The 144,179-nt window shown below is 34.1% G+C and overlaps 5 protein-coding genes and 4 non-coding genes across 11 annotated transcripts; 4 read left to right on the top strand and 5 right to left on the bottom strand.

Moving 5' to 3' along the window:
- Nucleotides 1-37,573: 37,573 nt before the first annotated feature.
- Nucleotides 37,574-57,170, bottom strand: LOC127791918 (uncharacterized). 2 transcript variants are annotated; one of them, XM_052322098.1, is made up of 10 exons: nucleotides 56,718-57,170; nucleotides 56,498-56,613; nucleotides 50,735-50,876; nucleotides 50,352-50,648; nucleotides 50,123-50,270; nucleotides 46,033-47,007; nucleotides 45,680-45,918; nucleotides 45,529-45,602; nucleotides 41,718-41,829; nucleotides 37,574-37,963 (listed from the first exon to the last, which is right to left on the bottom strand). In XM_052322098.1, the coding sequence occupies exons 2-10, from the start codon at nucleotides 56,551-56,553 to the stop codon at nucleotides 37,916-37,918; spliced, it is 2,091 nt and encodes a 696-aa protein (XP_052178058.1). In that variant the 5' UTR covers nucleotides 56,554-56,613; nucleotides 56,718-57,170; the 3' UTR covers nucleotides 37,574-37,915. The 2 variants fall into 2 exon arrangements, with proteins under 2 accessions (XP_052178058.1, XP_052178059.1); XM_052322099.1 differs by lacking the exons at nucleotides 56,498-56,613; nucleotides 56,718-57,170 and adding an exon at nucleotides 56,252-56,373.
- Nucleotides 57,171-67,771: 10,601 nt separating this feature from the next.
- LOC127792699 (AUGMIN subunit 2) lies at nucleotides 67,772-73,501 on the bottom strand. The gene is made up of 6 exons (XM_052323324.1): nucleotides 73,268-73,501; nucleotides 72,339-72,461; nucleotides 71,537-71,641; nucleotides 70,514-70,582; nucleotides 68,826-68,939; nucleotides 67,772-68,408 (listed from the first exon to the last, which is right to left on the bottom strand). The coding sequence occupies exons 1-6, from the start codon at nucleotides 73,388-73,390 to the stop codon at nucleotides 68,040-68,042; spliced, it is 903 nt and encodes a 300-aa protein (XP_052179284.1). The 5' UTR covers nucleotides 73,391-73,501; the 3' UTR covers nucleotides 67,772-68,039.
- A 3,627-nt stretch (nucleotides 73,502-77,128) lies between these two features.
- Nucleotides 77,129-77,195, top strand: LOC127792743 (small nucleolar RNA U49). Its single transcript, XR_008021211.1, has one exon. It is a non-coding gene; the product is annotated as a small nucleolar RNA U49 (small nucleolar RNA).
- A 201-nt stretch (nucleotides 77,196-77,396) lies between these two features.
- Nucleotides 77,397-77,552, top strand: LOC127792742 (small nucleolar RNA snoR2/U65). Its single transcript, XR_008021210.1, has one exon. It is a non-coding gene; the product is annotated as a small nucleolar RNA snoR2/U65 (small nucleolar RNA).
- Nucleotides 77,553-77,638: 86 nt separating this feature from the next.
- LOC127792737 (small nucleolar RNA snoR77Y) lies at nucleotides 77,639-77,726 on the top strand. Its single transcript, XR_008021205.1, has one exon. It is a non-coding gene; the product is annotated as a small nucleolar RNA snoR77Y (small nucleolar RNA).
- Nucleotides 77,727-78,459: 733 nt separating this feature from the next.
- On the bottom strand, nucleotides 78,460-85,961 carry LOC127792484 (nucleobase-ascorbate transporter 1). Its single transcript, XM_052322982.1, has 14 exons — nucleotides 85,400-85,961; nucleotides 82,510-82,607; nucleotides 81,917-82,093; nucleotides 81,502-81,602; nucleotides 81,332-81,407; nucleotides 80,845-80,904; nucleotides 80,557-80,744; nucleotides 80,370-80,466; nucleotides 80,086-80,172; nucleotides 79,843-79,901; nucleotides 79,665-79,756; nucleotides 79,409-79,486; nucleotides 79,170-79,327; nucleotides 78,460-79,001 (listed from the first exon to the last, which is right to left on the bottom strand). Exons 1-14 carry the CDS (start codon nucleotides 85,698-85,700, stop codon nucleotides 78,789-78,791), a joined length of 1,785 nt encoding a protein of 594 aa, XP_052178942.1. The 5' UTR covers nucleotides 85,701-85,961; the 3' UTR covers nucleotides 78,460-78,788.
- A 2,914-nt stretch (nucleotides 85,962-88,875) lies between these two features.
- LOC127792014 (uncharacterized) lies at nucleotides 88,876-115,772 on the bottom strand. 2 transcript variants are annotated; one of them, XM_052322293.1, is made up of 10 exons: nucleotides 115,452-115,772; nucleotides 114,502-114,655; nucleotides 111,613-111,787; nucleotides 100,130-100,245; nucleotides 99,198-99,257; nucleotides 93,960-94,110; nucleotides 92,474-92,540; nucleotides 91,364-91,435; nucleotides 91,160-91,225; nucleotides 88,876-89,652 (listed from the first exon to the last, which is right to left on the bottom strand). In XM_052322293.1, the coding sequence occupies exons 1-10, from the start codon at nucleotides 115,668-115,670 to the stop codon at nucleotides 89,518-89,520; spliced, it is 1,215 nt and encodes a 404-aa protein (XP_052178253.1). In that variant the 5' UTR covers nucleotides 115,671-115,772; the 3' UTR covers nucleotides 88,876-89,517. The 2 variants fall into 2 exon arrangements, with proteins under 2 accessions (XP_052178253.1, XP_052178254.1); XM_052322294.1 differs by lacking the exon at nucleotides 99,198-99,257.
- Nucleotides 103,952-104,032, bottom strand: LOC127792738 (small nucleolar RNA snoR35). Its single transcript, XR_008021206.1, has one exon. It is a non-coding gene; the product is annotated as a small nucleolar RNA snoR35 (small nucleolar RNA).
- A 14,069-nt stretch (nucleotides 115,773-129,841) lies between the features above and the next one.
- On the top strand, nucleotides 129,842-137,011 carry LOC127792586 (probable plastidic glucose transporter 1). The gene is made up of 12 exons (XM_052323130.1): nucleotides 129,842-130,095; nucleotides 130,200-130,323; nucleotides 131,321-131,521; nucleotides 132,469-132,568; nucleotides 133,295-133,407; nucleotides 134,175-134,272; nucleotides 134,380-134,535; nucleotides 135,369-135,515; nucleotides 135,605-135,678; nucleotides 135,752-135,840; nucleotides 136,062-136,176; nucleotides 136,414-137,011. The coding sequence occupies exons 1-12, from the start codon at nucleotides 129,897-129,899 to the stop codon at nucleotides 136,609-136,611; spliced, it is 1,614 nt and encodes a 537-aa protein (XP_052179090.1). The 5' UTR covers nucleotides 129,842-129,896; the 3' UTR covers nucleotides 136,612-137,011.
- Nucleotides 137,012-144,179: the final 7,168 nt, after the last annotated feature.

Raw genomic sequence — 144,179 nt, 5'->3', positions numbered from 1 at the left:
TGAATTGTTTTAATGTTCCAACTTAAAACTTAAAAATTATATGTATTTTTTAATTTAAAATCAAAATTCATATGGTGAGATTTGATTTTCTAGAAATATATGGATGCCAAAAATTTCTTCGAATTAGTTTTATTTTTCTTTTGTTTTTCTTTTTCAAATTGGCTTATTGAATTGATCCCCAACACTATAAGATTTCTTACACAAAAATTTAACTTCCCTCCTCTTCCTTCTCTATGAATATGTATTTACTTTACAAAAATTTATATTATAATTACCAAAAGTATATATAAACTAATGCATATAACTTCTATAAAATGCTTTCTAATAAAAAAATGTCAAATATATTAATTTCCAAAAATATAAACTAAATAATATATAAATTTCTAAAAAAATATTTTAAAGTTTAGAAAATATATTTCCAAATATATATAAATATAAATTATATATAAAAACAAAGTGGTGGCCAACCACTACTCATTGGGTTCAACCAACATTGGGCCATTACTAATAAGTGAAAGAAAGCGGAAGAAGATGAGAGATAGATAGAGAAATAGAGAATGAGTGGGAGAGGGATTGACATATATATTTAGGTATGTATATATAGAGGCCTTATATGTTGACTACATTGGGTAACAGTATATTGCCCAACACGGACTTGCAGGGGGTGGGGTGATTGGATCCCATGAGTCCATGACCCCTCCCCCCCTCAATTTACCTATTCATAAAGAGAGATAAAAGCTTTTGTATTGTTAATCTAAACTATAATAGAGTTTAGAGTTAAATCCCATCACACCCTTCACTATTTAGATTAGCGATGGAATTTTTCTAGTGAGAGAGAAGGGGTAAAGTAGTCTTTGTTGTTAATATAGTTGTTATCGCCACTAAAGAAGGGAAACAGCTTAAGTGACATTCCAATAGGAAAAGAATAATCAAAACGACACAAATAAAAGAATATGGTAATATTAATTTTTACTCGATGGCATTCTAAAATTATTATTTTTTCCTTTACTTTCACATGAAAAACCTTTGTTCCTAACGTAGCTAAGAGCAAAACAAAATACAAAAAAGACATGTGAATTCATTAAAAATAAATATATTATCTTGGTGAGTGAATTCATTAAGCAAGTAGACATAGTGAGAGGTTTAGTACAATTATTTTCAAACATGACAACACCATGAAAATGAAAATGTAAATGTATATTGAATTGTTTATCTTTAAATGCTAAAGATGGACAAATCTCTTAGACAGGCCATTATTTATTTACAATTTAAGGTTGATAGTGTACTTTTAATTTTCACAAACATTAAAGACAATCATGTCAAAATAAAAATAAACAAATTAAGAGAGTATATGACATATAAGAGAGTGACAGACATGACTTTTTTCATTTTTAATTCTCATTGAGACTCACGTGAATGAAATACAAGTTCATCACACTAACAATTATTTTCAAGCAAAGAGAGTGCATAGTATAAACTGAAATTTTAATAGCCACATCGAGTACAGGTGATGCAGGAGGCATGTTGTGCCCTTCTCCAGGACTGTTAGGTCCTGATGCTGTCTTTACTCCATGGAAATAGTTACCAAAACTATTCTTTGAAGAAAAATGTTATTGGTACACTTTTGTGTATACCTTGAACTATATAAAAGTGTACCAATGACCAAAAAGTCCTTCATGAGGCGCATGTGAGGCGCAAGGCATTTTGGTCATAATACTCCCTTATATAACTCAAGATATACAAAATATGTGTACATCTAGCATGATCCTTCTTTGAAAGATTGGGAGTTGGTGAGGGAGGTATATTGTCTATCATTTTATTATTATATGAATAAGTTCTTAAGTTCTGATTTGTACTTTTAATATTTGATCTTAAAGTTTATTATGTCCTTTTAGTATAAATAATTTGAAAAAGAATAATTGCACAAATCTCCCTTGAGATTAAAAGAAAATACATATAATACCTTAATTTATATTTTTAGAAATTGTAAGAATCTTCACTTTTGTTAAAAACAAAAGAAAAAGAATTGAAAACGATTTTTCCCTTAATTTGTCTCCTCCCCCTTCTCTATAAATATGTATTTACGTTACAAAAATTTATATTATAATTACCAAAATATGTATAAACTAATGCATATAACAAAATTTTTAGTTGATAAATTATCTTTCAAGTCTTCTGAAGCCTACAAAACAGAAGATAGTCAAAGAGTGAGAGATGTCTCCCGCGTGAGCTTCCTATACTTAAATTAACTCAGTTAAAAACTAGAAGAGTATATAGAAAGTTATTATAAAATTTTTAGCATACTTGGAAAGAGAAATCATCTTCCATTTATAATCTGGTTAAATAATATGTGAAAAAGTCTCTACATCTTTCGAAATTGAAATTATCCATATCTATTTAGTCATTCAAGATGAAGACTTCAGATATTAGTTGGCATGCTTCAACCAAAAGTTCGTTAGAACATCTCCGAATGACTTATCGCTCTCCCGAAGAGTCTTCCATTAACGTTCAAATCAGAGTTACCAAGAGAGTCCCTAGGAGATCTAAACAAGAGGGTCATGACTCTTCGTGGTTTCTTTTTTTATCTTTCGAGATTCTTTGAACTTGTTTATTCTTGGATTTAATCTTTTTACAAATAGATTGTGATTCAAGATAGATGACAATAAAAATAAAAATGCATATTGAATTATTTTTTTTTAAAGACTATAAATCGATAAACCTATCAGACAAGCATTTATTTAGTTACAATTTAAGGCATGTAAGCAATCATGTCGTAAAAGTAAACAAATCAAGAGAGTTAATGGTAGAGCATAGTGGTAGTAGACATATATATATTTTTTTTATTCTCGTTGAGACTTACATTACAAGATTCATGGATGAAACATAAGTACAATTTCATCACAAAACAATTATTTTCAAGTAAAGAGATTATATAAAATTAAATTTTAATAGCCACTCTGAGTACAGGTGGTACAGGTGGTACACCGTGGCCAATTCCAGGACTAGCTCCTGGTGTTGTTGGTCGATAAGCCTTTACTTCTTGGAAATGGTCACCAAGACTATTCATTGTAGGATTGGGAGTTGGTGCGGGAGGTATATTGTGACCAATACCAGGACTATGGCCTGGCTCTGTGGGTCGATAAGCCTTCACTTCTTCAAATTGATCTCCAACACTACGAGATTTCTTGGCATTGTTGGATAACTCTCGCTGCTCACTGGACCTTACTGCATAAGTAAGTGTCAGGGTAAAGAGAAGGGCAAAAGTGAAAGGCAGTTTGTTGGTGGCCATTAGTGAAACGAGAATTGAGATTATAGGATACAATTGATCAGTGCAAAGGGCAGAAGGATTTGGAGCTGCTTATATAGACTTTTTCATGTCAGCAGTATCAATATTTATATTAATTATTTTACTATTATATCTCTTTTCATACATGTATTCTTTGTTTTACCCTAATAAAGAAAGATATCAAGGAGATATATGCTTTTATGATATTGATTTTATCCCTCATTCAGGATCACTATTTTTTTTTTTAATTAGGTAAATGAATGCATTTTGGTACCTAAGCAAATACATTATCTTCAATGTACTTACCTTATGCTATATTTGCAATTAAGATTTTGCAATTGAGAAAAGAAAGAAAATCAAGAGAATATTTATTTATTTGCATTCATTTTTTTATATATACGAAACAATTGTAAATATTCACAAGACACAGAAAATCTGAATACGTTAATTTTCTCCTATATTAAGATAATATATATTTATCTTTTGTTTTGATAAATTAGGTGAAAATATAAATGCACCCTTATACTTTATCAAAAAAGTACTATAGCACTCCAAACTTTTAAAATGTCCCATTAAATATTTGTACTTAAAAAAATGAAACTATTAAGTATATCAACAAACAATAATTTGGGACACAGGGTGGAAGTGAAATGAATGCGCAAGGATTCTAGTTTTCTTCTTTTTCATTTTTCTATTATTTTCTTATACTTTACAGACCGTTCAACTAGCCATTCCCACTCGTTGTTCCCTCTATCGTCCCCATCGTCATTCTGCCTTCGTCAAGCCTGTCGTCATTCCTGTACCAGAACGTTAGAATCTATAGAGCCTATCGTCGTTTGGTTCTCGTTGTTGTTCTTGACAACCCTCCCCTGTTACAGACTTACAGTGGATCAATTATAGGTGTGTATATATATATATATGTATATATATAAACCCATTGTTGTTTCGATCGATCCTATAAATTCATTGTTGCTCCGATCGATTAATTATATACCCACTACAACAATGACCATGCTTCACACACTCATTAGTGTGTGTTTTTACTTACTTTATTGTGGTGTTTAATAGTTCTATTTTTTTTAAGTACATGTATCTAATGGAACATTTTAAAATTTCAAAATGACACAATACTTTTCTGATAAAGTACAAGAGTGCATTTATGTATTCACCCCGATAAATTCTAATGCATGCATCAATCATTTGTCATAAAAAGTATGTATCAATTTCATTGAATGTTGCAAACGTCGCAAATATTTAAAATGTGTGTCAAACTATTCAACTTTAGCACATTACAAGAAATTAAATTAATAACTAAAATATTATATTTATTAAAAAAACATAATTGTAGGGATGTAATTTTAAATCTTTTCTTATGGTAATGATCATTTTCACTCACTTCATATCATTAATATAATCTAATTTGGGAAAATAACACATTTGATACCTTGATTATCAATGGATTTGCCTTAGGCTCTACTTGGAATTAGTAATTTGCAAACCAAAACGAAGAAGCAGAATTAAAGTCCTTATCCTTCGAAAATCAATTGAATGTATTGAAAAATATATCCATCTTGGGATTACCGCTCTTGCGCAGTCCCCCGCTGCTCGTGTCATCGATTTCGGCAGATGAGGTAAATCGCAGGTGGAGGGTTTGCCTCACTACGTAGGACAAAAAATCAAACGCATGACCTATTGGTGTGAATCTCAGCTTATCATGGCCTAACCACTTGACCTACGCCTTGGGAGAAGAAAAAAAAAATACATTGGGCTCTCCATGTGTCAAAATACCAAAAATACGACTTGGGCTCTCATGTGTTACTTGCATGTATCAAATTCATTAAAGACCCTCCTGGGCATCTACAAACCAAACTTGGGAGTCTCTTTTTATAGGAATATTTCAAAATTCTATAGAATATGCCAAAATTTCACATAATATGTCGAAAATATGTTAAGAATATGCTAGGAATATTCCATCCTAAAAAGTGGGATGGCAACCACATGTCCCCTTTTCCTTCCTCTATAAATAGGAGGATCACTTGTAATACCTAAGAAATTAGGATTATTTGAAAATAAGCGTTTTATTAGAAAAATAAAATTTCGGGGAAGATTGGTATCTAAATAACCCGAAAAATTGGTCGAATCAACTGCAGGGAGTGCCCTAGAGCCAAGATGCCAAAGGAAAATGATATGGACATGATGAGTATTTCGAGACATGATTTATGGCATCAAAAGAAATGAGATTGGGAACAGTTTTCGATACAATTAAAATACAGCTGTCAATTAGGCTGCAATACCGAATTGTTATAGACAACTCCCGAAAAGTCAATGAAAGCTTGAGGGGGCTTCGGTTTTTCATAAAGAATAACCTTTCAGTGGTTTCAGGAAGAAACGAAAAGGTCTAAGGTCAAAACGAAGATTCGGGCCTAAGTGTAATTTTTGAAAATTGCCAAAATAAGGTCAAAATGATGTTTTTTTGGAATCTTTAGGGGTCAAATGGACATTTTAGGACTTGAGGGACCTATAGGCAATTATCAAAAGTTGAGGGGCTTGGTGAAAAAGGGCCAAAATGAGAAAACAAAAATTAGTGGGGTAAAAGTGCAAAGAACTCAAAAATGGCAGCATGGGGAAATCTGACCAGCACATGGCTGGTCGGCCAGGGCCAATTTCGGCCACAGGGATGGCACATGGGATGGTCGAGGAGCATCTTTTGTAAAGGCTTGGGTCAACAATGGCCACGAGGTTGGTCAGAAAAACAAAAAAATCGACCGAAAGTTCGGTCGATTTGTCGCGGCCTGCAAATGGCTTTCTTGGTTGGCAAAGGCTCGTCCCAGGACCATCTGAGGGGGGTAGAAGCTCTTAAGGCCTTGGGTTCGTCGAGAAAGGGCATTTGAAGGTTCGGATTTGCTTATAAATAGGCGTTCATGTGGCCGAAAATTTACAGAAAATGAAGCTTCAAATCGACCCCCTTATCGAATGAATTGGCATTCCAAACCATAGGGATTTTATTGCCCATAGCCTAAAGATGATATCTGGAGAAAATAAAGCATTTTCGTTGAAGTTTGATGGGGTTTCGAAGGCTCACCGGAGAAGGTGGCGGACGCCTTAGACGAGAGTTCTAGTGGCCAATTGACGGCCTTCCCGAGCTCCTTTCGAGGCACAAGAGGTGCCATGCTGATCGACTGAGAAAGAAGAAGAAGTTGGTGGAGCAATCGGCCATCGCCGAAGAAGACAACCGGCATGTGCCAGTCACGCGTAAGTCTCCACGCGCCACCACTCGCCCTAGGCCCGTACGAGCGCGTGGTTGGGCCAAAAAATCCAAAAAAATGTTGGAAAAAAAGGAGAAAAATGTTTTACAGGGGTTCGTGCAAAAAGTTTTGAAGTTCGGATTCTCGATGTCTCGGTTTTAGCACCAAAGAGCCTCTTTTTGCGTGAAAATGCAACATTCGGGTAAGTTCATTATTTTTCCTTTGAAGTTCATAACCTATGATGAATTTTTGTGGAATTAGATTTGAGAAAAAAGTCTCGATGGTAATTATTGGGATTTTTAGAAGGAAAAGTGAGAGAAAATGAAGGGAAAATGAAATAAATGAAATATTAAGGATATCTAGTAATTAAATATCATTTTTATGATTGAGGTTATCGAGATGATGTGATTAGTGCAACTTTTGAGAGTTAGAACGAGAATCGAGGTCGGGCAAACATATCGAGATGGTGCGCGCTTTTCGAGATGTCTTGATCTTTGGGCAAAGTTGAGTAATTTTATCCTAAACATGGTTATGTGAGTGGTTGTCTCACAAGAACATATATTCATGATATGTTTGTTATATATGCATGTTGTTATGAATGCAATATTCAATTTGTCATATTGCATGGAAAGTCGTGATAATTGCATGACATGATATTATTGTCATATTGATATTTATGCATGGGAATGGGATGTCGCCCCTAGAGTGTAGCCATAATTCCCTTAGGGCAATGATGGAATAATGTTAGGCTTATCCTGTAGAGGTTCAGGATTTGCCAAGGATTCCGTGTTGGGCTGGTGGGCTTGGGAAGTTACATTAAGGGCACATGTTGATCATGTTATGCATCATGCATTCGTATATATATATATATATTTGGACCATCACTAGAAGTTTCATCTTCTAATGGGTTATGCCGCTAGAACATTCAACGTTCCAGTTTAGACTTATAGCTTAGGTAAGGAGCAGGTTGAGATGAGATAGCATGTGATGATGGCCGATGGATTCAACGATCTGATTTGGATTTGTTTTAACTTATGCTTTATTGATAATTAGTCTTGTTAGAATGTTTATCTCCATGTATTTTATATTTGATAATATGATGTAATATATGGTACGGATTCTTTATGATACAATATAAGGTGAATTCAAGTATGTACCATATCAGGTTTCGATTATCGTTTTCGCATTGTGAATTATTTGATCGGGGTTTTGTTTGGAATTCGATACTTAAGGTTTAAATTATGTACCGAAAAAGAAAGAAAAAAATAATTTATGTATATTTTGGACTCAGCATAGTGACATGCTCGATAAGAGAAAAGCGGGGTGTTACATCACCTCCTCTCTTAAGTATGCTCACGTTTCCATTCAACCTCTATTTTTTGCACTCAATCACTCAAAGACTAATTTAAGCATCGGAAGGTTTGTGACTGCACTCTCACCCTGCAATTAAAACACAATAAAAACAAATCATAATAAAACTTTTATATTTTTTTATTTTAGTGAGAGGTTTATACTCGTCAGTGTACGAGTGCAGTTGTAGTCCAAATTTATATTTATATTTTCTGGATGAATCCAGGTCGTCCACTGAGAGATTTATTTATGGCAAAAGAAAAAGAATGTCACACACACGCACACGCATTTGGACAAATTGACAACAAGATTTTTTATGGTTTTGTTTTTAGACAACAGATACTAGAAAATAAAGTAAGGCAAAAATTGAAATAAACATTAAACGTAAAAATATGAATTTGGATAGTGCTTGAGTTAAGACAATTTCAGTATCAACCCGTTGATTCCCAAATTTTAGCATAAAAGATTAGCAACATTAATTTAATTTCAGATATGAGGATTTGTTATTAAATGCAATTAGAGATGATGATAGTTCTAGGTTAAGCAATCCCCATACATGATATGCGGGATTCTAATTTAAGCAACTACCATAAATTCAATTACAATTAATATACAAAACAACTAAATTAATCATCCGGATTTGGGTATGATAGCGTTTCCAGTTCTAGTAACTCTCATACATGGCATGAAAGCTCTAAGTTAGGCTTACGCTCCAATCCAAACCTAGTGATTTTTTAATAATTAATACACACTCATACTGAAATTTAAATTAATGTTACTTATTTAAAGCGCAGCTTTCTTTGGGAATCATTGGCGTTGGACACTGTCCTTGCCTTAACCCAAGATTAGATTTAACTACTCATGTTTATTTGAAAGTTAATTGACATAAATTTAAATGACGTAATTTAAATAACAGAATTTAAATGACAAGAAATTTAAAGGCATAAACTAACCGGCCATTTAGGCGGTGGATAATTAAATGACAAGAATTAAAATTGCAGAAATTTAAAGGCATAAACTAACCGGCCATTTAGGCGGTGAATAATTAAATGACAAGAATTAAAATTGCAGAAATTTAAAGGCACAAATTAACCGGCCATTTAGGCGGTGAATAATAAAGTAATAATAAATGACATAAGAATTTAAAAGAAGAAAGAAAAAAGTAAGATTATAAGAGAAAGTACTAAAGAAAATGAGAAAGAACAAGAACAATTCTCAAAGAGAGAATTATAAGGAAACAACTAAACTTTTATTCAAGAATAATAATCACACTTACAAATGCAATCAAGTGAGCTATTTATAGGCCACAAGATGCAATACAAACCACACAATTTCAATTATTCAATTAGACATAATTATATCTAATGGGCACTCACACACTTAAAGTTAAATGGATTTTAGCTATAATACACACCTAATGTTAAATGGATTTTAGCTAAAATACATACCTAATAAAGCACTCATAAAGTTAAATGGATTTTAGCTATAATATCCACCTAATAGTTAAATGGATTTTAGCTAAAAAACACACCTAATAAAGCTCTCACATAAAAAATAAAAATAGATTTCTATAAATTGGTTTTTAATCTTCATTAGGATTAAAAATAATCCTTGGGCCTTCTCCAAATAATATTTTCCATGGGTTGCTCAAATTGGGCCTTAATTCTTCATGGGCTTGAATTCTTCATAGACTTTAATTTTTCATGGGTTTGATTTCTTCATGGACTTGAATTCTTCATAGACTTTAAGTCTTCATGGGCTTGAATTCTTCATGCCTAAAAAAAATAAAAATAATTTAATGTTATTAATAAATTATATATTATATATATGTATTACACATGGCACATACATATATTAGATTATATTATATATATATTACATGCATGCATATAATGATATATATGTATTATATATAATTTTATATATTATTATTATTTACTTTAGAACTTCATTTCATTCATCTTTCAATTTAAATTTACATATAACCATAAAATATATATTAATATCTAATTTAAACCATATTTAAGATCGAAAGAAGGGTATAATTATAATAAAATTTTTACAAAATTAACCACTAATCAGTTTGTACAAGAACATCCTCATTCGCCTCTAACAACTTGTTCGTCTTGTTAGGGGGGCAATCGATCATCAAAGAGCACTCGTTCATCAGCAAGCCATCTGTTCATTAGCAAGTCTCTCAATCATTGCTGTCAAGTCATCTGATCGTCATTGTTCAAGATTGTCAAGATCACCTTTTTTGCACTATAAATTCTTTGTTATATTTTGACAATAATAATTATTAATATTATATCTCTTTTCGTATGTATAATCTTTGTTTCAATCGTTTAAAATCATTAAAAATATTAAGTTAGACACACAAATGCACTTTGATATTTACACAAATAAATTATTTTCACTGTGATTATTTTAAGCTCGAAAATTTATATTCAAAACCGACCCAACCTATTGATTAGTTCCCAATATTTTTTTTATCAAGTCATTTAATCTAATCCATTTCCAAAAAGAATCCCTCAGACCTCATGCTTATAAAAATAAATAGGAATTGCATTGATGTAAATATTGAATCTTTTATTGAAGGGAAAAATTTTCTTCCAATAATGAATTGTTTTAATGTTCCAACTTAAAACTTAAAAATTATATGTATTTTTTAATTTAAAATCAAAATTCATATAAGATTTGATTTTCTAGAAATATATGGACGCCAAAAAATTTCTTCGAATTAGTTTTATTTTTATTTTTTTGTTCTTTTTCAAATTGGCTTGTTGAATTGATCCCCAACACTATAAGATTTCTTACAAAAATTTAACTTCCCTCCTCTTCCTTCTCTATGAATATGTATTTACTTTACAAAAATTTATATTATAATTACCAAAAGTATATATAAACTAATGCATATAATTTCTATAAAATGCTTTCTAATAAAAAAATGTTGAATATATGTTAATTTCCAAAAAATATAAACTAAATATATATATAAATTTCTAAAAAAATATTTTAAATTTTAGAAAATATATTTTCAAATATATATAAATATAAATTATATAAAAAAAAAAAAGTGGTGGCCAACCACTACTCATTGGGTTCAACCAACATTGGGCCATTACTAATAAGTGAAAGAAAGTGCAAGATGATGAGAGATAGATAGAGAAATAGAGAATGAGTGGGAGAGGGATTGACCCATATATTTAGGTATGTATATAGAGGCCTTATATGTTGACTACATTGGGTAACAGTATATTGCCCAACACGGACTTGAGGAGGGGGGGGGGGGGGGGGGGGTGATTGGATCCCATGAGTCCATGACTCCCCCCCCCCCCCCCCGCCCCACCCTCTCAATTTACCTAGAGAGAGATAAAAGCTTTTGTATTGTTAATCTAAACTATAATAGAGTTTAGAGTTAAATCCCATCACACCCTTCACTATTTAGATTAGCGATGCAATTTTTCTAGTGAGAGAGAAGGGGTAAAGTAGTCTTTGTTGTTAATATAGTTGTTATCGCCACTAGAGAAGGGAAACAGCTTAAGTGACATTCCAATAGGAAAAGAATAATCAAAACGACACAAATAAAAGAATATGGTAATATTAATTTTTACTCGATGGCATTCTAAAATTATTATTTTTTCCTTTACTTTCACATGAAAAACCTTTGTTCCTAACGTAGCTAAGAGCAAAACAAGATACAAAAAAGACATGTGAATTCATTAAAAATAAATAAATTATCTTGGTGAGTGAATTCATTAAGCAAGTAGACACAGTGAGAGGTTTAGTACAATTATTATCAAACATGACAATACCATGAAAATGAAAATGTATATTGAATTGTTTATCTTTAAATGCTAAAGATGGACAAATCTCTTAGACGGGCCATTATTTATTTACAATTTAAGGTTGATAGTGTACTTTTAATTTTAACAAACATTAAAGACAATCATGTCAAAATAAAAATAAATAAATTAAGAGAGTGATAGACATGACTTTTTTCATTTTTAATTCTCATTGAGACTCACGTGAATGAAACACAAGTTCATTACACTAACAATTATTTTCAAGCAAAGAGAGTGCATAGTATAAATTGAAATTTTAATAGCCACATCGAGTACAAGTGATGTAGGAGGCATGTTGTGTCCTTCTCAGTCCTGATGCTGTCTTTACTCCTTGGAAATAGTTACCAAAACTATATTGTCTATCATTTTGTTATTATATGAATAAGTTTTTAAGTTTTGATTTGTACTTTTAATATTTGATCTTAAAGTTTATTATGCCCTTTTTAGTATAAATAATTTGAAAAAGAATAATTGCACAAATCTCCCTTGAGATTAAAAGAAAAAACATATAATACCTTAATTTATATTTTTAGAAATTGTAATAATCTTCACTTTTGTTAAAAACAAAAGAAAAGGAATTGAAAACTATTTTTCCCTTAACTTGTCTCCTCCCCCTTCTCTATAAATATGCATTTACGTTATAAAAATTTATATTATAATTACCAAAATATGTATAAACTAATGCATATAATAAAATTTATAGTTGATAAATTATCTTTCAAGTCTTCTGGAGCCTACAAAAAAGAAGCTAGTCAGAGAGTGAGAGGTGTCTCCCGCGTGAGCTTCCTATACTTATTTTTACTCAGTTAAAAACTAGAATAATATATAGAAAGTTATTATAAAATTTTTAGCATACTTGGAAAGAGAAATCATCTTCCATTTATAATCTGGTTAAATTATATGTGGAAGAGTCTCTACATCTTTCAAAATTGAAATTATCAATATCTATTTAGTCATTCAAGATGAAGACTTCAGATATTGGTTGGCATGCTTCAACCAAAAGTGCATTAGAACATCTCCAAATGACTTATCACTCTCCCAAAGAGTCTTCCATTAACGTTCAAATCAAAGTTACCAAGAAAGTCTCTAGGAGATCTAAACAAAAGGGTCATGACTCTTCGTGGTTTCCTCTTTTATCTTTTGAGATTCTTTGAACTTGTTTATTCTTGGATTTAAACAAGAGGGTCATGACTCTTCGTGGTTTCCTCTTTTATCTTTTGAGATTCTTTGAACTTGTTTATTCTTGGATTTAATCTTTTTACAAATAGAATGGGATACAAGATAGATGACAATAAAAATAAAAATGCATATTGAATTATTTATTTTTAAAGACTATAAATCGACAATCCTATCAGACAAGCCTTTATTTAGTTACAATTTAAGGCATGTAAGCAATCATGTCGTAAAAGGAAACAAATCAAGAGAGTTAATGGTAGAGCATAGTGGTAGTAGACATTTTTTTTTTTTTTTAATTCTTATTGAGACTTACATTAAAAGATTCATGGATGAAACATAAGTACAATTTCATCACAAAACAATTATTTTCAAGTAAAGAGATTATATAAAATTAAATTTTAATAGCCACTTCGAGTACAGGTGGTACAGGTGGTACACCGTGGCCAATTCCAGGACTAGCTCCTGGTGTTGTTGGTCGATAAGCCTTTACTTCTTGGAAATGGTCACCAAGACTATTCATTGTAGGATTGGGAGTTGGTGCGGGAGGTATATTGTGACCAATACCAGGACTATGGCCTGGCTCTGTGGGTCGATAAGCCTTCACTTCTTCAAATTGAGCTCCAACACTACGAGATTTCTTGGCATTGTTGGAGAACTCTCGTTGCTCGCTGGACCTTACTACATAAGTAAGTGTCAGGGTAAAGAGAAGGGCAAAAGTGAAAGGCAGTTTGTTGGTGGCCATTAGTGAAACGAAAATTGAGATTATAGGATACAATTGATCAGTGCAGAGGGCAGAAGGACTTGGAGCTGCTTATATAGACTTTTTCAGGTCAGCAGTATCAATATTTATATTAATTATTTTACTATTATGTCTCTTTTCATACATATATTATTTGTTTTACCCTAATAAAGAAAGATATCAAGGAGATATATCCTTTTATGATATTGATTCTTTCCCTCATTCAGGATCACTAATCTTTTTTCAATTAGGTAAATGAATGCATTTTGATACCTAAGCAAATACATTATCTTCAATGTACTTACCTTATGCTATATTTGCAATTACGATTTTGCAATTGAGAAAAGAAAGAAAATCAAGAGAATATTTATTTATTTTCATTTATTTTTTTATATATACGAAACAATTGTAAATATTCACAAGACACAAAAAATCTGCATATATACGTTAATTTTCTCCTATATTAAGATAATATTTATTTATCTTTTGTTTTGATAAATTAGGTGAAGGCATAAATGCACTCTTGTATTTTACCAAAAAAAGTACTATGGCATTCAAAACTTTTAAAATGTCCCGTTAAATCTTTGTACTTAAAAAAATAAAACTATTAAGTATCTCAATAAACAATAATTTGGGACACAAGGTGGAAGTGAAATAAATGAGCGAGGGTTCTAGGTTTCTTCTTTTTCTATTTTTCTATTCTTTTTTATTTTTCTATTATTTTCCTATACTCTGCAGAACGTTCAACTAGCCATTCCCACTCGCCATTCCCTCTGTCGTCCCTGTCGTCATTCTCGCCTTCATTAAGCCCGTCATCATTCCTATACCACAACATTAGAATCTATCAAGCATGTTGTCATTCGATTCTCATCATTTCTTGACAACCATTCCCTATTATAGTGAAACGATTATAAGTGTATATATATATAAACCCATTGCCATTTCGATCAATCTTATAAATCCATTGTTGCTCCAATCAATTAATTATATATATATACACACACCTATAAACATAAACCTAGCACATTACAAGAAATTAAATTAATAACTTAAATAATATATTTATTAAAAAACATAATTGTAGGGATGTAATTTTAAATCTTTTCTTATGGCAATGATCATTTTCACTCACTTCATATCATTAATATAATCTAATTAGGGAGAAGAACACTTTTGATACCTTGATTTTCAATGGATTTGCCTTAGCTTTACTTGGAATTAGTAATTTGCAAACCAAAAGGAAGAAGCAAAGTTAAAGTCCTTGTCCTTTGAAAATCAATTGAATGTAGGGTCTGTTTAATTGGCCATCTTTTTTCATGAAAAATGGTTATTTTCCACCTAAATTCCAACTTTTGAGGTGTTTGATTGGCCAAATTTTTCATAGAAAGCCCTTCCACCACCGCCAATCAACAGAGAAGAGAAGGATCAGCCAGATTCGACGATTGCAACGATCATCGACGACTTGCAACGACAACCATCAACGACTTGCAGAACATAGGCGAAGGCGTGGGCTGTGATTGGGGAAGATGTAGGCGATGACCATCGCAGCGGTGATGGTAGTGGTTGAACGAGGATGGCGGCAGCGACGGCCAGTGACGATGACTGTGGCTGGGTGGTGACAGCGGTTGTGGTTGAATTTGCTGGGCAACTAAACTATTTTGATTATTTTGTGTATGTATATTTGATTTATTTTTTGAATATGTGTATATTTAATTATTTTATGTAGTTGATAATATTGATTTGTGTATTTGATTATTGATTGTCTACATATGTGTATATGATTATTTTCATGAAAAATAATGGCAATCAAAAATCAAAAGCTGGAGAAGTACAACAATTTCTAAGTAAAAAATTAAACCAATCAAACAACTTTAATTAACATTTTTCCTAAAATTTAATTCTATGTAATTCAATCGCCTAGAAAATATTTTCTTCCCATGTATAAATTCTATACTTGCAATCAAACGCACCCATATTTGAAAAATATATTTATCTTAAATCATACATCATTTGTCAAAATACGTTTTGGGCTCTCCATGTGTTACATGCATGTATCAAATTCATTAATGACCCTCCCAAGGCGTTCCGCAAACCAAACCTGAGAGTCTCTTTCTACATGAATATTCTAAAATTCTATAGAATATGTCTAGATTTTATAGAATATGTCGAGAATATGCTAGAAATATTCCATCCTAAAAACATGGGATGGCAACCATGTGTCCCCATTTCCCTCCTCTATAAATAAAAGGATCTCTTCCTCTCTTAGGTATGCTCACGCTACCATTTTGACTCTATTTTTTGCACTCAATCACTCAAAGACTAACTTAAGTATCGGAGAGTTTGCGCAAAGACATCATCCTTCGCCTCTAACCTGTTAGGTTTGTATAGCAATGGCACTAATACCCCAGAAAAGGGGTGAATTGGGTTGTTTTAAAAAATTGATTGAACTTGAAAATCCTTTTGATAAAAAATGAGATTTTAGTATAAGTGATGATTATTGAAATGTTTGGAACAATAAATAAAACAAAAAACACAATCAAATAAGAGACACAATGATATATAGTAATGGTTCGGCTTAAACCAAACTTAATCCACTACCTTAGCTCCTCACTAAGAATTTTTCAACCAATCCACTAAAAACTTCCTATCTCTCCGGATAAACATTCTAGCAACAAGCTAGGAATTTACAACCTCTTGCTTAGACAAGCAAGCCTTCTAGAACAAAGATACGTATTTCAACTCCTTGCTTTAATAAACAAGTCCTCTAACACAACAAGTTAGGAATTTTACAAAGTAATATAAGATAGGAGAGGACCTAAGAATAAACACTGTTAGTTTTAAGATCTCTCAAAATAGATACAAGACTTGAACAAAATAATATAAATGATAATCAAAACCTTTAGAGAGAAAAATAAATAAAACAATGAAGCACTTGAAGAATAAACACTTGTAAGCTTGTAATGAACTCTCTTAGATAACTTGAATCTTCCATTTGCCTTCTATTTATAGTACATCTCAAGCCCACTTCAAAAACTAGCCGTTTGAATTTAAAAAACTAACCGTTAGAAGCTATCTACGAAGGAAACTGTCAACAGCTTGTTGCAAATGTCAATGTATCAATTTAATGTATCAATTTCATTGAAACATTCAATGTATCAATTTCATTGAATGTTGCAAACGTCGCAAATATTTAAAATGTGTCAAACTATTCAACTTTAGCACATTACAAGAAATTAAATTAATAACTAAAATATTATATTTACTAAAAAACATAATTGTAGGGATGTAATTTTAAATCTTTTCTTATGGTAATGATCATTTTCACTCACTTCATATCATTAATATAATCTAATTTGGGATAATAACACATTTGATACCTTGATTTTCAATGGATTTGCCTTAGGCTCTACTTGGAATTAGTAATTTGCATACCAAAACGAAGAAGCAGAATTAAAGTCCTTATCCTTTGAAAATCAATCGAATGTATTGAAAAATATATCTATCTTGGGATTATCGCCCTTGCGCGGTCCCCCACAGCTCGTGTCTTCAATTTCGACAGAGGGGGTAAATTGCAGGTGAAGGTTTTGTCTTACTGCGCAGGACAAGAAAATAATACAAATGAAAATCAAAGCCTTTAGAGAGAAAAATAAATAAAACAATGAAGCACTTGAAAAATAAACACTTGTAAGCTTGTAATGAACTCTCTTGGATAACTTGAATCTTCCATTTGCCTTCTATTTATTGTACATCTTGAGCTCATTTCAAAAACTAGCCTTTGGAATTTGAAAAACTATCCATTAGAAGTTGTCTACGAAGGAAACTATTGACAATATTGAAGAACTGTTGACATTTAACGAAGTAGAAGTTGTCGATAGCAAACAACCGAGAGCAAGCTTTCAAACTATTGACATCTTACAAGGAATTGTTGATATTTTACTAAAAATAACATAAACTGTTGATAGTTTGAAACATACTATTGACAGGTTGCTAAGAAAAAATTTTCAAAAAAATTACTACCAAAAACTTACTGTAGCAACGATCAAGGTACTGTAGCGACAATCAAAGTTATTGTAGTGACGGTCAATGTCACTATAGCAACTGTCCAAAAAATTTAATTTGAAATTTTTGCTTCAAAAATTATTCTTAAAAGTATTTTTTATACAACACTTTCAATCAAATAAAAATATAATATTCCAAATGCCATCAAGAAATTTATCATAAGATTTTTTGGTATTAGATTGTATGATGAAATCAATTTTTACTTTGGTGCTTAATAAATCATATAAAAGTAAATTTAGAGCACCCAGTTAATAAAATTTAGTAAAATAATTTCATCATCAAAATACAATTGGATTTTTGTCATTGAAAGATTTTGCTCTATTTGTCCAACGGGTCAAAAGCATTTTAGGAGATTTTGTTTAAATGAAAATATAAGTTATTGCAAATCTCCATTTCTATATATATATATATATATATATATAGAAAATTATTGTTCATTTGGTTTTCATTTTAACAAAGTATTTAAAATTAATTTTTATTTGAAAACCATATACTTGACTTATGACTTGAGGTATAAAATTTATTGTTGTTTTTTATAATCAAAACCAAACACAAGAGTAAAATATCATAACCGTTTATTTGTCTCGATGGGACACTTGATCATCAAAGAGCACTCATTCATCAGCAAGCCAGCAAGCCATTTGTTCATTAGCAAGTCTCCAGATCATTGTTGTCAAGTCACCCGATCGTCATTGATCGGGATTGTCAAGATCATCTTTTCTGCACTATAAATTCATTGTTATATTTTGACAATAGCAATTACAAATATTATATTTATTTTTGAATGTATAATCTTTGTTTCAATTCTTTAAAATCACTAAAAAAATTAAATTAGATACAAGAATGCACTTTGATATTTACCCAAATAAATTATTTTCACTATGCTTGTTTAAGCTCGAAAATTTACATTCAAAACCGACCCAATCTATTGATTAGTTCTCAATATTTTTTTTTTAATCAAGTCAATCAATCTAATCCATTTCCGAAAACAATCCCTCAGACCTCATGCTTATAAAAATAAATAGGAATTGCAGTGATGTAAATATTAAATCTTTTATTGAAGGGAATAAATTTCTTCCAACAATGAATTATTTTAATATTCAAACTTAAAACTTGAAAATTATATGTATTTTTAATTTAAATTCATAATTCATATGGTAAGATTTGATTTTCTAGAAATATATTGATGCCGAAAACTTTCCTTGAATTAGTTTTCTTTTTCTTTTTCTTTTTCAATTTGGCTTATTGAATTGATCCCCAAAACTATGAGATTTCTTACAAAAATTCAACCTCTCGTCTCCCTTCTCTATGAACATGTATTTACATTACAAAAATTTATATTATAATTACCAAAAGTATCTACAAACTAATGCATATAATTTATATAAAATGTTTTCTAATTAAAAAATGTCGAACATATGTTAATTTCCAAAAATATATAAATTAAATATATATATATATTTCTAAAAAAATATTTTAAATTTTAGAAAATATATTTCCAAATATATATAAATATAAATTATAAAAAAAAAGTGGTGGCCAAACCACTATTCATTGGGTTCAACCAACATTGGGCCATTACTAATAAGCGAAAGAAAGTGCAAGAGGATGAGAGATAGATAGAGAATTAGAGAATGAGTGGGAGAGATTGACATATATATATTTAGGTATCTATATATAGAGCTCTGATATTTGCCTGCGACATGGGCTTGCGCGGGGGAGGGAAGGATATGAAACAAAATAAGGAGGGATAGAAGTTTTCCGTATTGTTAATTTAAACTGTAATAGAGTTTAAAGTTAAATCTCATCACGCCCTTCACTATTTAGATCAGCGATAGAATTTTTCTAGTAAGAGAGAAGGGGTAAAGTAGTCTTCATTGTTAATATTTTTGTTATCACAACTAAAAAAGGGAAAAAGTTTAAGTGGCATTCCAATAAGAAGAAAATAATCAAAACGACATAAATAAAAGAATATAGTAATATTTATTTTTACCCAATGGCATTTTAAATTTTTTTTTTTTCCTTTTCTTTCACATGAAAAACCTTAATTCCTAACCTAGCTAGAAGGAAAACAAGATACAAAAAAGACATGTGAATTCATTAAAAATAAATATATTATCTTGGTGAGCATATCACCTTGTGAACTCATTAAGCACGTAGGCATAGTGAGAGGTTTAGTACAATTATTTTCAAACCCATGAAAATGAAAATGTATATTGAATTGTTTATCTTTAAATACTAAAGATGGACAAATCTCTTAGATGGGCCATTATTTATTTACAATTTAAGGTTGATAGTGTACGTTTAGTTTTAACAAGCATAACAGACAATGATGTCAAAATAAAAATAAACAAATGAAGAGAGTATATATATGATAAGAGAAACTTACAGACACTATTTTTTCCATTTTTAATTCTCATTGAAACTCACGTGAATAAAACACAAGTTCATCACACTAACAATTATTTTCAAGCAAATTAAGAGAGTGTACAGTATAAACTTAAATTTTAGTAGCCAGACCGAGTACAGGTGGTATAGGAGGTATGTTGTGCCCTTCTCCAGGACTACTAGGTCCTGATGTTGTCTTTACTCCTTGGAAATAGTTACCAAAATTATTCTTTGTAGGATTGGGAGTTGGAGCGGGAGGTGTATTATGACCAATACTAGGACTATGGTCTGGCTCTGTCGGTCGATAAGCCTTCACTTCTTCAAATTGATTTCCAACACTATGAGAGTTCTTGACATTGTTGGAGAATCCTCGTTGCTCACTGGACCTTATTCCGTACGTAAGGGTCAGGGCAAAGAGAAGGGCAAAAGTGAAAGGCAGTTTGTTGGTGGCCATTAATGAAGGGAGAATTGAAACTATAGCATACAATTGATCAGTGCTGGGCATAGGGCAGAAGGATTTAGAGCTACTTATATAGATTTTTTCATGTTAGCAGTGTCAATATTTATATTAATTATTTTACTATTATGTCTCTTTTCATACATATATTCTTTGTTTATACTAATAAAGAAAAATATCAAGGATATATATACTTTTATGATATTGATTTTTTCCCTCATTTAAGATCATTAATTTTTTGTTAATTAGGTAAACCAATGCATTTTGATGCATAAGCAAATACATTATTTTCAATGTACTTACCTTATGCTATATTCGCAATTAAGATTTTGCAATTGAAAAAAGACAGAAAATCAAGAGAATATTTATTTATTTGCATTTATTTTTTTATATGTAGGAAACAACTATAAATATTCACACTAAAACACATGAAAAATCTGCATACGTTAATTTTCTCTTATATTAAGAAATTATTTATTTATCTTTTGTTTCGATAAATTTTAATGCATGCATCCATCGCTTGTGATCAAACTATCAAAAATATGTATCAAATTCATTGAATGTTGCAAGCGTTACAAAAATTTGAAATGTATGTCAAACTATTAAACCTTATAAACACATTGCCAGAAATTAAATCAATAACTCAAATTATATATTTTTTAAAAATACATAATTGTAGGGATGTAATTTTAAATCTTTTCTTTTGAACTTGTATAAAAAATACAGAGGGTAAAAATATGCCTTGTCAATAAGGGTAAACCTAATTAACTCTTTTTGCAAAGAGGTTGATAATTTTTGCGAGCTTCATTAGGTCATAATCAAAGGCACAAAAGGTCAATCACTTTTCAATAAATGTCGACAATTTTTTCTTTTTATTTTAAAAGAGTGTTTTTTCCATTTCAAAATATTTTGACATATACACACTAAATCATTTTACTTAAAAAAAAAAAGATTCTTGAAGACCATAATATTATATTTCAATTTGAGCTTCATGGCACAAAAGATTTTGTATATATATTGAAAGCACATTTTGAAATAAATATATTTTTGGCATGATTTTTATCTTTCATTCTCAAGATCCAAAGATATAAAGTTTTTTGCAAAGCAACATTTACATCTTTTGGACTTAAAATTGCTAATATATGTTCTGTCATTTAAGACGACGAGTTGGGAGGTTAGTTGGTGTACTTTAACAGAAATTGCAATTATAGGTCTTCAAAAGACTTGTCAGTCTCTCAAAAAGTCTTTCCTTAATGACCAAATCAAAGTTATCGAGAGAATCTCCAAGAGATCTAAACAAGAGGGTCCTCGCTTTTTGTGGTTTCCTCTTTTATCCATTGAGCTTTTTCACGTTTGTTTATTCTTAAACCTAATATTTTACAAATATACTATGATTCGAGAATCAAGACATATCACAATAAAATTAAAAGTTTATATTGAATTGTTTATTTTTAAAAACTAAAAATCAAAAAATCTCCCAGACGACCTTTATTTATTTACAATTTAAGGCATGTAATACTAATAGTATACTTTTTTTTACTTTAAACAAGCATCAAAAGGCAATCATGTCAATAAAAATAAACAAATCAGGAGAGTTAATGGTAGAGAACAAGGATAGACATAAATTTTTTTATTTTTAATTTTCATTGAGACTTACATTAAAGAAGTCATGGATGAAACATAAGTATAAGTTCATCACACAACAATTATTTTCAAGCAAAGAGTGTATAAACTTAAATTCTAATAGCCACATCGAGTATAGGTTGTACAGGAGGTATGTTGTGCCCTTCTCCAGGACTATTAGATCCTGGTGCTGTCTTTTCCTCTTGGAAATGGTCACCAAAACTATTCTTTGTTGGATTGGGAGTTGGTCCGGGAGGTATATTGTGACCAACGCCAGGACCATGACCTGGATCTGTGAGTCGATAAGTCTTCACTTCTTCAAATTGATAAGTAACAATCAGGGCAAAGAGAAGGGCAACGGTGAAGGATAGTTTGTTAGTAGCCATGGGTGAAGAGAGAATTTAGATAATGGCATACAATTGATCAGTGCAAGGGGCAGAAGGATTTAGTGCTACTAATATACACTTTTATGGTATTGATTTTTTTTTTCTCATTTAAGATCACTAAATTTTCTTTAGTTAGGTAAACAATGCATTTGGAATCTAAGAAAATACATTATTTTCAATGTATGTTCAATGTATTTACTTTATGTAGTATTTGCAATTAAGATTTGCACAAAAAGACACGAAAAACTCGCATTTTTATATTAAAATATTATTTATTTATCTATTGAATGTTTTGAGGAATTCTATTGGCATCCATCACTTGTCAAAATATCAAAAACATGGATCAAATTCATTGAATGTTGCAAAAGTTACAAATATTTGAAATGTATGTCAAACTATTCAACTTTAGCACCATTATTACAAGAAATTAAATTAATAATTGAAATTATATATTTATTAAAAAAACATAATTGTGGGGATGTAATTTTAAATATTATCTTATGGTAATGATTATTTTCACTCACTTCATATCATTAATATATTTTCAAATATCTTTAATTGTTATTATATTTTCTAATTTCTAAACAAATTTAAGAACAAAAAAACATGTGGTCAATTTCTATTTCAGTGGTTCATTTTTCTTTTTATTTTGAGCTTTTGCTACCAATCCACCCATTTTGTAGATTAGTTAAGCTTCATGCTTGTAAGAAAAGGGATTAAAATGATGCAGATTTTAAATCTATTATGGAAGATAAAATTTCTTCCAATAGTGAATGGTTCTAATGTTAAAATTTTGATCAATACATAGTAACCACAATCATTATGTCCCATACTCTTTTTTAATAGTTATTTGCCCAAGTACATATTTTTGTCTTTGTACTTTCATCTTTTTTTTTTTTTTTTATTGTAGTCACATGAACTTTTTGTTGTTTCGATTACATTTCAAGACTATATATTTTCGAGTTAATTGCACATCTCAATTAGGGGTATAACATGCGTATGCTGAATACCCAAATTACCCCTCACGCTCGTGCAAACAACTACCATCTTCATGACAACTTCTTCCTTCAGCAGCTGGCAACAAGACAAGGAAAGTGGCTGACAACAAGTAGAAAGGATGAAGAAGAAGAAGATGTGGCAGAGATGGTGGCTGGAAAAAGACTAGGTAGGCAGTGTGGCAGGACAAGAAGTAGCTGACAAAGAGGCAGAAGAGATGGTCGGCGACAAGTACAAAAGATAGAGGAAAAGGTGCAGGCCGACGATTATGGAGAAAATTGCAAAGGCTATTATCGACCGAGGAAAGTAGAAAGCAAAGAGGCCAGGGTGTCGATGGTGGCAAAAGATGCAAAGGTTGTCGTCGACGATGATAGAAGGCGAAAAGGCGAAGGCATTAGCAATGGCGGAAAGTGCACAGGTCTTAGTTGGGAAAATGAACCACCGACACCTTCATCTCTTCACCTTTCTCCATTGTTCATGATGGTTTCTTCACCTTTCGCCACGGCCGACAACGACCTCTACATCTTCCATCTCCATTGATGTTTTCGCCTTTTCACCTTCTATCTGCCCCGACCAACAACGACTTTTGCATCTTCTGCCACAGTCGTCGGCTTACATCTTCTCCTTCATCTTCTATACTTGTCATTGGCCATCTCCCTTGCCTCATGACCAACTGCTTCTTGTCCTGCCACACCACCCACCCAGCCTCATTAGCAGCCACCATCTTTGCCACACCTTCTTCTCCATCCTCTGTACTTGTCGTTGGCCATCTCCCATACCTCGCCACTAGCCATTGAAAGAAGAAGTTGTCACGGAGATGGTGATTGTTTGCACGCATGTGAAAGGTAATTTGGGTATTTCAATATATGTGTGTTGCACACTCTAACTAAGGTGTGCAATTGACTTGAAAATGTATCATCTATGGGTGTAATCAAAATAACAAAAAAAAATAGATGATCACATGAAAAAAAAATGTGAAAGTGACAAAAATATGTATTTGGCCATAATTATTTTGTAGTGGTTATTTGAAAGCATAATAATATTTAGTATTTTTAATTTTTAAAAAAAAAAATCGTTAACCGCCCTGATATGTTGCCACATGGGCTTGCAGGGAGGTAGGGTGATTGGGTCCAACGCCCCCCTCCCTCCCTTCAATTTGCCCATACATAAAGAGGCAAAGCGTGAGGATATCAAACAAAATAAGGAGGGATAGAAGTTTTCGTATTGTTAATCTAAACTATAATAGAGTTTAGAGTTAAATCCCATCACACCCTTCACTATTTAGATAAGCGATGGAATTTTTCTAGTGAGAGAGAAAGGGTAAAGTAGTCTTCATTGTTAATATTTTTGTTATCGCAACTAAAAAAGGGAAAAATTTTAAGTGGCATTCCAATAAGAAGAAAATAATCAAAACGACCTAAATAAAAGAATATGGTAATATTTATTTTTACCCAATGGCATTTTAAAAAAAAAAAATCCTTTTCTTTCACATGAAAAACCTTAATTCCTAACCTAGCTAGAAGGAAAACAAGATACAAAAAAGACATGTGAATTCATTAAAAATAAATATATTATCTTGGTGAGCATATCACCTTGTGAATTCATTAAGCACGTAGGCATAGTGAGAGGTTTAGTACAATTATTTTCAAACCCATGAAAATGAAAATGTATATTGAATTGTTTATCTTTAAATACAAAAGATGGACAAATCTCTTAGATGGGCCATTATTTATTTACAATTTAAGGTTGATAGTGTACTTTTAGTTTTAACAAGCATAAGAGACAATGATGTCAAAATAAAAATAAACAAATGAAGAGAGTATATATATGATAAGAGAAACTGACAGACACTACTTTTTTCATTTTTAATTCTCATTGAAATTCACGTGAATAAAACACAAGTTCATCACACTAACAATTATTTTCAAACAAATTAAGAGAGTGTACAGTATAAACTTAAATTTTAATAGCCAGACCGAGTACAGGTGGTACAGGAGGTATGTTGTGCCCTTCTCCAGGACTACTAGGTCCTGATGCTGTCTTTACTTCTTGAAAATAGTTACCAAAACTATTCTTTGTAGGATTGGGAGCTGGAGCGGGAGGTGTATTATGACCAATACCAAGACTATGGCCCGGCTCTGTCGGTCGATAAACCTTCACTTCTTCAAATTGATTTCCAACACTATGAGAGTTCTTGACATTGTTGGAGAATCCTCGTTGCTCGCTGGACCTTATTCCGTACGTAAGGGTCAGGGTAAAGAGAAGGGCAAAAGTGAAAGGCAGTTTGTTGGTGGCCATTAGTGAAGGGAGAATTGAAACTATAGCATACAATTGATCAGTGCAAGGCGCATAGGTCAGAAGGATTTAGAGCTACTTATATAGATTTTTTCATGTTAGCAGTGTCAATATTTATATTAATTATTTTACTATTATGTCTCTTTTCATACATATATTCTTTGTTTATACTAATAAAGAAAAATATCAAGGATATATATACTTTTATGATATTGATTTTTTCCCTCATTTAAGATCATTAATTTTTTGTTAATTAGGTAAACCAATGCATTTTGATGCATAAGCAAATACATTATTTTCAATGTACTTACCTTATGCTATATTCGCAATTAAGATTTTGCAATTGAAAAAAGAAAGAAAATCAAGAGAATATTTATTTATTTGCATTTATTTTTTTATATGTAGGAAACAACTATAAATATTCACACTAAAACACATGAAAAATCTGTATACGTTAATTTTCTCCTATATTAAGAAAATATTTATTTATCTTTTGTTTCGATAAATTTTAATGCATGCATCCATCGCTTGTGATCAAAATATCAAAAATATGTATCAAATTCATTGAATGTTGCAAGCGTTACAAAAATTTGAAATGTATGTCAAACTATTAAACCTTATAAACACATTGCCAGAAATTAAATCAATAACTCAAATTATATATTTTTTAAAAATACATAATTGTAGGGATGTAATTTTAAATCTTTTCTTTTGAACTTGTATAAAAAGTACAGAGGGTGAAAATATGCCTTGTCGATAAGGGTAAACCTAATTAACTCTTTTTGCAAAGAGGTCGATAATTTTTGCGTACTTCATTAGGTCATAATCAAAGGCACAAAAGGTCAATCACTTTTCAATAAATGTCGACAATTTTTTCTTTTTATTTTAAAAGAGTGTTTTTTCCATTTCAAAATATTTTGACATATACACACTAAATCATTTTACTTAAAAAAAAAAAAAAGATTCTTGAAGAGCATAATATTATATTTCAATTTGAGCTTCATGGCACAAAAGATTTTGTATATATATTGAAAGCACATTTTGAAATAAATATATTTTTGGCATGATTTTTATCTTTCATTCTCAAGATCCAAAGATATAAAGTTTTTTGCAAAGCAACATTTACATCTTTTGGACTTAAAATTGCTAATATATGTTCTGTCATTTAAGACGACGAGTTGGGAGGTTAGTTGGCGTACTTTAACAGAAACTGCAATTATAGGTCTTCAAAAGACTTGTCAGTCTCTCAAAAAGTCTTTCCTTAATGACCAAATCAAAGTTATCAAAAGAATCTCCAAGAGATCTAAACAAGAAGGTCCTCGCTTTTTGTGGTTTCCTCTTTTATCCATTGAGCTTTTTCACGTTTGTTTATTCTTAAACCTAATATTTTACAAATATACTATGATTCGAGAATCAAGACATATCACAATAAAATTAAAAGTTTATATTGAATTGTTTATTTTTAAAAACTAAAAATCAAAAAATCTCCCCGACGGCCTTTATTTATTTACAATTTAAGGCATGTAATACTAATAGTATACTTTTTTTTACTTTAAACAATCATCAAAAGGCAAATGTCAGAGTAAAAATAAACAAATCAGGAGAGTTAATGGTAGAGAACAAGGATAGACATAAATTTTTTTATTTTTAATTTTCATTGAGACTTACATTAAAGAAGTCATGGATGAAACATAAGTATAAGTTCATCACACAACAATTATTTTCAAGCAAAGAGTGTATAAACTTAAATTCTAATAGCCACACCGAGTATAGGTTGTACAGGAGGTATGTTGTGCCCTTCTCCAGGACTATTAGATCCTGGTGCTGTCTTTTCCTCTTGGAAATGGTCACCAAAACTATTCTTTGTTGGATTGGGAGTTGGTCCGGGAGGTATATTGTGACCAACGCCAGGACTATGACCTGGATCTGTGAGTCGATAAGTCTTCACTTCTTCAAATTGATAAGTAACAATCAGGGCAAAGAGAAGGGCAACGGTGAAGGATAGTTTGTTAGTAGCCATGGGTGAAGAGAGAATTTAGATAATGGCATACAATTGATCAGTGCAAGGGGCAGAAGGATTTAGTGCTACTAATATACACTTTTATGGTATTGATTTTTTTTTTCTCATTTAAGATCACTAAATTTTCTTTAGTTAGGTAAACAATGCATTTGGAATCTAAGAAAATACATTATTTTCAATGTATGTTCAATGTATTTACTTTATGTAGTATTTGCAATTAAGATTTGCACAAAAAGACACGAAAAACTCGCATTTTTATATTAAAATATTATTTATTTATCTATTGAATGTTTCGAGGAATTCTATTGGCATCCATCACTTGTCAAAATATCAAAAACATGGATCAAATTCATTGAATGTTGCAAAAGTTACAAATATTTGAAATGTATGTCAAACTATTCAACTTTAGCACCATTATTACAAGAAATTAAATTAATAATTGAAATTATATATTTATTAAAAAAACATAATTGTGGGGATGTAATTTTAAATATTATCTTATGGTAATGATTATTTTCACTCACTTCATATCATTAATATATTTTCAAATATCTTTAATTGTTATTATATTTTCTAATTTCTAAACAAATTTAAGAACAAAAAAACATGTGGTCAATTTCTATTTCAGTGGTTCATTTTTCTTTTTATTTTGAGCTTTTGCTACCAATCCACCCATTTTGTAGATTAGTTAAGCTTCATGCTTGTAAGAAAAGGGATTAAAATGATGCAGATTTTAAATCTATTATGGAAGATAAAATTTCTTCCAATAGTGAATGGTTCTAATGTTAAAATTTTGATCAATACATAGTAACCACAATCATTATGTCCCATACTCTTTTTTAATAGTTATTTGCCCAAGTACATATTTTTGTCTTTGTACTTTCATCTTTTTTTTTTTTTTTTATTGTAGTCACATGAACTTTTTGTTGTTTCGATTACATTTCAAGACTATATATTTTCGAGTTAATTGCACATCTCAATTAGGGGTATAACATGCGTATGCTGAATACCCAAATTACCCCTCACGCTCGTGCAAACAACTACCATCTTCATGACAACTTCTTCCTTCAGCAGCTGGCAACAAGACAAGGAAAGTGGCTGACAACAAGTAGAAAGGATGAAGAAGAAGAAGATGTGGCAGAGATGGTGGCTGGAAAAAGACTAGGTAGGCAGTGTGGCAGGACAAGAAGTAGCTGACAAAGAGGCAGAAGAGATGGTCGGCGACAAGTACAAAAGATAGAGGAAAAGGTGCAGGCCGACGATTATGGAGAAAATTGCAAAGGCTATTATCGACCGAGGAAAGTAGAAAGCAAAGAGGCCAGGGTGTCGATGGTGGCAAAAGATGCAAAGGTTGTCATCGACGATGATAGAAGGCGAAAAGGCAAAGGCATTAGCAATGGCGGAAAGTGCAGAGGTCTTAGTTGGGAAAATGAACCACCGACACCTTCATCTCTTCACCTTTCGCCATTGTTCATGATGGTTTCTTCACCTTTCGCCACGGCCGACAACGACCTCTACATCTTCCATCTCCATTGATGTTGTCGCCTTTTCACCTTCTATCTGCCCCGACCAACAACGACTTTTGCATCTTCTGCCACAGTCGTCGGCTTACATCTTCTCCTTCATCTTCTATACTTGTCATTGGCCATCTCCCTTGCCTCATGACCAACTGCTTCTTGTCCTGCCACACCACCCACCCAACCTCATTAGCAGCCACCATCTTTGCCACACCTTCTTTCCATCCTCTGTACTTGTCGTTGGCCATCTCCCATACCTCGTCACTAGCCATTGAAAGAAGAAGTTGTCACGGAGATGGTGATTGTTTGCACGCATGTGAAAGGTAATTTGGGTATTTCAGTATATGTGTGTTGCACGCTCTAACTAAGGTGTGCAATTGACTTGAAAATGTATCATCTATGGGTGTAATCAAAATAACAAAAAAATTAGATGATCACATGAAAAAAAAATGTGAAAGTGACAAAAATATGTGTTTGGCCATAATTATTTTGTAGTGGTTATTTGAAAGCATAATAATATTTAGTATTTTTAATTTTTAAGAAAAAATCGTTAACCGCCCTAATATGTTGCCACATGGGCTTGCAGGGAGGTGGGGTGATTGGGTCCAACGCCCCCCTCCCTCCCTTCAATTTGCCCATACATAAAGAGGCAAAGCGTGAGGATATCAAACAAAATAAGGAGGGATAGAAGTTTTCATATTGTTAATCTAAACTGTAATAGAGTTTAGAGTTAAATCCCATCACACCCTTCACTATTTAGATAAGCGATGGAATTTTTCTAGTGAGAGAGAAAGGGTAAAGTAGTCTTCATTGTTAATATTTTTGTTATCGCAACTAAAAAAGGGAAAAAGTTTAAGTGGCATTCCAATAAGAAGAAAATAATCAAAACGACATAAATAAAAGAATATGGTAATATTTATTTTTACCCAATGGCATTTTAAAAAAAAAATTCCTTTTCTTTCACATGAAAAACCTTAATTCCTAACCTAGCTAGAAGGAAAACAAGATACAAAAAAGACATGTGAATTCATTAAAAATAAATATATTATCTTGGTGAGCATATCACCTTGTGAATTCATTAAGCACGTAGGCATAGTGAGAGGTTTAGTACAATTATTTTCAAACCCATGAAAATGAAAATGTATATTGAATTGTTTATCTTTAAATACAAAAGATGGACAAATCTCTTAGATGGGCCATTATTTATTTACAATTTAAGGTTGATAGTGTACTTTTAGTTTTAACAAGCATAAGAGACAATGATGTCAAAATAAAAATAAACAAATGAAGAGAGTATATATGATAAGAGAAACTGACAGACACTATTTTTTTCATTTTTAATTCTCATTGAAACTCACGTGAATAAAACACAAGTTCATCACACTAACAATTATTTTCAAGCAAATTAAGAGAGTGTACAGTATAAACTTAAATTTTAATAGCCAGACCGAGTACAGGTGGTACAGGAGGTATGTTGTGCCCTTCTCCAGGATTACTAGGTCCTGATGCTGTCTTTACTCCTTGGAAATAGTTACCAAAATTATTCTTTGTAGGATTGGGAGTTGGAGCGGGAGGTATATTATGACCAATACCAGGACTATGGCCTGGCTCTGTCGGTCGATAAGCCTCACTTCTTCAAATTGATTTCCAACACTATGAGAGTTCTTGACATTGTTGGAGAATCCTCGTTGCTCACTAGACCTTATTCTGTACGTAAGGGTCAGGGTAAAGAGAAGGGCAAAAGTGAAAGGCAGTTTGTTGGTGGCCATTAGTGAAGGGAGAATTGAAACTATAGCATACAATTGATCAGTGCAAGGGGCATAGGGCAGAAGGATTTAGAGCTACTTATATAGATTTTTTCATGTTAGCAGTGCCAATATTTATATTAATTATTTTACTATTATGTCTCTTTTCATACATATATTCTTTGTTTATACTAATAAAGAAAAATATCAAGGATATATATACTTTTATGATATTGATTTTTTCCCTCATTTAAGATCATTAAAAAAATTAATTAGGTAAACCAATGCATTTTGATGCATAAGCAAATACATTATTTTCAATGTACTTACCTTATGCTATATTTGCAATTAAGATTTTGCAATTGAAAAAAGAAAGAAAATCAAGAGAATATTTATTTATTTGCATTTATTTTTTTATATGTAGGAAACAACTGTAAATATTCACACTAAAACACATGAAAAATCTGCATACGTTTATTTTCTCCTATATTAAGAGAATATTTATTTATCTTTTGTTCCGATAAATTTTAATGCATGCATCCATGGCTTGTCAAAATATCAAAAATATGTATCAAATTCATTGAATGTTGCAAGCGTTACAAAAATTTGAAATGTATGTCAAACTATTAAACCTTATAAGCACATTGCCAGAAATTAAATCAATAACTCAAATTTTATATTTTTAAAAAATACATAATTGTAGGGATGTAATTTTAAATCTTTTCTTTTGAACTTATGTAAAAAGTACAGAGGGTGGAAATATACCTTGTCGATAAGGGTAAAACTAATTAACTCTTTTTGCAAAGAGGTCGACATTTTTTTCGTGCTTCATTAGATCATAATCAAAGGGACAAAAGGTCAATCACTTTTCAATAAATGTCAGCAATTTTTTTTTTTATTTTGAAACAGTGTTTTTTCCGTTTCAAAATACTTTTGACATATACACACTAAATCATTTTACTTGAAAAAAAATATATTCTTGAAGAGCATAATATTATATTTCAAATTGAGCTTCATGGCACAAAAGATTTTGTATATATATTGAAAGCACATTTTGAAATAAATATATTTTTGGCATGATTTTTATCTTTCATTCTCAAGATCCGAAGATATAAATTTTTTTGCAAAACAACATTCACATCTTTTGAACTTAAAATTGCTAATATATGTTCAGTCATTCAGGACGAAAAGTTGGGAGGTTAGTTTGCATACTTTAACAGAAACTGCAGTTGTAGGTCACCAAAAGACTTATTGCTCTCTTGAAGAATCTTCCCTTAATGACCAAATTAGAGTTACCGAGAGAGTCTCCAAGAGATCTAAACAAGAGGGTCCTCGCTTTTTGTGGTTTCCTCTTTTATTCTTTGAGATTTTCACGTTTGTTTATTCTTAAACCTAATATTTTTACAAATAAATTGTGATTCAAGAATCAAGACACATCACAATAAAAATAAAAGTTTATATTGAATTATTTATTTTTAAAAACTAAAAATCTCCCAGACGGGCCTTTATTTATTTACATTTTAAGGCATGTAATGCTAATAGTATACTTTTTTTTAGTTTAAACAAGCATCAAAAGGCAATCATGTCAGAGTAAAAATAAACAAATCAGGAGAGTTAATGGTAGAGAACAGGGATAGAGACATAAATTTTTTTATTTTTAATTTTCATTGAGATTTACATTAAAGAAGTCATGGATGAAACATAAGTATAAGTTCATCACACAACAATTATTTTCAAGCAAAGAGTGTATAAACTTAAATTCTAGTAGCCACACCGAGTATAGGTTGTACAGGAGGTATGTTGTGTCCTTCTCCAGGACTATTAGGTCCTGATGCTGTCTTTTTCTCTTGAAAATGGTCACCAAAACTATTTTTTGTTGGATTGGGAGTTGGTCCGGGAGGTATATTGTGACCAACGCCAGGACTATGACCTGGATCTGTGAGTCGATAAGTCTTCACTTCTTCAAATTGATAAGTAACAATCAGGGCAAAGAGAAGGGCAACGGTGAAGGGTAATTTGTTAGTAGCCATGGGTGAAGAGAGAATTGAGATAATGGCATACAATTGATCAGTGCAAGGGGCAGAAGGATTTAGTGCTACTTATATACACTTTTATAGTATTGATTTTTTTTTCTCATTTAAGATCACTAAATTTTCTTAAATGATCAGTGCAATGCATTTGGAATCTAAGAAAATACATTATTTTCAATGTATGTTCAATGTATTTACCTTATGTAGTATTTGCAATTAAGATTTGCACAAAAAGACACGAAAAATTCGCATACGTTAAATTTCTCTTATAGTAAAATATTATTTATTTATCTATTGAATGTTTCGAGGAATTCTAATGGCATCCATCACTTGTCAAAATATCAAAAACATGTATCAAATTCATTGAATGTTGCAAAAGTTACAAATATTTGAAATGTATGTTAAACTATTCAACTTTAGCACCATTATTACAAGAAATTAAATTAATAATTGAAATTATATATTTATTAAAAAAACATAATTGTGGGGATGTAATTTTAAATATTTTCTTTTGGTAATGATTATTTTCACTCACTTCATATCATTAATATATTTTCAAATATCTTTAATTGTTATTATATTTTCTAATTTCTAAACAAATTTAAGAAGAAAAAAACATGTGGTCAATTTCTATTTCAGTGGTTCATTTTTCTTTTTATTTTGAGCTTTTGCTACCAATCCACCCATTTTGTAGATTAGTTAAGCTTCATGCTTGTAAGAAAAGGGATTAAAATGATGCAGATTTTAAATCTATTATGGAAGAGAAAATTTCTTCCAACAGTGAATGGTTCTAATGTTCGAATTTCGTTCAATTCATAGTAACCACAAGCATATTTAGTAGTTATTTGTTCAAATAAATATTTTTTTCTCTGTACTTTTATCTTTTTTTTCTTTTTTTTTTTTTTTTGTAGTCATGTGAATTTTTCGTTATTTCAATTATATTTCAAGAGTATATATTTTTGAATTAATTGCACACCTCAATTAGGGGTACAACATACGCATGCTAAAATGCCCAAATTACCCCTCATGCGCCTGCAAACTACAACCATCTTCATGACAACTTCTTCCTTCTGCGGCTGGCAACAAGACAAAGGAAGTGGCTGACAACAAGTACAGATGATGAAGAAGAAGATGTGGCAGAGATGGTGGCTGGCAAGAGACTAGGTAGGTAGTGTAGCAGGACAAGAAATAGCCGACAAAGAGACGGGAGAAATGGTCGACGATAAGTACAGAGGATAGAGGGAAAGGTGCAGACCGACGACTATGGCAAAAAGTGCAATGGCTATTATCGATCGAGAAAAGCAGAAAGCAAAGAGGCCAGGATGTCGGTGGCGGCAAAAGATGCAAAGGTTGTCGTCGACGATGGCAGAAGGCTAGGAGGCAAAGGCATTAGCAATGGCAGAAAGTGCAGAGGTCTTTAATTGGGAAAACGAACCGCCGACACCTTCACATCTTCACCTTCCGCCATTGCTAATGATGGTTTCTTTGCCTTTCGCCATGGCCGACGACACCGATGTCTTTGCTTTTTCACCTTCTATCTTCCCCGACCAACAACAACTTTTGCATCTTCTGCCACAACCGTCGGCCTACATCTTCTCCTCCATCCTCTATACTTGTCTTTGGCCATCTCACTTGCCTCGTGACCAACTGCTTCTTGTCCTACCACACCACCCACCCACCTCATTACCAGCAACCATCTTTCTCACACCTTCTTCTCTATTCTCTGCACTTGTCGTCGGCCATCTCTCCTACCTCGTCGTTGGCCATTGAAGGAAGAAGCTGTCACAGAGATGGTGGTTGTTTGCATGCAAGTGAAAGGTAATTTGGGTATTTCAGTATATGTGTGTTCACGCTCCAACTAAGGTGTGCAATTGACTCGAAAATGAATAATTTATGGGTGTAATCAAAATAACAAAAAAAATAGATGATCACACGAAAAAAACGTGAAAGTGACAAAAATATGTATTTGGTCATAGTTATTTTGTAGTGGTTATTTGAAAGCATAATATTATTTAGTATTTTTAATAGTGTAAATTAATGATTTGGCTAACATGATATACAATATATCTGGCTAACATGATATTCAATATATCCACTCAAACTATCAATTAACGGATAAAACATTACGTCCTACTTGAAATAAAAAAAAAAAATCATTAACTGCCCTTTTGTTATAATAAAAATTAATGAAAAAAAAAAGAAGCAAACCAAGACATTTAAAAGAATATGCTAATATTTAATTTTGGAGTGACGTTATTCAAATGAAACCTCCACATTTAAGATGATGAGAACAATATGAGATTTCTGGGCATTGTTGAAGAATTCTTGTTGCTTACTGGACCTTATTTCATAAGTAACGATCAGGGTAAAGAGAAGGACAAAGGTGAAGGGTAGTTTGTTAGTGGCCATGGGTGAAGAGAGAATTGAGATTATGGCATACAATTGATCATTGCAAGGGGCATAAGGATTTAGTGCTACTTATATACACTTTCATGATATTGATTTTTTTTTTCTCATTTAAGATCACTAAATTTTCTTTAGTTAGGTAAACGAATACATTTGGAACCTAAGAAAATACATTATTTTCAATGTATGTTCAATGTATTTACCTTATGCTGTGTTTGCAATTAAGATTTGCACAAAAAGACACGAAAAATTTGCATATGTTAAATTTCTCTTATATTAAAATATTATTTATTTATCTATTAAATGTTTTGAGAAATTCTAATGGCATCCATCACTTGTCAAAATATCAAAAACATGTATCAAATTCATGTATCAAGCATGTATCACTTGGCAGGAGAGATGGTCGGCAACAAGTACAAAGGATAGAGGAAAATGTGCAGGCCGACGACTACGGCGAAAAGTGCAAAGGCTATTGTCGATCGGGAAAGGCATAAAGCAAAGAGACTAGGGTGTTAATGGTGGCAAAAGATACAAAGGTTGTCGTTGACGATGGCAGAAGGCTAAGAGGCAAAGGCATTAGCAATGGTGAAAAGTGTAGAGGTCTTTAGTTGGGGAAATGAACAACCGACACCTTCATCTCTTCACCTTTTACCATTGCTCATGATGGTTTCTTCGCCTTTTGCCACAACTAACAACAACCTCTACATATTCCACCTCCACCGATGTCTTCGCCTTTTCACCTTTTATCTATCCCGACCAACTGACTTTTTCGTATCTTCTGCCACAACCATCAGCTCACATCTTCTCCTCCATCCTTTATACTTGTCATTGGCCATCTCCCTTGCCTCATGACCAACTGTTTCTTGTCTTACCACACCACCCACCTAGCCTCATTACCAGCCACCATCCTTGCCGTTCTCCTCCATCCTCTGTACTTGTCGTCGGCTATCTCCCCTACCTCGTCGCTAGCCATTGAAGGAAGAAACTATTGCAGAGATAGTGGTTGTTTCCACGCACATAAAAGGTAATTTGGATATTTCAGTATATATGTGTTGCACGCTTTAACTAAGGTGTGTAATTAACTCGAAAATAAATAATTTATGAATATAATTAAAATAACAAAAAATTTAGATGATCACACAAAAAAAAATGTGAAAGTGGCAAAAATATGTATTTGGCCATAGTTATTTTGTAGTGGTTATTTGAAAGCATAATAATATGTAGTATTTTTAATAGTGTAAATTAATGATTTGGCTAACATGATATACAATATATCCGGCTAACATGATATACAATATATCCACTCAAACTATAAATTAACGGATAAAACATTACGTCCTACTTGAAATCATACCCCTGTTCAATTGGAGGGGATGCAAGTATCCATCAACCCATATTTAAAAAAAAAAAAAATCATTAACAGCCCTTTTATTATAATAAAAAAAAAAATTAATGAAAAAACAAAAAAGCGAACCAAGACATTTAAAAGAATATGCTAATATTTAATTTTGAAGTGACGTTATTCAAATGAAACCTCCACATTTAAGATGATGAGAACAATATGATATAGAAAAATGCAAATGCATATGATGGATCTTTTAACTCAAATGAAAGAATATTTCCAATTAAATATCCTTAAATGTATATATGTATATATATATTATTTGGGTAAATTATCAAAAAAATATTAAATATTTTCAAACGTGTTCTTAATATTAGACTAATTTTAAATTTTTTTAATAGTTATGTCCAACTTGATTTCAATAATGAATTGTCATAATAATAATAATAAATGATTTTTTCAACAAAAAAATATTTTTTTTAATCGATCTGATTAGCTAATTCAGTATTCACCCGACCAAGGGTGCACAAAAAACTCTTTATTTTGCAAGAACTACGGAAAAGAGAATGAAAGGGTGGCCTTTCGTTCATGCACTTGCAGAAGTGCGACAGATACATGACACAGGGCACAACTTAATTCATTTTACAATTTGATTTGACAAACATTCATTAGGACCACTGAAGGCTCATCTTTACATGAAAGTTGCTCCATACATACACGTGCTATTTACATCCGGAGGAAACTAGAACTGATTACAATGGATCAAACAAAAGGCAAATATAGCCAAACGAATTAATGAAATATAAGGGGACATGATACAAGTAGCATTTCTATATTACAGGTGGCAAAGAAAGAGATAATTTACAAAGCTCTTCCTATGTGGGGGTGTTAACTTGGTCCTATGTTTCAATCTAGGAGCTCATATAATGGCTCTGAATAATTCATTATATATCTATAGTTAGTGAGTTCTGTCTTAAGCTGCCAATCGTTTTGCACTTTCGATCCTCGTCTCAGCTCTGCTCTTTCTTGTTCTTCAATAGATATGGGCTTGATTTTGCCTGCAAACATGAAGGTAATCCAATCAAATTGTAACTTATTTAGAAAGCTATTGATAATTTGTACTGGAGGTTTTATCTCAAGCACGTTTTTGGGTCCCGTAACTGTAACCTATTACCTATTGACATAAACATAAACATGGTTGACTAGAAATTGGAGGTTTTAAGAAACGTCTAATATGGAGAAGAATAAGCAACATTTGAGAGTTAAGCATGTAAAGGGGTGAATAACAAGAAGAGACAAACTTTACTAAATTTGTTCTTACCTTCAGAAACCAAGAAAGCAAGGAGTCTTTTAGCATATACTTACCATACTAATCATGTCATGCATGCTATTTGCCAACCACAAATTCATCAACACGTATTGTGTACACATTATATTTAGGGTAAATTGCCCCCACTCCCTGTGGTTTGGGTTTTTGCCCAGACAAGCCATGTGATTCGTTTTTCACAAAATAGGTCTTTGTACTTTCCCTTTATTGTCAAGACACCCCCTCTGTTATGTTTCGACACAAACAACATTAATTAAAATGAAATTAAGTTAAAATTAACATTGTTCATGCCAAAACCTAAAGGAATGCGTGTCTTGGCAATTAAGGGAAAGTACAGGAACCTCTGTGACAAAAAACAAACCACAAGTGAGTGCCTGAGAAAAGGCCCAAACCACAAAGGGTGTAGGGGCAATTTGCAATTCAACCTCATATTTGTCATTATTTGAACTTATGTTGATCCTATGCTAAGCATGTCACACTCATTAGTGAAAGCCATGAAGTTATAATTATTTTCCTCAAACTTAACAAAAAGTATAATCGGACAGAAAGTAAGCCAAAATATCTTTCATGACCTGCACTTGGAACAAATATCCATTACAAGCACTGTTCAGTAGAATTATCAACCAAAATATGCCATTGTCCGGAGGCAGAAACGTTTGTTCTCATGAACTTGGTATCATTTACCAGGACTTCCAAGTCTGAAATATGTTTGTTTCCATCAATGGCTGAAGGAAATTCTTTGGGCCTAGGTTTCAAATTCTCAAGTTCGCTTATAATAACTAGCATACTGACCCTAACTTGGTTATACAAGGTGCAGTCAATGATGATTATAGTAACCAGCATACATACAACATACTACATGTATGTAGTATGTTGAATATTTCAAAAGCTGATTATCATCTAGACTCATCTAGAGACAATTTAACTAACAGGCCTTATCTCAAGGCATCATCCACCTTTTCCCTGGCTCTACTTCTACCAATGACAATGATATGGCTATAATTTTTCTATACCTTAATACAATCCTACATGTCATTCCTTTGGAATTCTTGGAAGAGAAGCATGCCAAGGCCAAGTGAGTATGGATGAAAGGAAGGCATAGGCGAATATTGGAGTGGCTGGCTCCCATAAAGGTCACTGAATTGAGATCTTTCCCCAGCTTGGCAAACTACTACGGAAAGTTTGACTAAGGATATTGAAGAAAGTGGCATTTAAGACAGACCTTCTAAAGAGGGAGGTGCTTGGTATTGGGGTAGTGCATGTTAAGAAACACTGAGAAGCTAATGGTGGTCATACTTCAAATTTTACTCAAGAAACTGATGATGCTGTATGTGTTGAATATGAGGAGAAATTCAACAGAATTGTGCTCTGATAACAAATTTGATGCGGGACTGCAAAGAATCACAGAAAGTTGAACAGGGAGAATTGATTGAGAAGAAGAAGAGATAAAGAAGAAGCTGGAGAAGAGAAGAAGCCAAGAAGAAGAGAAAAACAGAAAGAGAACATAGAGAAATTCACGAAGGGGAAATCATCTAAATCATTCATCAAAAGTTAAATAAAAAGATACAATATATTTCCTATAAAGGCAATTAAAAGATAATAATCTAACAAAAATATGATTATCTAAATCAAATATAACTCTATCTAATCCCAAATGAAATATAATTCTTTCATCTAAACAATAATGATAAATCAAAACAAGATAAATCAATCCCTATCATTATCCTATCAGATCAGATTTCCTAATTATGAGGCGCCTTTCAAAGTAAGTCCATACAGAAGGTAATTAGTCGCATTGTTGGTGCAAGAACGGGACCCAGTGACTTTTGACTGTAGGAAGCTTAATGAGACTGAGCAGCAATACTAGACTCATCAGAAGGAAAGTTTGCGGTAATACACTGCCATTAGGTCTGGAAGGTGTATTTCTTGACAAAGTTAGTGGCAAAGAGTTTAATTTTTCAATTGTTGGGTTTGGAAATACGTTCACTGGCAGAACAAATTTACCCAAAACAGATCACAGAAAGTCAACTCCCCCTTATCCCTCTCTGGCTTCTACTTTCAATCCATAAGGTGCTCATATAATATATCATTGCAGCATATTATTCTGCAGCTTGGAATAGCAGGGAGGGTGCTTGACAGCATCATCCTCTTTTCCTACATCAACACAACGCAATATAGCTTGTTCCTTTTCTCTTATTAGCCCCACTCCCGTCCAAAGAGCAAAATGAAAAAGAAGAAAGTCAGAATGAGTAAGTACCTACAAATTAAGATTTCTCATCATCTTATTGAGGATGCAGCATATGCTGCTAGAGACCAGGTGGCACTTGCTAAATAAACCAACATAGAAACAGTGGAAAACTGTTTCTGTACCAATACCAGCAAGTAATTTTGTAACATTACTTAATATCTTTACATAGAGAAGTTAATTAGACCCAAAATATTTACAGCAAAAAAATTAGACCCAAAATCCAGTCTCTTATGGGGGAAATGGAGCCCTAGGTTGGACGGAAATGGGAAACGTATCCAATACGAAACATAAACGGGAAATGAGTATTTTTCTAAAAAAATAGGCATAAACAGTTCCGAAATGCAGAACGGTTCCGAAACAGAAAACGGTTTGGAAACATCAAAACGGCGTCTCCGAGCCGTTTCCATGCTACACTGATGGAGCCAAAGCCATGGCACGTCCAACAAAGTGCAGAAATATTAGCACAAAATCTTGTCATCAAATATTTTAAGTTCTGGAAACAGCCTATTTGCAAAAGAAGAGCAAGGCTGCATGCAAAAAGGACCCCCCCTAATTCTCACAAAGCACAGAGCCTTGTGCACTGGGATGCCCATGCACAATAGCAATCAAAAAGATTCTTAAATATACAGTCAATAAGCCAATTAAAAAAAACTAATATATCAGGGCCCATTTGGTAGGCTTGCTGTTTTCTGTCATCCATTTTCACTATTTTGAAAACAAAAACTGAAAATGGCATTTGGTTCTTGTCTTCGTTTTCAAAAATTTTGAAAACTCTAGAAAGCTGTTTTCAAAATTTTGTTTTTGCTTTCATTTTTCCCCTTTCCATCCTCACCTCCAGCAACTTGATGTCACCAGAAGGTAGACAGTGAACTCCTCCAACGGCTCCTCACTCACTAACGACTGAGGAGAAAACCAGAGGAGTTGCCAGTGACCTCTGGCCTCTAATCACCTGCGATGTTAGGGGTAGGATAGAAAAAAATAAAATAAAATTCAAAACAGAAAAACAACACAAAGTTGTCAAACATGTAAAATTTGTAACTTTTTAAATGAAAAACAAAAAACTGAGCCCAAAAACTGGAAACTGAAAGCTTTGTCAAACAACTCCCTAGAAACAAGTGGAGATGGTAGGTGTTTGGATAACGTGTAGCTACTTTAAACACTTTGTATTGAATTAAGCTATCCTGTAAGTGAAATGATCAATTTTGGTCTAGCAATTAAATTGCAAGAATTTACTCACCAAATTTTGAATTCCAAGTGTCTGAACTCTATGACTAGAACTTGCAGCAGGCCTTAATCTTCGAGTACGGTGAGCTAACCTTCGCACAAATTCCCGGGAATGATTATAAATGCTATAAACAAAGCATTTAAGAATGGATTAGTATTAAAGTTGAAAAACAAAACAATATACTGTGTAAATGGATTGAAAAAGAACAATGAACACTAATTTAATTGCACAACAGGAAATGGAGACACAGAACATAAGGATGGCTACAGTATGTGATTTCTCTTATTATGTCATAAATGAATGGTATGAAAATCCGACAATATTTTCTTCACTTTACAAAACTGCCTCTACAACAACAACATATCCAGCCTTTATCCCACTATGTGGGGTCGGCTACATGAATTCTAGACTTCCATGTATTTCTATCTTTTGTCATATCTTCATTAAGATCCATACACTTCATATCAAACTTTAATGTCTCTCTCAAAATCTTCTTAGGTCTGCCTCTACCTCTTTTTTTGATTAATTGTTCAATTTCATCAACTCTCCTCACAGGAGCGTCTCTTGGTCTCCTTCTCACATGACCAAACCATCTTAGTCTAGTCTCTCTCATCTTCTCCTCTATTGGCACTACTCCTATCTTATTACGAATAACTTCATTTCTAATTTTATCTTTTCTTGTATGACCGCACATCCATCTTAACATCCTCATCTCCGCTACACTCGTCTTTTGCTCATGTTAGTATTTGACTGCCCAACATTCTGAGTCATACAACAAAACTGGTCTTTACAAAACTGTCTCTAACATATAAAAAAATTCTGGACAACAAATTGGAACCTTTTCTTTTCTTTTTTTTTTTGGATCAAGGAATTTGCAACCTTGCCAAAGGCTTCGGGCTAAAAGAGCTCTTCCGAACTTTTCAATAACGATTAAAAGCTTCCTCCTAACGTATCAAGTTGACAGTATGATGGAGGGAATAGAAGCAATATTTTGGGAAATATTATCTAGTAGTAAATATAGGAATTAACATTATTTACTTTATTTACTAGTTTTGGGGAAATATTTTGTTTTTGTTTATTTTCTAGTCAATCATCTAGTTACTAGGTTCTATTAGTTGTCCTAATCAGAGTTGGATTAGTTGTCTATATATATCCTTTTGAGATGTATTCTTTAGCAGAATTTGATATTTGATTGAGATGTTGAGTTGAGTTTTGATCGAGCTTTTTAGCATGTTCTTGTTCTCTTTTGGGTTCTGCATCAGTGTGTTAAAAGAAGATACAAATAACCTAATCCCAAACTCTGGTGCAACAATTAAGATTGGTGATTACTTTTTCTAGCCATCTGTATGCAAAAGGAAAAAAATAGGTACTGTACATCAAAAGATTTGTACTTTTTGACCAAATGCTACTACATTGAAAGGCATGGTGTCCAAATCTTAATGCTAAAGTAGAAAGGTTATATGTTGTTGATACCAGATAATGAATACATTCATCCAGAGCCAACAAAGTCTATCACTAATTACATGTGTATCTACACAAATCATACTCTGATCTTCAAAAAAAAGCCCTTCCATCTTTTCAAACATAGGGCATCCTTACTCCTTACCAACTCACCCAAAATTATTTTTAACTTCATTTCAGTTTTCAGTATTTGCGTGGGAAAAGTGAATGTTTAATTGCTCATTCTATAGCTCTTAGGCATCTAGAGATCAACATCATCAGAGATACCTTAGCTAAGTTAGGCCTGGTGACCTAGTATTCATAATGTCAATTGATTTCCAAAAATCACATTAACAATACAAATCCATGCAAAAGAAAAATGTTGTAAAACTTTATGCCAAATGCCCATCCTGATAAAACTCTCTAATGAAGGAAGATACGAAGTTCCAATACCATCTTGACGTAGAAAAGTTTCATGAGATGGAAATGAAGGAAGATAATTGATATGATTGTATTCCAGCACATAGTTGATAAAGTGACCAACTTGTACAACATGGAAAAACAACTTAGTTAGGCATCTAGAGATTTAAAAAAAAAAAAGTCCTCTCAATGAGCAAAAAACCCCAAAGCAGTTCTTTGAAGCTTTTATACAGAGTATTTCAACCACATTGCAGACAACGTGAATTTAATTTTTTTTGTATTTCATGCAAAAACAATTCCGTAACTGTAACATACTTTTCCATGAACATCTGTATACTATTACCCAGTTTTAAGCAAAAAAGGATACATGTGCTTTTCTTTTTATTATTTTAGTGAGCATAAACATGTGCTTTGGTCAATAATAAATGTTGGCACAGGTGAAAGAATAATTAGAAATTTTCCTCCTTGATACTGACTACTATTATCAGAATATACGAAAAATAATATCATAACTGCAGCAACCACCTCTACAAGTGATGACCCACTCTAGATTCTCCCCTAGTTCCTAGAAAACAATAGTTATCACAATATAAAAATGATACCACATCAACCACTTTTATATGTCACAAACAGAAAAAAGACGCTTTGCTAGTTTGCTGTTAAAGATTGTTTCTTCCAGGCAAAATATGCCATCAGCATCTACAGGCCAACAAATTGACGCCGACCAAAGGTTACATTAAATGTATGAACATTGAAGAAAACGAGCTTGCTCTTTCAAATATATGCTCTCTTTCTATATCTAATCTGACAACCGATGACCTTTCTAGATGCTATCATTCTGTTATTGAATCCGAGCAATATATTATAAATATATACATATAAACTGGCTCCAGACATAGCTCATCTATCAAAATTCCATGTATGATTATAATCATCGTTATATTGTTCCCACTCAGCCTGAGTAATCTTTTCAAGTTCTGACTTGACATTCATATCAACACAGACCTTGTCAAATGAAACCACCACCAGTGAACAACATCCATTCAAAGACCATTTACCCTATAGCACATGCCACATGGAGAAACAGTCTTAGGATTTAACATTCACTGAGATAGAAACCACATCTATTAAGTGAAAATTAACCACACAACATCTTTGTGTGTGTTGGGGGTGGGGGTGTGTGTGTGTGTGGGGGGGGGCACCGCGCAACAGACCACAACCAAGAATAATACATTACAGACAGATCATCCTATACAAAATGGGTAGTGAACATACAAGACTGAAAGGTTATCATATTAACAAACCGTCAAACCCCATTTTCTCTTTTCCTCCCCATCAGAATTCAAGCAAGCTATTGATAATAATTTAAAAGGTAAGTGATTCCTTACTCTTCAACTTTTCAAAAGAAAATGCAATCATTAGGGGCTCTTAATATTTGTAACTATGGAAACTAATTCAAATTCATACCCTTGTCTGAATCTTAAAGATTAGATTTAGGCTGAGCCTGATTTTAGTGTACAAAGGTAAACCTGAGCTCCACAATATTAAAGCTGGAAAATATTCCGAATTGACTTCCACAGAGTTATTGGTGAAAAATTTAGCTTGTTGACATACAACGGTCACAGAATCACAACTCTTTCTCAGTGCTCAAGTAACTAAGGAAAGCAATACAAACTCATACTGTTGTCTGAATCTTAAATATTTGCTTTACCCTGATTGATGTGCTCAAAGATAGATAAAAACCTAAGTTCTATAAAGCAATGAGTTTGAAGATATTAAAGATGATAACACATTCCACATTGACTTCCACAGAATTATTAGTGAGAAATTTACCTGGCTGATATACAATGGTCTTGCAAATCATCTTAATTCTTTTTAAAGTATGGAACCTTCTCAGAGAGGAAGGAAGAGACAGGAATATGAATCAAATACCAAATAAAAACAAATTAAAGCAAAACCATACCTCAGTCGGTGCCGATTGCAGGCTGTGAAGAAAGCAACAAAACCATGTAAAATACTCCGCACAGCACGAAAAATCTGTCCAAAACATACACAATGAGCACGGTGTTTATTTATTTAACAATGTAATATCTGCTACAAAAGTCATTATATACCTGAGAGAAAAGGTCATTCCAAAGTGAACGCCACATTGAAACCTCATATGTGCTCACTGTTGCTTCAGCAGTTGAAGCTAATTTAATTATGCCACTTACAAACAGCCATAAGTCTAGAAGCAAATCATATATGTAAGTACAGATGAAGGACACCAATGTGACCAATCCAGCAACCAGGCGAATTGGAGCATAAACCATCTCCCACAGGACCCGGAATAAAGGGTATATGATGAATATTGCTACAATCAGAAGAGAAGGAAGCACAAGATTAGTAGCAATCTCAAAAGTTGTTTGGCTGCAAAATTCTTAAATAATTTATAGAAATGAATCTCTCATATCAGCAGGTTACCCACCAATGTGCCAGATGCTCGATAAGATGAACCACAAAGGCAACAGTATGATCTCAACCAAGCCCCCTGCCAGATTGAAAGAAGACTCGATCACCAACCAAATGACTGAAGAGAGGCTCTCAACTAATTCGAAGCACATATTCCACACAGGAAACATGAAATTGAATAAGTCCAGAAGTGGCCCAGCCATTGGCTGTGTCAAAAAGGAAATAGAGGAACGGATAGTGCGTGTGAACATCAGGAACCACTTAATAGCCTTTTCAACATTATGCAAAAATAGCATTGTCCCCAAGTACTTGATCCTTGATACCATCTCCCAAGTTTCTATCCAATCCAAAAGGGGACCACACAGACGAGATGCAGTTGCCTTGAGAACTGGAACATTTTTGTACAAATCATAAAACCCTATAAGTACTGTCACAACAGATATTAGCACATATAAAGTTCTTGCCATTGGACACATCCACGGACGATAAAGATGGCAAAATACCGGATATGACTGAACAAAAAGAACCCAAGATGGAAGCCCCGCTTCCAATAGAGTAAGCAACCGCAAATCAGACATAATTATCTCCCTTAATTCAAATGGGAGGTGACGATCATTAAACCGAAGCAATATCAAAACATCCTTGTACTCGTTAGCTTCAACTGCATCTTCAGAGTCACTGGCAGAAGATGTTCGAGAATGGATTGGCGAATCAACGGTCTCACTACATGTTTCTTCGGGATGCATATTAACATCAAATCCAATACTAATTGACTTCATAACTTTTCTTCTCTTGTTCGGTCCATCAGGGGCTGGTGGTGTACGTGGTGTACTTGATTCAGTTTCCAATTCTTCTGCATGGGGACTTAAATAGTTATCAACATGGCAAGGAGATTGATTGCCAGAACATGAAGTGTCATGGTACACAGTGTCGTCATCATCAAAAATGCTGGTTCTTGGAAAATATTCCTGAGCATCATGGAATACTTCTCCTGTATTAAATCTCAAAAAATAACCATAAAGTAAGTTAGGTCACTCCTAACTCCACATTTCAAGAAAAATGAAGTGCTTGCCCCAAAAAAGAGTATTATCACTCTAACCTTGAATGTCAACTGGATAACCTCAAAAGATGTGAAAGAAAAAAGTTCCAACACAACAAACAATTTGGTAATTAAAAAAAGGGTAAATTACCAATAAAATACCAAAATTTTGACCTAATTATAAATTTTATAATGAACTTTAAAAATTAAGTCCATATCCAACCTTCAAATCTGAATAAATTTTATACCACCGTTAACGGAACTGAAATCTGTTAAGAAACTTTAAAAACCTGTATCAACTCAATACTAAACTTTAAGAAATTCTCAAATTTAACCTAAACCATAAAATGTTATCAAATCGATCATGACAAGAGCAGTTGAAGTGGGGGTCTGTTTCTCACCAGTTCATCATCAGATATGTGAGATCAATACCTAAAAAAGTTTTTTTGAAGAACACACAAGAAGATCTAAGCTCTCAGGAACTATCCTCACAACCATCTGCAATAACAAGAATGACTTGCTACACCACATATCCTTTCAAAGATTTTAAGTTATACTGAAGGAGAACAATAGGCTCATTCTTGAAATGTTGAAACATCAAAACCCAAAGGAATAAAGCCATTCTTGATTCCTCAAGCAAGTATATATTCTTTAGTACACCCTCCATTATTTCTCATTTGATGGAACACAACCATATCAATTATCGTTATTCATCACCATCTCATGAAACTTCTACATGTGAAGATAGTGTTGGAACTTTATGTCATCATTCCCTCACTCAAGAAAGACATTCAACATAACACCTCGCCGCATTGTATCTTATGCATGGATTTATATTCTCAAAGTGACTTTTAGAAGTCAATTGACATTATAAATGTTGTGTCACCAACCCTAACTTGGTTATGATATAGGTGCAATAGACAATGAGATGACGATGATCGTTTCTCAATTTTTGTCCAATTTGAGGACATTGGTCATCTCTTAGACTTTCGTGATATTGTTAAGGCAAGTGAGGGCTTGCCAAGACTATGCAATGGCTACCTAGAGCCCATGAATCTACAGATTTGCTTGTACAAGTTTCTAAGGTGAGCTTGGTTTAAAAAAAAAAATTCTTGGTTTGGTTTATGGTAGAATGCGAGTTAGGCTGGACCTGGTAGAGCGAATGTAGGTGCAAGTGGTGCCACACCACTATAAAAATCTTGTGCACATTGTATTTTCATATCTTGTAATAATTGTTTGCTATAACTATTTTTTATCTTATTTTGCACATACCAAGTTAGACAAATAAAAAGAGGGTTGAAATTTGACTAAAATTTTTATTGACTCAATTCAAACCCCCCTGCCCCCACCCCCCCCCCCCAAAAAAAAAAAAAAAAAAAACTTAGTCATGCCATCACAAACACAAGAGGCCAATAAAAGGAGAGGGGATGGGGCAAAAAGTTTTTAGCCCCAAGATAATTTTAGCTAGATTAGGTATGATTATCAGTGGCGGATGGAGGGGGGCTCACTTTTTGGTGTTCACATAATTACAGAAAACAGTACAATTATTTGATTTTGCCCCCCCCCCCCCCCCCCCCTTGAAATTTCATAAAAAAATTACTATACCTAGAAATAGAATACACAATTAAAAAAATTAAAATTCCTTAGGAGTCAATGTCAATGGATGAATGATAACTTGGTCACATATATTGAGAAAAATGTGTTTAAAAGTGTTGCCATTGAGGCCATTAAGCAGCAATTATAACGTGTTCAGGCTTTGTTAATTTCTTTTAAGGACCTTTATAATATTTCTATTGGTCATTGAGTTTGCTTAAAATTTTGGTTTCATAAAATGTAGTTAGAAATTCTTATGAAATTCTATTAACATACCAGTGATATTCCCATTGCATATAGCTTGCCTCTTCAGCCCCTCCCTCACCAAGAAAACCTCCCCCCCCCCCCCCCCCCCAAAACAAAAAACCCCACCCCCAACCCAAAATCCTGGCTCAAGCACTGAGGATATGAGTTAGGTCTTCAAAGAAATATGACCATAGAAAGAGATGATTGGAAAGCTAGAATTTGTTTAGTTGCACCCACCAAGTGAGATTAAGGCATGATAGGTTGTTTATTAGTTTGTTAAAAATATTATGATGCATTCTTAGTGGATTGCTTGTCTAGTTAAGGACAAGCAAACACCCCCCCCCCCCCCCCAAAAAAAAAAAAAAAAAAATCTAGTTTTGGGAAAAGCTTGATTTACAGATTTGCTGCTTGTGCCTTGAAAATCATTCAGCTCAAAGCAAGTAGAGAAACACTCGGCAACAAAGCCACCAGGCTTAACCACCTGAAGACTGGTATTAAGACACCACAAACTCACCAGGCACATATATGCATTATAGTTTCTGCCTTCAATCATAACCCTATTCTCTATCAAATTTGGAAATTATGTTACCCTTCTTGGTGCCACCAAGTCTTGAGCTATTGCAACTCCTAGATAGAGAAGCAACCTAGTTGAGGAACTAGTTTTCAAACACATTATTTTGAAAACAATCTACAACTCAGCCTTATATTAGACCTTAAATTTAAGATTCATCATGACCTTATAGCCTTCTGATTCTTTATAAGTTGCATCAAAAATTAAATACAATATATAACATTTTTCTCTCCATATTTATTACAAGTAAAGCACAAGTTAATTAAATTTGCAACATGATCAAACAAATCTTCAGATTTTAATCAAGCTTGCTATCCTTTGCCTGGTACAAGGCAAAAAGATTTGTTCCTGCCTTTCTGTCATCTGTGTGTGAAGAAAATGTTTTATTTGTATCATGAACACTCTACCTTAATTAAGTATTATACCACTGATCAGATGTATAAAAGATCTAGGAATAAGCTGTACTCATGCGTGGTAAAAATGGTACAAAAATTAATACAATATGTAACATATATATCATATATTTAGACATTGCAGGATTGCATGTCTAAGCACAAAATATTTAAGCACCAAACTTCCATCCACGCCAGAGATCATGAAGAATCAAAAGAGCTGATTTCTTAACATTGAATCAAAGTCAAGTGCTGAAAAGTATACCTATGATGGACTCCAGATAGTCTCTGAAAAGAAGCTGCTCTTGGTGCGTTCCCAAAAACCACAAAGGTATGTGTTTTACAGCTTGTGCTATACTATCAAATTCCCATCTTCTCATGAGCTTAGTCTCTATAGCAAAGGAAGTATCAGTCTGCAAGGGGATAAAAATCATTAACTATCGCTGTCATATTGAAATGCTTATACAAGATCTAGAATTAAAATGCAGGAATACCTGAAGTTCATTCAAGTAATTAATACCACGAACATCAGACCAAGCAACTTCAAAAACAATAAAACCATATAAGGTCCTTTGTAACTTGCTATTCAATATTAAAGAAGTCCTCAGTTTCTTTACAGGTAACAAAGCCCTTTTCCGAGACAATGTTGCAGCATCAACCAATGAGAACCATCTTTTGAATTTCTTCGATTTACTCACATCAGACTGAGCACTAGCTGTTAACTCAAGCAACTTGCCTTTTGCCCTTCTCTGCTTCCGTGCTTTAGTTCTGGCAAATGGAGATAACCTGGACTGCAAGAGCAAGTAAATGAAGTGAATTTTCCAGAATTAATCTAAAAGAAAAACATAGCACAAATACCATATAAGTTCCTAGCAACCTTGGTGACCATCAATTGCCACAGGTGCGCGGAACGTGCGCCCAGGTCCTTCAGCCATGGTCTGTTGTCCACCAAGATATACAACTTCCTATTATCAGAGGCCAGGAAGAGGCCAAGATGAGAGAGATAAGATTGCATGTCCCTGAAAAACAAGCAACAAATAAAATTATGGAAAGAAACCAATATTCCCTTGCATCAACGTTAACAGACAAGTTGAAACTAGTTTCAAAGAAGTGAATCATACACAACCTGCTAAAATATGTTTCTGAGTCATTTCAAGCTTCAAGTGCAATATTTACCTATTCAACTTTGCAATTGCAACTCAATTGTAACCAAACACAAGAGGAGCAACAATTTCCATACTCTACTCTTTTTGCAAACACAAAGTGAAAGTTTATGACACCCTGGTTCTGTTTGACAAATAAAGTGAAACACACATCACAACCATTCAGCATTTCAGTGCATTTATTAAACAAAAAGGATCAAATAGTTTGAAGCATTCCCATGTAGTCCTTAGTGAAGCTGCACTTTGACCAGAACGATACATAGAGAATTATATGCATGCCCATTAGCCATATTGATGCGGTCACCAATCAAGACCCGGCCCAAGGCCGACCCGACCAAATCGGAACAATAGCGCTGAAACAGTAACAAATAATATTTTAATACTTCATACGTTTTAGGATTCTACTTCATATTTGATTAGGATTTTAGAATTCTACTTGATTTAGGATTCTACTTCATATTTGATTAGGATTTTATTTTTATTAGGATTCTAATTAAATGATTTTATTCTAGTTGAATTTTGTTTACAAATATTATATGGATTTGGATTAGCCAAGCACTATAAATATGCCTAAAACCTAGAGTTTGTAATCAAATTTTTTCAATACAAATTTCAGCAATCTATTTGGGTTTTCTTAGCAAAACAATCTTGTTTTTGCGTCTTCTTGAAAACCAAGTTCCAGCCATTTACGTTTGTTCTTTCAAGGGTTTATTTTTGTGTGTTTTCTTTACACATGACCTACACGCTGCGTCAGGTGGTATCAAAGCGGTTAACCAACAAATCAGATAGCCAATCCTGAAAGTAACGGTAGCAACCAACCTCGTAACGATGATCGGGGGTTGCCCGCAGTTTGGAGAGTAATCGAAGAATAACGGGAAATAACTCGCACCATGCAGCAACAATTGGAGAGAATCCGCAACCAATTGGGCGTTTTATAACGAGTTAATGATAACCGAAACCAGACTAATGGCATGAATCAAGCCGACTACGTTAAATCAGGAAAACCAGCCATTAATGTTGTCCTCGTTAATCCTAGAAAACCAATGATGGATGATAGCAACGATGAGAATGATCTTGGTCATATGATAGCCAACCCTAGTGGTAGAGGAGTTAGGAGGAATGCGTAGCAACACAATCATTGGGGAAACGATGAGTATGAACTAAAGAATGGCTTTTCGGTGAGTTTGAAGCTTGATCTCGAACATTATATTGTCCCAACAACCTCAACGTTTGCAAACTCAGGTCTAGTTTATACTGCTAACATGACATAAACTCCAAAGTTGTTGACTCATACTAGGATATTTTCCAGTCCCGAGAGCTCAGGCATTGCTTCACAATCCAAGAATGGTGGTGTTCCTTTTGATCGACTTGCAACTATAAAAGAGATGGAAGCCAAGGTAGCAGATCTTTCTACAGTTTATTCAGGCTCTGGCATGGTTGAATCGAAGGCAATAGGAACATATTCATCTTTGTGATTGCAAAAGCAAGATGGTCACATGGGTCTCTTTGTGGATAGGGGTGTTGGATCTCCCAGGCTAGTTAACTCGAGTAGTGCAACTGCTTTTAGTATTAATCTAAAATTAGATTCCGAAACTAAGAATATTGTAGCAACTGCTGCGATAGCTGATCAAGTGCTTGGACCAAAGGAGGATTCAAGCATCAATATTTTAAGTGATGGAGAGACTATTGGTAGTCATAGAATAAGCCTATATTCAAAACAATTGCAAAAGAATGCTTCTCCAAGCAAGAAAAATCTACGGATGAATTCAGAAGCTACTGAGGAGTCAAAATCAAGAAAGCTGATGAGAGGAGAAGGACATGTGATAAAATTTATCAAATTAGAGAAGCGCTCAAGATAGAATGTTCAATGTTCTCAATCTAACAATAATAATACAATGGAGGCAGAGGGCAACAAACATGGTGATGGTTGGACCCATGCCAACGAAGATAAAGCTAAGTGGGAGAGGAATGTCTTTACTCATGTTCCCTTAGCAGAAAAGTTCAAGCGATTCAAGAAGATGTCAAGCAAAAGTTGCACAAATAAGAAGTACTAGGCGACAGCTAACAAGCATAGGAAGCACAAGGTATTTAAGGTTGGAGATGAAGTCATGATATTCTTGAAGAATGAACGGACTCCAGCATGAAAGCAAAACAAGCTCAAACCAAAGAAGTATGGTCCTTACAAGATTACAAAGAAGATCAATGATAATGCTTATGTTGTGAATTTGCCTAATCATATAGGTATTTCCAAAACATTCAATGTTGTTGATCTTTCTCTGTATTTGTCGGATGTTGAGTTGTCATACCCGAATCATAATTCGAGGACGAATTCATCTCAAGTGGAGGTGAATGATGCGGTCACCAATCAAGCCTTGGCCCAAGGCTGACCCGACCAAACTGAAATAATAGCACCGGAACAGTAGCGTTGAAACAATAGCAAACAGTATTTTAATACTTCATATATTTTAGGATTCTACTTCATATTTGATTAGGATTTTAGGATTCTACTTTATTTAGGATTCTACTTCATATTTGATTAAGATTTTATTTTTATTAGGATTCTAGTTAGATGATTTTATTCTAGTTGAATTTTGTTTACAAATATTAGATGGATTTGGATTAGCCAAACACTATAAATATGCCTAAAACCTAGAGTTTGTAATTAGTTTTTCTCAATACAAATTTCAGCAACCTATTTGGGTTTTCTTAGCAAAACAGTCTTGTTTTTGCATCTTCTTGAAAGCCAAGATTCGGCCATTGAAGTTTGTTCTTTCAAGAATTCATTTTGGTGTTTTTCTTCACACGCGCGCTACACGTTGCATCACATATCGTCACAAGTCTTCTTTATCATTTAAAACTATAATCTCATTTGTGAAATTGTTATCATCCCAACCCTTGTCAAAGTTAAACTCCCACAAGAAAAATAGATAAGAGGCCTTTCTTCCTTTCCAAAAAACAACAAAGATAACACTTGTTTTCCAGTCATATTAAAACAAGATGAACTACACTTTGTAGTTGTTAGTATAATATGATATTTGATAGACATCATATGATATGATTCGATGTACTACACATGCTCAGCAATGTGGTCGAATGGCATACCGCATTTTGCTTTATATCGGAACACGTATGGATGTATCATACAAATGATTTGCATGTATCTCGCAATTCAGGCAACACAAAAAATGATGTTAGGCCCCGTTTGATAGCCAACTTTTTCCAAGGAAAAGGCATTTTTTCCACCCAATTTTCCACTTGTGCAATGTTTGACAGCCATTTTTTTCCAAGGAATTCATTTTCCCATTTATGGTCACGTGAGTGGATTTTCCTTCAAATCATGGAAACCAATTCCTTGGGGGGCAGGAAATGGAATTTTCTTGGCAATTGAAAGCAACAACTTACCGAGTGAGAGAGTCGAGAGAGCCAGAGAGGCAGCAAGCGAGAGAACGAGGGGAGAATCGGCGAGGGCGAGCGACGATTGAGGGTGAGGGGGCAACTGGCGAGGCGATGAAAGCAAGGCCGAGTCCGAGTCAGCATCAGCAAGCAACAGGGCTAGACAAAGGCAAGAGCGATTGAGCGAGGCGAGCGAGTAGCGACCAAGGAGGGCGAGCGAGTCAGCGATGATCTGAGTCATCTGACGAAGGCAAGGGGGCCGAAGAGAGAGAAGGGCAGGGGGGTGGGTAGCAACAACAAGCGAAGCAAAAGAGGGAAAAGGCAGGGGGTGAGCGACGACGGGGGAATGAGGGAGAAGGGCAGGGGGAATAAGGAAGGGTTTGCAAAATAATATATTTTTTATTTTTAATAACTAAAAAATACAAATGTATAAAAATAAAAAATTACGTATAAATTAATAAATTTGGAAAACAAAAAAAAATTAATTTTGTGGTTTTATTTCTTTGGGGAAATGATTTAATTAACCTAAAATACGTTATTATTTTAATTTTTATGTACAAGAATCAATGTTTTTCAATACATTTTCACCATTGAATTTCATGGAAAATAATGCCTATCAAACACGAAATGCCAAGAAAATGATCAAATTCTATAGAAAATATTACCAATCAAACACTAAAAGATGAAAAATAATATCATTTTTCAGGTAGAAAATTATACCAATCAAACAGCTTAAATTTTCAATTTCCAGAAATTCATTTTCTCTGCAATTCAATTCCCTAGAATTCATTTTCTTTCCACCTAAATTCCACCCTTGCAATCAAACGCACCCTTAAGATTGAATTTTGCAGCATGGCCAATGTGAACAATCCTCAAAGATGCTGCTGAGTGTAAAAATCAAATCAGTCTAATAGTCAAACAGTCATGCAAGACTGCAAATAGGAAGTCAAATGAGAATCCAAACAATCAGAACAGATTCCAGAGCAAATTATTGCTGCCTACTGAGCTCAAAAATATACATCAATAACCTGGTTAAAAACAAAGCTTATGATAAGCATATGAACGATCCCTCAAAGATTATTGCTCTCCAAGAAAGCTTACTTCCTGTCTCTGTCGAATGGTCTCTGCCCAGCATATGAACAGTCTCTCAACTCTCCCTCCGCTCTTTCCTATTCATAAGACCTATGGTTAATTTTGGATTCCTAGTAACTTTTGTTAGTGCCATTCAAGATATCAATATAGTCAAACTTGGGTTAAAATTATTGTGGATTATTTTGTTCATGTTATGGAAAAAAACATCTTTTATATTATATTTTTTAAGCTGTTTCTCAAATTGTTACTGTATCATACAATATGATACGATTCATGATACTTATCTTGATTTGACAGCTATGGTACACTTAACCATCAGCTTCACAAAAGACAGGTCAAGTGTCCAAAATGAAGCCACATTTGATACTGGATTAACAATTGGATGGAGAATTAAATGAATGCACTTGTAATTTAATACTAATAGTTTGATTAGCAAATTTGCCTAGAACAAAAACAGATTAGGTCACCGTTCCACTTTAACAAACAACCTCAAATGACACCTGTTATCCTATCATATGAAAACAAACTCAGTAAAACTTAACTTCTATACCTAGCGCGCGCGGACACACACACACAAAAACTTAAACTTCTATTCGCACACTCCCTTGTTGTCTAGTACCCATACTACCATCAAAACAATAAGAAATTCAAGCAAAAGATTCGTCAAGTTGTTGATATAACAAAATCTATGCTATCTGCTGTTTCGCTCCATGAACTTGAAAGTGCACAAACACTCGCCTTCTTACCTTCTTACTTCCCCCTGTCACTATCTTTTAAGATGTGGTAAAGCTAAAGTTATCCAGGATTCCAACGGGTATGAATTTCCCTATTTGTCTCCCCCTCAAAGAAGATAAACATGATCAGAATTTCAAGCGATTATTCGTTCAAAAACAAAAAAGGCATTAAGATACGAGGCAGAGCTTAACAATTACAAAACGAAAACCGATGTACACATAGGAAAGATATGGTAAAGATTCATTCTAATTGCTCACCCTATCTGTAGACTCGTCAAAGGGAACCCACACCGGTCGCCGCTAGGTTTCTCCATGGAAATTCCAGTACAAGCCACTCTCCGATCCCGAATTCACGCCGAAACCGCCAGAAATCACTGCTCAATCAACCACAAACGCAACAAAACAACCGATTCACACCGAGACCCTCCACACACAACACGAAATCACAAAAGGAAGAATAGAGAATCAAAGCGAAAACCTGGGGAAATGTCAAGGGGATTCGAATTCCATGCGGAGCGCGAAGGAGGAAGGAGCGAGGGAAAGCAATCACCGCCGAACTTCATTAACAGGAAGTGGAGGGGACGCGTGGACGGCGGAGGATGCTATCAACCGCCACCTACTTGAGACACGCGCTTCGAAAACCCGAAGCCAGAGAGAGAGCAATTGAATTAACCAATGCGAATGCTTTCGCGATTGCGATTTCTCTCTCCTCCTCTGCCTGGATGAAGCTTTGACTTGTCGTTTGCTTGGATTGGAAGGCTCCGCGAGAGAGAGAGGGCGGGGGGGGGAGAGATTTGCTCTGGCGTGGCGTCGTCAGCGAACTGCATATGTGGTAATATATTGACTTGGATATGGGAACGGGAACAATGGAAATGAAAATGGAAAAGGAAATGAAAGGGCAGAATTTGTCTCGGGATCTGAGAAACTTGGCGCCAGCTTCCTCGCTGTCTTTTTTGCATATTATTACAGATTTTTCAATCTTTCTTGCCATTAATGGATTAAAAGGCTTCGGGAATAACGGAGACGTCCGCCGTCTAGGGTACTCTAGGCTGCGGCTAGGTGTCCGGTACCAATCATGTGCCCCATCTACCTTTTTCTCTTTATATTTTTATAAGATAAGATAATAATTAATTATTGTGGAACAATAATTATTATTATTATTCAATACAACAAAATTATCTTAAAATTACAAATAAAAAATATAATAAATATATCTTATTTATTATACTTACTCTTGGATTATTGTTAAACCTAACTAACAAAAATAGCATTAAATGACAAAAAAAAGTCAATTTCTAGAACAATTAATGCCTGCAAAATTTATGATGATAGTTCGGCCAGACTTGAATTTCCGAGGGGAGGGAGGGAAGTTCAAAAGTTTAAATCTTACTAATTATTTCCTTCTTAATTTCGACTTTGGCTAAAATAAAATTTATTATTTTATTCATTAATTTTAATTATTTTGTTTTTTTATTTTGGTCCTACTTTCTTCATTTTTTTCAATAATAAAATAAAATTTAAAAACGAAAGCCCAAAATGTTCAGTTAATTGATTACTTGATGTATTATAATGTTATTATTATTTGTGATAATAATAATAAGGTAATAGAAAATCAAGTAGTGTAGTGTGGTAGTTGTGATAATAAATAATTATTAATAAATGAATCACAACAACTTTGTGCGCGTGAATGATTTAAGCGCCATCTCGAATCGGAAGCATCGGAGCGGGGGTGAACACTGATTAGAGTGTGGGCGAGTGTACTTAATGATTTCCCTCAGACGCATCTGGAAAACTGGGAACGTGTAGTTCCGTCACCATGCGGACAAGATGATTCGGTGAACCCCCAAAGTGGACCTCTCTCATCCTGACCGCACATCTTCTAAAGCTTTCAGTTCGAATGATGGGAGGAGTGGAACCCATACAAGTTTGGACGCATCTGAACCGCAGATCGCGCGAGCAACATGGTGGGCCCCACTCGAAGTCGGCAAATCGTTTGTTATTGCAGACGTGTGTAAAATAGTGCAATGAGACAACAGTACTGTATCAGAAGGCCCACATATTAGATAATAAATTGTTGTTAATTATTATTTATTATTATTATTATATGATTAAAGGAGGCCCAGAAGAAAATGCGACACGTGGGTTTGTATATTCTAGGACTTCCTGTGGGCCCAATCAATAGTCTACTTTTGCTTTGCTAATTATTTGGGTAAATGTACCAAAATAATGGTTTTTTCTTTAATATTTAAGTAGTTAAATTTAATATTTATTATTTAATATTAATATTTAATAATCAATTAAAATTTTGATACATTACATAAATTTAGAATCGTCCATTGAATTCGCCAAACACTTTTTTTCATTCTCTTGTTAATTCTGTAAAAATGGGTTATAATAATTTTTATTATAACTATAAATAATTTTTATAAACTGACATAATACATATAAATTTATAATAATTGTATTTAAAGTTTTAATAATTTTATTTAAAATTAATAATAAATCTACTTATTATTATAAACTATTGTTAATTTTAAGTAAAATTATTATTATTTTTTGTAACTTACATAATTAATTTGTAAATAATATTTATCAAACCTATTTGTAATAATAAGTTTCCCCTTTTTGTTATTAAGATTTAAAGTTGAAACTTTTATGAGATTATCTGTACACAGATTTTGATATGCTTATTTAATGCACTTAAACTATAAATTATTGACATTTTACATTTGGGATTGTTTGAGTTATTAGAAAATATCCTGTTTCGTTAATTATCTAATTTATGTCTATTGTTAATTCTTTAATTAATATTTTAATTATTTTTAGTCTAAAACTTAAATTAGAGTCAATAAAAAACTTAACAGTAACATCTTAGTGACTTTATATATCTAAGCATCTTCAAACAATTGAAAATTTTGATATTTCATCTCTTGTACAATTTATGCTTACTATTTATCTTTAAAATAATATTTTAAATCATTTTTAATTCTGAAGTTAATTCAAAGTAAATGAAAATTTTAACGGTGATAATAAGATAAATAAAAAATCTGCTAAATATACGTTAAAAAACCAACACCAACAAAAGACTTAGCTGTAGAAGCACCGCCGAAAGAGTATTGCATGGCAAAAGAAAGCAACAAACTTTAGGACTCAACAATTTGAAAATTCTTAGGAATAATTTGAAATATTGAAGTTGATTTTGGTGTGTTTTGTTAACCTTATGTTGTGATTAAATGGATTTTGTTTGTAGATTTAAAATAACATTTATCATTATTTATATTTTGTTGAGTTTGTATAAGTGAGATATATCCAAAACAATTTGGCCCTTCCAATGTCATGAACAAGTTGATTATGAAATTAACTCAATTTGATTTTTCAAAATTTCATATAAATGTGATGTTTTACTTTTGTGTTTAGTTTTGACGATGAAAAACAACATTTGGTTTTGATTCTCAAATCATAAGTCAAGTTTATGGTTTTTAATAAAAATAAATTTCAAGTACCTTCCTAAAAATGAAAATCAAATGATCTATAATTTTCTCTGAATCTGAAAAATTAGTACATTATAAGGAGACATATAAGAAAATATTTTTATTTTGAAAAACTATCTCCCAGTATTTGAATAGCTAATATTCATAGTTGTTAAAATGATTTTTAATAAATTTTTCAGGAAATAGAAGATATGTATTTTGAAAGTGATAAAATTGTTAAATATCGAATTTATACTAAAACCAAAAATTCTACTTTCTTATTATTATATATTTTGATTTTTTTATATATTTTGATTAAATTTAAATTAGGGATACTTTCTTATTTACATTGATATATTAAAATAAATGGAAGGTAAAATATAAATTGAAGAAAATTTGAATATTTACTTAAACTAAATAAATGTAAATATGTTGTAATGTGACATGTTGACTAACCTTTCAAACTGTCAACAGTTTATAAAGCAACTATCGACATTTTTTTCTATTTTGTCGACAGTTCTTCATTTATAAGCTTAATTTGTCAATAGTTTATGTGCTTCTGTCGATAATTTATTTCGCATAAAGCTTCAAGCAGCTAGTTTTTCAAATTCTAATAACTCTAAACGGCTAGTTTTTTGTTGAAACTTATAGGATGCCTATAAATACACATCAAGCATGATCTAGAGTAGGGGTGAGCAAAAGTTCGGTTAAACCGAACCGAATCGCCCCCCCCAGCGGACCAAACTGACTGCCCTCTCTCTCATGCATGTGGGCGCGACACCCTATTTGGTCTTCTTTTCGTTCTTCTCTCTCTCTCTGTGTCTCTCTCTCGCGTCTTCTCTTCTCTTCGAGTTCTGGCGATGGCGATTAGCGAAGATGATGACTCTCTTCGAGTTCAGTTCAGTTAATTTTTTGGTATGTGGGTCATCGTGGTTAGGGGAATTCGATGATCGGTTCTGATCATTGGAATCGCCGGCCGGCTAGATGGCCGGCAGTAACAGTAAGGCTGTTTTCTTGGTTATTTTGTGTTTCAGTTCAGTTATGTCGGTCGGTTTGATTATTGCTTTTGGTTCGGTTCGGTTCACAATTTTTGGCCGATTTGGTTCGGTTATAACCGATTGCTCACCCCTAATCTAGAGAATGCTAATGGATGGGAATGAAGTAAAGTGGGCTTAATGATTATTTCATACTTCTCAATTTGCATTTGTGTTTCAGTTTGATATTCATTTGTAATTATTTACTTCAAGTCTTGTATCATTTTGAGAGACATTGTAACTAGGAGATTCATCTCTTAGATTCTCTCATATTGTATATTTCTTATATTTCCTAACTTTGGTAGCTAAAGTGCCTACTTGGCTAAGTAGAAGATTTGTATTTTTCCTAATTTGTTGCTAGATGGCCCATCCAGGGTAATAGGAGGATTTTTAGTGGATTGTTTGCAAAAATTTTAGTGAGAGGCTAAGACAGTTGATTAGGCTTGGGTTAAACCAAACTATTATAAATCATTTGTGCTATTTGTTTATTTATCTTTTCAACTATTTCTATATTCCTCACTTGTATTTAACATTTTCATTGAAAAAGATTTCATATTTTTCAATATTGTGTTCTTCATTGTCAAAACGAGATTGTTTTTATATGATTGATACCTCATCGTGCCATTTAAAGATTTTGAAGTTTAACGAAATCATGGTTTTTATAAACATCTATTTTCTATCAAAAGAATTTTTAAGGAATTTTTTTTTTCATATACTAATTCACTTCTTTTTAGTGTGTGCCATAGCATTTCAAACCTAATAAAACATTTCAATACAAATAACGTTGCCAACGTACTTTAGAGAGCTAAACAAAGCTTTTATTTTTCATAAAATATCAAACTTGCATTACAGATTTATAGTCACGCGGACATGAGTAATATTGATTTCGCAGTTACATTTTTTAATGGGTCATTCAAATTATTTATATAATTTCGAACTTATCTTCGTTTATATATAAGAAATACAAGAAAGTCAAATTATTTATATAATTTCGAACTTATCTTTGTTTATATAAGAAACACAAGAAAGATTATAATTATCGATAGCGTGTTATTTAAATACTAACATATAAATATTTATATGATCACGTGTATAAACTTTTTTAATGTACATCTGATATATTTCCTATTTACCTCATTAGGTATTACTATTAAGTTTTTTATTTTCTCTTAATTAACTTTTAAATTTAAAATGACATAAAATATATTAGTTTAAGGATAAACAATAAATATGAATTAAATGAATAACAAAACATCATATTTTTAATAGTTCAAGAAACCTCAGGTATATAAGGCTACTAAAGTATCACAGCTAAGTTTTTTATTTACTTTCAATTATTTTTTAAATTATAAATAATCTAAAATATTAATTCAATGATAAGCAATCAGCATGAATTAAATGTGAGAAAAACACTATATTTTGTAATAATAGTTCGATAAGCTTGTTTTTCCTAATTTATTAGTCACAATCGTTGAGTATATCCAATACCTACTCAAATGACAGTGCTTATAGTTCTCAATGAACTTGATATTTAATTTAGCGTTACTCTTCGTCAACGTGTATAACCGCTGGTAATGACCTGCAGCCACATTCCATTCACAAGCCTAACATATGGTGTAACCATACAAACATCTTTTATAAAATATGATTAATTTTGTCAATATAAATAATTCTTTACCCACTTATCATATGATAAGTACACAACGTTTTTCACAAACATATTTTCAATTTTTAGTTTAAAATTTTGAAAAACGACCAACATTATCGAACGTATTGTGTAGTTTTTATTTTTTAATAATTTTTTTCTATTCTCATATATAACACTTTTATCTTAAATTTATGTGAGATGTGATTATCGTGAGCAAAATTTCAATTAAACTGAAATAATTGAAACGAACTAGTTAAAATTGAGGATTCAATTCGATTTGATTTGTTGACCAATTCCGTTCGGTTTTTAAATTTTAGTTTTTTGATTATTTTAATATGATTCAATTTTTTGTTGAAAAAAAAAAAAAACTAAACCGGTCGAAATATTTATACTCGAATTATTTATGGACTAAAAGTCATTATTAATTGAGTAACATCATATTTAATCGAGTAACTAAATGCTTAAACAAGTAATAATTATTAGACAAGAGTGATAATTTATATATTCAATTTATTAATTAATTGATTTTTTTTAATTAACTATTTTTTTTTAATTGAGTAATAAATTATTTTTAATCAAGTAATATAATGATTACTTGAGTAATAATATTTCTAAACTGAAATCTAATTACACAAATCAATCAAATAAAAATTATTATTAATCAAGTAACATTATTCTTACTTGAATAACACTTACTCTTCAAATTATCTCCATCTACTTGGACTTTATCATTTTTAATTTTTTAATTTAACAACTATTCGTTGAATATTTTGTTGCCAGCGGCCAGGTGTTTGTGTCATTCCAACAGTCCAATCGAATCCTAATAATGTTTAGATGGCCATGGCCCATGGCACATGAACATGAACGCGAACATGAAGTGACTTGGATAAGCCATCATTATTGTTTTTTCTTGATAAAAATAAACTAAAAAATTATATGATAGTCAAAAGTATTACTACTTTGTAGCACAACAGAAGGTGTAACCTACGACACATGAAATATCTTATATAGATTATTGTTGTTAAAATATAATAATAAATTTATAAATGTGAGAGAGTACTCTTATAAGTCTCTAATTTTTGAAAAATTTGTAAAATAAAAGATATTTAAGCACGCAAAGTGTGTCCCGCATGGAATCTCTGAAGATTAAGTCAGTCTCAATAAAAAAATAGAGAAGTATTTAAGTAAATTATTATTTTGTACGTTAATTGAAAGAATAACTCCCTATTTATAAAGGTTAAAACTAACAAGTGGATGAGCAATTCTCTCTTCCTAATCTCTAAGTAAAAATCTTAAAAGTGACTCTAGAACACAAGTGGTAAAACTCTCAAATTTCTTTGAAAATGGGAGAAAATTAACTCTTGGTGGAGGCAGAAATGTCCCATTTAGTTAGGACTAACCACACATCCGCTTGAGAGTGTATAAAATTACAACCGCATTCAATTCACCCGGAAACTAAACCAGGGAGGAAGATCGGTCTCCTACAGAATTAAGCAAGCCAAGCCCAAACACTTAAATTATAAAATAAAATAAAAAATCTTGAAAGTGAGCTAAATGTTTTTAACCAATCCGAAGAGTCTTATATATAGGGGTGAGCAAAAATTCGGTTAAACCGAACTAACCGAACCGAATCGAAAAATTCGATCAATTTGGTTTGATTTTTCAAAAAGAACGATTTGGTTCGGTTATATTTTTTTTTTTCCAAAAATCAGTTATTCAGTTCGATTCAGTTATTTTGATGAAAATACTCAAAAAATCGAATCGAACCAGGCGTGCAGCAAATGCCCAACCGAATCGACCACAACCCCTCCCCCGCACGAACCGAACTTCCCCAGCCCCACGCGGGCGCAACACCCCATGGGCCTTTATACTTGTCTTAGTTCTTCTCTCTCTTTCTTTCTTTTGCGTCTTGCCATTTCGTCGTCTCTTCTCCTCGCTTGTATCCCCTTCCAGTCCACTTCGATCGAGTCTTCATCGATTTGGCGATGGCGAAGACGAAGGCTCGTTCCCTTTCTAGATCAAGTCTTTACAGATCTGGTGATGGCAAAGACGAAGACAAAGGTGTGCATATGGAGATCGGATACACTGTTAAAACTTCACATACACTGTTGTTTCCGTCAAAGCAACCACCTCCGATGCTTCCGCTCTAATGTCAACCTCGACTTGGACCTCCAACACAACAACGCCGACTTCAACGCCTACGAGTGCATCTCTCTCTCCTCCGATTTGCACCATTGTGCTCGCCCTTCGATAAGTTTTCTACTCTGCAACTTCTATTTTTCCAGAAACGTGAGTTTTTTAACTATAGATTTTTAGATCTACAAAAAATCAACCGTCCGATCAAACTTATTTTTAGATATATGAATCACTGTGGTTGGGAAAATCCAATGATCAGTTCCGATCATTGGAATCATCGGCCAACCACCTAGTGGCCAATGACAACAAATGTTCAGTCTCTTCGGTATGCTAGGTTAGTTCGATTTTTGGTTCAATTCAATTACCATGTTTTAATTTTCAGTTAGTTCGATTTTGGTTAGTGGGGTTGGTTAGTTCAATTCGGTTCGGTTATTATGGGTTGGTCAGTTAGGAATTTTTGGACAGTTCGGTTTGGTTATAACCGATTGCACATCTCTATTTATATCTCTAGAACTCGATAGAATTTCGACGAAGGATCCATGAAGGATCCACGAGGTTGTCACGGGGACTTCTTTGTCAGAAGGACCTTCGAACCTCCCTGTTATGGGCTTCTTCCATTTTTACCTGTCTTGGTCTTGGGTCCACATTTTTGGGCACATCACGTATAAAACGTCTCTTAATGATATTGTATAATACACCTACAACACAAATAGTATATTATACTTGTCTTGGTCTTGGGCACATCACATATAAAACGTCTCTTAATGATATTGAATAATACATCTACAACACAAATAATATATTATATCTGTCTTGGTCTTGGGCCCATATTTTTGGGCACATCACATATAAAACGTTTCTTAATGATATTGTATAATACATCTACAACACAAATAGTATATTATATCTGTCTTGGTCTTGGGCCCATATTTTTGGGCACATCACATATAAAACGTTTCTTAATGATATTGTATAATACAGCTACAACATAAATAGTATATTATATCTATCTTGGTCTTGGGCCCATATTTTTGGGCACATCACATATAAAACGTCTCTTAATAATATTGTATAATACACCTAAAACACAAATAGTATATTATACACACAAAATGTCTCTACATAATATTTATGACACAAATTTCTCATATATAACTTACTCATTTTATGTGTCCATAACACTCTTATCATCGTAGAAAAATACCCTGGGTATCATAATGTAACCTGCCTTGTCATGAAAATCAGGACTGAAAAACATCCTGCTTTGACCCTATTGTATTTGACTAGACTTGCGTCCCCTGCTCTAACAATAACATGTATTCTTTAAAAGTAGGAGTCCTCATGAATTTGAATTTTTTTTAGATCAATTTAAGTCTAGGTCCAATTTTTTCAACTCAATTGGCATTTGTACGAGTTTGGGTTTAGACTTGGATCTACGTGCTCACCCAAATCAATAACTCCATATAAAGATCTCCTAAATGTTTCTTCTCCCTGAAATCAATATAAAAATCTCTCAAATTTCTTTCTTTTACGAAGAGATCCCTCTTCGGCCTACCCACGAACTTTCTCACTTGGATGATCCCATCCCATAAGCTTTTGGTAGGCCCAAATGGCCGAAGAGGATTAGATCCAAGCAGAAGGGCAGAGAGCTAAATTTGAACACTTGGCCACGAGTCATCTTCAATGGTCAGTGCGCGAGTATTGGGGAGAAATGGGAAAGGACAGAACAGGTGCACCACAATTCTTTGGATAAAGATGGGAGCATGCTAATGGAAAAACTGAAATCAATTATTCTCCTAGCACAAGGCATATCCCATTAAAACTAAGAATATGCTGCATGGCCATTTTCTACCGTGTCAATGATTCAATCCATTATTTTCCTATGGTTAGATATAAAGAGGGGACGATGACGTGAGAGTGACAGCTCGACCTGAGCATAGCAACCTACAGACGCTTAGATTCTTAGCGATTTGAGTACAGGTGGAATGTGTAACTTAATCCTGCAAATAAATGTTTGATCCGACCCGAAGCTATCAATCATGAACAATTTGATTCTTTTACAAGACACAACCAAACTAAACTTGGGTTGAAATGAAGCCAAATAGAACAAACTTGGTTCGATTCAATTAAATCCTTCAGGCTACCAGCTCATTTCTAAGTTATTTTATGGCTTGCTTTGATTCGATTAAATCCTTCAGTTTACCAGCTCATTTCTAAATTATTTCATGTAAAAGTTTTATTCGAACCAGATATTGATCAAATACAATGTATATGAGACGTTAGTATTTGAAGGAAAAGTTAAATAAAGATTTTTCAAGCCAGAGTTCTAATACGTACTATTCTACTAAGTAAAAATATGCACCAATTTGTTAATACAGGCAACGACAAACCAGTTTGTTTCCAGTCAATTCATATCAAATTCAAGTTTGAAAAATGGCTAACAGAAGCACTGTATCCATATAGTCCAGTAGACTACTTCGTTCAGAGTTCAACCACTATTTTACTAAAATCGAGCCAAACTGACCCAAAGAAATCAGGTTAGTTGGATTCAACCACCCCTATAAATGAACATCAAATTCAGAAGGACCATTATCATAAACAAGTTCAAATGTTAAGTCCATAGACACAGTGAGCCCTTACCTTCTGCCAAGTCGGTTACCAACAGGTGGAGCCAATCCATTTTTTCTTTTAAGCGCTAGTGGGCAGGCATGCAGAGAGGACAACATCGCCCCATTCACATTTCTGAGTAAAGCTGCAAAAAACAAATAGCCCAGACAGGTAATAGAGTAGGGTTCACTGGTTTTGCATGATAGTCAGAACACCGGCCAGCAGCTGATCCAAGAACCAAAGTTCAATTTATTGACAAAATTCATAATGTTGTGAATTTATCCCAAAGATACAGTTATTCCATGCATAATAAGAAGTTATCATGGCCATTTATTGCAGTTGAATACATAGGCTACAACACACCAAGTCTTATTCCGAGTAGGTAGAGTTGGCTACATGAATTTTAACTCAATAATCATTTCTATTTTTGATTAAATATTTTCCAAACCCATTATAACCTGAGTTGTGCCGAAGAGATCTTTACAAAGTTTTTCTTAGTTTTCCTCCACCTCTTTTGCCACCAACTTGTTTCATTCCAACTACTCTCCTCACAAGAGCATTTATTGGCCTTTTTTCTCACATGATCAAACTACCTTAATTGCGTGAATTTGAATGGATAGGCTAATTGCTAAATTGGTTCCTTATCGAAATAATTAGTTAGAATTGATTGAGCAAATTATCATATGGGCATGAGCAGCAGTTAAAAAGTTGAGTTCAATTCAAACAATCTCTCAGACATGTAATATGAACAAACAATACCAAACTCACAACACTCTCAAGAACCTTTAACAATGAAACAGAAACAAGAAGAAAAACTATGCCTCACAAAGGATGATATGGAGGCGAAGATTGTTCCAGAAGGAAGAGTACAAAGAATTTAATGAAAATGTTGCACACATAAATAATTAAGGACAAAAACTCACTATAACCCACTCTTTTTGACCTGAAGGAGGCCAGGACAATCTCCTGTGGCTTGTGCCATCGACCTGATGACTATCACCGACTTCACTACTTTCATCTTCAGCTTCTGGACCTTTGAGGCTTCTGAGAGCTACATCATCAAAGCTTGACTCATTCCTCCAAGGTGGTGGAGTCACACAATCAGAATCCCTTAGAGACCTTTGGGAAGAATCCTTGGCTGGAGTTGCGTGCAAAGAAGAGGAATGACCCACCCTCAACTTTTGAAGTGTAGAAAATGATTCCCTCATTGCCGACATGGCTTCAAAGAATCGGGTACAGGATGCCAATGCAACAGGAATTGGACGTAGCATTTCCTGCATCATTTGAAGATAAGTATCCATTCCGTTGAGAGGCCAGTCAAATACGTGTCATTGGACACTCTGAGACGCATGATGGATGCGTCAAATGGCACATCCTAGTTTTTTTATTATTACTTTCATTTTTTGATACATTTAGGGCACATGATGGACATGGGATAGGCATATAACAAACAGGCCCGAAGGAACAAAAGAATCTTAATAGACGTTTTTAGAAAAAAAAAAAAAAAATGGGGTAAAACATTATAAGTTCTTCAGGAAAGAATAGAAAGCACATTTGAGCCCAATCACAAATCCAAAAAAAATATTTTTTGTATGTTGAATGATGTTCACATTATCACTATTATGGATTCAAAGGTATCTTCATTCTAGTTTCATGGTAATAAGAAGACATAAGCACTGCAATCAACTTACCCCCCATACTGAAGGTGGTTCCTTGAAGTTCTGACTCCATTGAAAATCAGAAACAGCTGCAGTCAAGGCACCATAATCACTTGCAGCTTTCGTAAGTAATTCTGAAAATTGTTTCTGCAATCACGGGGCAAATGTGATCCATAATGGTTAAACAACTCCGCCACCAACAGAACTCCATGCAGAACTGTCAAAGTTTCAATAGATGCAGAAATTTATAACTATTGCCTTTTGGTATAAAAACATCTTCACAATGAATCCACTACCCAAAGATTCTGATCAAAATATATGAGGGGGCATGTTCAAAAGTGAATATGCGAAGCCTGTCTCTATATTATTTAGTTCCTCTTTTCTGTAATCAAATTCCAGAAGATGTGGAATGAGCACAAAATTGAACCAAATGTAGCATAAAATTAGAGACTCATGTCTGTACTGCTATATAGAATTTTGTTGAAGAAAAAATAGTAACTTAAGAAATCACCCTATCTAATAGATTGGCATGCAGTAGATGTCATTCTTGGGATCTTCAGAAGTTTCCAAAAAAATGAACTAATTGACATGTGAAGACGGGGCCACTGAAGGCCCTGAATTATCAATATGGAGGAGTAAAATTATAGAAACATGACTATGCAATTGTCTATGTTAATCAAAAGGACCTCTTCTTGGATGTGTTGCCTGATAACAGTTTGCTACCTATGAGCAAACAAACCATAATACTTACTGATCCAAACCATGTACTTCAATATTCTGGAGTAACCGTTAACATAGGGTCAAAATCCACCTAGAAAAGCTAGACTTGTACTTCCTTGAACACTAGTATTTAACATTTATGTTATTGGGGCTGCAACATTTTCCTATTATCAAGATAAGAATTTCTGAAAATGTTACTACCAGATAAGAATTTCTGCCATCTCTTCTGTTAAAGCATTTGTTCTAGATTAGGGCTTGTAATGTGAGGGAAATTTTATGTTATATTTCTGCTGTTATGGTTCTAGAAAGAGTTTTATTATTTTTTCTAGGGCTGACCGAGTTTGTTGTAACTGCCGGTTTGGGCAGTCAATTAGGTAAGTCTCCCGCCTCTATTGCTTATAAGTAGAGGCCGAGAGGAAGGCTTGGATGTATGCTTTCTTTTGTGGGTTAGCAAGCTGTCTTGGGGTAAAATTGTGAAGTGAGGAATAGTGAATATCTTTCTTGTAACAACTCTATATAGCTTTTAGGTTTATGGGCTAGGGAAGAGTTGAATTTGGGTGCACTTGTAATCTTGCATTAGTATTCAAGATAGTGGAGAAAGTAGGGGCGAAAGCCAAGCTGGATGTAGGTATTTCATTGAGACCGAACCAGGGTAAATTCTTGTGTGTTGTGCAGTTCTTGATTGGTTTCTTGGTTGTATTCTGATTTCCATTCATTTGCAAATTAGAGAGAGTTCGTAAGGGTGAGTTTGAGCTATTGAGTGATCATATATAAGGGTGAGATCTAGGCTAACATCTTCCAATGAAAGAAAATGCAAAAAAAAAAAAAAAAAAGAGGAAAAAGAAAGCATAACTGACATAAATATAGGCAACCATGTAGAATACAACAGAGTATTTAAATTCTGCTCAAGATCGAGAGAGAGAGAATTGGCATATATTTGATAACATAACTGACATTCCTAAAGATAATATGGGAATGTAATGGATTAATTATTAACCAACCTGATATTCTGCTTCCACTGGGATGCAATCTAATGAATATGGTTGTTGAAGACGAGCTATGATGCGATCCTGCCAAGACAATTAAATACTCATGAAGTACGTGGCACAGAATGATTTCACTCATTGCATGTTTGTTCCTAAACGGAATGAGGAAGAACAAAAGAGACCACTGGTGCAGCTAAGTACATAGGAAAGGCTATAAAGTACGAGAGGTCAATTCAGCAGTTGTATTGTGGAATTCATGTAAGAAGCAGGTAGACTGGAGTTGTTCCAATTTGAAAAGGAAGTGAATTCAAACAAGAACACCTCCTCTTAGGTATGTGGCCCATTTATATAGATGCCTTGAAATACACAAGTGACTCCTTCCCTCCCTCCCTGTTGCACAGATTCACATGATTATAACACAGGCAGTTTTAAGCAAAAAAATAGGAAGGCAGAAATCTCACTTTCTGATGTCCAGCATGCAGAGAAGAGAGTGCCAATGTGGAGTTACAATGAAAAAAATACTTCATGAGGCAAGAAAATGTCCTTGGGTTATTTCTGTTCTTTGTACTTCAAAACTATTCATTTTTACTATGTCTAATTTTACCATTTCTTCCTGATGAAAACTTCAAATGATGCCATTTTTTTCTCATAGCATAGGCCATTTTCATGTGGTAGCTTGTTTATAATCTACTTATAGTTAAAGTCAGGAAAAAATAGAGTCAGAATGGCAGAGAGAGAGGGATGCCAAGACGGGATAGCATATTGAGAACACAAAATTGAGGTGCTCAACCAGTCCTACAGGCTAGACCAGTTCTCATCTCGCACTATGACTGAGCCTCTCATTCATGCATTCTCATTTCTATCAAGGGAAAAAAACAAATTAGTGCACTTGTTCTCTTGCAAGTATATCATGGAGAATGAATAATTTTAGTAAGAGAAAAAAAATGGCAATTGTGTCACATGAAGCAACAAATCACAACCTAAGGCACATACAGCTACAAGTGCAGAGATAACAAAGATCGGTTGGAAATAGATTACCTTGTTCTGAATGACATCTTTCAATATAGTGGTAATCCTTGACAGAGTCTCAATCTTCTTTTCCATTTCACTTGCATGTGTCAAATGTGCCACATTCTTATCCTCCTAAATTTTCAAAATAAGAATGAGATAAACCAGAGGCAAAGATAAAAAAAAAAAAAAGAATTCAACTAAAAAGATCAGCTCCCGAGATTCTACAATGATAAAACGGTTCAATGATAATTGCATAAGAAACTATACTATACAGATCTCACGTGACCGACCTATTTTTGTCATAACTCTTAAACAGAAGAGTAAATTTGAAACCCAAGAGAATCAAAGTTAATCTCCATAGGCAGGAATAGACGCTTGCCTGAAACTATCAAGGAAGGAAAGTATCTAAGTTCTTACAGCATGAACCATATCCACTACAAGTGTCATGCATGCAGAAATAAGGATGCAGGACATGATTCCCCGCATCCAAAGGATATAAAGCATTTAAAGTATATCCGATAACTGTAAAAATAATTGTTTCATTTGTTTGTAAAACTTTAGAGAATTGACAACAGATGAACAAGTAAAGACTATATATAATCTTCCTCCATGTGCCTTAAAGTGGTAACTATAATACAACTAAAATTATGCCATGGAACCTTCTTTTTTTTTTTTTAGGTTTAATATTTGGAAAACATATTTCCTGCTATGGGCATGTCCTTGAGTACTGTCTGTGTAGCATATTGTTCATATCGGTATAAGAGATGTCAGAAATAATAAAACAATTAGAAGATATATGAGAGCTGGAAGTTTGTGTTGAATACTTCACCTTGCGACCTTGGAGTTCCACTTGTAAATCAGCTATTTTTCTTTGTACAGTGGTAAGTTCTCTTAAAACTCTAATCAAGTCATCACCCTTCTCACCATTAGTAGACAAGTTTTGAACCTCTTCCTACATCAAAGAACTTAGATTGAACAGAAAATCCAAGAGTGCATATTTCAACCCAGAAAAAAATGGGAACCACAAGATTCAGATTATGAAGCCTGAACTTGTCCAAGAAGAAAATATATAACTTCGAGATGAAGCATTAATAAAGAGGGTAATCAAGTGCAGGGCCATGTCACAAAACAATCATCCTCGACAAGAAACAATTCAAGATAGAAGACATCTATTTATGCATATAAAATAAAATTGAAATATGTTTTAGCTAGATCAAAATGGGAAAATAAAAAAAGAATCAAAAAACCACAGGGGACACATTAAAAGCACCAGTACGAAGGCTTCTTTAAACCGAGGCAATCAAACAAAGTTAACACGAAACTTTCTGCTAAAACTGGTACAAACACTAATTGCCGTAAGCAGGCTACTGAATCGTAATCTGCCCACTAAAAACATTTAAATTCGGAAGCCAAAAAATGGGGAAATGGAAGTTCCTCAGGTCCCCATTTTAGAATATCAAATGCTCAAAATAGGTAGGGACTAACCAAACATGAACCGTTATCCACCAAAAAATTCATTCCCCGCAATGGTCTAAACATAAATTCTCAGTCCATCTACAAAGCATGCCGCACCACAGGCAACCAAAACACGAGAATCAAAGCAAGTAAACCCTAGAATCCACGGAAGAAGACCAGAGCTACAGAAAAAATGTGAATAAGAAAAGGCCGATCACTCAAGTAGCAGTATCATCAACGATTCAAAACGCAATTCTAAGGCCAACTACAAGCACGTATACGGGTAAGAAAGAGAGAAGGGACCTGAGCAGGGGGCGGTGGAACGGAGAAGCCGAGATCGGCGGCGATGGAGAGGGCATCGGACATTCCGCCGAGGCGCCGGAGAGGTTTCCGGCCGACCCAACTGCTGTCGCTTCCCATCGACATCTGGAAAGCCACACCAATCTAGTGCTACTACTCCGCCACCACTGTTTCCCTGCTTCTGTTCTGCAGATTCAAAATCAAACCATCAATCTCTTCTTTCACTTTCCGGTCGCCGCCCTTGGAAAATGACGTCCTTTTATATTTCCTTTCTAATTTTCCCACCCGCAACAATATATTTAATATTATTTAAACTTTTAAATTGTAGTTTTATTAAATTAAATAATAGCATGTGACCTGCTCTTATTATAATAAAATAAAAAATTATGTGTTATTATTTTCTCTATTTAACATCTTTTTCAATAAAAATATAATATATAATCAATGATACCATGATTAAGTAGTGATTTAATATTATTTTATTTAAAATAATTTTATCTTAATTTTAACATTTATTGTGATTAATAATGTTAGCATAAGGGCATTTTTGGCATTTCACATTTATTATTTTAAAATCATATATGAATAATATGGTCCAAGTTATATGTCTAATTTTCAAATTTCAACTATCATTTTCTTGTGAATGTAACTAAAAAAAAAGAAAAAAATACAAGCAATAACTCTAAGATTTAAGATAATTATAAAAAATATAATTGATGTTTAAAAAAGTATAGTAACTATTATTGAAATTTAATGATATGTTGTAATTTTTCTCATCTCATTAATTAATTCTCGTTAAATATTATAAATAACTAAAACATCTTTATATTTAAATTTTTTTTTTTCAACATTCTCATTTATTTTATTTTATCCTTCTAAAATTTATACCATGTTAACAATCATCCCAAATCTAACCATCATTCTATATCTAAACAATCATTTTAAATTTAAAACAAATAATTGTAAGTTTCTTTCGATATATTTCTCATTTTCATTTAAGATGAATATTGGTTCATCACGAATGAACCTAAATCTGATAAAAATGTATGGTTATTCAAAATTTGAATAATCATTTTAAGTATATAATGATTTGAACGGTGAGATGACAATAATAGTTTAACAAATATAATAAAATTTAAGTATATATCTTTCTTGGCGATATACCCAATGAGCTGTCAACAATGCTTTCAGTTCGTCAGTCAAATTATTTAGCTCACATAGCAACAAGATTGTCAAATAACTAGAGACAGAAACCCACTTACTTTTGTAAGGCAAATCAGATCCCTAGTAATGCGGAGCGCACTCTCGATTTTATGAAATGATAAGGACATCTTGTCCCCTATGATATAATATCTATACTTTTTTATTTTATGCAATTGTAAACAACCCTCATTATTTATAGTAGTCGAAACACTATTGTAAAAGAGAGAACATTGATAATAATATATTGTTACTCTACCAAATACTTAAATAACAGTAGTAAAGTAGGCATCATTCTGGTCGAACCACGTAAAAATCTTTTGTATATCTTCTATTCCGTTTTTTCCTCCTCACATTTTTATCTTATTTACTCATTACAGGCCTATGAATCTCAGTTGACTAAATATGAACATCGACAATAATAAGCATAGGTTCATCGCATATTAACACAAACTATATATTTGGGTTTATTGGACATAAACTTACGTCAACTTTGATTAATCATTTTGACTAATTCTCCATCTTGTATGTGATAAATTTATATTATAATTTTATCTTTCTTTTTCTTTTTTTTTATTTTGTGATGAATTTTAGTTTATTACAGATGAATCAAAAAACAACACCGAATCATTATCATCATCTCTTTATATCTCTTTATCTATGTATATATATATATATTATGAATTTGGATTCGTTGTGGATGTACCACCAAGTCAATTTGGGTTCACTCTATCTCTCCCTCTCTTTTTGCTCTATGATGAATGACGAACCTAGACCGATTTTTGATTTATCCTTCATTTCTCTATTTTTTTTTAATGCCCGTTGATTGATGACCATTAGTTGCTTGTTGTTCTTCTATTTTTATTTTTGTTAAAATCAAAAGATAAATGTGTGATAAAAATAAGAAATATGAGAGATGAAAGGTGTTAACACACATTTTTGTAACACCTCGTATCGAATGATAGGAAGATCTGAGACAACTTACCTTGATAGGCCTACGCGAACTTTCCAGGGAGGTCACCCATCATTAGATTTTCACAGGTCAAGCACGCTTAACACTATAATTATTTGCCTACATTCATCTCAAAAAGTATCTAGTTGGTATTGTTTCATTTCTTACTTATCCTAGATGTATACTACAATTTTCTGGACTCTTGGGGTGCTACGTACATCGTGTTATCATGGGCCCACAACCATGGGTCAGTTCATAGCTCTCGCCCTTCGACAGCCAAGAGCTTTACCGCACTTGTGAGCCTCTCAATCGCCCTCTAGGCGATCAAGGTGAGACGAACCCAGTGCATCCACAAAAGATAAAATAATCATCTAATTGTTTTGTTTAACACAAGAGTGGTTATTGTTATTTTTCAAATATTAAGATTTTTTTTTATAATTTTGCAAAATCTCAAGGGTGTTTTTCATAATTTATTGAAAGAAAAAAGAATATACCAAATTGATGTTGTAGGAGAACAAATATGATACAAAATGGAAATGAGGAATTGAAAATTTTCAAAAAAGAGTAAAAAATGGAAATGCGGGATAAATGTGTAAATAAAAAAAATAAAGATATTTTTGTAAATATATTTTCTTAATATAAAAAATATTTAATTAAATATAAACATAAATTCTATTATCCATTCAAACAAATATAAATACAAATTAGTAGAGATTAAATTGTTTCCAAATTTAACATGGTCATAAAACAGATTTCAAATTGAAAACACATTTATGATATTGTAAATTGAGTGTGAAAAGTTTATATAATTATAGAAATAGTTTGAATATATATATATATATATATTTGTGTGTTTTTTAGAGTTTTGAAATAGGAAATATTTTGAAAATGTGAAAACGATACCATTTCGATATTTTCATGCGTTAGAACACCAAATTGGAATAAATTTTTACCTTGAATTATGATTTAGAAAATAGGGAGGAAAAATAATCTGATATATACCATTTTCTGTTGGATTTGTAGGCATTCTTACTAGCTATTTAGTTGTGGAAAATTAGAACATTTATTTTTTTAAATTGAAAATAAAATTTTGGAAAATAAAGGGTTTGTTTAATTATAGAAAATATTTTTAAAATTGTTAACCTTAATTTTATACTAAATAGTTGAATTTCCAGTTAGACAATAAAAAACTATTTTTTTCATTTTTTAGTATTATATTATGAATTAAAAAACATAAAAAATAATTTTCTAAATTTTTTAGAATTGAATGCTTTTTATCTTGAAATATAAAATGTTTGAGTATATTTAATTATAAAACTATAGTTAAAAATTAGGAAATGTTATCTGCAGATAAAGCTATATTTAATTGTTCTGGACATATGAAACGTAAACAGTGTTTTCAGCATGTTCCAAAAGATATCCAGCTAGGCCCAAATCCGTTGGATACCCACTGGACCATATCCGCCAGGCCTGGCCCAATTGTCAACCCGTCACATTTACAAGCATCAACGGCCCAATCAAATCCGCAGGGAGCTAGGGTTTGGGTTTCCTCCATTATATATACCCGCCCCCTGCAACCCTTCTCGTAGCTCTGAGTCTCTGATTTGGTTAAGGGGAAGGGAATCGGAATGAGGTCCGAGGGTGTTGATTCGCGGATTTCAATTTTTTTTTTTATTTATTTTTTGTTGTTCTTCCATAGCTTCAAACTGGGATCCCTATGAAGAAGCAATCCCTTATTGATAGGAAGTGCCGTATGACACTTCAAACAGCGGCGGGGCGGTGGTGCGGCGGTACAGCCTCTCCTCATCCACCGACGGACCCCCTCCGATCCACCATAGTCGGCAGGGTTGGTGTTGTCGGTCGGGGAGCGGTGGTGCCGCCGCTCTTGCTCGGCCGTGTGTGTGATTTGAAACGGGTCTCTGAGGGTCCTCCGTCTATCTTTCTCAATTATTTTCACCGCTCCATTATGTAGAATAGGAAGGTCCGATGCCACGTCGCCGGTAGCGAAAGAGAGCGATGACCGGCGATGCTATGATCGGACCAAAATCAAACGCCGATGCTGTTTCGCATTGGATAGGAACCTGTGGACCGATTCAACGCCGTTCGTCCACGGAGCCGGTTTGTGCGATTACATATGGTTTAGTTTTTGCCGAATGATTTTTGATTTTTTGTTTTTTGGTTGTTTGCTGATTCTGCTTTTATTGACATTTGGTTGATGCACGAAGCCAATGAGGAGATTCATATTTTGTAAAGTTGGAATTACCGTCTGAATCATCATATTGATGATAGATCGACTATCTGAGGCTTCGTCACTTTGTGCAAATATTCAATTAATTGATCTTCAAATTTGATAATCAACTGAGAGGGCCTGTTTGGTTGTTTTTTTTTTTTTTTTGAGTTTTTAAGTTTGGTAATATTTAAATTGATAATATATTTAGATAAATATTAAGTTATTAGTTATTTAATAGTTATGTTTTTGGTTTGAAATAATTAATAAGTTATTTATATAATAAAAAATAAAATAAAAATATTATTAATTAATAAAAATATTAAATATTTATTTTAATAAAATTAATTATAAATGGTTGTTATATATATGTTAAATTATTTAAAAATATATATTAATATAATATATATATACACACAGACAGCTAGGAGATGGACGGACGGATGGTGGACGATTGGGGCGATGGCAATGGCAGAAAAGGAGGAGACAGGAGATGCGATGGCGTTGGGCGACTTGTCTTTTTTGGATTTTAAAGTAGAGGTGACGATGGCGCGACAAGGAGGAGAGACCGGCCAACAGGAGGCGGCCGTGCTGGGCGGCATTGGTATTGTATTGGCAGTCTTGGCAGATGTGAAAGGAAGAGAGAGCAATGGAGGAGAAAGAGTAACATGGGACGAGGGGTGTAAGTATTGAAAATGTTAGGGCAAAACTGTAAATGACTATCAATGCAATAAATTGGTGATAGCATATTTGCAAAAGTTATGGGCTATTAGCTGGTATAAATGTTAGATAGTATATAAATTATATAATCAATTTATAAGCGACCAAATTGCTTAGCCAATCAGGCCGGAGTAGCTTAGCCAAACAGGCCCGAATATTGTTACATCTTTTCAAATGACAAGGCGTTGTTGCTGGGCCAAAAGCCAACCAAAATTCTTATTAATGTTACTGAGAGTTGAGATTTGAGAACCTAAGTAACATGGACAGAAGAAGCTCTAGCAACCCTATCTGGGACCGTGCTACACAAAAGGCCCACAAAAAATGGAGATAGATGCAAAAAAGGGATTAACATCAGCCAGCTCGTGCTGAAAACCCGGAGGCTAATCTCCAGGGGCAACAGCTCTCTTGCTGGAAAACCTACTTTGTCATGTTGGTGGAAAGAACCTGTTGAGATTGAATGGTAGTGTGTAGAACTCTTCATTCCTGTTGTCTCCTCTGAAGGTTCTGAACTTCACCCACCATGGCATCCCCCTGTCCTTCTTCGACTTCTCTACCTCTATCGTGTTGTCGAGGAACACTGCGACTATCAACCCTACCGTTGGTGGAGAAGCCAGTACAGTGTTCATGAATGCGTTGAACTGCAAAAGGAAAAGGCGCAGTGTCAGGATTTAACATCCCCGGAGATAGTAACCTAACTCTTATTTGCTTCTTGATTTGTTTGGAGCCAGGATGCTGGAGCCAGATTAACTATGAACAGTTTGGTTGATTTCTTAAATGATGGGAGGCTTGGATTGAATGATACTTACCCATCCTGCATTGGTTCGAACAAGACCTCTATGGATACTCTGGTATTCGTAGAAAAATTGAGGTACAGATATCCCAAGGAAGAGCGAGAGTCCGGTTATGGTGAGATTTCTCATAGAATTCATGTTAGTGAACTGGAGAAACGAGAGGCCGACTGACCCTGTAAACAGACAAGGAAATCTTGTGAAGTGAAGACGAAGAAAATAGAAGGAATGGATTCTGGCAGATGCTAATGGCATACCCACGAGACCAAAGAGAACACAGTACAAAGCAGCATAGATGGGGAAAGGTATAGAGGCAAAAACAGCTCCGAATTTTCCTGCAAATACAGGACATGTGAATTCTGTAAAAACCACGTATCAGCTCATCAAATGACTGCTGAAAATGAAATTCTCGCTTGGCAAACGCTAATGAAGGAAAGGGAAAGAAGATTTGGAACACAATAGACATGATTTTGTAAATGTAAAAAGAGAAAGGGGCAGCCCCCAGGTACCAACCTAAGATGGAGAAGAATATCATGAAGCCAGCAGAAATTTGAACAACTCTGCGACTTCCAACCCGGGTGAGTCCAAGTAGTCCCACGTTCTCCCTGAAAGAGGAGCCAGTTCTCTTGTCATGTCTGCATGTTCTATCAAAAGAAACACGACAGAACAATCGAGACGCAGTTATACTTACACTGATACAGTAGACCCAGTGCCTGTTCCGAATAGACCATCAAGCAAAATTCCAATCCCCTGTAGACCAAAAGTGTGAACTTAAGACTTAGAGAAGCACATTTTGAATACAAATGGGTATTAGCCGCAGTAGGATAGAATATCATGATCATTACCAGGCTACTATTCTAATTCCATTGAGTCATATTTACTAACATGCAATCGCCGGTTTCAAGAGAACAGATGATGTGAAAAATCTGCTCACCTGCCATCCAATGCCTCTGCTCAATACATAGGCAGGGGGTGGAGTAGCTATAGCTAGCCTAGATGCTGCCTTGTACGCACCAGTGGACTGCATTATAGAATTCAAAGTCAGATGAATGTTTTGGCGTTTGAGTCATAAATCTTCAGAGTGGCAGGAGGACACGATAGCACATAAGAGGTCAAACACAGCAGAATGGTTCTAACAGTGAAGTGAGTGGAACAGAATCATTATCACAAACCATCTCTAGCTTGGCTTCATATATGCTTAGGAAAGCTAACTAATACCTCAACTATGGATACGAGAACTGCAGACATCATGGCGAAGGAATGCCCAGCTGCAAAAGTAGGTGGGCCCCACTGCAGCGGGTATGGAAACTTAAACCTGAAATGGGTGCACCAATTGATTCAGGACCAGGAAAAATGCACATACACGGAAGTAATACACAGAAAAAATATAATAAAAAACACAGACCATGGGGCAGTTGATATGAGATTTGCTTTGTCCGTACGGCAACTGACTTGAGTAATATGAGGTTTGCCGCGGTAGGCTCCGCCGGCAGTCAGCAGAAGTGCATAGATCCAGACGATTGTTACACAGATCAATACAGGAAACCGCTCAAAAATAGGCAAATCCCTCAGTGGTCTCACATGCTTCAGATACTGCAATTACATTGCTCATTATTCACATCAAAGGCAAAAAAATAACTATGGCGCCTAAAAAGAGGCCTATGCCAGCAGTTTTAGTAGTAACTGCACTTACTTGTGACAATCCAATAACCAACAATAGCATTGGTATTCCGATCTCTACACAATTACCAACCTGAATTTCAGATGTTTCAATGAGCAAAATTGCAGAAACCAATATGAAGTCTAGAAAACTCCTAAGGAGAGTAAGAATCAGAGGAGATATTGGGCATAAAATAAGTCTCCTTTTGGCTAGGCATATGATAAGTTCATAGAAACATTTTTATTTTATCTTTCTAAATCAAATTAATTTTCTACGCATTTAAGGATTTAAAGAAAACCAACAATATCTAGAAATTTGGCATCAAAACAATGGAGTAAATGGCATATTAGAGGGTCTAGAATGTAGTGCAATACATAATCTTTTTGATATGAATGTCTCGTACATTAGGTGGCATGGATGCCAAGGAGTAATGAGCTAGTAAAGGCAATGGCCAGAGGATATTGCAGCTAATAAAATGGGGGTTCACAATATCAATTTATTAGCCATTTAAAAGACCTACCGCAGGAAATCCACGTTGAAAAAGCCCAAAACCAACCAATCCAACCACAGGTGCCATACCTAGGGGACTGAAAAATCTGCCCAAAAACAAAAACGAAACAGTAGACACACATTGTCATTCTGATTTGAGAGTTATATAATCCTGTCAAATTACAGATACCATGATCATACCGTGAAAAGAGACCCCAAACTTGGCTGTAACCTAGGATGATTTGTATGCTTGCTGCTACAATTAAAGCTCCTTGGATAGCTCGCATTGTCTGTATGAACCTCTGCAAATCAATCAGAGAATATGTCTTTCAATGTCCGTTCACCCAAAATACCTTTCACAAGGTCTGGAAATGAAATGAAGAACTCAGCAATGTCACACTACTTGTAGAAGTATCTTGGAAACCAATATGGAGATGGATTCGTCGAGATTTTGAAGACAATTTACTTGGTTTATCATAAAATGTCAGAGACATGTAACCCTTGTAAATAAACCAGTAAAATACATCACTTAAAAAGAGTTTTTATCTCCATGCAATTCTCAGAAAATAAAAACTGTTCTCTTGACAGGAGTGGGAGAGAAAAGACAGGAACTTACAACATGAGGTTCATTAATTTCTTGCAGGGATGAATCATTTATGATGTAAAGTATAGGAACCACGTAAGCATAGGAACCTCCTACAACAGCTGGCAACCTGGTTCCGAAAAGTGCTTGGAGAAGTGTGTTAATGCCAGCTACAAATAGCAGAGTCTGTATCACCCGTGCCTTGTCACCCTGGTATGCCATCGATAAAATGGTCAAAAATGTTAAAAGAAGAGAACAGGGTTATGGTAGACGAGGAAATTCATCTCTGACCTACCACAATAGCAAGTTCCACAAAGAAAATCTAGGCCATATTTCACCATGTACGTTGACCAAAGAAGTTGTATGTAAATTTTATCTGGAGAATGAGATGGCAAATGACTAATCAAAGGGATTACATACATCTGAAATGGCAGCATCTAAGCCTAGGAAGTCTCTGGGTAGCGTCCAACTAGAATAGGTTCATATTTGTTGCACATCACTAGAAGATGGCTCAGGGAGAGCCCCATAGAGTAAAGCCAACCCTCGCCAACCACGTGAAGAACAGATCAAAGGAACTATACAAATTCAATAGAGAGAAATCTAAAACAAAATGGCATCCAGCTTACATCGGTTCCACCCATTAATGGGACGAGAAGTGTAGGGATCATTACACTCGTTCCCAGCATCAAAATGTAATTCTGAAATGCTAACAGAATGGTTTCAGCTGCAATATAAAATGTAAAAAAGCATGTTAAATTTACGAGGAAAATAAATGTGTCGTGTTTTTAACTAAATAGTAATACCTATATGGGCTACAAGTGAATTTATTGATTTTTCATCATAATAACTAGGAAAAAAAAGAGACTACAACTCAGCAAAGATAAAAAGAATATAAATTAGACTTCAAGTACGCAGCAAAGGTACCTTCCTCTCTGTATACAGACTTGTAATTACATAAGCACATATATAGATAGACAATACACCCTGACAAGGTATATTTCTTTATTGGTCAAAATTCGGGCACTTAAGCTGCATAAAGAACAAGAAAACCACTATATTATTTTCCTTCTTTTTTATGCTGAGGAATATCAACTTTCAATATTTATTCATTCTAATCTGAGCAAATAGCCAACCCCATTGGAATATCTTTGCAAGGTACAAGTTTGTTTCTCGTTGCACAGCAGGTGCCAAAAACTACAGAGCTGAACTTAGCTTCACAAACACTAATAAGGAAGTAAGCAATTAACTAGCAAGAATTACATATATATGTATGTATTGTGGCTGACAGCAAATAGAAAGTCTAAACTGGCTTCTTAAGGCAGCCAATTCGTGTTGCCAAACAATAAAATCGGCAATAGCCAAATAATTTAATTCATTATAATGACTGCCATGATCCATGCTGATGAGGCAACATGCTTGAAATTTGCAGTATTTCTGCATTATGATTGCCTTATATTAGGAGGTAGGCACAAAAGGAAAAGGTGTGTGAAAAGCTACAGTAAAAACTGCAACCTAGTGAATTGTTTGAGAGACGAACTTAAACACGGAAAGTACTTTAATAAAAGAGGCTGAACTTACTTCGCAGGCTGTTTCTCTACACAGGTCATAACCCTAACATCCCAAGTTTTTAATCCACCTCTTTTAACTGATGCTTCCTATTGCTCTCCAAAGCTCTTACTGAACATCATTGATCATCCCAACAATAAATACCATTATCCTGTTCTTACCTAATGCAGTCAATCAAAAGTTATGTTTTTTATTCAATTACAAAATGATGTCTCTGACATTGCTGCATTCTCCACTACATATTCTGCCTAATAGTGCATTCAGATGGTCCATCTCAGGGCTTCTTGATGACATCAATGAACATTTCTTTTAATCATCTGCTTTACTTCATCATCAATACAGTTCATTAAAGCTGGCACATGAATTCATGACTCTTGAGTGCCCCATATTTTACTTGAGCACATTGCAATGTTGCAGTCAGAACCATGACCTATCTGCAACATGGATCGTGTAATGCTTCATTCATGTAATCCCCAAAATAAGAAGCTCAGGGTTATATACTAGTTTTAGTAGATATCCAACCACAAGTTAATGATAATCACACCATGAATCCCAAACAAAGCATTGCAGAGTCACTGGCCTTGTGAAGCACTTTTCCTTTTCTTTTGTTAAGTGGTCTCTCTCTTTTCTAATACTGACTACCTGTAAGACCAATTGGAGTATCTTGAAATCCAGACGCTAGAGGAGCTTATGGTCATAAGATATCATTCTCCTTTGTTTACTTTCAAGTCTCCAAGTTGACTAGGCTACCCTAAAGATCTGGAAAGGGGATGAAATCATCAGATATGTTCTGAAACCATATAAATCAGGATATCCCGCACTAGTAATTGCTCTATATTTCTTTCTCAGAAGGGACTAAGAGTAATATGCGGAACCGTTATAGGTGCCAGCATTATCATATCAGTAGAATAAACCACAGCTGGTATGTGTCATTTGAAGCACATTATCTATCGCAAGCCTTAATCTCACTATGAAGCACCTTATTAGAGTTGATTGAACTAAATTACAGGCATCAGAGCTGCAGGTAGAGCCAGCCCCTACTAGAAAAGAGCGTATTAAATACTCTTCAACCGTGATCCTTCAATGTAACCAATCATTATCGCATTTACATCCCTGAAGACCTCACAACTTTTAGTAAGCATTTCATTGCCATGAAAATAAGGGGAAAATAGAATAATGATATTTAGTCCTATATTGTAATTTGAATTGGTGGTTTGACTGGACAATATGCCCAATATGCCCTTGACCAATGCCAGGACATATTGGGCACTTCTCCCAGTTGGGCCACCAAGGAGAACTAATAAATGCCATTACCTGGAAAAACAAACAAAACCTGGAACTGGAAGCGCACACCTGCCTACTAGATAGCAAATTCCTCATTATTTTCAGAAGCAATTACTTACATCCTTAATGCCCTGTTTTGGATACGAAGAAATTCTTAACCATCTACAATAGCATTCAGCTCATCATCTCTTTTCCAACAATTTTCTCCTTTCCCATCTATCATATCAGAGCCCAAAAAGTGAATAAAGATAGAAACTCACATTTGTTCCAGACTCAGAGGCCTTCCCTACTTGAACAACTAGTGATCAAACAAAAGAGAGAGAACAAGAAAAAGGGAAGTTGCGGCATTGTGCCTCACCCACTAGCTTACTTTGAACCGGGAAAGTAAATGAGAACAAAAGCGCCATTTCCAAGAGTTCACAGTGATGTACTAGTGCTAGCCTCAGCTTTCATGGAACCAAATGCACACAGTTACAGAGACCACTCTGCAACTTCAAAACCCATAAAACCCCACAAAACCCCACAAAACCCCGCTTCCCATTCAGAAAGCCTTCTTATTCCAAACACGTGTATTTACATTTTTACATGCATATTTGTCTCCAACTGTACTTCTCTCTCTCTCTGTGCGTACATATACATACAGAGGGAGAGAAAGAGAGGACTTACTCCATGGAGGATTAGAATCTATGCAGTATTCGAGGTCTTGAAGCTGTTCCATGGGAGGGTGGCTTATGTCTGCCATTGTTGAAACTTCAAGAGCTTCCCAGAGAGAGAGAGAGAGAAAGAGAGGGGGGGGGGGGGGGGGGGGAGGAATAAGGACAAGCAGGACTTTAAAAGGAAGAGAACCAAAGAACAAAGCAAAAGCAGAGCAACAACACAACACAGATAGAAAGCGGAGAAAAGTTGGAGAGAGAATAGAGAGAGAGAGAGAGAAGGGGAAGGAGAGTGAGGGGCATAAATGATACATACATATATATATATATGTATGCAAATGAAAAGAAAAAAATAAATTACAAACATATAAGAATTGAAGAAAATAAATTTTATTTACAAATTATAATATGTTATATTTAAGATTCAAATAAAACAGTGAGTGATAGTGATGTGAAGTGAATATTTTCTCCGAGAAAAGGGAGGAAAATGGAAAAGAAAAGAAAAGAAAAGAAAAGAGAAGAGAAGTTGCTATTCTCTCTCAAGTTAGTCCCTCCGATACGCTGCTGCTGCTGCTGAAGCCACCAACAGCGGCAGATTCTGATGAATGATGATAAGCCTTTTTCTTTTTGAAAATGCGCTACCCTTCCCTCCGCATATTTGCCCCCACTTCTTTCTTTATTTGCGGAAATGCCATCCAGGTGGGCCCCCAGGTTCCATTAACTTTGAGATCTTCTTAATTAATTTCCAACGAACAAATATTCTCTCCTTCGCTTTTTATAACCCCATTCCCATCATTTGTATTAAATTATTCTGTGCTCACAAATATTAAATTTATTTATTTTTAATAACACACATTTATTATTTAATTAAATAATTTAAAATAAATTTATTTGAATGTTAAAAATGAAATATAATAAATACATATTATTTGAAAACAAAAATACGATTTTTCCTAATGTTTAAAATACAATTAATTAATACAATAAATCAGCCTAATCTTAAAAATAAAAAATTGTTTGAAGAATTTTATATATTTAAAAATATTCATCGTATTATTGATATCTAAAACTCCTCAAATAATTTTTTTCTGAACTTACCGCTCTAACAATATTTTTATCTATCTATTAAATATATTAAATAAATTTAGGGTTTAGAATTTAAGATTTAGAGTTTAGCTTAAGAATAATTTAAGTCTGATTATATAAAAATATAATAAAATTTATTTAAAATTACTCAGAGGGTGAGGGCGTTGTCCATTGTTTAAGGATACTGACATTTTATAAAGTTTGAGATTATTTTATCTAAGCAAATGATGTGATATATAATATACAACCAAAATAAGATAATATATATTATTATATTGTAATATAAAATATTAATATTTTCAAATACCATAACCTTTTTTACTAAGTGCCTATTTGGTTGGACCCACAAAAGATTTTTGATTAAATGATGATGTAACATAAAAATACTCAATACCCATTGGTGGCAGCACTCAAATTTAGGCAAGGCATGGCAGATCACATTGCAATCATGCCATATTCATCCACCCACGCCCTCTGTGACTTTGGGGGCTATTGTATTGTATTGTATGGTGGGATCTGTTTCTCTTTAATATTAGTGTTCCTTATAGTATTGTCATTTTTCCTATTTAAATTCTTGATTTATAAATCATATCATGTAGAACTATAAATTTGAACTAAAGCGACACACAACAAAATTAGAACACTCAGTTTCAGACTTATCAGATGATGTGTTCGATTTCCTTAATTAAAGTATATATAAATTATATGACATAGAATCATTCAAATAAAATAAAGGCTCAGCACAATTAGAATTCATAATTTTAGATCGATAAGGTGACATATTCAATTGCAGAACTTAAACTTGTGAATCATTCATTCGATATAAAACTATATATATAAGAAGTAATGCCACATAGTAGGACTTAGAATCCGCATCTTTAAACATACAAAATGAAATGATTGGTCTGCGCCAACCTCTAAACTGCGGCCTCATATGGTAGAGTAGCTGGTGATGGTAACAATATTTAGGAGGAATCTTAGTAGGGCTACTGCGCCCCTACTTCTGAAAATTTGGAGGAGGAGGAGGTGAATAAAGGGGTAGGTGGGGGCATTAAGAGGGTTCATTTTGATGGCAGCAAATGCGTAGGGCATTTTGGCAGCGGGGGTGGGTTGGTTGGTTGGTTGGTTGGTGCAGAGATTGAAGCAGCCGATGGGAATTCAATTCAATGCTTGTATTTTCATTCGTTGTACACTTGTACCATCAAACCTTGTTGCAGTGCCATTTGTTGTCTTGTCCTTCGCCTTCTTGTTTCACTGACAGTTCTGAGAGAGGGACAATGATTCATGAAAAATTTTAAAAAACACTATTAGTATCTTTTAATTTATATTTTAAACTATATAATGCATATAAAATAATAAAAATATATATTATCTAAAAATGTGAGCAAAAATAGTGAGACGTGAAGAATATTTTTATTATTTTATATGTATTGTCTAACTCTTAATGTTCCAATAATATAATCCAACAATTTAATTCTATTGAGTGGGACACAAGAATATAAAAAAAATGACGATAAAGTGAACCATTTGACTCAATATTTACTTGTTATTTATTATCTTCTCTTTGCGTTATTGGGCCAAGGTTTGTATACTTTTAGAGGGGGGCAGAGAGAGGGGCCAGATTAGTAAAATTAAAACAACACAAGTCTCTGCAAATAGAAGTTAAGGTCAGATGGGGAGGGGGCTGGGGTGTTCGCACGTGTCAATCTATGCAATGAAGCTCACACGTCTGATCTGCCCCTCACGTTCATGACATGCTCTTTGAAATGACATTCCCATGAGCAACCCACTCCATAGTCGAGCTATTGTCAAATTTACCCAATAGCAAGAGCGATTGTTATGATCAGTGCAACTATATATTAGATATTTTATCGTGTAGAATTATTTAATTAAGCAAGATATTATTATTTATACATTACAAAGCAGTCAAATGTGAGTCACTCGACCCAAACAACTCTTTTTCTTGATTAATTGGAAAAAAAAACCCCAAACAAGCCATAATCATACAACTAACCAGTGGGATCATACAAATAAACCAAAATTTGGGTTCATTTTGAAACATCCAAACATAGAATCTATCTGCCTCTAGATAACAAGACCCATCATCTACTCTGTTGAAGCATACTGAGCCTGGCCCAATTTCTTTGTTGTTTTCTCGTGAACTCCTATACTATACAAAATTGGAATCTTACTATCCAAACAAAATCAATCTCTGTTACCTGCAAGTAGGGTCCAATTTGCATTAGCAAGGATACCAGTGTAATTTTGTGCATTTCTATTATCGTACATCCGTATTGGAATAAAGTCAGGTTTGGGCATCTCACAGGGGTCTCTGAAGATTTGGCTATCTTTTGCATTTCCAGCCCATAGATTCAACAACCCAGAAATATGCTAAGGGCATAATAGAAAATGTACACTGAAAATATTACTAGAATTAAAACAAATTTATATTATTATGTCCCGAATTTGGAGATCTCACACAAACTTCTCTTTGGTGTCTTGGAAATTACATTATTAACTACCCCCTCTTTTGAAACATTGCACAAATTCAGGGAAAGGGTGGATATGAATGCAATCTTCCCCGGCACCACCAGCATTTAACTAGCCAGCACCACCAGCATTTCAACTCCGCGAGCCTACTATCCCACCACCACCCGGTCACTTCAGCCCTCTATCTAACCACCACCTCCACAATGAATTAAGAAAGCCAGGGAATAACTACCAAGCTGTTATATAAAGGGTTCCTAAACTACAATAACCTTAATATTAGAAACCCAATCAATCATCATTTTGAGTGCAGATCAGGTTCCTTTTCAAAGGTATGCAAATGCAGGAAGGCAATATAGAAGCAGTATGGTATGTATGCATTTATGACTGCAATTACAAAAGCGTTGCATGCCCGGGGAAAGGTCATATGTCACTTGTATGCAGATGAAGGAAGCAGAAAATTGTAGACACAATTTAGAGTCTGCAAGAATGAAGGCAGGTTGAATATAACCAAGAATGAGAGAAACCAATTGTAAACATACAATGCCTAGAAGTGTTTCATTCAGTATCTTTCTCAGGACCAATGTACATGGTGCAACATGCTGAAATTATGATAAGGGAACAGCCGATGAATCTTCCAAAGGATGGAACTATTCTTGATGAAGCCATGCCCCATATCTGTGATAAAGCAGCCTGAAACACGCACACACAAAAGACGAGTTATATAATTTATCAAAGATATCTCACGTCCCTAGAATTATAAAACGATGCATTAGCAATGGCAATCTAAAGTTCTAGGGAAGATGACATATTTTGGCACAATCGTCTGCGCATTTTGCAAAATAGAAGGGCACAATCGTCTGTGCATTTCAAAATAGAATGTGGTGTGTGTGCACCCTTAGTCATACCTCTAGGACAATCAATGTAACTTGCTGAAATTTTTAACTTGATAGAACCAGAATGGAGAGAAAAAAAAAGTATGTTAACAGGTTGGTTACACAATATTAAGTATATTGATAAAACACAACCATATTGATTATCTTTATTCACCGCCATCTCATAAAACTTCTGCACACAATAATGGTGTTGGTACTTTATCTCGTCATTCCCTTGCTAGATGGTTGCGCTGGGAAGGGTGTTTGAAGTAAAACTTTGCCATATTGTTATTTTGAATGGATTTGAATTGTTAATGTGACTTTTAGAAGTCAATTGACATTATTAATGCCATGCCAACTATCCTAACTTGGCCAGGAGAAGGTGCAATTATGATGATGATGAACTCAACTCACTCACATAATTGAGGAAAATGCTTAGTTTGGTTGAATTTTGTTCAGATCAACTAAAATGAATGCTGCTAAAGGCAGTTGGAAAAAGGAAGGCAAATAAAAACATATACAATAACAATGGACTAAGAATTCTCCAACCCCAAGGAGGAAATACATCCAAATTTATCAAGGGGCAAAATGAAAAATAATATACTGTGTTTTTACACAGAGATGGCAAAGATTTTCGTCAAAAATCCAGCCTCCGATCTGCAATTGTTTGTATTATATTTTTTATTAGTCAAATTCTGTAAAGAAGCACTTTGGCTTGCAACCAGATGTCCCTGCCATCCATCTATTCCTAATGCATCTTGTCTACAACAAAAAATACAAAGTCTTAATCGTACTAGGCGGGGTCAGATACATGGATTATAGCTTGCTAGTGACCTCCATCTATGACCATATATCTTCTATAAGGTCTTACAACTCATGTTATGCCAAAGAGTTTCCTGCCAATAGATGCTCAAACTTGGGGATTCCAATCACCATCGGCATTAAGCAGCCTTGCTGAATGCATAACTTTGTCTCTTCTTCCCAAATTGCAAACTATGTATACAGTGAATCTCTTAAGTTTACTGGTTGTAAGGACATTACAACTCATGTCATACCTAAGAGTTCCCTCCCAATAGATGCACAGAGTTGGATACTCCTATCAATTTCTTATGAATTTCCCACATCTTTATCAGCATGGATTTACTAAATGCATTCCTCATTTCTTCCCAAATTTCAAACTGGTATTATGGTGAACCTTTCAAGTTTACTGGTAACAGTCATGGATAATTCTTTTCCCTCCTCTATGAACTGAAAAATAAAAGCTACTGACTGAAATTACAGGAGATCACAGTAAATATTAGTGGTGCAGCAGACAAGATCCATACCTCAATATATTGAATATTTGAAACTTTACTCGTTTTCTCAAGCTGAAGCCCACGTGCTAATAGTACCTGTAATTTATCATGCATTACAGCTGGCAGATCTCATAAGACTTAGACGCAACACATGCTCTCACAAAATATATTGACCACGTCATATTTCGACAGTAAGTATGCAGATGACTAGAAATATAAGATCAGTTACCACACCTCTGCAAAGAAGGCCAGTGCGCCAAGCACAACCATGAGAAAGAAAGAATAAAAACCTGGTAGAACAAAATCCTGCATTTGAAAGAAGGAGAATCAGTTAGGATGCCATGAGTCTTGAGTAGCAAACAACAGAAACCAAACCAACCATCAGAATGCACTAGATAATCTGACACTTATAAAAGTAGTTTCTTGAGTAATTAACATAGATAGAGAACAAAGATGCAATATTCCCAGAGTTGCTTGATACCTGCAACAAGTCCCTATTCCAATTTTTGGATGAGACATACAAAGGTGAGAACCAGAATCCCTAAAATTCATTCACCCTTGAGAATTTATGAAATAGAACCATGTTACAAGGATGGACGGGTAAAACTCTTACCAGTTTTGCCTAATGTTTCATCCTGTTGCCCTAATGATTGAAGGTCAGTATCTTAAAGTAAATAGGAAGGCAAACTGAAGTGTCTTTTGGGAGTTGATCTAACGGAATCATTTAGGAAAGATCCTATCAAATTTCATTTCATCCATTGAAAGCCCCATATGAAAGAGGTCAGGAAGAAAATCCTGCCACTCCCCATCCAACCCCTGCAGTCCCCAAAAAAGGGAAAACACAAAAATAAAAAGAAACTAAAAATGAAAATCTTCCATTCTCACATAAAGAATGTATATATACCATACGCAATTTTTTTACAAGACAGGATATAGCAGTTAACAGAAACTTATCACTTTAGATTTATGGAAATTCAAATAATTTTCCACATGAAATTACGATTACATGATCCCAGAACAATCGTAGATTTGAAATTCCAAATTAACTTTTTGAGGCTAACATGACAATTTGTTATAAAGCCAGTGGGGTTAACTTTAGGTTAGACTTATAAAAAAGTATTTTGGCATGCATAGGAGACAAAAATGTCCACACTACACATAATAGAATGTAAAATTAAGACAAAGCAGGATAGGGCTAATAATCAATTATTCAATTTCATATGTCAAGAAACTTCTCCTTTAAGTCAACAACATGAAAAACACAATAAACTATCTAGATTTAGTGTGGGCATCATAAATACTCCTTGTATTAATCAAGTTATATTAACCACATTCTAACTTTACCTCAAAGGCAAAAGTACATATTATTGAAGCGGGGCTGGCAAATATTCCAAATGAAAAAACTGTGACCCTGAAAGAGAACAGGAGCAAAATGGTAAACTGACTGAAACAATATAATCAATATTTACAAGACACTCAATGACAAAATGTCATCATTTTAAAACAATACTTATGATTTTCACAAACTATGTATGGACAACTAATAAAAAATTGGCATTCTTCATTAACATCTAAAAAATGCACTGTAACAGCCTGGTGAAGGACCGAGAGACGAGAAGAAGAAGAGGAGAGGATGGGAAGCATAAAAAGAGAAGGAGAAAAAAGAGGGGGAGAAGTAAGAGAAAATCGATAGCCAAAGAGATGGTGAGAACCAAACTTGGCATGTTCAATAATAATTCAAAATGGGAGTAGTCTTATTGATAATTCTTCTATTTATACATAAAAGAGTACAATCTTATTACAAATCAAATTTTTTACTTATATCTAATCACCTGTCAAAACAGGCAACTTTTTTCAAACAATATTTTCTATTTTTATTTTAGAATTTTGGAAAAGACAACATTATCAAATGCAATATTCAATTTATTTTTTTTAATGGAAAATCAGAACAAACAAAAATTTAAGAGCAGAAACTACAAATGAACACATAAAAAGTTGAAAACTGAGAACCGAATTGTCAAGAGAAGAACCTTCCGAGCCTTGAATTTAAATTTTTCTGCTCATTACTATTGTTGTTAGTTACTACACGTTGCTGTAATTCTTTAGGCAGACTAGCTTACTTTCTGTTATGCATTCTAGAAGGAAAACGGTTCTGCCATGTGCAGAAGGGGCAAGGAATCTCAAGTTTGTTAGGAGAGTAGGCCCCACCTGGCAGGGAATCTCCCCAGGCGTTAGTATATATCTGCCTACCCTCAACGAGAGGAAGGCGTGAATGGAAAATCAGAATTCTTATTGTTCCCTTCTCTAGATTCTTTCTCTACCTCTTCCTTTCTTCCTACTCTCTCTGTTCTTATTTCTGGACTGCTCTCTCCCTCGCTATCTCGGCTGATTAACGCCTCTTGTACGAGTACCAAGCTCTTCTAATTCACATTGGGATTGGAAGAAGGTGTGTTGTCAGGCCAGGCCGTGACACGAATCAAACAGATACTAAAGATTTTACCTATTCTTCTTTTTTTCTCCATGATCAACATTACAATAGTTATTAACTCTATCAGCTAGCATATACATGTAGCAGTAGTTTTAACCATACAGAGCAAATAAAATACAGAGATATTACCGAAAGAATGTCAGCACAAGGTTTTCTATTGTTCTCAGCCTTAGTAACTTTACACAAAGACTAATAACTTACGATTGTTCATCATAAATCATGGCAACGCATACTGTTCTATGATTGCTAGAAGTACGGATGTTTCCCCCTGGTTTTTGTCTTTTAAATAGCATCCAGGGAAATCAATATCAGATTAAAGAAGCAGGCTAATGATGGTCTTACACGGGCTGATCAGATGCCTTTGCTCCCGCCCTTATGAGGCAGTAGCTGATTCCACCAGTTATTGATGAAAATAAGCCAATCAGCACTGCATAAATATGATGGATTCCTTTTACGTACAAGTCCCTTGCTTCCTCAACTTTACCTAGCCCTCCTGAGGATTCCATTGATAAAAGATGCAGAATTTCAGAAAGAGATCATGCAGAAAAATGATTTTCCAATTGCCAAAAAAATTTCATTTGTCACTTATCATGTTGTATCTATACTAAAGATGCATTTTACATGGATATGCTTACTAATAAAGACTTGCAAAAAGCTACATAATCATGAGATACAAATGATTATATATAAAGCTCAAATCAGAGATCAGAGTTCAATAAATGCATATAATATAAAAAGGCTCAGAAGATGCTGAGATAGATGATAGAACCCTTACACAATTGATTGAATTTTAGCTCTAAAACAGTAGGAATTCTGCAATTACAGTAGCTTACAGCAATAGCTATGAGCCAATAAAACGAAAGAAAACAAAACAGGCATATTCGAGAGGGCCTTACTCTCCAACGACTTCTTAAAAAATTCCCATATGCCTTCTCTCTACTCCTCCCTTCCCTTTTATACCTATTCCTCATTCTGTTTCAATCACGGGAATGAATATTCCCCTCTAACCAACTTCTGACTCTTTTTCCCCTCAATCAATTCCCTTGGTTGCCCTTATTGTTCCTCTCCTTTTACGCCTTTGATAGGTGCGACTAATGGGAGTCTTAACAATACACCCGCCCACAAGTTTCATCTTGTTCTCAGAGTGAAATTCAGGAAACTGATGCAAAATCTGATGATAGGGTTCCCAAGTGGCTTCTAGGGATGGCAACCCTTCCATTATATCAGAACCTCTAGGTTCTGTAGATTCTTTCCCCGGCCTGGCCTTACACCCAACAGAAATTCTGGGTGCCTTCATTTCCCACTTAGCTATTAACTAGTCGAGAAATTCGGTTGTTTCTCGCACCGCTCCTTCTGCTTTGCGAAGCTGGGAGACATGGAATACAAGGTGGATCTCACAAGAAGGTGGTAGAGACAGCTTGTAGGCCACCTTTCCGATCCTTTTCTCCACTGCAAAAGGCTTGTAGAACTTAGGTGACAATTTCTTGATCATCTGAGTAGCTAATGTCTTCTGCCTGTAGGGGCAAATTTTAACATAAATCATATCAGCCACCTCAAATTTCACATCCCTCCTTTTATCTGTTGTTTCCTTCATCCTTGTTGCGCCTGCAACATTTGAGACTACAACTTTTCCAAAACAGAATCCCGCTCCAACAACTACCGTTCAATTATAGAAATAGCCGTGGTGCCCTTCTCGAACCTCAATAGTGGGGGAGGTTCACACCCATAGACTATTTGGAACAGAGTAAATCTAGAAGAGACATGGAATGAAGTGCTATACAAATATTCCGCTCATGGCAGCCAGCTGTACCATGCCTTAGGCTTGGAGGAGGAGAAGCATCGAAGGCACGTCTCCAAGGTGCGATTTAAGACATCCGTTTGGCCATCAAACTAAGGGTGGTAAGATGTGCTTCTATTCAATTGAGTGCCTTATAGCCTAAATAATTCTTCCCAAAAATGGCTAACAAAAATTCTATCTCTATCGGAAACAATAGAATTTGAAACCCCATGTAACCGCACAATCTCCTTCACAAAAATCTCTGCAACGCTAGCCGCTATAAAAGGGTGTTTCAAGGCAATAAAGTGTTCGTACTTAGTCGATCTGTTACCACCAAGATAGTATCCATCCTTGTTAACTTGGGTAACCCTTTGACAAAATCCATGGACACATCTTCCCAAACTCGACTAGGAATTGGAAGCAACTGTAGCAACCCACCGGGTGATAGAACCTCATATTTATTTTGCTAGCACACATAGCACTGCTGGACATATTGCTGAATGTCCTGCTTCATCTTCACCCAATACACATTGGCGGCTATCCTCTTATAAATCTTGAGAAACCCGGAATGACCCCCAACTGGTCCATCATGCCCTTCCAACATTAATGGAATTAAAGCTCACCTTTTAGGAAGAAAGCCTGTTCTTGAATAGCAAATGGTCATCCACCAGCGCAAAATTGGGTTTGCTAGAAGGATCTGTCTGTACTTCTCTAACAATTTGTTGGAGTGTCGCATCTCCTTCCACCTCCTCTTTTAGTTGATCTAGCTGCAATATTTGGGGAATGGAGAGGGCCATTAATGTGGCGGGAGAATGGAGGCATAAGAGAGCATCAGCTGCTCGGTCCTCCAATCTAGGACGATATTAAATCCCAAAATCGTGCCCCATTAGCTTCATGACCCATTTTTGACACTTCAGGTTGACCACCCGCTACTCCATAAGGAATTTAAGGCTTCACTTATCTGTTCTAATAACAAACTTATGCCCAAGTAGGTAATGTAGCCACTTCCTCACTGCAAATACTATCGCCATCAATTCCCTCTCATGCACTAACCTAACTCGACCAGTGGGATTTAGGGAGTGGCTAAAAAAGGCAATTGGTTGCCAACACCTCTTGAATCAGCCTCTCAATCTCATTTTTCTGAAGGTGGGGGTACTGGTAGGGACGCACATTCACCAGCAGCACTCCTGGTTGCAATGTAATCAAGTGATCCCGCATCTGGTGTGGGGAAAGCCCACACGACTCCTCAAACACATGCTCGAACTCTGCTAGCAACTCCTGCAAGTTGCCAAGGATTGCCCCTCCTGCTTCCTTTTCCTGGGTAGTTAAACTCCCCAACTCCAACTGCATCCCTTCTCCATTCACTCTAAACACCCTCATCATCGACTTCAATGTTACCAAGGTTTTACTGAGGCTGGGATCCCCATGCAATGTTATGGTAGCTCTCCCCGCTCTAAACTTCATAACTAACGAGCCCCAATCCACTTGTGTTTCCCCGAGTGTGGCCAACCACTTCATTCCAAGGATTACGTTTGAGCTTCCCAACTCCAATGGCAGGAAATCTTCCACTACTTCTACATTTTGCAACGTTAAGGTTACCCCCTTACACACTCCAGCCCCCTAAACAGCCATGCCCACCCCATGATCACGCCATAGCCTCTTGTTTGTATCCTGACTAGTCCCAATTTTTGCACCAATTCAGACGCTATAAAGTTATGGGAAGCCCCACTGTCAATTAGGACCACCACCTCCTGGGCCCTCTATTCCCCCTTGATCTTCATGGTCTGTGGAGGGGTTAATCCAACTACCGAGCTTACAGACAGCTCCACTACTTCCCCCGTTTTGACCGTATCGCCTTCCTCCCTTGAATTCTCCCATGTTTTAGCTTCTTCTATAACTTCCTCTTGCTCTTCCCGTTCCTCCTCGTGAATTACCATCACCTACAGCTCCTTGTTCTTGCATTTGTGCCCAATCGTATATTTCTCGTCACAATGAAAACACAACCCCTTAACTCGTTTAGCTTGTAGTTCACTCTCACTTAGTCGTTTAAATGAGGGATTGCTCCACTTACCGACATTCGAAGATCGATGAGAGGAGTTGGGGCTAGTGGTTGCTGATCGGGGTGATGCCACCAAGGGAGGCGAGACCACTACTCGCTGGTGGTTGGCGACTGGGGTTACAGGGGCCTGTGTTCTATTTGGGCCGGGACCGAAATGGCTCCCTCGAACCACCAAGTTCCTCTCCTCAATTCGTTGGGCTAGGTCCATCATCTGCTCCAACCCAATCGGTCTAAGCACCCTCATCTCCGCCCGTATGTCAAATCTCAACCCATTTATAAAGTGTCCCTTTAGAAACGCCTCTGGTATGTCCTCGAGAGGTGAAGTCATTATCTCGAAGTAGAGGCAGTAGTCCTTGACGGACCCCCACTGCCAAAGCGCTAGGAACCTCTCATCCACCGTGCCTTCCTATGTGAGCCTGAATCTATTCCTCACCATCGCTTTTAAGTTCCTCACCTGTCGCCTTCGCTGCTCCCACTGGAACCAAGCAAGAGCAGCTCTTTCAAAGCAAAGAGCGGTGGAGTCTAACTTCTCCGCATCCGACAACTAATTCACGGAGAAGTACGACTCAGCCCGAAACACCCAACCATTCGGGTCATCTCCATCAAACATGAGCATCTCTAGGCGTTGGCCCCTACCGTCCAACCACCCATAGCTCTCGTACCCCCTGTCGGCTTCCTTGTGCCGGTTCCCCAATTCAGGCATGGCTTCCCCAATGAGGGACGAACCCACCAGTAAGTTCTCGCCATACTGTTTCCCCTTCCTCCCTTTCTACTAGTCTTCCCATCTCTCCATCAGCAAGCCAAATTGTTCCATCATTGTCGCCATGTTTTTCTCGATGTTCTACACCCTTTGGAACTCCTTTTTCATTGATTCCAATCCCATTTGTAAACCCTCCATCTTCCCTTCAATCTGTTGTTGATAATTCACCATTCTTCTCTCCAATTCCCCCACTCTCAACGATCCATGGGGGTGACCGTCTCTGAGAGAGTGGGCGAATTGGAGGGAAGAATGGTGAATTATCAACAACAGATTGAAGGGAAGATGGTCACCCCCATGGATCGTTGCTCTGATACCAGAATGATAGAACCCTTACACAATTGATTGAATTTTAGCTCTAAAATAGTAGGAATTCTTCAATTATAGCAGCTTACAGCAATGGCTATGAGTGAATACAACGAAAGAAAACAAAACAAGCCTATTCGAGAGAGCCTCACTCTCCAGCGACTTTTTCAAAAATTCCAAGATGCCTTCTCTCTCCTCCTCCCTTCCCTTTTATACCTATTCCTCATTCTGTTTCAACCACGTGAATGAATATTCCCCTCTAACGAACTTCTGACTCTTTTCCCCCTGAATCAATTCCCTTGGTTGCCCCTATTGTTCCTCTCCTTTTACTCCTTTGATAGGTGTGACTAATGAGAGTCCTAACAATAGAGTAAATAAATAAATCGAATAAAAAAAAAGCATTCCAAGTGCACAAGGCTCCCTACTTTCAAGGGTCGAGAGAGAGTCATTTCTGTATGTAGGTTACCCTTGCTTTGCAAAGAGATGATTTTGGCAACTCAAGCCCATGACCTTTTAATCATAGAGGAGCAACCTTACAATTGCTACCAAAACTTGCCCACTAGCATAAATTAATCAGATAATAAAAGAAAAAGAAAAGAGAATCATGCAGGATGGTGATTTGATTTTTGAACACCTAAACCAACTCTTAACATCAAGGGTTTTGTTAACTCACTTCTATACCTTGTGTGGAAAGTGTTGCCCGAAAAATGAAGAGAACACCAAAAAAGTTGCAAGCAAGACCTGGAAAACAGATAAGGATTCAGAAAACAATAATTCCAATTCCAATTCCAATTATAAATTGATTATAAGCCGGGTTAGGCTGCCTAGTGTAGGCAATACCTGCACTCATGTTTTGATCATAGGTCTTAAGTCACCCTCCCCTGCCATGAGGCTTTGGCCTTCCACTCTACAGAAAGCCCGTAAAGTGAACACAGTCCTCTCTCAAAGAGTAAGGAGGGGCAGTATGACAGAGAACTATACACAAGTGCTTATTTAGCTGGAAAATATTAGACATTTGACTCCATGCCTACCTTTATGCCAGTCATGTACATCTAAAGCAGCCAGGTTATAGAAGGGGGCAGGAGGCAGATAGAATATTAGATAAACAAGTTTGATATCCATCATGAGCCTACCTACCACCAATACACTCTACTATGTTGCTAAGGAACAGAGAGGACTAGATTATACTCAGACCTGAAGGTTTAGCTAGCACCAACTTTACAAGTAATGGACTCAAATAAATTATAGAAATTCAAATTTAAGCATGCTGAATGGTGACCTTTTAGAGGATGAATTTCCAGCAAGTGGTGGTTAGAATACTGAGTTCAATGCCTGTAGTTGGGAAAACATGACACTGCACCACTATATTGTCCACAATTTCCCTTCAGTTTTCCCTAGTCTCCTACCTGAATTCGGAATTGAATCATATCTCACAACATTTGGGGACAGTCTAATGAGTATATTCAACTTTCCCCCCCATGTAAGATTCAAGGGGATCCTACCACCATCAGCACCGCACTTGATATATATTAACTCAATTTGCTGGTTAGATAGAGCTGCTGTAAAAATTTAAACCATGCAGTAATACCTATTATGAGTGATTATTGTCATACCTCCTACTTCTGCAATTTTCAAGTTTTCATGCAAGATGATTCTTGCAGCAAGAGATGCCATAATTGGAGCTGTAAAGCTCAGAATGATAGCCTGCGACAATGGTAACCTCTGAATGCTGGAAAAAAAAAGGCCTGGTTAATAATAAATCTTGGAATCTTGGTCCAAATAAAAGTTACAGACCATTCCTAATAGACATCCATTGATCATAGCCAAAAGAGAAAGAAATGAAAATAAATCTCACAAACTTAAATGAAACGTCAAAAATCACAAACCACTCCCATCTGACCAAGCCTTCCCCACCAGCCGGGGGAGGGGGGGGGGGGGGGGGGTGCAGTTTTAGGAAGAACCTTATGGATTGCAAATTGGGCACAGGGAGAAAGGAAAGCACCTACAGGTTAAAGAGGATGGGTATAAAATAGAATTCACAGATAATGGTCACATTTCCTTAGCAATATGTTAGGATACATTTGTACTAGATTAGGGCCTGTAATGTGAGGAAAAATATTATGTTGTATTTTCAGTTATGTCTTCTAGAAGTCAGGTCTGACCGAGTTGTTGTAACTGCCGGTTTGGGCAGTCGGTCAGGTAGTTCTCCCGCCCCCTATGGCTTATAAATAGGGGCTGAGAGGTAGGCTTTGGGTGTGCTTTCTATTGTGGGTTTACAAGCTGTCTTGGGGCGAGATTGTGCTAAGATAAAGAGTGAATATCTTTCTTGTATACAACTCTATATAGCTTTCAGGTTTATGGGCTAGGTGAGAGTTGAGTTTTTAGTGCACATGTAATCTTGTATTGGTATTCAAGATAGTGGAGAAAGCAAGGTGTCATGTACCAAGGGTAATTAGAAGGGCAATAATGTAATTAGTTATATTAGTTTGTTAGGAGATATTTGGATGTTTGTTAGGAGCACATGGGTACTGTTAGAAATTAGTTAGGGAGCTAGCTAAGGCCTATAAAAAGGCCCATTGTAAGAAGAGAGGGTATGCTTGAATTGATAATTGAAATCTGATTCTCTTTCTACAATTTCTCTACAATCTCCCCCTCATTTCTCTATTCTGCTCTCCCTCATTTTCTCTCTAATTTCTCTCCCATTCTTCTTCAATTTTCCCTCTAATACATTCTGCTCTTAACCTTAATTCAATCGGATCTTTCCGATTGTCCCATTTCAGTCCGTCTTAAACCCTAGGTTCATGACAAATGGTATCAGAGTGGTCGTTCTTCGGCTGTGGTTCGTGCAATTTTGGTAGTTGATTCTCGGCGGAATTGATTGAGCAGAGCAGCTGGTCGTTTCTGGAAGCTAATTGTAGGTCGGCGAATTTCGAAAGTGTAGCAGGCCAGTGATTAGCGAAAGCTGGATTTGGAGTTGCGAGCTGGTTTCAAAAGTCACGCATCTAGTCCAGTGAATTCAATAGCAGTGTCGGGGGTGAGTTAGGTTGCTGGTCCATAGCAATCGGTTCCAGTGAGTAGGTAGAACCAGAGGAGGAAGACGCGGTTCTCTCAATTTTGATTAGAGCAAGGCAGGAAGTTAGGCTAGGAAGTTGGTCGAACAGCAATTTAAGGCATCGAAAAGGAGCAGATTAGAGCGATCGGAGTCTACCGTGATCGTAACTCAATTCCCAGGACTTGTTGATCAAGGCGAACTCAAGGAGGTGGTGGTCCTCCAGCCGTGGTCGGTGATTGGGTGAGAAGGAGGAGTCGGTGGGGAGGCAATCGTGAATCCATAGCGATCGCAAGCAGAGCCGATCTCGACCATCCAAGCAAACTTAAGGAGTGACGTCGGAATCGGTGATTCTCAGCTAGTCGGTTAGGATTGTAGTGAGTAAGGAGTCCGTCGAAGGTGGTGCCGTGGACAGCCAGAGGGTTGCGACTGTCCAAGGCGAGCGTGAGTTGTCGAGGGTGAAGCGGATGGCCCAGACCGGAAGACCAGTCCGCCCATACCGATAAGCTTCCTGTAGGCGCGACTGTGGTGTTGCGGTTTTGATCGAGAATTCCGACCAGATTTCTGTGGGGCGTTGCTGCCTTGTTCGGAACTGTGTGTGCTACGGTTGTGGTTGCCTTCCAACCTATGCTGGTGATTTTGGAATCCGAAGGTGATCCAGTGGTAGATCGGAGCAGGTGAGCATCTCTCAGATTAAATTCTGAAGGAGAGTTAGTGGCCCCAGCCATTGGACAGTGATTGGGGTGTGGGTCGCAGCCGTTGTAAGTCTTGATTGATGGCAGCTGTGAAGACATTTGTGTTAGATTAGTTTATGTACTTAGGTTCAATTTCTTGTATAAATCTGTTAGCAAAAGTTCTTCTATTGTAATGTTTTTTCTTTTCTGTTTTTTTATAGCCGTCCATTAAATAAATGGGTTTCCGGTCAGTTAGGGCAGTCAGTTGTAACTGCCTTGCCCGCCTCTATCCTTTATAAATAGAGGCTGGGAAAACTCGGTATTGTAAGGGGTGAAATCTCGGGATATCTTGTAAGGGTGTGCGGGTGAGCTAGGCTGAGAGTTTTGTACTTCTCTTGGGGTGTTCTTCTCTTGGTAGTCTAGGGTTTTAGATTCAGGAAGAAGAGAAGACTTTTCTAGTTCATGTAATTGCTGTAAAGATTGTCAAGATAGTGGAGATTTCACAGGCCTAAGGCAGTCTGGATGTAGGTCTCATTTATGAGACTGAACCAGGATAAATTTGGTGTGTTTACTGCTATTTTTCTATTCCTAATCTCTGTATTTCTATCGGGTGATTGTGTATTCTAAATAAGAGGTATGGCAGTGAGATCTTGAGGGCTAGATTGCTGAGAGTGTGTGAGTGTGTGTCGGTCTTAAAAAGACTACAGCAGCGATTGCAATAATTCTCAAGCTGTCAGCAAAGGAAACAAGAGGTAGATTTTGGCTGACTTGGGTCAAAGTGGAAAGGCAAAGAGGAGTGGGTGCCCGACTCTTGAGTTGCAATTGAGGCAAGTCTAGGAACTGCTACAACATGCAAAACAAAAGCATGTATATAACTCCCATTCCTTGGCCGTCAAAGTATGTTGTTGGTGAAAATTCAGCCATGGGTAGCAGTGCATATCTGAGACCATTGGAGTCTCAGTTGCAGCAGAAGAATTCTTCCTTTTCAGTTGGAAGGGAGCATCAATGGCAGCCAAAGAAGGCTGCATTTTCAGTGGGGTGTCCTACTCATGAAGTTAGGAGAGGCTGTGAGCAAAGGGAAACAAAGGCAGCCAAGGGGAGCAGTGCATACATGGAGCAAATGAGCCCTAAATTGCAGCAAAAGAATGCTTCATTTTCAGCTGGAATGAAGCTTCAATGGCAGCCAAAGAAGGCTGCACTTTCAGTTGGCAGCAACAAGGAACATAAGAAGGGGATCAGCCAATTGGACAAAGGAACCAGCAGTGGGTTTGATGAAGAGTGCAAGGAATTTGGTTGAATGTTCCGCGAGAAATTGCAAGAGTTTGCAATGATACTATCTAAGGAGTATCATTACAATTTTCCTGCCGAATACTTTGATGACTATCATGGAAGTTTCAACAAAGAAGAGTTTCTTAAAATGGAGAAGCCGAAGGAAGAAAAAAGTGAGGAAAAGGAATTGGAGGAAGGCAATCAATCAATTGACAGCCTCTCAAGCACTCTTACTAGTGCTAAGACACTTGGTCAGGTGTCAATCATTGAGCAATCGTTGGCTAGAAGTGAAGTTGCAGCATCTCCTGATGTTAATGCTCACAAACAGCCTTGGTATGAGTATTCAAGGAAAGAATACAAACCTCCATTGCTGCATTTTGAGGCTATTGTTGATATTTCTGCAGCAAAACATGGCTGTGGGATGAATGGGTTGACTTCAAATATTCCAAAGAGTACTGGGACGTCTTTTGCCACATCATTCTCTACTCAATCTGGTGCTGCATTACCTGTTTTTCATCATGCAGGAACCATTCAAGGAGTTCAACAGCCTGCTGGGAGTTTTTCTAGTGGATGTTTAGCCTCAAACAATCTCCCTATTGCTCTTTCTCAGATATCTAATGGCAGCTCACATGATCATTCAAGGGGGCAGGATACATTCGCTGAAGAAAGAGATGCTGATTTCGCTTTCAGCCAAGGGAATTTTTCTATGAGTTATGATCATGAAAGTAGTCCTCTCGACCAGCAGCAAATTCAAAGGGGTGAGGAATTTTGAAGGCCGGTTGTAGCTGGGAAAAAACTAAGGGAGGTAGTTGAAGAAGTTGTAGGTTTTGCCAAAGAGGATGTAGCTGGAACAAAACTAAGAAAGGTAGCTGAAGAAGTTGAAGGTTTTGCTGAAGAAAACAAAACTATCGCTGCTGTGTTGGTTTTTGCTCCTAGTAGAAAATCCAAGTTGCTGTCTAACACATGGAAGGATGATTTGTTGGCTGAAATTGAAGTTGCACCAGCTCCTAAGGCTAATGCTCACAAGCAGCCTTGGTATGAGTGTCCAAGGCAAATCTGCAATCTTCCATTGCTGCATTTCGAGGATGCTGATGATATCTTTCAATTTGCAGCTGCGGTGCACCATGGAGGTGTAGGAACAACTGCTGTTGGTATTGAACTTGAACTCTATCAACTTGCTCCTATTGAAGTTCTAGGCCGAATTACGACAGGAATTGATCTTGGATACTTGAGAACGAGGAAGAAGAAAAGGCCTAGAAGGACAAGAAAAGAAAGAAAAATCAGATAGAGAAGGCGGGCATTGGATAAAGAAGCAATGGCTAGGTGGTAATAAGTTTCTTGGGGACAAGAAACATTTCAAGGAGGGGAAATTGTCATGTACTAAGGATAATTAGAAGGGCAATAATGTAATTAGTTATATTAGTTTGTTAGGAGATATTTGGGTGTTTGTTAGGAGCACATGGGTGCTGTTAGAAATTAGTTAGGGAGCTAGCTAAGGCCTATAAAAAGGCCCATTGTAAGAAGAGAGGGTATGCTTGAATTGATAATTGAAATCTGATTCTCTCTCTACAATTTCTCTACAATCTCCCCCTCATTTTTCTATTCTGCTCTCCCTCATTTTCTCTCTAATTTCTCCCCCATTCTTCTTCAATTTTCCCTCTAATACATTCTGCTCTTAACCTTAATTCAATCGGATCTTTCCGATTGTCCATTTCAATTCGTCTTGACCCCTAGGTTCATGACACAAGGGCAAAGCCAATCTAGATGTAGGCCTTTTATTGAGACCGAACCAGGATAATTCTTGTGTGTTGTGTGTGGTTCTTGATTGGTTTCTTGATTGTATTATGATTTCTATTCATTGCAAATTAAAGAGAGTTCGTTGGGTGAGTTTGAGTGATTGAGTGATCATATAAAAGGGTGTGTTGGGTTTTTTGCATGGAAGATTAACTCTAGAAGTTGAAGAGAAGAACCTGTTTAGAAAGAAGATATTTTTTCTGACTGTTTTTTATTCTAAGTTAGATTAGATAACTTAGTTATTTTATTATGGGGGGTATGTTGGTCTTTTGTAGAGGCTAAGTTTTTAAATCCCTTGTAATTGCCGCCTCCCTATAGTTTATAAATAGGAGGCGAGTGCTAGCAGTCGGATATAACATACTCATTCATTCTAATTGTTCTCTAGATGCAAGTGATGCTGTCAAGATAGCGAGATAGAGGGGGAAAGGCTTTGAGATAAAATTAGTCTTTGTATTCTCTTGAGAGTGCAGCGAACTTGTGAGAGGGAGAATAGGGAGGTTCTTGTATCTTGTTTCAACTGGTTTCTAGTGGATTTATTCTCGGAGAGAAGGCTGGATGTAGGATTGCTTCAAAGCAGTCCGAACCAGGATAATTCTTTGCCTCTTTGATGGTTTGATTGTTCTAATCCTTTCATTTACTTTCTGCTTTACAATTGCTGTAAATATATTCTGTTATTATCTTGATTTTTGGGTGAGGAGTGTTGAGAGATTGGCAAATCTAAGTCTTGAATAAGTTTCTAAGAGCTCCTAATCATAACAGATTGGTATCAGAGCTTGGAACTTTTCAAGAATTGCCAAGAACCCTAGAAATCTTTAGTTTTAATCCCTGTTATGGCTTCCGCACCTTCTTCCACTAGGTATGACATAGAGAAATTTGATGGATCAAATGATTTTGGTCTATGGAAAATTAAAATGAGGGCGTTGTTGGGAAATTTGGGATTAGAAGAGGCTTTAGAGGTAGATCAGAAACTGCCCGAGAATGCCTCTGAAGAATAGAAGAAAGATTTCAGTGATCGTAGGAAGGAAATCAACAAAAGGGCCTATAATACTCTAATTCTAAGTTTAGGAGATAAAGTTCTTAGGGAGGTTTCAAGGATGGAAACGGCTGAGGCTTTATGGTCCAAATTAGAGAGTTTGTATATGACAAAAACCCTGTCAAATAGGCTATATCTAAAGGCAAAGTTTTTCACATTCAAAATGCAAGAAGGGCAGAAACTGAATAATCACATAGATGAGTTCAATAAAATATGTCTCGATTTAGAGAACATAGATATAAACTATGATGAGGAAGATAAAGCCCTTGTATTACTGCATTCTTTGCCCAAAACATATGAAACCTTTGTTGATATATTAAAACATGGTAGGGAAAAGTTATCCCTAGAAGATGTTTTTGGAGCATTAAACTCTAAGGAGTTGCAACAGAAAGTAGAAGGAAAATCTGCTGGCGATGTCCTTACTGCTAGAAGTAGGACTGAAAAGAGAGAGCTTAAATCAAAGGGGAAATCAAGAAGCAAGTCTAAAAATGGCAAGAAACAGTTTAAGTGTTATCATTGCCATGAAGAGGGGCATATTAAGAAATTCTGCCCTAAGAGAAAGAAAGATTCTAAGGAGAAATCAAATACTGATATTACATCCTCTATATGCGAGTATGACTATGATAGTGCAGATGCATTAGTTGCATCCTGCCTAGAAGATAAGGATTTGTGGGTTTTAGACTCAGGTTGTTCCTTTCACATGACATCCCATAGAGAATGGTTTTTAAACTATCAAGATATTGGTGGTGGAAAGGTGAGGTTAGGGGATAACCATGAGTGTATTATAAAAGGGATAGGAGACATAAAATTAAGAATGCATGATGGATTGATAAAAATATTAAAATCTGTTAGATATGTTCCAGAATTAAAAAGGAACTTGATATCCCTAGGAGAGTTGGATAGAAGTGGTCATTCCTATAAAGGGCATAGTGGAGTCTTAAGGGTATCAATGGGATCCCTTATCTGCATGAAAGCAGCCCTACACAATGGTATATATGTGCTGGAAGCAACCACTTTAAGTGGTGAGGCAGCAGTAGGTGAAAATAAAACCTATGATCAAGTAAAATTGTGGCATTATAGGAAGGGTCACATTAGTGGGCAGGGACTTAGAGAATTGTCCAAACAAGGTATCCTAGGAGTTGAAAAATTAACAGATTTGGATCAATGTGAAACATGTATTTTTGGTAAGTCTTCTAAAGCAAAATTCCCTAAGAAAGCAAATCACATATCGAAAGCCCCTTTAGAATATATTCATTCTGATTTATGGGGCCCTAGTCAATCCTTAACACATGGTGGGGCAAGGTATTTTTTGTCAATCATAGATGATTTCTCTAGGATGGTTTGGGTATTTACAATAAAATCAAAAGATGGAACTTTTGAAGCTTTTAAATCCTGGAAAACCTTAATAGAGAATCAAAAAGGTATGAAAATCAAGATTATTAGAACTGATAATGGTCTTGAGTATTGTAACAAAGAATTTGCCCAAATGTGTAAGACAGTGGCATCCTTAGGCATCTAACAGTTCCCGGAAACCCCAAACAAAATGGCCTAGCTGAGAGAATGAATAGGACCCTTCTAGAAAGGGTAAGATGCATGTTAATCCATGCTAGGTTGTCCAAATCGTTTTGGGGAGAGGCTGTTACAACAGCTGCCTATGTAATAAATAGGTCTCCATCAGCTGCAATAGGGTTTAAAACACCCTATGAAATGTGGCATGGTCATAAGCCAAACTTAGCTCATCTAAGGGTATTTGGCTGCATTGCTTATACTCATGTTAAGCAAGGAAAATTGGAGCCTAGAGCCAAAAGGTGTCTGTTCATAGGTTATCCTAATGGGGTAAAGGGATATAAGCTATGGGCCTTAGAAGAAGGACTGCCAAGGACTTTGGTTAGTAGGGATGTGACTTTCAGTGAGGATTCCTTCTTAAAAGAGGATAAGGTAGATATTCAAAAGGATAGGATAGTAAAAGGAAAAGCTGGTGAGATAGATCAGTGAGTCCAGGATGCTGCCATGCAAAATCCCATGGATCTGGCAGCAGATCAGCACACTGACAGTGCTGAATATCCTATGCATATGGACCAGCATGATGCTGATCCTTATTCTCCTACCTTAGAGAGCTTTCCGCAGAGTAGCAGTGATGATCCCTCTAGTTCTGAGAGGTTCCGGCCTTCTGACAGTGCTGGACATTCAGGATCAGATAGTTCCCCTAGTGTAGGTAGGTATAATGTGGCAAGGGATAGACAAAGGAGGGAGGTTAGACCTCCTATTAGGTATGGATATTCTGATTTAGTCTCATATGCACTGTTAAGTGCAACAGAGTCAGCTGGTGATGAACCTCTTACATATGAAGAGGCTATGAGATCAAAAGATTCCAAGCTATGGTTGGATGCAATGAGATCTGAAATGGACTCTCTAAATAAGAATAATACTTGGGTTTTGGTTGATAGACCCTTAGGTAAAAGGGTTGTAGGCTGTAAGTGGCTCTATAAGATTAAAGAGGGGGCAGGTAAGGAGCAAAAACCTAGGTATAAAGCTAGGTTAGTAGCAAGAGGATTCACCCAAGTGGCTGGGGTGGATTTTAATGAGGTTTTCTCACTAGTAGTGAGACATACCTCTATTAGAATCTTGCTTGCTATGACTGCCCATTTAAATTTAAATCTAGAGCAAATGGATGTGACCACCGCATTCCTCCATGGTGAGTTAGAAGAGGACATCCTAATGGATCAGCCTAAGGGATTTGAAGTAAGGGATAAGAAGGAGCAAGTATGCTTGTTAAAGAAGTCCTTATATGGACTTAAGCAATCCTCTAGACAATGGTATCGAAAATTTGATACATTTATGATCAACCAAGGTTTTAAGAGAAGTGCATTTGATTGTTGTGTATATTTTAAGCATATTTCATCTAAAATTTCTATCTACCTCCTTCTATATGTGGATGACATGCTGATTGCTAGTCAATCAGATGTAGAGATTCATAGATTAAAGCTGAAATTGAATTTAGCCTTTGAGATGAAGGAGCTAGGAGAGGCTAGAAAGATTTTAGGGATTGAAATAGAAAGAAATAGACAAAAGAGGTTAATCAAGTTATCTCAAAAGGCATACCTAGAGAAATTGATTAAGAGATTTCAAATGTATGATGCAAAGGAGATAAAGGTTCCTTTTGCACAGCATTTTAAGCTATCCCACAACCAATCACGTACTGATAAGGAGAGCATAAGAGAAATGAGCAAGATACCTTACTCTAGTGCGGTAGGTAGTCTCATGTATTGTATGGTGTGTACTAGGCCGGACTTAGCTCATGCTATGAGTGTTGCTAGCAGGTTTATGGCTAATCTGGGTAAGGATCATTGGGCTGCGGTAAAATGGATTTTTAGATACCTCAAAGGATTAATAAACATGACTTTAGTTTATGGTGGAGCTTGTGTTGAAGATGAGCCTAATATACTAGGATTCACTGATGCTGACTATGCAGCAGACTTAGACAGGAGGAGGTCATCTACCGAGTATGTATTTAAGCTATGGAATGCTACCATAAGCTGGAAAACAAATTTGCAATCGGTAGTAGCCCTCTCAACCACTAAGGCTGAGTATATAGCAGTTACAGAAGCTATGAAGGAGAGCTTATGGTTAAGAGGTTTAGTGAGTGAACTCCTAGGTAGAAAGGTTAAGGCAATCTTAAATTGTGATAGTCAAAGCACTATCCATTTGACTAAAAATCAAGCTCATCATGAAAAAACTAAACACATTGATATTAGGTATCACTTTATTAGAGAAATCCTTGATAGGAAGGAAATAGATTTAGTAAAGGTAGCAGGAGAAGATAATGTTGCGGACATGTTTACTAAAGCAGTTCCAATGTCAAAATTACATCATTGTTTGAGACTCTTACATATTTTTTCTTGTGAATGATTAGTTGTTTTGCAGGTCCGAGAAGATTTCAGTTTGATGGAGCCAGATTCTAGAAGATAATCATGCAAAAATGGTGGAGATTTGTTGGGTTTTTTGCATGGAAGATTAACTCTAGAAGTTGAAGAGAAGAACCTGTTTAGAAAGAAGATATTTTTTCTGACTGTTTTTTATTCTAAGTTAGATTAGATAACTTAGTTATTTTATTATGAGGGGTATGTTGGTCTTTTGTAGAGGCTAAGTTTTTAAATCCCTTGTAATTGCCGCCTCCCTATAGTTTATAAATAGGAGGCGAGTGCTAGCAGTCGGATATAACATACTCATTCATTCTAATTGTTCTCTAGATGCAAGTGATGCTGTCAAGATAGCGAGATAGAGGGGGAAAGGCTTTGAGATAAAATTAGTCTTTGTATTCTCTTGAGAGTGCAGCGAACTTGTGAGAGGGAGAATAGGGAGGTTCTTGTATCTTTTTTTCAACTGGTTTCTAGTGGATTTATTCTCGGAGAGAAGGCTGGATGTAGGATTGCTTCAAAGCAGTCCAAACCAGGATAATTCTTTGCCTCTTTGATGGTTTGATTGTTCTAATCCTTTCATTTACTTTCTGCTTTACAATTGCTGTAAATATATTCTGTTATTATCTTGATTTTCGGGTGAGGAGTGTTGAGAGATTGGCAAATCTAAGTCTTGAATAAGTTTCTAAGAGCTCCTAATCATAACAGGGTGAGATCTAGGCTAACACAATACAAGTACTTCAGTTGGGGATGGATTTAGATGTCCACATTTGCCATTATGCATGGTGTGTTCCCTTTTTTCATCTGCTTAGGGGACAACTATGTGTAGCCTGGATAAATAGGCCAAAGAGGTCCAACATTATGCGTGACTCATTAAGATATTTTTAAATAACAAGACTCAGATAGCATTATGCTAAATATATTAATAAAAGCAGAAGGACAACAATATTGAAGGCAAAACAATAATGTAAGAATGGTTCCCTGATGGTGTTAATTATATATTTATGCAATTCCCTGATGGCATTTGTCAAAAGAACTAGAATATTCACCGATGACATTTTTGAGCACTATGCACATTTTGAAAATATGCAGAAAGTGGTTCAACGTAATGTATTACTCATTCAAATATGATTTTTAAGATCAAGATGCTTATCATAAAATCAATGTGATTAGTTGAATGTTCTGACTTAGAACATATCTTCTATCCTTGGTAAATAAACTTTCCTATGTCCGCGCAAAGATTTGAATAAATAGAAAAAGGATAAGAAACAGTCCCCTGCCATACAAAAGCATTTATTAAGATTGTGGAGCCAAAAAATTTAGGCTTTTATACTATTGGGTGGCCATTAGCATAACGTACCAATAAATAAAACTCAACAAGGACAGGCATCCTGTGAGAGCTCTTAAAACCAAGAGATTCCTGACATTTGTTGGCCCAAGCATTGGTTGCCCACTCCTTCGCAGCCACAAGAATGATAATACCGAGATAATAATACATCTTGTTGATGTTATCTCAAAAAGAGGTACTGATTGAACTGTCATTTCAACAGAAAGCTAATATTAAACAAGAGTAAGATACTTTCTGACCTAGATCAAATGGGAGGTAAAACAAATCCATATAGGTAAGAGTGAAGATAATATCAGGCCTTTGTCCAAACATCTAAACTTTTATAAAGTTCTAAAGCTTCTGGATAAGAAATAAACTCAACTGGGTAAAGTTAAAAGAAATCCGAACAAAGTTGAATAACAAGATAATTCTCCTAGACTGATACAGTGATGTGTCCATGACCATATCTTTTCTCGAATAGAACTTCAAAATTAAAGACAATGGAGAGTCACTCTTAAATCATTTTTCCATATTGTACAGGTTGGTCTAATATCAACTGTGTGCTAGAACACGGCATGTTTTAACACATGTTTCTACTCAAATCATATATATTTTAATAACCTGTATATAAGCAGTTCAAACTCCTTTCTTCTCTAAAAAAACCATCAATAGGACTTCCCTAGGAACATTATCAAATGCTTTTTTCTAGATCCACAAATACCATGCATAAATCCTTTTGTTTATCTCTACACCTTTATTAGGCACCTCAACAAATACATAGCTTCCATTGTTGACCTACCAGACAAGAAACCAAATTGGTTTTTTGACACTGGTTTCTCTTCTTAATATTTGCTCAATCACTTTCTCCCAAAGTTTCATAATGTTGCTTATTAGATTGATTCTTTTATAATTTCCACAACTATGAACATCCTTTTATTCTTGCAAATAAGCAATAAAGTGCTCTTCCTCCACTCATCTAGCACCTTGTTTGATTTAAGGATCGGATTAAATAATTCTATTAACCAAAAAGTGCCCTTTTCTCCCATGCATATGCATGCTTCTACCAGTATATTATTTGGTCCAATTGTTTTATTATTCTTCATCTTTTTCGATTTTCATTTGGATATATATGTATATAGAACTTGTAATTTCTATCTTCTTCAAAGTAATAAGATGCCCAACATAGTATTTGTTTCTCCACCTTCATTGAGTAGCTCTGAGAAATACTCCTTCCTTCCCTGCTTGGTTGATCCCTCCTTTACTAGTACATTTTGCATTTCACTTGGCATCCCTTATTTTTTCTCTCTTGCTTTAGCTAGTTTACATATATCTCTTCATCCATCGTTTGTATAAAGTAATTGGTATAAATTTTTATAAACTTTTGACTTCCTTCTCTAACTACCTTTTTTGCTTCTTTTTTGGCCACACCCTTAGTTATTACAACATTACTCTCTTAAAACCACTTTTGTCATCAGGATTCTCTCATCAGAATCCTAAATCACCCCTTGTCAGCCTTGAGGCGCTGACACAGTTATGTAAAGTCTTCAAGTAAGCTCTATTAGCTTTTTAATTTTCTTTTCTACCTCTTCATTCCACAACTAAGACTTTTTGATTTGTTACCTTTTCCTTTGACTCTCTTAAGACCATTTTTGTCATATTTCTAATAGCAATAGCATTTCACTGGACATTTCTATTAGACACCTCAATAAATAGATAGAATTCATTGTTGACCTACTAAGTATAAAACTAAATTGGTTTTCAAGCACTTTGGTTTCTCTCCTTAACCTTTGGTCAATTGGCATCTCCTAGAGCTTCATAATATGGGTCATTATTTTGATATCTATAACTTTCACAACTTTAAACATCTTCTTTATTCTTGTAAATGGGCACTAAATTACCTTTCTTCACTTATCAGGCATCCCCTTCAATTTTAAGGATCACATTAAATAATTCCATTATCCAACAAAACGCCCTTTTCTCCCATGAATTTTTAAGCTCCTATCAGCATGTTATCTTGCCCAATTGCTGCTATCTTCTTTATAGTTTACTTTACTTTGTTTCGACAAACACATCCATAAAACATGTAATTCCTATCTTTTTCCAAGTCGCTAATAAATGTCATCATTTCATTCAGATATTGTTTGCAAAAATATTAATCATCCTAGAGCTTGCCATGCAATATCGTACCTTGCCATTGTCAAATATTGCAGCACATAATTAGAGAACCACACCATGTAAAGATAATAAAAGGACACCACAACACAAAGCTCTTGAAAATTCCCAGCTGACAACCTTCTTTTTTCAATAGAGCTTTGTATGTCGTAGGAAACATAGCCACCCAAAAAAGGGGTGCACCTAGGCAATTATTAAGGCTCAGTTCAAGTCTCAATCATTCATTGCAGATGTAAGCCAAAATTATCCCATCACGAGAGCATGAGTGGGACAATTGACAATTTTTTACCTGACTCTTTTTTTTGCCTTTTGATAAGTCCAAAGAAAAGTGTGTATTTATTTGCTCTTTTCCATGGACATCTTCTAGTTTCCCCTGGAATATTACTTAATCTAATTGATAGAATGAGACAGGCCTTTTTTTTAGTGCATGTGAGCTTTGTAATAATTCCAATTTCCAAAGGTGTTAGGTTGTAGACCTAACAAGATTAAGATAAAAAAATGGAAAATGCACACACACAAAGCTCTTTAAACTCCACCCCCCGCCCCCTCCCAAATGACTATGACCAGTATCTATTCAAAATATGAAATACTCAGGACCTGACATCTTATTTGTTTATATTTATTTCAGCTGAGGTAAGTGGAGTGGCATCCACCTGAACCCTCTTTCATACACATTATGGTTAAAATATGTTTCCACAACAATTAATTATAGAAGGAACTAGGATCTTTGTCAGTGAAGAGATTACTAACCAGAAAAAATATCTGAAAGGACTTCCATGATACAGTAGACAACAGATGACAAGGCCATGCATAGTAGACCAGAATACCTAGATCCACTCCATGCCCACATAAAGAACTGGATAAAAGGTGATGTCTCTGTTTCTGCTACTCTTGTTACTTGCTCCTGCAAATGGACAATAATGTACCCTATTGAAAACAAATCTTAAATATTAGCAAATCATGATATATTCAACCTCCACTTTTGCATTGTTGGAAGTACAACTTCTCATGAATCTCATCAATATTTCTCCTAATTCTATCATTGGAACAGGTATTGGTCAAGGGAAGGAATAATAAAAGAAACAAATAAGTCGTGACATTTGTTTAAGTATACTTCTCACTGGAAAAGCAAAAGGAAATTACTCACATATGAAAATTTTATGAATAATAAAAAGTACATGAATTTTGGGCAAATATCTCCTGCTTCCTTCTTATTCTAATCCCATCCCAAAAAAATAATAATAATAATAATGATAACTAAATTTAGTTTCAATCCTTATATTTCTCCTTCCCTTTTACTTCACCTCCACAAATCTTAGTCCAAGACAAAGCCTATACGCAAACATTTTGTTAACAATCAAACAGAAAATGACTTTTTTTTCATCCAAAAACAATCTTTTTTCTTGCCTTATTTGCTTTCACAAACCCTGATTCCAGCCGTAGTGTAAATTTAACCCAAAACCCTCCCTCTTTTTGACATGGCTTCACTAAAAGACTGAAATCAACGCTAAATTAGCAGAAACACATCAATTAACGTCGCATATAACCCGCTGCAGCTTTCTGAAGCCAATGCACTTAACAGTTGAATCAGCAATTTCCCGCAAAATGCTCAACTCACAAAAAACATGTCCATGAAAGAAAAACAAACAAAAAAAGGGAAAAATCTAGTTTTCTTTTTTTAATTGGAATTGGAAGAGTACCCGACTTCGCTTCCGTCTGGGGTAGGGAGCGGAGAAGATGTTGATCTTGGGCTTCTCCGCTTGAGCCAAGAGAGGGGCCATCTGGTCCTCGGAAATCGAATCGGAGCTGCTAGAATCGCCGGCCGACGCCGAAACCAGCTCCACCACCACATGGCTCTCGGCGGCCTCCGCTCGATCCTCTCCTCCGCCGCCGCCGTTGACCAACTCCGCGGAGGACATTCTCGGATTCGTCTCGATCTCCGAATAGAATAACCCTAATTCAGCACCGCTGAATCAAATGTTTCTGAAAAGTTGGCGAATGCCGCAATGGAACTGAAAGCAACCCACCTGGCTGGGAGGCCTTTTTATTTTATTTTCCACAAAAATAAACTAATAAATTAATTGAAGTCAAATATTCTGATTGGTCCATGAAGTTGACATCCAAACGGTCTGCCACGCTCGCTGAATTATTCAGACGCGATGTCTTAAATAACTTCCTCTATTTTTGTTTTAAATTAATATTTCAGTTCAACAAATGTTAACTCCGTTATCAATTAAACTTTAATTCAAAAATCAAACCCAAATCATCTTTCAAAGGCAGTTTGAGACGAAAGTGTTTATAATTATAATTTGTTGTGTCATAATTAAAAGAAAAATGTTATTAGTACACCTTTATGTATATGAATTATACAAAAGTATACTAATGACAAAAATGTCTTTCATGAGGTTCATGGAGATGAGGAGTATTTTGATCATAATATTTCTTTATGTAATTCAAGATATACAAAAATGATATACATCTAGCAAATTCTAAGTAAAAAGTCTAAAAGTATTGAATAACATTTTGGATTAAAAATGTGTAAATTTTTCTTTAATTAGGTTATTCTACGCAATGTATAAATTAAATAATTTTTGACACCTACAAATTCTCTGAAGATCCTACAAAAATGATATAAATTATTTTTTAGGAATTTTTATAAATTTTTTATACAAAAAAGATAAATATTTTTTATTACAAATTTTAATTCTGATTAGATATTAAAATATTGAGATAAACATCATTTATAAAAAATCTCAAACCAATGAGATTTAAGAGTGTCTTATTCTCCTATTTAAATAAGTAAACATTCATTTTAAAAAATGTACATCTATAATACTAGTAGAAATTATATTCTATAATTTTCAACATTTCTTGCATCTGAATTAAATATTAGAGTATTTATGCAAAAGTCTTTTTGCGCCTTCTAACTATTTTATTCCTTGCAAACTTAGATAGTCACATTACGAGTTTCTCAAAATAAATTTATTATTATATTTTAATAACAATAATTTTAATTTAGAACTAGTGTTAAACCAATGCAATGCACAGAATATGTAATTAAAATAGATTTATAAATTTAAAAAAAAATAAACTCATTATTTTAAATAATCATAATAGAATCCATAAATACAATTTTTTTTATTCTAATACTCAACCTTTTATCAAAATTTAAATTTAATTAATTATTCTCTATTTAATGTGCTAATAGAGAACGTTCTTAAATCAATATATCGTCATTCAATGTGTTAAAAATTAATTAACACATTAAGTAGATTGTTACATTTTTTTCACTTGTCATTTTGCAATACTCTTGGCATTTAACATTGTCTTTGTCAATGACCTCTCCAATTATATATTTAATAAAAATAAAAAAATTGTCAATTATAAAGGTATAAATAATTGTATAATCAACTTTTTATTTACGAAATAATTCATGTTAGTCAAGTTCAACTATATTCAAAATATTAGCAAATGACCTAAAGATAAAATTTTGTATTAAAAAACCTTCATTCATAGCATTTACAACAATAATATTTGATATTAAGTTTAGTTTGTACTCGTGACTTGTAGTCTTATATTTCATATTGTTGTATCTAAGTATAAAATTGGACATAAAACATAATTGTCCATCACAAATCAATATTTTGAAAGATCAAACCAACTAACGCTTAATTGTTGCATGAATCATTTCATCCTATAAATTTAATGACAAAATCTATATAAATAATTAACAATAAATTTATTAGGAAAAAAAAATATGTTCATCAATGAAAATCATCTCAATGGGAATGTTATAAGTTTTTTGACCTATTTTTAAAGCATAAAATCTCCCAAAGTCTCACAACTCAAACATTTAACATCCATATTTTGAAAAGTTACTTTAAAAAGGCTTCTATTAAATTGTATAGTATTATATAAAATAAAAAATCTTGACATGAACTTCCTATTTATACACAAAAGCTATTACATTTGAATAACAAATTATTAAATATTTACATTAAATTAAATGTAGTGATTAATTAATTATTAAAGTAAAATAATTTATTATATTATATATTTATTTATAAATTATAATTATAATTATAATTATAAATATAAATTAGAACTCCTAAACATAAGAAAGTATGAGTTTTTCAATGCTAATTAAAAATTCTTTTAAAATTTTTAATTTATGCAATGATAACAAAACATTGAAAATATAGATTTTAACTTATTTTTCTTTCACAACGCATTAATTTTCTTCCATGGTATTGAAAATATGATATATTAAATCTTAATTAGTATTGACAAATCCATGCATTATTCTTGAAAACGTGATATCTTAATTAGCATTGAAAAAATCACGCATTAAATTAAAGGTAATGATTAATTAATTATTAAAGTAAAATTATTTATTATGTTATATATTTATTTATAAATATAAATTAAAACTCCTAAATGTGAGGAAGCATGGGTTTTCCAATTCTAATTAAAAATTTTCTTAAAATTTTTATTTTTTGATTTTAAAATTTAATTTTTTCCATGATAACAAAACTTTAAAAATATAGATTTTGACTTATTTTTCTTTTACTATGCATTAATTTTCTTCTACAGTCTTAAAAATATGATATATTACATCCTAATTAGTATAAAAAAACCCATGCATTGGTATTGAAAATATGATATATGGATTTTGATTTCTTCCATAGTCTTAAAAATATGATACCTTAAATATTAATTAATTAGCATTAAAAAATCTAAGGTATCATATTTTTAAAACTATAATATAGCTATTAAATTAATAATTAATTAATAACTATCTTTGATTTGATGCAAGTTTTGGAAGGAAAAAAATTCACTATTGATTGCCACTTGACAAAATACTTTGATTGACTATCCTATTTTAATATATTATATAGGATATATAAGATTTAAAGATAACATTTTATATGAATGAACGATTTTCTATGATTTAATTAATAGTTTAAGTTGTCTATTCATATTTCACATAAATAATATTTATTTTTGATTGATTGAGGGATTGATTAATGAAATGATATGACAAAAAATATTTATTTTTAATTAATTAATAGTATTGAAAAACTCTTTCAAATTTAATATAAATTTTAGAGACAAAAAATAGTTTGGCAGATTAAATTTTGGAGAGAAAAAATATTTGTAAACTATTATAATTTATTTAATATATTATATAAAAAAGATAAGATTTTATACAAATGGATGATTTTTTATGACTTAATTAATAGTTTAAATTGTCTATTCATATTTATCAGAAATAATATTTATTTTTGATTGATTGAGAGATTAATTGATGAGAATATATGACATAAAATATTTATTTTTGATTAATTCATAGTATTGGAAGGCCCATGTAAATTTAATGCAAATTTTAGAGGCAACTTTTTGGAGAAAAATTGTGTAGGAAGTTTGCTATTTTATATATTAAGATAACTGTAAGAATTTAAAATATTAATTATTAATTATCTAATTAATAATGATAGTGAATAATTAAAGTAATTGCATTGAAGTTGTCTAGCTGATTATCCCAAAATAGGAAGTCTGAAGGTCACATTGAAAACGAAATGATATTTCATTTTAATAACAGTATAAATTTAAAATATTAATTGTCTGATTATTCCAACTGATTAATAATGGTAGTGAATAATTAATGTAATGGCACAGAAGCTGCATCTAGCTAATTAGTGATTATCCCAAAAAATTTGTTTATACCTTTTAAATGAAGTGTTATTTTAAATAATAACTAGTGGATCACCCATGCCATGCATGGATGAATGGATATCGTAAAAAAAAAAAAAAATTGTTAAAGTAAAAATTATATAATTTAATAATTACAATAAATGAAAATCACAATAAAGAAGTAAAAAATAAATAAAATAACTGTGTTACAATCATGAAAATACAACAAAAAGATTATAAATTTTGAAAGATTTCCTTATATGCATTCAAAGGTAGACAAACAATTAAAAGCACATAACTCTATCCCGAAACCATGTAAAAATAAACCTAAATTAACATGTAATACAATAAGCAATGCGTAAAAAATAAAAAAATTACACAATAACAGGAAAAAAAAAATAAACGATAACCAACCTCTTTATTTTGAAATATGCATTCAAGGGTAGACTTTTTCTGGGAGGGATTTTTACGTGTATTTGTCTCATATGTGCATACCACACGAACCCTCAAGGCCTAATTTTTCTTAGTTGCATTCACATCACTCACTTAACAGAATAGTGGTGCTATGTTACACCAGAAGACCAAACTGGGTAAAAAAATACGATTAAAATTTACTAAATAAAAGTAAAGAAGAAGAGAAAATTTGAGAAGAATAATCGAGAAATGAGAAGAGAAGAAATTGAATGATTGAACGGGAATGGAGAGAAAGAAGAGAGAGAGATATTTACTTTCTTTTATTAATTTCTCTTCATTCAAATTCTCCTATTTCTCTAAATTTATCAAATCACATGCCACCATTAAGTTTCTCTTTTTTCTCACGCTTTGCCACACAATTTGAATCTTACTCACTTAACATAATTTTCAAAACACAAATTTAATTTGCATTTAATTTCTCCAAGTCCAACATATAACACATATTCAGTGTAGACTAATGAGAAAAAAGAGAATTAAATAAATGATAATAATCAATTAAGTTGAAAAATAAAATTATGACATTTAAAATTATAAAAAATAAATTTAAATTAATTAAATTGTATGTAAAATAAAGATAATTTAAATAATCAATTAATTATATAAAATAATAATAATCAAATTTTCAAAATTGATTATCCCTTTACATATTTCTCCTAACAATTAATTATCACATTTAAGACATGTCAAATTTTTAAGGAAGTAAAAAAAAAAAATTAAAAAAAAAATTATAACATTTAAGTTATATATAAAATTATAATATTTAAAATTATAAGAAAAATTATTTAAATTAATTAAACTATATATAAAATAAAGATAATTTAAATAATCAATTAATTATATAAATGATAATAATCAAATTTTCAAAATTAATTATCCATGACTTTACATATTTCTCCTCGCAATCAATTACCACATTTAAAACAGATCAAATTTTTAAGAAAGTAACAAAAAAAAAGTTAAATAAATAAAATTAAAATATTTAAATTATATAAAAAATTATAACATTTAAAAATTTTAAAAATAAATTTAAATTAATTAAACTATATATAAAATAAGAATAATTTAAATAATCAATTAATTATATAAATGATAATAATCAAATTTTCAAAATTAATTATTCATACATGACTTTACATATTTCTTCTGATAATCAATAATCATATTTAAAACAGATCAAATTTTTAAGAAAGCAACAAAAAAAATAAAGTTAAAAAATAAAATTATAACATTTAAGTTATATATAAAATTATAATTTAATTAAATTTAAATTAATTAAACTATATAAAATAAAGATAATTTAAATAATTAATTAATTATATAAATGATAATAATCAATTTTTCAAAATTAATTATACATACATGACTTTACATATTTCTTCTCGCAATCAATTATCACATTTAAGACATGTCACATTTTTAAGAAAGCAACAAACAAAAATAAAGTTAAAAAATAAAATTATAATATTTAAGTTATATAAAAAATTATAATATTTAAAATTATAAAAAAACAAATTTAAAATAATTAAACTATATATAAAATAAAGACAATTTAAATAAATAAATAATTAAATAAATAATAATAATCAAAATTTTAAAATTTATTATCCATACATGACTTTACATATTTATCCTAGCAATCAATTATCATATTTAAGACTAGTGTATACCCGTGTCTAAAGATACGGTATAAATAATATTAAAATTAAAATATAATTATAATTTATACATTTTATATTGTAATAATTTTACTTGTATTAAACGCTCTACAAAACTCAAACATATAAAATTTATAATGTTCACTAATATTAAAAATTAAAATATAAGAGCAAATAAAAAAAAATTGTAAACATTGAACAAAAAATAAAAATTAAGTTATTGTATACTTGTTAACGTTTTATCATAAAAAAAAATACTAAATCTATATAATAAAGTATATCAACGTTCTACAATTTGAACAAATTAAATTAAAAATTAAATATCAAATAATACATATCAACCGTCTCCGATCGCCATGGTCGCGACCATCAACAGAGGGACCCCGGTTCGAGGTTGGAGAACCTTGGGTTCCTAACCGTGAGTGGTCGAGAACCCTTGTGTTCCCAAACCTTGTATTCTTCGACCATCCGTGATCAGGAAATATTTGATTTTTGTATTATTTTAATTTAAAAAAATTAAAAAATAAAATTAATAAAAAAAATTCTTTTTGAATAATTCAACAGAATAGATTAACCAATTTTATATTTCTTTAAATATCAAAGATTCAACACCTGAAAATAAAAATATTAAATTTTGAACTAAACTTCTTACTTTGAATAAAATTTTATATTAAAAACAACATTTGATTATCAACGATTTAAAAAAGATATTTTTATTTCTTTTAGATCATTCATGTCAAATTCTAATTATCAAATTCTTATACATTAAAACTTATATTGTTGGTGTTTTTTTATTTAAAACTTACACTGTTAATATTTAAAATACTTAAAAATTAAGTATTAAATGCTTTTAAAATTATAATATTTAGAAATGATACTCTTCTAGAAAAATTAAAAAAAAATTATAATCTATGATACTCTTTATTTTAGAATGGTCAATAGACACAAATTATAATTATAATTTTATCTTATTAACATGCATACATAAATAAACACAAATTATAAGTGTATGTTTATATTCTTAAATATCGATTAAGGTAATTTTATCTTTTTTTTTTAACTTTCTATTAATGTTTCTAACTTTAAATATTTTATCTAAAAATATTATAAGTGTAATGTTTTTAATTTTATTTTAAACTTTAAATATCGATTAATGTTTTTAACTTTAAATATTTTATCTAAAACATTTTTTACAAAAAAAAAAATAAAAAAAGACCGACCCGCAAAACTCACCCATCAACAATTTCAAAACAATGCCAACCAAAAATTTAAATAATTCAAAAATAATTATTTTTACATCAATCAATAAGGAGAAATTCAGCAAAGGCTCACACCCACATTGTCTCTTTGACTGTTTTTCTTGCGCCACTCGCCCATCAACAATGTCATTTTTCCTTCTTTTTTTATTTTTATTCATATTTTTTATTTTTTATTTTCTTTCTTTATTTTATTTTTTTACTTCCCATCATCTTCTTTCTCTTACTTCTCTTTCATGCTAAGGTTGAAACCTTTTTTTTCTATATTTCATATTTAATTTAATTTAATTTTTTTTTCTTTTTCCTCCTAGTTCTCATCTATTTTTTCTCTCTCTCTATATATATATATATGCGTATCTGTGTGTATATATATAAGTATGCACATATGTGTGTATATATATGTATGCGTATGTGTGGGTGGGTGGGTCCCTCTGAGAGAGAGAGAGAGAGGGTGAGTGAGGGAATGGGTGGGTGAGTTTGCGAGAAAAAAAGGGGGGAGGGGGGGGGGTGAGTTTGCAAGAGATAAAAAAGATGATGGGATGGGGGTGCCAGGTATGTTGGTATTTTATCTCAATTATTAATTAATATTTAAAATTTATTTCAGTTGTGAGATCAAAATATTTCTTAGATATTTTCAAAAATCATTTTGTTTGAGTCTCTGTATAATTATATTAAAAAATATAAAAATACATATAAAATATCTTTAGAATAAAGCGCAGCATGCATATAAAATATACAAAATACATATAAAATGACTATAACACACAAAATGACTATAAAATACACACATATACATGAAACATAATTCCCTATGCTTAATAATGGACCGTTATGCTTTGTTTCCAGTGACTACAAATTAATCTTTATTTCTAGTGAGATTTAATTGCCCTCAATGAGGGCCTTTTTTTTTTTATAATAGCTGCAATTGAATGACTAAAAATATACACCGCGTATACATACACACACAAATAAATATCTAATGCAAGTAATGTTGCTACAGCACGTATACACACACAAAAATGGGTACAAAATTTTGCATTAGATACACAATACATATCCTAAAAATTTTGCTACAGCACGTATAAAATTTCTTTTGTTAAAATTATAATGTGTATAATATACACATCTATACAGCAGTTACAGCATTTTGCTACAGCGCGTATACACATTTTATAATAGTTACACATTTTATACAGCAGTTACACGCACACACACTAAATACATACACACAAAATACACACGCACACACAACAGAATGTACACAAATTGACTACAGCGCAAATAAAATGTAAATACACACAGAGAAACTGGAGAGAGAGCCCAACAGCGCACTTCTCAAATATATAAATTTACTACAGCGCACTTCTGAAATTGGAGGAAGAAGAAGCACACTGTGCTTCTGATTATAATATACATACATCTTACATATATATATGCAAGCACGGCAGAGTGCTGCCTTGCTTTTTTAATCTTTATAATATATAGATTATTATATACATACATATACATATATATATATATGCAAGCACGGCAGATTCCTCCAATGTAATCGAGAATGAACTGTGAGTTTTTCTTAACTTAGGGATTTCTTTGATTGTTTTTCTTAACAGAGCTTCCGCCACGGCTCGCTCTTCCATTGATCTGAGCCAATGGACATAATATACATATAGATATATACACACAGCATTTGTTAAAGAAGCTCTGTTAAAATCAAACCTTTACACAAAATTTCATAAAGCTTTGTTAAAGAAGCTTTCGCCACGGCTCGCTCATAGACATAATATACATATAGATATATACACACGGCATAATGTAAATACATACACACGCACACAACGATGGAGCTGGAGGCGTACACGCGGAGGCGATGGAGCTGGAGGCGGCGGGGCAGCGAGGAGACGGCGATGGAGAGCTTCAGGCAGCCGGCAGCGATGGAGAGCTGCCCGCGAGGTGGGGTGGGAGGGAGAGAGAGAGAGTGAGGCAGTGAGTGAGGGAGGCGGGTGGGTGGGAGAAAAAGAAAGAGAAAGAGGGAGAGTGGGATAGAAAGAGAGAAGTAGAGGGGAAGTAACAGGCCGGAGAGAGAGAGAGAGAGAAAGAGAGAGAGAGGGGGGGACTGGGCGGGAAAAAACAAAAGAAAATAAATAAACTATATATAAAATAATAATAATAACAATTTAAATAATAATAATCAAAATTTTAAAATTAATTATCCATACATGACTTTACATATTTATCATAGCAATCAATTATCACATTTAAGACATGTCACATTTTTTAAAAGCAACAAAAAAAATAAAGTTAAGAAATAAAATTATAACATTTAATTTATATATAAAATTATAACATTTAAAATTATAAAAAAATAAATTTAAATTAATTAAACTATATATAAATAAAAATAAAATAAAAAATTTACTTGACAGTCGGTATTCAACAGTATTATCTAATATCTCAAGATTTCTCCCGATTTAAAAAAATCTCATTTTTTGTAAGTTATTTCAATTAAAATTTTATGCTAATATTTAAAAATTAATAATATGGATAAATTAATAATATTTATCTTGGCTTTTTATATACCAGCATGATTACACATTCTCCAAACACCATTTAGTTATGAAAAAACCATTTACATGTTCCAAGAACTACATCTCAAAGTCTTAATTAATGACCTATAAAAATTCTATTTCAGATAAGCAAAAAAAATTAAAAAAACATAATAAAATATCAAAATAGTAACCAGAAATGGGCGGAAAAAAATTTGACGGCTGTTTTGTTATAATATATATATATAGATAGTAGAAAATTTAAATATTAATTTATTTTTTGAAAAAGAAAAAAAATTAAACTAATAAAAAACAAAAGAGCAAAAAAAAAAAAAAATCGTGAAGCTACTTGACGTGAGAGTTATGGCTGTGTTTACTTTTCTAGTGCTTTAGCTTCATATGGAGCATACTTTTGTTATGTTTTCATTTTAATAATAATGGAAATTTAAAATATTAATTATTTGATTGATAATGAGAGTGAACAATTAATTTAATTGCATAAAAATTGTAATTAAATTAATTTTATTTGATTATCTCAAAATATATGACTGTTAGAAAGTGTGAATGTCATATTAAAAACTAAATGATGTCTTATTTTAATAATAACATAAATTTAAAGTATTAATTGTCTAATTATTCTAGCTGATTAATAATGGTAGTAAACAATTAATGTAATGGTGTAGAAACTGCAATTGATTAGTGATTATCCCAAAAAACTTATGTATACATTTTAAATATTAATTTATTTTTTAAAAAGAAAAAAAATAGAAATTAATTTTGGGCGGGAAAATTTTGTGCAGCTACTCTTCTACTTTAATATATATTAAGATTCTTGTATTACGAGGTGATTGTGATTGTCTGGAGTTTTTTTTCAATATTGATTTTGTGTTTAGTCCGGATGTTTATAATTGTGTGTAGTTATTTGAATATGAGTTTTGGTTTGATTTTGGCTTTGTAATTATGTAAGGTTCTTTTGGTTGGTGATGGATTTAGCATCGTTAATTAATAAAACTAAGGGTGTGCACGGTGCGATTTGACCAATTTTTGGTCAAGAAAATGCGTCAAACCGCATATGCAGTTTGCACCTATAATTAGACTGAGCGATCTGATTTGGTGCAGACAAACCGCACCGCATAATGCAGTGCGGTTTGGTGCGATTTTCGCGGTTTGCTGAAACTTGGTGTTTGGTGCGGTTTAGGTGTGGTTTGGTTTGGTGCAATTTTTGGTTCCAAAACGATAACAAACAATTATCTAAAATGGCACTACTAGTCTGCTACAAAAAATGATCTAATTATTTTATATATTTTATTTTTTATTTATCTTAATTATTAATATAGTCAGGCGATTCGGTTTGGAACCGAACCGCCAGCACCCCAAATCGCATAAATCGTAGTTTTGGTATTTTTCAAACCGCACTGGATCGCGTCCCTAAAAAAATTGCGCAGTTCGGCGCGGGCGATTTTCGCGGTCCACCGATTTTTTTGAACACCCCTAAATAAAACTAAAACTTAATTTGACAATATTAAGATAATATCACATTAAATCTGAAAGTATAATAACTTAGTTGACCTTTTTTAAAGAATAATAATTAATTTAACCATTAATATAAAAAATATAAAAAATTATTTGATTATTTTTAACTTTTTTTTCCAATTTAACCATCAAACTAAAGTAAAATACCTTATTCAACCCTTTTGTCATTTTTCATCTCTTGTTGTCTAACTATAACAATTTTTTTTTTTTTTGTGTGTGGAGGAGAGTGTCTCGATCAAGATTTGCAAGTGACTTGCAAGTAATGAGTGACTTATAAGAAATAAATCAATTAGAGACACACTTAACTTCATTTGTAGGCCATCTGATGTTTAAGTAAGTATATGGGGATGACTGTGTAGAATGCATAAGGCAAGTAGAGTTATACTTTGAGTATAGTTGTGAGTGTACATTTATCAAAAGATAAATCTCCTATTCATAGAGAGAGAATACTGACAAGTAGAAGGAGAGTTACAATTATCGACAAGTATTTTCGTTTATTTTTCAAATTTGTAGGTGAATATATTTGAGACTTGTGAGAGTCTTATGAATAATAATTATTGAGTGACATATGAATTCCCAATATAATCTCTTGAAAGTCTTGAGAGAAAGAGGGGCTATTGGATGAGGTCTATAGAGGGTCTCTCGAAAATCTAGAGAAATGCTCTCAAGTGAGATCACTTAGAGACTGTTTGACTTAATGTTTTGACCACTTATAAACTGCATAAGTGGCTTTAAAGCTATACAACTTTTGATTGATGAAGTGTTTGGCAAGAATTAATAGCTTTAAAACTATATAGTTTTAAAGCTGTTTTAATAGTGTTGGATAGAAGCTGGTGCCCCTTGCTTTGGGGAAAAAAAGCTAGAGAGTTGACCAAGCAAAATACCATTTTGCCCTCGTATAATTTTCATATTTACATGTGTGTCTTGCTATTACTGTTACCATTTTCTTCCCTCTTCTTCATCAAAGCTTTTTCTCCTATCATTTTTTCCAGAAGCTCTGTCATTACCGCCGTTGTCGCCCCTCCGCCATTATTGTCACCCAACTGAGCCGCTGCAACGCAAAATCATCGGTCCTTCTTCTAGATCCAAATCCGTCGCCTAGCGCCGTCGACCCTCATCCATTATTGCCGTCACTATCACCATCAGCAGAGCCGACCAACAGAGTTGGGGGCCTTAGGTGAAAGGATTTTTTTGAAGCTTTCGAGTATTATTTTTTTTATAAAAAAATAAAGAATACATTTTTTTACATAAATATTTTATTCTTTTATTAAATAAAAAAATATAATTCAATCAACTATAAAATATAATAATCTCTTAATAATAATAAATTTTCAACTAAAATATAATATCTCAGATATAAGAAAAAAAACCAAACAACTTACAATAATAAACAAAAAAAAAATAATTTTTCTTAAAACTCTATGAAAGTCAATGACAGCAAAACACTATATATTCATGGGATATTAGGAAGAGAAAGTGGATTTTATGGGATATTGAGATTTGGGAACACCACAACAATGGTTAAAAATTGAAAAATGGTGAAGGAAAGTTAAAAACAATTTATAATGTTTTGTATTTAATTTTTTAATAAAATATTATTTATTAAAAAATAAAAAATATATACATAAATATTATAAATTTTTAAAATTTGGGGCCTTCTAATTTTGGGGCCCTAATGCCATGACATACATGACTTAAGGGTAGGGTCGGCCCTGGCCATTAGTTACCACTTGTAGCCTCGATCGTCGCCTCTTTCTCCATCGCTGATGTCGTCATCCTCAATCGACTGCAATTGTAAGTGTATATATATTGTATATACATATATATTGTATATATATATTAATGGTAATATTTTTTAAGGAAAAAATAAAAAAAATCCAATATATATTGTATTAATATATTTTTTAATAAATATGTATAATTTATCTAACATTTATAAATTAATTTATAATTTTTTTATAAAAAATAAAATTTTTATAAACTTTATTTGTCTTATTTAGCATCATGGATATTTTAGTTTTTTTTGTCAAGTTTTGACAACTTATCAACTTTTACAAACCAAACACATAACTATTAACTGATAATTTAAAAATACATTTATTCAAACACGTTATCAATTTAAACATTACACAACTTTTATACTAACAGTTACTTCACTTAAAAGTTCCAATAAAAAAGGTAAGCCAAACAATCTCTTAGTTGTCTATTAATTTCAGTCATTCAGTATTGGTCACTTGATTGATGTCCTTTGGACCTCTCAATCATCTCACGCTTGACTGATATCCCTTGGACCTCTCGATCATCTCACGATTGTTTACATTTGTGACTTATTTTTGTAGATTTATTTTTTCAATATAATTTAAGCACTCTTTATTCAAGTTTTGGCTCACTTTATTAGAAACAGCATGGTCATTATAAGAGTATTTTTTTCTCATTACTACAATGGCTTTTTATTATAATAATTACTTTAAAACATTTTTTAGGTGATCTTTCAAATATATATATTTTTGTATGTATATTTGGTATATGTGATTTTTGGTGGGGGATTTATTGATCCACACCTTAAAATTAAGTTTGGATTCTGAAATTTTAAATAATATTATTTTAATTTGTTGTTTTTTTTTGGTTTAAATTGAGAGTGAATTTAAACTCAACTTTAAATGTTTCAAACAATTATACAAATCAAATATATTTTATATAATTTTTGAACAACACGATAAAATAAAGATAATTTTTCAAAATGAAAAGAAATTATTAAATTTAGCTTTACCTCAAACAAGGTTCATTAATTTACCCAAAATAAGATATAAGAAAACAAAATATCTTTAATTTCCGAAAAAGGAAAAAAATCCATCCCTATCCAAACAAGCCCCAATTTTCACGTTTTTTGGATAAATATTTGTTTATTTTTTTAAATGGCATAATAATCCTTCTATGATCAAATCAGCCCAGAGAGTCCCTCTCTTGGCGAAGTTTCTCTATTTCAGCTCATGTGGGCAGCCGCCGTGCTCGTTCAACCGATCGGCCCTTTTCCGGCAGCCGTTCCGGCTCCGTCAAGCCCCAAACTCTTCTTTTCCCCCTCCGAAAAAAGCACAGCCTTTCGCTTGGTGTCTTTTCCCTTGCCGGAAAAGTTCAAGCTACCGGCGTCGAAGAAACAGCAGCTTCCCGAGCTACGGACTCCAATCCGAGGTCCGCTTCTTCCCAAATCAGATGCATACACATCTTGCATGCGCACATACATATATGTATGTATATTGAAGATTTTTTGAGGATGGTTTTTTGAATTTTTGTAGATGACGAGAAAACGGCGTCCGTTGAGGAGAAGGGTGCCGCCGGAAATGATCCTGGATGGTTTCCTGCTTTTCCTCACGTTCTGTTGGCTTCCATGGCCAATTTCCTCTTTGGCTATCACATTGGGTAATTTTTAATCACCCTTTCTTGGACACCGTAGCGGGTCTTCACCCGAAACCGGTAATTGAAGGTGACTCGTGGCTTTACGGAATCAATATGCTGACTTGTGGGTTTATGGAATCAAATAATATACGCAAAACCTTTCCCATAAACTGTCAATGTGGGATTTGGTCATGTCATGACAACTTAGTGTATCTGTTTGTATAGCTGTTTAGTGAGTATATGCAAACACAGAGAGTAGATACTTTTGTTTTACTTTTATCAGCGCAGTGTACTGGACTTATATATGGGACTGTTGCGTTCAAGTAAGGAATAGAATTGCAACTGATTTACAAGCTAGCTAAAGAATTGGTAATTGGCCTTTTGAAGCCTATTTATATTCATGATCTTAGTATGTATATTCTATAATTTGGATTTCTTTGGACTTATTTATACATCAAGGTTTTTTGTTGCAACTTTTGATGCAGAATTCAGCAGTAAGTCAGTTGTTAGAACCAAAATTGGGGCTAAATTTTCCAACCATATATGATATCTCAATCCAGGCTCATTTCCGCCCCCCTTTTCTTTAGTATTATGTTTGATGTGGATAGTATTGCATTTCCTGGCAGTGGAATTTGGCAATTACATATTTATAGCTGATTAGTCATGCTCTGTTCACATATGAATTGAAAAGCAGTTGTTTGCTGATGTGGAAGTTGCTTAGTCTTTGATTTCCAATAATTAATGATGCAGACAGTATCATTGTTCTTAATAGGGGCACTTAGCAGTTATCAATGTGTCAGTGATTCGTTGAATATTTTGTAAGCTAATCTCTATGTGTAAGTTTGAACACTACCTATTGTTGCTTTGCAAGTGAATTGCTCTTGTGATCCTGATGGTTAATGAAGTGCTTGATCTTGTGTACCATGTATATAATTTTATGGGTTATTTGATAATTGTACGGGTTGCTTCCTTTTATATGGGCTTCGCCTTCAAATGTTGAATTGTTTGGTATATAATGCAGAGTAATGAATGGCCCTATTATATCCATTGCGCGAGAGCTTGGTTTTGAAGGGAACTCAATTCTTGAGGGGCTTGTTGTGAGTATATTTATAGTTGGAGCATTTATTGGGAGCATTGGCTCTGGTATGCTGGTTGATAGACTCGGGTGCAGGCGCACATTTCAGCTTGACACAATACCACTTATTCTTGGTGCCATTATAAGGTAATTTAAACTCACTGTTGATGACACCTGTATATGAATGTGCGAAATTTGGTTTCTTGAACACTAAGTAAGAGATACTCTTCCAGACCCTGCCACTGAAGAATATCTTTTTAAAAATGACATAAAAAGTTTGCTTGTAAAATTATTCATGAATCATGATACTGTGTAGTTTTGAGAAGCTTTTGTTGATCAATGCAACTCAGATTGCTTACTTGTCATCTTTGCCTTGTCACTGATCTGGCAATCTAATTTCAGCATGAAAAATAATTTGCGGCAATCTAAATTACTATTAATAAAACTAAGAGTAATTAAAATGAAGATATTGCGGTGATGATGAAATTAAAAATGGGGGAAAAAAAGAAACAAGAAATGTATGAACAAGTTTGTGAGATGACACAGATTGCAGCAACTAAAAACAAGAGAAGGAAATTAATTGAGGTGGTTAGTGTAATGCATAATAAAAATTGATCAAAGCATCAGTTAGGAAAGTTTGGACAGTGCTTGGGGATGTAAAATACTAAAACTAAACTACAGTGGGGACAATTATGAAAAACATGCCAATTCATAGTCTTAACCGAAATGATAGGACTTGATTGACTGGGATGGAGGACAAGATTCATGATTATCTTGGAGAACTGATATTTATATCTCCAAGTTTTTAATCTGATTATCTTGACTTGCTTTACTATTTTGGCTATCAGAAGGAATTATCTCTATATTCCTGATGCAATGAAGGACCATTAATATATAAGTTTAGTAAGCGCATAAACTAGCTCATGCGTATGGCTGCATTCTGAAATTTTGATTTTAGATGGTATGAACTTGCTAATTTGACATGCTATATCCAGTTGATGTGTTATTTTGCAAATATATCTGTGCATCTTCTTTGATCTTAGATTACACATTATATGAGATTTCTTATTTTGATTTGTTCCAATCTGTGACAGTGCACAAGCCCACTCCTTGGAGGAAATTCTCTGGGGAAGATTTCTTGTTGGCACTGGAATTGGTGTGAACACTGTTGTTGTTCCTATTTATATTTCAGAGGTAATGGTCATGTTATAGAGTCAGAATGAAATTTTTTCTTTGTTTATAACCTTCGTATTTTCATAGTCATGTGGTCAGTGGAAACTATAAGCTAGTTGTCAGTAATTTCCAATTTTGAGGTGTGTAAATTTTATTTCTTCTTGCTGGGGGGAAAAGAGAATATTCATTATTTCTCTTCATTGTTGTTGGGTGTAAAGGACAAGATGTTAATTGGAAAGATTTAAATGAATGTCGTGATGTTTGTTTTCTCTGGAACTGGCAAAAGATGCAGGAGTATATGACTGCATAATCAATGACAGCAATGTCTTGGAAAGAACCATGTTTAGTGGATGGCACGCTGTTAAACTAATGGTATTAATTAAAAAGAAAATGCTGTGAAGCTTCCTGAAATGTTGATTGAAATACAAGTTCTTGATAATCTACAGTTTGTTCCATAGAGTAGAGGCAACATATTACTAGCATGTAGTTTCCATTTTTCGCCCTCATGAAAAGTATCCTTGATTGTTACAATTTCAGCCAAAGAGGTTAGTTGAACATGCAACCTAGATTGGGTTCAATCCAGTTAACAACTTTTTGGGGTTAAAGCTGCTTGTGTATTTATTATAAAGGTTAAAAAGCTTGTCTTGTCGATGTGGTATCTCTGGGCCTGTGTGGAATGCATGTATGCTGGTACAGCCAAAAGGTTACATTTTTTTTTTCATCTATTCCTTAATGATTGTGTTGTAGATTGCCCCGACAAGGTATAGGGGTTCCCTTGGGACTCTCTGTCAAATTGGAACATGCCTTGGAATGATTTCATCACTCTTTCTAGGAATTCCCTCAGAACAGGATCCCCACTGGTGAGGTTACTTCTTTTGTTTCCTAGAGATGCTTGATTATTAGGTTTCCTGTCTGGAATTTTTCCTTCTCCTTTGTCTTTATATGCATGTAACTCTCTGCTGGTTCACTTTTTATCCCCAGATATGCTTGATTCCTGAAGATTCTCTTTTAATTATTTTGTTGTAAACTCTCCAGAAGTCTGTATTTTATTTTTCCCATCAATAAGTTGATCTGGTATATTGAAGATTATTCTAGTTTATGACTATATTGCAGCCTTTTCTGCTCCTGTAATCCTGCTGTTCCTTCTATTCTGTTGTAACACATTGTTTACATTCACTGATTTATTGTTTTCCTCTAGGGATAAGCTTATTAGGTGTTAACGGGGTCTTGAGAAATATAAAAGAACATGGGTATTGGAGGGGATTGGGAAATAGAAAATATAAACTTAAGTTAAAACTTGAGAAAGTGAATTGCAGTGCTGTTCTGACTAAAGTAAAGGGAATATATGTTGTCTTATCATACATAGCAAGAGTGAAAATTACTTATTATCCTCTTTTGTTTTTGAATAATTATGGAATTTCACAATTCATAACTTGGTCTGCATTTGTGCAGACAATACTTGTGGTCTTTTGGTGTCTTTTATATGAAGCATCGAGTATATCTCATAATGAAATCATGTGCTGCTCACTCGTGATGCTTTGTATGCTTCTTGAGGTTTAATAAGAAGGTTGTGCATCATATTCCCGTTACCATCTATTGACTGGATTTTAAAATTTGTCATTTCCAGGTGGAGGATGATTCTCTATATTGCAAGTGTACCTGGATTTATTTTATCACTGGGTATGCAGTTCTCTGTAGAGAGCCCTCGGTGGCTATGTAAAGTAGGTTTTCTGTTTCCATTTCATCAAAAAATCTCCAAACTTTTGTCATTACCATCTTAAACTGTTTTCATATGCTTTCTTAATCTGCTATTCTGACATTTGTATAGGTAGGAAGACTAGCTGATGCTAAAGAAGTTATACGTAATCTCTGGGGACCGTCTGAAGTCAACAAAGCAATTAGAGAGTTTCAGTCTGTCATCTGGGATGATGATAGAGGTGATTTGGAGAGCAGCTGGTTGGAACTCCTAGAGGAGCCACACTCTAGAGGTTGTATTAAGGTGGTTTTTGGTAGCCATTGAACTTTTTTGGCTATAACACTACAGTGAATATCCTAAGCAGCACATTCTGTGTGCATGGTCTAAACAAATTTTCAGGGTCTCAGCCTGACAGAGGGTAAATTCTCCTTGGTGAGGAGAATTAGGGTTGGTTTTGAGAGAGAGAGAAAACAGAGAGAAATTGAGAGGGATAAACTGGAAATTGATCACAATATTCATCAATGATTCTTATTGAGAGGGAAAGCCCCTTATATAGGCCCATCATCATATGCGATTCAATCTGTTACAACCATCTTCAACTGCCTAACTCCCTTTCCCTTGGCTCCTACTGTTATTTCGTTACACCCTTCTAACTGTATCAGCTACCGTTAACCACTTCTTGTTATGCTACCCTCTACCTGTTACAACTACTCCATACATTGATTAATTCCCCTAACTACCCTTAACCACCGTACGGTCCTGACAAAAATCCATCCCTATATCCATTGTATTTTGTTGAGGTTACAAACATATAAACTAGCACGAGTAGTTTTGGTAAGAATTCATTTTGATGGGTTGAGGAGTTGTTCTTCTATCATTCAAGATCAATGCTTCCATTTCAACTGATAAGGGGTTCTTTAATTACCCAAAAAAAGATAAGGGTGCCTCTCTTCAGGGTTCCTTTTGTTTTAATGAGAATTAAAAGAATCTGTAGACACTTCTAAGATTTCGAATATATGCAATAGGTATGAATGTTAAATTGTTCCTGTCATTGTATTAGCTTTGTGCTACTAGTTTGACAGATCTGTCTCATTTCACTCTACAAATTCCTGTCTTTGGATGCAGTTGCACTAGTTGGGGGTTCTCTTTTCTTTCTTCAACAGTTTGCCGGCATAAATGGAGTTCTTTATTTCTCATCATTGACTTTTCAAGATGTTGGAATTACTGGCAGTGGTTTAGCAAGCTTATATGTTGGAGTCACCAACTTTGCAGGTTTGCGTTCTGTAAACTGTATGATGCTACAAGCATAGAGATGGTGATGCTGGTTGCAAACTGATTTTTTAAGTGGTGTAAATGTGCAGGTGCACTTTGTGCTTTGTACTTGATGGATAAGCAAGGGAGAAAAGAGCTTCTAATTGGAAGTTACTTGGGGATGGTGAGTGATATACATATTATTTTCTCCTTGCTTCTATATGTAAGGACTAATCCACAAATCTACCTTTTTACAGGCAATATCAATGTTTCTCATAGTTTGTGCTATCAGCTCTCCAATAGATGAAGAACTTGCTCACAACTTATCCATTTTTGGCACGACCTTGTATGCTCTCTTCACCCCGGCATTCAAATATGATTTCATGCAAATACGGATAAAAAATAGTTGCCTCTTCACCCTGGCATTCAAATATGATTTCATGCAAATACGATTAAGAAATAGTTGCCAAATGAAAGATTTATTGAGCTTGATTGTTTCATTCCCGGTGCTCATTCTTTACAACAATCCATTTGAGATTCATTGGTTTCTGTCCCATACTCTTCCAGGTACATATTTACCTTTGCCATTGGAGCTGGGCCAGTTACCGGGCTTCTTATACCAGAGCTCAGTAGCAACAGGGCGCGTGCGAAGATCATGGGCTTCAGCTTCTCGGTTCACTGGGTATGTATCATAATTCATAAACCTGCCAGGTGATTGTTCAAAGCCAACAATTAATCATACACGTTTCAACACTTGAAACATATGAATTGACCATAGGAACATCACATATGAAATGGGGAAACATTGAAACCAAGCAATAGTCGAAAGTATCTAGACAATGCATGATCCATTTCTCAACATAAACTTGATGTCTAAATGTCATGATCCACAACATGCCCTCTTCCATATGTGACTCAGGTTTGTAATTTCTTGGTTGGCCTGTTCTTCCTCGAACTTGTGGAGAAATTTGGGGTCGCTCTAGTTTACGCAACCTTTGGAGCAGTTTCCTTGTCGGCTGCTGCTTTCGCATACTATTTCATAGTCGAAACTCGAGGGCGTTCTCTTGAGGAGATTGAGATGTCTCTAAACCCTAATTGCCAGAAGGATGATTCTTAGTCGACATCCCTATTCCTTCAATGGAAGTTTGAGAGATGACAACAGAAAACTCTACATCAATGCCTGAGCTTAGTTGCAGAAGAGGACTTTCAAGTTCAGTGAAAGGATTCTGGTCTCTCATCAACTGTGGCGTGTAAACAAAGAACAAGGCATGGAAGAGCCCAATGTTCCATAACATTTGATCAATTATGTTTTTCTGCATTTGCTTATGTTGTTCCTATTCTTTTTCGAGTAAGAATAACAATATTCGATCCAAAAGTTCAGATCGAATTTGTGGGTGAAAATCCTATTTTGCCCTTGCATTAGCATTGTCCTGCGAGTAAATAATAGGGGTGCCTGTAGCTTCTTATTACATAGAATATCAAAATTTACACTAATTTGATCTGCCAAATTTCAGTGTTTTGAGTAACTTGAGTTATGACCCAAAAGTACCAGTGGCCCTGGCCTCCAAAAAATAACTGAAACGGGCTTTGCTCGCTATTTACCACAAGAAGGATGTCACGAATGGCAACAGCACTATGAGGTGTGGTATAATTCAGAGGAGACGTAGCGCAGGCATGTAATGCAGTAATGGTATCTAATTGAGTTTAGAATTAATAAATTTATATTTAGACTATTTATTAGATTTGTAATTGAATTTGGCACAGGGAGTGGGTGTTTGGGAATATATTTCGTATCAGACCCATTACAAATTGGAGAGAGATATATAGATTATATAAAAATATCCAGAAAGATATATATAGCAACACTTTAGGGTATGAATTTTGAATGAAATGGATTTGGGATGAGAGAGATTGGTAAGTAGCTTCTTTTAATGGGTTTGAGTATTTAAGATTGGCTTATTATTTTGTTCTTTTAATGGGTTTTTGTTACTCATTGGTTTAGTCTCTTCTTTAGTGCGCAAGTTTTGGAGAAAATATGAAAACCCATCGGGAATATGCTCCAAAATATGTAAGAATGTCAGAGCAAAACTGTTTAGGAAATCAGAAGGGATTGTCCTATCACGTAAATGATTCGATGACCCCAACTAACATCCAAGCATCGGACTAATAAAATAAACAGACATACCAATTAAAAGCTGATGTTATGATAGAGGAAATAACGGTTTTAAATAGCCTGACAAGTGCAAGAAGTTGCAGCCACATATTCAGATTCACAAGTTGCAACACCGGAAGTCTTCAGGAACTCCCTAACGGTATCAGGATCTGTAGCAGAAATGCCCTGAGACTTGAGTGTTTTCAGTAAGCCTGGGCCCAAAGTGTGGAGACATGCTGATTGTGTCAGCCCTGGCCATTGTGCGGATAAATACAGCGAGTTCTGGCATGTATTGGTCAATCGCAGATGACTGCAGGATAGGGCTGTCTCCAGTGTAGTATGCCGATGCGATGTGATCACGTGCTCCTGCACTGACAACGTCTCTGCATGGTGCAATGCAGTCAGTAGGCCGTGAAGCCCATGGAAGGAATGGTCCTAGGCCAGCGTTAAGGATACGTCTAAGAACGAGTAGAGCAATGTATGCCTTGTGTGAGCCAGCTGGTCGGGGCCATGCACCTGGTTGAGACAAATGAGTCTGCGTTGATGACCTCATACGTAGGGGCAGACATGAAACGGCCATGTGTTGTCACCTTTGAATTAGGAAAGAATAGGTTGGCGATTGCACGTTTGTTAGATGGGTGTAGGGCTTCGTAGAACAGGTCCGTCAGCTCAGAGTGGTATGCGTCTCTCCGGTCACCCTTCATGAGCCCAGCCACAGCGAGCAGTGAGCGGACTGCTCCAGCTGCTACTGACCCGCCAGTTGTAAGGTTGAACTGTGGTAATGGTTGATTCCTGATGCAATTACCAGGCCTAGAGCCAATCCCGTGGCATAGAGCAAATCCCTGAAATTGCTGCGCCATGAGGGACACCTCTTATGTACATCCCCTCTGCTATCTTCATTTTCACGGAGTTATGAGTGCTTTTGCAATATGCTGTCATCTTATCAAACTGTTCATTGAGCGCAGCGACTTGTTCAGTATTCATGGCAGCTAACACAGCTATAAAGTGTACAAGTTGTCCGCCGTTGCATCAGGTCCTGGCTAATTTGAGTTGGAACCTGAGTCCAGTCTACATTCCTGTGTACGTCCCAGATTCTGTCCTTAAGGTTGTCAATGAATGTGTAATAGTTGTTCAGGGCAGACTCATGAACTAGTATCCTGCGAGAGCTCATCTAGTGTAAGAGAGCCGTCTTTCAGCTTTTTGCCTGAAAAGTCAATGATGATGCCACCGGCTCGTCTCTGAAGGATGTATCTTCGGTTAGCAGCTTGGAGGTTGCCAAGAGATTGCACAGCCATATAAGGAACCCACTATGTTAGTGAGGAGAGGGATGTTGATTACTCATGCAGCCATGTCAGTGTGTTGTGGAGGGATGAACAAAAGTTGAAAATTGTTGTCAAGTTCCCTAACCTGCCCCCCCTAGAGTACACTCATGGCTGCAGTGGAAACCATAAATTTCATACCAAAACGCTCCAGAAAGAACAAGGTGGACAAGCTCAAAACCCTCTGCAATCTGCATTCAAAAGATAAAAAGGAAAATGCTATTGATATATTTTTATATATACCTTAAGCTACATAAAGGTATATCAATGACAAAAAAGTCCCTCATAAGGCGCATAGAGGCACGTGAGGCGTATGTGAGGCGAGGGGTATTTTAGTCATAATATCCCCTTATATAGTGTAAGATGTACAAAAGGTTGTATATCTAACATAATTCAAGATAAAAAGGAAAAGAAAAAAAAAGAAAAAGGAAAAAGAAATGAAAAAGGAAGTTCAATGCAGTATGACAAATTGCTTAAGCAGCCCTCCCAAATAACAGACTGGATATTTGTAAAAAGCTACCACCATTTAGAATACTAACAACATTAATTGTTACTAATAAATTGGACCACAGTCAACTATTGATCCAAATGAATTGTCACTGAAATGCTAATCCATAGTAAGAATGGTGCCGTACGTGAACATCCCTCCCCCTTAGTAGACATTTTCACCAGGTCACTGTCGAGACTAAAGAGTTGATGTTAAGAGTTGAACTTAATCGTAAAGTCATAATAAATCTGATAATAATTTTGTCATTACATTAAAACTCATCTTCAAAAGGAACAACATATTCACTGTTCATTTTATTAACAGAAAAATGAAAATTGAACACAATAAAGTTGAAAATCGAAACAAAATATGGGGACGACAATGTATCAAACATTTATCCTAAATCGATTACCTAAATTCTAACCTAATTACAGCCTTATCTTCTAGAAGACCTTCAATATTTTTAGTTATTAAGGCAACGTTTATTAAAATAAGAAAAGATCATAAGATTGTATCAAGATAAAATTAGAATATTTTTCAAACTAACATAAGACAAGAAGTATTTTGAGATTTTTATCAAAGTAGTTGTTAATTTTTTTTGGAATATATTAGAGGATATATATGTCATTTTTTTTTCTTATCTGTAAGGTTTAAAATATACTTATTTTGAGGGCAGACAGATAAACATATTTGAAAAATGTCAAATAAAAAGTCACGTGACTTTTTTTTTAAAAGTTGTCAAATAAGTTTAACAAACACATTAAAAATGATAAAAGTTTAGAATGCTTTTGATATATTAATTTTTTTGATTTATACTTGATTAACAAACACTACCCAAATGAGAATCTACCCAATTCATTTCTTCTTAGATCATTGGTCTCTTGAGCTCCCATATTAAATTAACAATCAATCACCTTAGATTTTGTTAATATGTTGTAATCAAATAAATTCAACACAACAATTAAATAGTTATTATATGACAATGTTAAAATAACAATTCAACGAGGACAAGTAAAATTCATTTATATTTAGCAGTAGAAATGGATGCTATACCCACCATGAGCTATGTAGATTTGGTGTAGATGGTATACCTACTATTTAGCTGTAGATTTGGTATACCATTAAGTATTAACATTTAACTACTTAATTAGATATTATTATTTTTTTATTAATCAAGTGTTTATGTCCCAGGGTATTCGCAACTATTCAAGTACACCAAATACCATACAAAACCAACCATACATAGTTAGATTAGAGCTTAGTTATAAATACCCTTAGTTTGATTTAGCCTTAGTTTTAATGTATATAATAATACAAAATTATTATATTATCTACGTTGTATAACATAATGTTTGTCTGATACAGACAAAATTAGAGGGGGTGCGTGACCTCCCTCCACACACACCCCTTGCATGCTCACGTCGGGAAAATCCAATACGGACAACAAAATAAATCTCTATAATAATATCAAACTAAGTCAGAACTTGTATCCTATCAAAATATCAAAATGGCTTAACTTAGACTTGACTTGATATTAGTGGAATTCTTATAAATTGAGACCATAACAAAATAAATCCAAAAAAAAAAAAAACTTGGCATAAATCAAATTGAATGAATAATAAAATTAATTTAAAACCCAATTTCTAGTGGATGGATGTGTAACGAGACCACTTGGGTTTGGAATTAAATAGATTTGGTGTACCTGTAACTATTAATTCCAATGGACATTGCTTGTTGGGCTTCCAGGCACGGGTAGCTTCTTCAGCACCACAGGAAGTTTCCCCTTCATTTTTGGGTGGTTCAGAAATAATTTTAATAATTAAATATATTTAATTTTTATAAATATTATCAATTGTTTCTTGTTTTCAGATTTGGATCCGATTTTAACATGATATTGTGATCTATTGACTCAATTAATAATCAAGTCGGATTTTATTTAACCCGACCCAAATATTATATTGAATCTAATATATATAAATACTAGATTGACTCATTTGAATTTCTTTACTTTTGCAAATATTACTATTTAGGTGTTCGTTCAATTTGATAAAATCTATATTTGACCGATTCTATTAACTCGATTAATAATTAATCTAATCCAACATGATATGTATGGTATCAAATGTATTTATAAATAATCTACAACTAAATTCAAGACCATTGTTTAGTTCTTAGAAGATTTGGACATTATATTGCAAGTTTCCAATCGCTCTAACTTTACTAACTTAATGGTTTGGAACTACAAAAATTTTAAAGTTTATTAAGCAAGAAAACAATAACACTAACAACAAAATCGGGGAACATGGGTACTTGAGTGGCATCATAAATTTAAGTCCCTTTAAAAGGGTACTTGAGGTCAATAATCTCACCTAACCTAAAACATGGGTGGGTGATGTATTCAACTCAACACAAAGGATGGTGACACACAACCTTGGCATGTCATGATTTAACTACATCTTGTTCCATCACAATGCAATGACGTGGTGAATTAATTTAAAATATCCCCTCACGTCATCTCTCTTCTCATTTTTGGGTGCATACTGAATAAATTTTTATTGTATAAATCGTGTTCAGCTCAATTAATTTGGGAGTTTTAGATGACAAAGGTTGTCGGGACCTTCTCAAATATACCTATTAAATATAATGTTTGAGATATCAAAAGAAACCAAATAACTTAGTATAATAAACAAAAAAATGATAAAAATTGGGAAGAAAAAATTGGGTACAATGAGATTTTTTTAAGGGTGCAATTAAAAGATTTATAATCAAAAATAAATTTACAGTCTTAAAATTTGTAAAATATTTAGGAAAAAATGATAAAAATTGAGAAGAAAAAATTAAAAATAATGAGAAGAGAGAATGTAAAAATTTAGAAGAAAAAATGAATAAGACAAAACGTTATAAATTGATTGTTAGGTAAATTAATTACTGAGTTCGGTGTCCATGAAAATTTAGATGAAAAGTTGAATTTTATTTTGAGTTCAAATTTTTTAATAAAATATTTATAATTAAAAATAAAATATATATAAATTATAAAAATTTGAGGTATTCGTAAACGCAAGGCCTTAGGTGATCGTCTAAATGATTTTATGATTGAGCCGACTCTATGTACATTATATAATTAATCGAAAATTGATAAACTCGTGCGTATTAAAAAAATTTAACTCTTAATAAATCATGTGAAAAATATAATACTACAAACCAAACTAGGAACCAGAGACATTGGCAGCCAAAATAGTGATTATTGTGAAATTTTTATTTTTGGTGGTTTTGAGTTTGGTTTGGAGGGTGCGTGGAATTGGTGGTGACGGTGCGGCGTTGTCGGCGGGGAGCAGGGGAGGGTCCACCGGCGGTAGGTGGCTCCGATCAATCAGCGCAGCCGGTTGTCCTTTTGGAGGGCCATCCGCCCAAATTAGAGGAGCCGATTGCACCATCCATTCACTGCTATGCAGCCCCATTGACTAGAAATAGAAAACCCATGAAAATTTGTATCTCTGCAAGTTAAAATAATAATAAAAAAATTAAATATTATATCTCAATGAATTTTTTTTTGCTTTATAATCAAAGAGACAAAAGATATTTTTATATTTCTCTTATATACTCTCAAATTTTGTGTCTCTTCTTGTTCGGAGTTAATTTTTAGAATATCTTGCTTAATTTTTTTTAAAAAATTTAAAACTAATTAAATAGTTTTAAAATTCATAAATTAATTCAAACTAAATAACCAAAATCCCATAAAAATATTGAGTAATGCTTGGAATCATTAGCCATGTGTGGTATTCTTATTAAATGAAATAATAAATAGAGAAGACAATGAGATATTTTTTTTAATCTCCTTTAAACATCTGATTCATTATTTAAAAATATTGGATCAATTTACCTTTTTTACGTAACTGTTGACCGACAAGATGGTGCATTTGAATTGGAAACAAAGAGTGAAGGAAATTTGGCCAAATGCCGCAATTATGGATGAAATGGCGGGGGCAAGCAATTGCTCTCTGCTTTTCATGAGCACGATAAATCACTTTTTGGGGATTGATTAGCGTTAATTAATCACTTGATTTGCCACGGTGGCGAAGCTTTTTTAGTAAAACGAGACCATGAGTCGAGTTAATGATGATGCTTATGATATAGATACGCTGCTGCTGCAGTTGAGCACTACGTCGCTGCATCCTCTACTGATTGGTGTAATCAAGAGCCGTCCCAAGGCTGTTATTGGCTCCCCCAGTGCCCAGTGGGAGGTGGCTCCACTCCCATAACGTAACATTGGAAAATCCGACCGTTACCTCCCATAATATTAAAGAATTTTTAAGTACCATTTAAGTTGTATTTAGTGTTTTATCTTCTTTTTCATTGGACGTTTATACCCTATATTGCACGAAAATACTTCATAGAAACTGTTTTTTTTGTTTTCGAAACGTTTTTTATTCCCATTTCGAACTTTATTTATATCTATTTTTTTAAAAAAATATTCGTTTCCATGTTTACGTTTTTTATCGAAAACGTTTTCCGTTTCCATATAACATAATTTATACCTATTAAATTTAAATTATATAAAAAGATATCTACTAATCTGTAAATTAATAATAAATGGTAAATTATATGCACAATGTGTTAATCATGTATGGGTAATATTAATTATTATTAAGTATAATGGTAAATTAACAATAAATGTATATTATTTTTTAATAATGTGAACTCAATATATATTGTTTTCAATATTTAAA

The sequence above is a fragment of the Diospyros lotus genome, chromosome 15, assembly GCF_014633365.1.
Source record: "Diospyros lotus cultivar Yz01 chromosome 15, ASM1463336v1, whole genome shotgun sequence".
Lineage (NCBI taxonomy): Eukaryota > Viridiplantae > Streptophyta > Magnoliopsida > Ericales > Ebenaceae > Diospyros > Diospyros lotus.
Note: the sequence above shows the minus strand (reverse complement) of the source record. Positions and strands in the feature narration are given on the sequence as shown.

What these genes read in the sequence shown, in the direction of transcription:
- LOC127791918 (XM_052322098.1), bottom strand. Translation starts at nt 56,553, where the DNA reads ATGGAGAAACCTAGCGGCGACCGGTGTGGGTTCCCTTTGACGAGTCTA. An exon ending in TTGACGAGTCTACAGATAGG is followed by an intron (nt 50,877 to 56,497) that starts GTGAGCAATTAG and finishes CTTGTTTTTCAG; the next exon opens with GGACATGCAATCTTATCTCT. An exon ending in GGAATGACCTTTTCTCTCAG is followed by an intron (nt 45,603 to 45,679) that starts GTATATAATGAC and finishes TGTTTTGGACAG; the next exon opens with ATTTTTCGTGCTGTGCGGAG.
- LOC127792699 (XM_052323324.1), bottom strand. Translation starts at nt 73,390, where the DNA reads ATGTCGATGGGAAGCGACAGCAGTTGGGTCGGCCGGAAACCTCTCCGG. An exon ending in TTCCACCGCCCCCTGCTCAG is followed by an intron (nt 72,462 to 73,267) that starts GTCCCTTCTCTC and finishes TCTTTGATGTAG; the next exon opens with GAAGAGGTTCAAAACTTGTC. An exon ending in TGGAACTCCAAGGTCGCAAG is followed by an intron (nt 71,642 to 72,338) that starts GTGAAGTATTCA and finishes TTGAAAATTTAG; the next exon opens with GAGGATAAGAATGTGGCACA.
- LOC127792014 (XM_052322293.1), bottom strand. Translation starts at nt 115,670, where the DNA reads ATGTCCTCCGCGGAGTTGGTCAACGGCGGCGGCGGAGGAGAGGATCGA. An exon ending in GGCAACACTTTCCACACAAG is followed by an intron (nt 94,111 to 99,197) that starts GTATAGAAGTGA and finishes TGGAATCCTCAG; the next exon opens with GAGGGCTAGGTAAAGTTGAG. An exon ending in CACTGGCCTTCTTTGCAGAG is followed by an intron (nt 91,226 to 91,363) that starts GTGTGGTAACTG and finishes GATAAATTACAG; the next exon opens with GTACTATTAGCACGTGGGCT.
- LOC127792484 (XM_052322982.1), bottom strand. Translation starts at nt 85,700, where the DNA reads ATGTATCATTTATGCCCCTCACTCTCCTTCCCCTTCTCTCTCTCTCTC. An exon ending in AGATTCTAATCCTCCATGGA is followed by an intron (nt 82,608 to 85,399) that starts GTAAGTCCTCTC and finishes TTTATATTGCAG; the next exon opens with CTGAAACCATTCTGTTAGCA. An exon ending in GATATTCTTCTCCATCTTAG is followed by an intron (nt 79,487 to 79,664) that starts GTTGGTACCTGG and finishes CTGTATTTGCAG; the next exon opens with GAAAATTCGGAGCTGTTTTT.
- LOC127792586 (XM_052323130.1), top strand. Translation starts at nt 129,897, where the DNA reads ATGTGGGCAGCCGCCGTGCTCGTTCAACCGATCGGCCCTTTTCCGGCA. An exon ending in AGAGGAGCCACACTCTAGAG is followed by an intron (nt 134,536 to 135,368) that starts GTTGTATTAAGG and finishes CTTTGGATGCAG; the next exon opens with TTGCACTAGTTGGGGGTTCT. An exon ending in TCAGCTTCTCGGTTCACTGG is followed by an intron (nt 136,177 to 136,413) that starts GTATGTATCATA and finishes TATGTGACTCAG; the next exon opens with GTTTGTAATTTCTTGGTTGG.